This window comes from Hyperolius riggenbachi, chromosome 7 (genome assembly GCF_040937935.1).
Source record: "Hyperolius riggenbachi isolate aHypRig1 chromosome 7, aHypRig1.pri, whole genome shotgun sequence".
NCBI lineage: Eukaryota > Metazoa > Chordata > Amphibia > Anura > Hyperoliidae > Hyperolius > Hyperolius riggenbachi.
The window spans coordinates 61460935-61590169 of NC_090652.1; the positions used below are offsets into that span (position 1 = coordinate 61460935).

At 45.9% G+C, this 129235-nt stretch overlaps 1 protein-coding gene across 2 annotated transcripts; it reads right to left on the minus strand.

The window, feature by feature from the left end:
• Window positions 1-36052: 36052 nt before the first annotated feature.
• LOC137525527 (uncharacterized) lies at window positions 36053-115361 on the minus strand. Of its 2 annotated transcripts, none has more exons than XM_068246653.1 (15): window positions 115276-115361; window positions 111959-112240; window positions 102799-102981; window positions 100797-100822; window positions 90473-90556; window positions 83317-83394; window positions 78698-78781; window positions 77697-77774; window positions 71660-71755; window positions 71394-71477; window positions 56714-56788; window positions 47939-48010; window positions 44317-44397; window positions 42862-42942; window positions 36053-36213 (listed from the first exon to the last, which is right to left on the minus strand). In XM_068246653.1, the coding sequence occupies exons 2-15, from the start codon at window positions 112236-112238 to the stop codon at window positions 36148-36150; spliced, it is 1368 nt and encodes a 455-aa protein (XP_068102754.1). In that variant the 5' UTR covers window positions 112239-112240; window positions 115276-115361; the 3' UTR covers window positions 36053-36147. The 2 variants fall into 2 exon arrangements, with proteins under 2 accessions (XP_068102754.1, XP_068102755.1); XM_068246654.1 differs by having other exon boundaries at window positions 111959-112243; window positions 115276-115355.
• Window positions 115362-129235: the final 13874 nt, after the last annotated feature.

Genomic DNA, 129235 nt, shown 5'->3' on the forward strand with positions numbered 1-129235 from the left:
CCGGGAACTAGTCTAAACAAATAACAATAACAAGATAGCAATATCCTACTCTAGTTGTGAAATCCTTAGCATCAACACCAGGGAACTAGCCTAAGGTCCGAGCGCTAACACGCAAGTATTCACGACAACAGACAATCCTACAATGAAGCCCGGAGGCTTATAAAGCAGAGGAGACCCCACTGGCACGCCCCTCCGAATCAGCCAATCCTGGGCGCCGTGGGGCTCCTCTGACGTCAGCCGACCGACAGTTCAGCTGACGGGCTTCCTCCCCGCATAAAGGTCCCGTCTGTGCGCGCGCCTGCGCGCTAAGGCGACCCCCTGCCCGGAAGAACGTTCCGTCTTCGAGGGTACAGATTGCCGCATGGAGGCAGCTGCGGCGGCGGTGCTGTTCGCCGCAGCTGCCTCGTTTCTCCCACTGTCCTTATTCCCCGCATTTCCCTCACCACATCAGTTTCAAATTTGCCTTTTACTTTTACACGCAGACAATTTCCCGTTAGATTATCTTTTGCTATGACAATTAATAAGGCACAGGGGCAAACTTTCAACAAGATATGCCTGTACCTACCAAAACCAGTATTCAGTCACGGGCAACTGTATGTTGCTCTGTCCAGAGTTCCATCTTTTCATTCCCTAACAGTGATAACCTCAAACCCACCCCATCTGCACAACTGTGTCTTTCAGGAAGTCTTCACGTATTAATAATTATGCGGCATATGCTACGATGCGGGTCGGCTAGTTCTTTATATTCCTTTAACAAGTTTCTGGTTTCATCAGGCATTTGCTGATCCCGACCTCCCTTAGTAAAAAAGGTTTGTTTAACTTGCTATCCCAGCTGGCCTCCATTGATTCTATAAAACCCTCCATAATGGCTGGTACAATTAAATAGTAATATAGAATTCAAATATTTAATTACACAATAATTGCTGGTGCATGAGAGACAGGGGGAACACCCCTTGTAAACTAGCAGGAAAAAGATAATCTCTGCACACAGCAATAAGTATGTGCTAGGGCCTAGAAAGACAATCTATTTCATATAGAGAACACTATTAAAGCCCTTAAAAATAGCACCACACTAGGGTATATACAAATAGTATCACAATTTATTTGATATATATAAACGTCACCATAAACAAAATATAAAAACAATTAAAATTGGTCTCTCCACAAGATCCACATAGTCTCAATAGATACAGTCCTAACTGGACATAGGTAAAGAAAATAGTCAAAGGTTGTATATGAAGAGATAAAAATATCAAGCAGCAGTTAACGGTGTTCAGTCAGAGCACCAATTAATTGCAGAACCCGGGTTCATATAATATTGCCTCAGAAAAGTGAACAGTGCTTCTCTCGTCAACGTGCGCACGAGCACGGCCATCACTACACAAACATTGCCGCCCAGAGGACTGACAGTTAATGTGCTGGGAGTGTCAACCAATGACAACCCTATGCTGCAGTTTGCGGCGGTGCATTAAACAGTGAGTTTGGCCTGTCAGTGTGAAGCAGTACACTACTTACACTACCTGATTAATAAATACACACGCAAGATGTTTTAAAGCACTTTATGCCTCCAATTTAGGAATGTAATGTGATTTCTGCCCTTTAGGGATTATAACCCTACTCTGCATCAAATACGTAATTTTCCGAGGGACTTTTGGCATGTATCCCACTCCGACATGCCCCCCTCCAGGTGTTAGACCCCTGGAAACAACTTTTCCACCACTTTTATGGGCAGAAATAGTCCCAGTATGTTTTAAAATTCACCTGCCCATTGAAGTCTATGGCGGTTTGCCCAGTTCGCGCAAACTTTTGCGGAAGTTCGCGAACCCAAAATCTCAGGTTCGGGCCATCTCTACATGTAAGGGTGCTTTGCTAGTAACCGTTAAAGTCGGCAGGTTTTCAATCCCGAATAACAACTCGTGAATAGTGATTACATGCCGTTATTTGACTCGAAACTGCACTCGAGTCGGATATCGGTTTCTATTCGTGATTGTGATTACGAGTCAATTTGGAAGTGGGCGGAATCATGCTGGTGATCACTCGTACTCGATCAGAGATATCTCAGCAACGCTAGTGAGTGACACAAGAGAGGGGTCCGGTGACAAGGTTCTGCACATGTATGTGCAGCAGATTTACATACACATTTTTTGTTTAAAAACATTGTTTTGTTGCAGCCACTGTATTGTACTGTGCTGTACTGCGCTGCTGCACACAGAGTGACTGGGAGTTTGCGCAAATCACTGTGATGTACAGCTCAAGATACAATGCACTGTATGCAGAAAGCGGTGATATTACACAATCAAAATTTTTTTATTTCTCTGATTAGCCAAATAAGTTGTCTTGGAAGTATTGGACCAATCAGAAAATGATGAATTTTACCGCAGTAATCCGAATACCATGGGAATTTTAGGCCAATCACAAGACTCGGAAATACTCTGTAGTATCCAAGTCTTGTGATTCGTTTAAGTTTACCGCGGTAATGCAATTTTCCTGCAAAAATTCTCTAATTAATCCAATGCTTCTGAGTTTGGTGATTGGGCTAAAATCACTGTGTTGGGGTAAAGCAGTATTTCTGCGGAAATTAAATTTCCATTTTCTGATTGGAAATGCTGAAATTTCAATTCTGTGTAATACAATTCTGCATCCCTAGTCCTCACTTTAACCTTACCCCGGTACCCTTAAAGTGTACCTGAGTTGAGGCAAAATAAAAAATGTCATAAATATCTGGGGCTTCCTTCAGCCTCCTTCAGCCTCATCACACCTTTGCCGCCAAACTCCATTGCCTGCAGCCTCCTATCACACTCCCGTGCCCCAGGGAACATTCTGCGCCTGTGCAGTACTACTAATGCGCAGGTGCAGAATGCTTCTGCCCACAGCAGCGCAACAGGGCCATCATGCGCATAATGCCCATGACCGGAGGACTTTATGGGGCAATTTGTGGAGACTGCAGGAAGCGGAGGACGAGAGTGAGGGAGCAATCAGGCCGGCTAGGGCTGGAGGAAGCCCCAGGTATGGATAAATGTTTTATTTCCCCCATATCAGGTTTACTTTAAAAACAGGACCTGTGTTGCAAATAAACATTCTAGGAATAAGGAGGCAGCCAACAACAATTGGGAACCAGTCATACCAAAGCATCAAATAGATATCAACTGCAACCACTGCAGCATCCCAGCATACGTATTGTATGCACCATGCTGGATGCTGCAGGCCTTTGTGAACAATATCAGACACACCACTCTAGATCGCCCCCAGCTGGTTACATGTAACCCTGCTATTAACTGCATTAAAGGAGAACTGTAGTGAGAGGTATAAGGAGGCTGCCATATTGATTTCCTTTTAAAGAGAATCTGTACTGTTAAACTCTTACATAAATAAATGTACCAACCTGTTTGTTGTCTTCTTCTAGCCCCCTCTGTGACATTTCCGCCGCTCCCGGTGCTTTCTTGGTGATAAAATCACTGTTTTATTCATTGTTTTTGTAAACAATGAAGATGGCCGCCAAACAGGAAATACATCATTAGAGCAGGTGCCGTTTGCATAGGCTCCTCTCAAACGTGACTTGACTGCTGGAATGTTACTCCCATTGCCTTAGCTGCTTGTCTGGGCTCTGCACTGATCGCTTTGCGCTCATAGCTGATCACAAGGTCACAGCTCCGTGAGCCTGCAGGCAGGCTGGCTGTGAGCAGAGACCTTTGCTGTGACTCATACACACAGCACACGGGAGAGCAAAAGGGGGCGTGGAGGGGCGGATCAGTGAATAATGGCGCCCAGCGCCTATGCATAAAAATGGCGCCACATTAAAAAGATACGCTTATCGCTATTTATCGTTAGTACTGCATAATAATGGCGCACAGGGAAAAAAGAAGAAAAACGGCACACACTAACGTAATTTATCAATAGTGGCACACACTAACGTTATTTATCAATAGTGGCACACACTAACGTTATTTATCAATAGTGCCGTTCATTTGCCAAACAGCAGACGTTATTGCCCACAGTAACGTTATTTATCAATAGCGCCCTACATAAGCCAAACTGCAGACGTTATTTAACTGCAAAACGGTGAATGGATTTAATGTAACACTGTCAAGGTTAGGGTTAGGCACCACTGGAGGGGGTCTTAGGGTTAGGCACTACCAGGGGGGTCTTAGGGTTAGGCACCACCAGGGGGGTGGTTAGGGTTAGGCACCACCAAGGAGGTGGTTAGGATTATGCACCACCAGGGGGGTTTTAGGATTAGGCACCACCAGGGGGGTCTTAGGGTTAGGCACCACCAGGGGGGGTCTTAGGGTTAGGCACCAACCGGGGGGGTCTTAGGGTTAGGCACCACCAGGGGGGTGGTTAGGGTTAGGCACCACCAAGGAGGTGGTTAGGATTACGCACCACCAGGGGGGTTTTAGGATTAGGCACCACCAGGGGGGGTCTTAGGGTTAGGCACCACCAGGGGGGGGTCTTAGGGTTAGGCACCAACCGGGGGGGTCTTAGGGTTAGGCACCACCAGGGGGGTGGTTAGGGTTAGGCACCACCAAGGAGGTGGTTAGGATTACGCACCACCAGGGAGGTTTTAGGATTAGGCACCACCAGGGGGGGTCTTAGGGTTAGGCTCCACCAGGGGGGGTCTTAGGGTTAGGCACCAACCGGGGGGGTCTTAGGGTTAGGCACCACCAGGGGGGTCTTAGGGTTAGGCACCACCAGGGGGGTCTTAGGGTTAGGCACCACCAGGGGGGTGGTTAGGGTTAGGCACCACCAGGGGGGGTCTTAGGGTTAGGCACCACCAGGGGGGGTCTTAGGGTTAGGCACCAACCGGGGGGGTCTTAGGGTTAGGCACCACCAGGGGGGTCTTAGGGTTAGGCACCACCAGGGGGGTCTTAGGGTTAGGCATCACCAGGGGGGTGGTTAGGGTTAGGCACCACCAGGGGGGGTTTAGGGGTTAGGGATAGGTACAGAGAGGGTTCTGTGTGTTAACGCTAAATAACAATAAGGCTTTAACGCTAAATAACAATAAGGCTTTAACGTTAAATAACAATAAGGCTTTAACGTTAAATAGCGATAAGCGGCAAATGGATTAGCGGCAACACCGTGCGCCATTATTCGCAGGCGCCATTTTCAGATGGATCCGTGGAGGGGGCGTGCATAACTTCTCCCGATCACAGTAGAGGCAGTGCATTCCTTCCTGGGTTGATAAAGCTTGACAAAGAAAAGAAGATTAGATATATTACAGAGACAGTGCAACTAGAAAAGGCTGCAGTAATCCAGACCACATTAGAACAGGTATAGGAACTTATATAATAGAAGAAATAAGGCTGAAAATGTTGTTACAGAGTCTCTTTAAGCAATACCAGTTGCCTGGCTAACTGTAATGGATTGCGGAGACACCGCCGCGCGGTCTGACAGTGAGGCGGATGTTTCCGCGTTCAGACCGGCGGTTTCTCCGCAGCAGCATGCGTCTGGTTTGCCTGAACCTAGTAGTGCACACAGATGGAGAGCTACACGCGCGCGCGCTGCAAGACAGGCTCTTTATGCCAATAGGAGAGGGGTCAGCTGATCGAGACGATCAGCTGATCCCGGCGTGGCAGGGGATTGGCTGAAGGGAACTGGGCGGCGCTGAGGAGCGCTTTGCTATATATACTCCTTGCCTGTCAGTTGCTAGTTGTCTGGCGTTGCGAATGCTTATGTGTTAGCACTCAGACCTTAGTCAGATCGTTCAGTGTGGTGGAACCAGGAGGACCTGGGAATCCACACTTAGCTAGATTACTGTGTTATTATTGTGTTATACTTCAGACTAGTTCCAGGGTGTTGAGACCACGGACCTCACACCCAAGACTAGGGATACTGTGTTATTATTGTGTTGTACTTCAGACTAGTTCCAGGGTGTTGAGATCATGGACCTCACACCCAAGACTAGGGATACTGTGTTATACTACAGACTAGTTCCAGGGTGTTGAGACCACGGACCTCACACCAAGACTAGGCCTTGTTTAATATCTAGTTATGACCTATTGCTTCCCTGACTCTCCTTCTGCTTTCTGATTCGGTACCTACGCATATCTGATTACCTGTTGCCAACTTTGCCTGTCCCTGGTTACCGAATCAGCCTTCTGTCTCTGTACCTTATCTGCTCGTGTGTTGCCGAACCGATCTGTCCGACCCTTCTGGCTGTCACCCGCCCCCTGGGTGTTCAGTCCATCTGCAGGGACCCCCTGTCTCTCAGAGGGACCTCTCTGCAAACCAGTCAGGGACTCATCCTCTAGGAGTCCTTTGACTGCAGTAGTCTGACTCTTATGGTTAGAGTCATCTGCTCCTCAGGTGATTCTATTCATTACTGTTGCACCAAACACTTACACGTTTTCAGGTGTCCAGAGGTTAGTTATACTTGTATTATTGGTGATTCTGCAGATCATTAATAATCGGGTATAAATCTGTATTCTTGGTGATACTGCAGATAATCAAATTCTCTCTGTGTGCTGACACCGATCGTTACACTAACCTGCAGATCCTCTGCCTCTAATACTTTTAGCCCTAGACCCTGAACAAGCATGTAGCAGATCAGGTGTTTCTGACATTTTTGTCAGATCTGACAAAATTAGCTGCATGCTTGTTTTTGGTGTGATTCAAACTACTGCAGGCAAATAGCAGGGCTGCCGGGCAACTGGTATTGCGAAAAAGGAAATCAATATGGCAGCCTCCATATACCTCTCACTACAGTTCTCCTTTCAAGGATGCAGGTGTTACCCACATGAAGGGGATTGGAGTAGGATTAGAGTTAGGACTGTGAACACACAGGTAGGGGCGCTCACTCAGATTTAACAGAATTGAAATTTTCACGTTTCTGATCGGGAAACAGAACTCGGAAATTTGATTTTGGCAGAAATATCGCATTACCGTAGTAATGGTAATTTTAGACCAATCTCAGAATTTAGAAGCATTGTGTAACGAATGCGGAATTATCTCCGTGGTCAGCCCTCTGCACAACCACAGATGCCAGATGGAGATTGTACGAAGTGAAGCAATACAGGCCAAGATAGACTAGAGAGAGAGAGAGAGCACAGAGACAGAATGTATGTATGTCCACCAATCTAGTCGCCACCCGGCGACGGTTGACATACAACAGCGAAGACCAAAGTGAGAAAGCAATCGCAAGAATGGCGATTGCTAATAGAAACACAAGAATGAGTAAAGACAGATCATAGAATGAATAAAGACAGAACCAATTAACAAACTGCAATCCAACACGAAGGAACTGACAGGGCTAGCTAAACGCGGTCACCACACATTAAGCGCTATAGCGACAAAGCGCGTTCAAGGCACGGTCGCCGCACGTTAAGCGCAACAGCGACAAAGCATACCAACCCTAGCTAACTATTGAACACAGAAAATGACGACAGACAAATAACGCAAACGCTTGCTAATCGGTTGCCTCACCCCAGACAACAGCAAGCGTTCGTGCTAGACAAGACAAACAGAAGGAGTAACCAGTAGCAACAGCAGCTAAGGTTGTACTCCAAGAGTCAGACAAGGGAGATCCATCGCCTCTACCGCTAGGGCGAATGCGATCCAAACAAACAGAGCGATTCACTAACAGCTGCCGTTAGAGAAAGTGCAATCGCAACAGATAAAACAAGACAGAACCAGGCCATACAGATAATTAACAATCTGACTGCACTAGAAGGAATGCTAGTGCACTCCCAAGGATAACTACTCTAAAACAATATTAGCAAACAATCAGCAGAGGGGCTGAAACTCAAGGTAAGTCCAGCAGTACCAAACCTTTATGACCAGCAGGGAATTCTGGGAGGAAATGACATATATACTGCAAGCCTTCAAAAGAGGCAGAGGTATCAATAACCAGATGAGTGAATGCAAATCCCTCACCAGAACAGCAAGTCTGAAACTTGCAGATTGAAAACAGGTCTCCTTTCCAGGGACCTGCAGCATGCAGACCTGAAAAATGGTCAAAAAGCTGCCTGCCTGTGCAGACAGCAGAGCAGATCATTACACATTGGACCAATCAGAGAATGCTGAAACAGCTCAAAAGTATTTGGCCAATCAGAGAATGCAAAAATGACCCAAAAAAGTACTCCTCGGAACTCGGAAATCAGATTTCAGCGGAAATACCGCATTACCGCAACTCAGTAATTTTAGACCAGTCAGAGAACTCTGACGCATTGGACCAGTCAGAAAATGCAGAAACAACTCTGAAGTAATTGGTCAAGCAGAGAATGCTAAAAAAATGTAAAAAAACAAACAAACAAACAAAAACAGCGCTACTCGGAAATCAGGAATAGGAAATCCATTGAATCAGTAATTTGTGGAAAACAGATTTTCGGCAGAATCTGAAACTGAAAATAGTAGCCCCCTCTCCCCCCCATACAGTTCCCTGGAGTCTAGTGCCCCCTTCCCTCCCCTCTACACTTTCCTGATGTCTCGTGGCCCCCTCCTTTGCCAATTAATTTCCCTGGTGTCTAGACACCCCCCCCCCACCATACAATTCTCTGGAGTCTAGTGCCCTTTTCCCTCTCCTATACGGTTTCCTGGTTTGTAGTGGCCCTCCTTAGTCCCCTATACAGTTCACTGGTGTCTTGTGGCCCCTTTCCCTTCCCTATTCAGTTTCCTAATGTCTAGTGCTTTCCACCTTCTTCCTACATATGGCTTCCTTGGTGATCTTATAGCTTCACTGTTGGTCTGTAGTGGGCCAAACATAATGCGAAGAGGGCAAAGCACTTGAGGGCCAAATTGTATTAGCTCTGTGGGCCAAATATGGCCCATGGGCCAGAGTTTGACATGCATGATGTAATTGGAAAAGGGTGGAATAGGTGCAGCAAGTGCATACATTTGGTCCATTCGAAAACTTTATAACTTTGCATAAAATATGCATAACATTTTCTAGTGAGCAACAAATGAGCCTTTGAGACAGAAGTTACCATCCCATTGGGTTAATTCTCCAGTCTCCATCAAACACTGAAAGTTCAGTCTTGGGTGGACTGCCTCTTTAAAACATTATTTATATAAAAAGAGACAATAAAATCCAAACAGAAATAAAATGCAACTAAGAACATCTGGTGAAATCACGAGACCACATCCTGTGTACAATCCGCAGAGCTTACAGATGAATCTCAAGCTGCACACGGCTTCCGATGTTCTGCTTTACACTGTGGTCCAAATTATTATGTGGCAGTATAAATAAATAAATTATTATTAAATTATTACGTGGCAGTATAAAGCAAAATAAAAAAACTTAAAGGAAACCTAAATTGGAATGATAAAACTCGTTTAACTTACAGTAGACTAAAGTATAAGAGCACTGTTAGGAGTAAAAATGCTATATTTTGCACAAAAGAATGAGCTTGCTTTAGCAACAAAGAGCCTGGAGATGATACTCTCAGTGCCACAGTCTAGCAAGGACAGAGCTTTTTAAGATGGCCGCCGCTGTATATACAGGAGGGGAGGGCATAGCCTCTCCTCCTATGATTGGTTGCTAGGGCCTGGCTGGGGGGCCTCTGATTGGCCCAGAGACGTAATTTCTGCCCAATCACGATCTATCTAATCACAGCCTTTTTTCCCACGATCACGAGCGGGATCACGGCCCGAATATTTGTAATCATGGCTGCCTAGTGGCCGAATTCCGTGATCGAGAATCAATCACGGTGTCGAATACCGAAGCCAAATAGTGGAAAATTGCTTGTGAATCACGGTTATTCCATGATCACGGAAATTAACCGAGCACCACTGGATTAAGATAGAAAATCTGAACAATGTCTGAGCAGTCTTATGGAATTACTGTGTGCACTGGAATTGTAGGTCCAAGAGGTTGGGAGAGTTCTTTTGTTGAGAGTCCAAATAAGAGAGTTGGGCCTGGGGTCCAATTGGCCAGCAGATGCATACGGAATGGATGAATCAATGGTAAGAAGTGATGTCAAGAACATCAAATTTTCAGTTTGTGAGCGCAAATTTGCCACAAACGGTCGCGAACCCGTGAACCACCATAGACTTTAATTGGCAGGCGAATTATAAAACCTATAGGGACTCTTTGTGGCCACAAAAGTGATGGAAAATTTTCAAGGGGCCAAACACCTGGACGGTGGAATGACAGAGAGAGATCCATGTCAGAAGTCCCACAAAAAATTATGTAGTTGACACAGAGCTTTAATCTCTATGCAGTGTTCCCCAACCCTGTCCTCAAGGCCCACCAACAGTGCATGTTTTGTGGAAATCCACAGAGGTAGTTCATCACCAGCTCTGCTGAGACACTAATTACCTCACCTGTGCATGTTTGTGGTTTTCTGCAAAACATGTACTGTTGGTGGGCCTTGAGGACAGGGTTAGGGAACTCTGCCTTATAGGGCAGAAATCACATTACATTCCAAAATTTGTGGAATAAAGTTCTTTAAAATGTCCGTCGAGTGTACATGTCGGTCAGGTAGTGTAAGGGTTGGGCCCAGTTCACACTGACAGACGAAACGCAGTGTTTATGGCACTGCAAACAGCCACAAAGAGCTTTAGTTTATCTATATTTTAGAAAAAAGAAAATGTTGAAACTGCAGCAGCAGAGGCAAGAATACTTTAATCTGGTTTTGAAAAAACTGTTGCAGCTTCTGCAGCAGAGGCCAGAATGATGTTATCATGGCACATACATTACATACCAAAATTTAGGTTTTTTTTTTTTTTTTTTTTTTAAAACATGTTTGTTGCAGCCGTTCACTGTCCAGAACGATGTCGGCATTGGCATATACAGTACATTAAATACTAAAATTTAGGGGGTTTTTTTGAAAAAAAAAATGTTTGTTGCAGACGCGGTGACAAGAGATGCAGTGACTTGGCTCTGCACACGATGATACAGGTTTAAATACAACAATTTAGTTAATGATTTAGTTGTATGCATTTAAAAAACAAAAAAGTGTTTGTTGCAGCGGCTATACAGCAGGTGACAAGGCTCCTTTTGATTGCAATCACAACTCTTCCTTTTCAGGCTCTTGGTCATGCTGATCTATGGCCGGATCAAACACTCATATTTTAGAAAAACTTAATGATTTAGAAAAAAAAAATGTTTAGGGAACTGAATGACACTTAAAGAGACTCCGTAACAAAAATTGCATCCTGTTTTTTATCATCCTACATGTTCCAAAAGCTATTCTAATGTGTTCTGGCTAACTGCAGCACTTTCTACTATGACAGTCTCTGTAATAAATCAATGTATCTTTCCCCTGTCAGACTTGTCGGCCTGTGTCTGGAAGGCTGCCAAGTTCTTCAGTGTTGTGGTTCTGCTATGAACTCACCCTTTCTGGCCCCTCTATGCACACTGCCTGTGTGTTATTTAGATAAGAGAGAAGAGAGAAGCTGCTCTAATCAGCTGGATAAATCGTCCTCTGAGCTGGCTGGGCTTTCACATACTGAGGAATTACAAACAAGGGCAAAGCTGTTTGCAGGAAGAAAAGAGCAGCCTGAAACTTCAGTGCATGGGGGAAAGAAACACACAAATGATCTCTTGAGATTCAAAAGGAATGCTGTATACAGCCTGCTTATGTATGGATGTATTTTCTATGTGTGGACATACTGTACATCAACCTACTTCCTGTTTTGGTGGCCATTTTGTTTGTTTACAAACAAACTTTTTAAAACTGTTTTTAACCACTTTTAATGCGGCGAGGAGCGGCGAAATTGTGACAGAGGGTAATAGGAGATGTCCCCTAACGCACTGGTATGTTTACTTTTGAGCGATTTTAACAATACAGATTCTCTTTAACGCAGGTGACAGTCAGTTAGGTTTATGCTCCCAGGCTAAGTAGTTACGCGACTGTTCAGCCACGCGATATTGAGCACTAACAGGTCTGTAAGGCCCTTGCCCTTAGGTGTCCAGGGCTACATGTGTGCTACACTGAACAGACCAGCGTGGGTGTGTAACTTAACCTTTGGCGACCATTGCGGGTAACCTATTGGCCCTAGACAATGAAATCATCCCCACAGACTATGCATAACTACACAAAATTTGTTTTTGCTATTTATTTGTGGGTTTTTGTTGTTGTTGTTGTTGTTTTTGTTTAGTTTGAACTCCTCCATGCTAACTAGTTGCACGACTGTTCATCCATGGGAGATTGAGCACTCACAAGTGTGTAAGGCCCTTGCCTTTAGATGTTGAGGGGTGGTGGGGCAAGTGGTACGTCGTAGGGTGCCCATATCACAGCAGGATGAGAATGGTGCAACAAAGTTCAGAGCAGAAGTGGTAAATGATGGGGTGTTCTGTGTAAGCCAGTCAACAACGTCATCAGCATTTTGTGAGTTCAGGGACTGTGCCCTCTGAACACTGGGCAATATTCTAGGGTCACAGGAAGTCACAGCAGCATGACCCCTATGGTGTGGCCTGCCTCTGCCTGCCATTTTTTATTACACAATAATAAAATAGCAAAAAATAAGTACCCTGCCAGTGAGGAACTGAATGTCACTTCACACAGGTCAGGTGACAGATGGGTTTGTATTACCTGCAACAATAAATTCACAATATAGGCCCTACCTGTGAGGCCCTATACAGGGGGCATTAGTGGATACTAGATGATGGCAGTAGTGGTGGTGAAGGATGATTGAGTTATCTAGTCGGTGCACTACTAGGACCAACAGACCTGTCTCCAATGGCTAACATGTGCACTGGACATAGAGAGCAGAAATAAAACAATAGCAAGAAAAACAAGCAACCAGCTCTTATGAGAGCTATTATGCAAGGTACTGTAGCACTAGCAGCATTGTGCACAGCATTGTGTCCAACAGCTTAAATGCTCTGGACAGTGGACACACAGAATTGCAATATAAAAATAGCAAGATAAACAATAAACCAACCTTTAAGGGCTACTGATGGTTCATCAGGACACTGTAGCAGCGAGAAACTGCAGTACAAACACAGAACACAGGCCTCACTAACGCTGTCCCTACAGCACAGCACAGCTGTCTCGCTAATCTGCCTAGCACAGCAGCCAAAAGCAGACTAAAATGGCTGCCATGCTGGTGTTTTTAAAGGGGAGGAAGGGGGTGTTCCAGGAGGGAGGGACAGTTGATTGGCTGCCATGTGCCTGCTGACTCTGGGTAAGGGTCAAATTTTGGCTCCATGATGATTTATGTGGCGTGCGGGCATGGACGGCCCTAGAATTTTGGCCGCCTGAGGCAGATTTAGAAAAAAAATGACGCCACCCTCCCCCCCCCCCCCCCCCCGTTGTAGGATGTGATGTCTGTGGAGCGCACGCTGGAATGCGGAAAAGGTGAGTCATCCCCGCCCGTGCCTCTTACTATCGGCTGCTTCCTAACTATTTACAGCTGAGGGGAGCGCAGATCGGGGGACCCAGGTGAGGGAGGGGGGTCCGACCCCCCCTCCCCACCGCTAGGCCCAATACCCCCGACCTGCTCGCTACCCCTCCAGCTTGGCGGCCGGCCCCCCGCACTCACTAAAAGTTTGACGCCTGAGGCAAAAGTTTCACCCCGCCTCATAAGCAGGCCGGCCCTGCATGCGGGTCAAACGGGCCATGTGTTCACCTGCCGACGCGAACATGAACATGCGTTGTTCGCCGGGAACTGTAAACTGGCAAACAGTTCGGCCATCTCTAACAGTAAGCTGAAGACAAGCAAAGAAGGACCAGGATGGTGTGTGTCAGTGTGTCAGACTTTGTGTCTATCCCTGACAAGGAAGAGTTGAGAGGGGAGATGATCTCACCCTTAGCAACCTGAGCCCAGGCTGGGGTCAGCCCCCTGGCTTCAAGTGGAGCCCCCCCCCCCCCCCCCGCAAAATCAACGACCAGATTGGTCGTTGATTTTGCTGCTCATAGAGGCAGGGCTAACGGCTGCTGCCCTGCCTCCAGTCACGTCTATCAGCGGCGCATCGCCGCCTCTCCCCGCCCCTCTCAGTGAAGGAAGACTGAGAGGGGCGGGGGAGAGGCGGAGATACGCGCTGACAGACGCGCGTGCCTCAATCAGGAAGAGATCCCCGGCTGCACGGAGGGGATTTCGGGGGGTAAGGGACCAGCGTTTAGCGGCGTTTTAGCAGGGGCACACATGCCCCTGCTAACTATGAGCTCTGAAGCGAGATTTATTCTCGCTTCAGAGTCTCTTTAACCACCCTGGCGTTCAGTTTCCCCAGGATTTCCGTGCAAAAAGTGTTTCAATTAATTTCCAATAATTTGCAACCATTTTTTTTTGCAACCAATTTTTTTTTTATATTGAATTCAATACAGGTTATTGTATTGAATTCAATTTAAAAAAAAAAAAAAGTGTTTTCTGCAAGATGTTGATGACGCTGTGTGACCCTGGTGTCATATACGCCGATCAACGGGGGACATGTGATCGCCGAGGGAGAAGCAAAATCCGCCAAGGGACATGGAAGAAGACACTGGGGAAGCTATCAGAGGTACGCGACGAGGGATCAGCATGCCAATGGTGAGTATAAGACCCAGATGTATAGTTAGCCAGATGTGCAGCCAGGTATAGTTAGCCAGATGTATAGTTAGCCAGATGTGCAGCCAGGTATAGTTAGCCAGATGTGCAGCCAGGTATAGTTAGCCAGATGTATAGTGAGCCAGGTGTTTAGCCAGATGTATAGCGAGCCAGGTGTTTAGCCAGGTATATAGTGAGCCAGGTGTTTAGCCAGATTTATAGGTAGCCAGATGTCCCCCTCCCGGTCCTCCCCCCCCCTCCCCCAGCACGCTGTGGGTAGCTATCTGTGCTGCCCACAGCGTGCAGAACAAGCACACCCTAGGGAATCCCTGGGCAGCCAGCGGGGCAGAGAATGTGTGGGGGTTCCCCCTTGTATGTGGAGGCTGTGCTGGCGGGGGATCCCCCTCTGTGCGGGCAGGGGGAACCCCTTTCTATGGTGGCTGTTGCGGGCAGGGGATCCCCCTCTGTGCGGGTGGGGGGATCCCCCTTCTATGGTGGCTGTTGTGGGCGGGGATCCCCCTCTGTGCGGGTGGGGGGATCCCCCTTCTATGGTGGCTGTTGTGGGCGGGGATCCCCCTCTGTGCGGGTGGGGGGATCCCCCTTCTATGGTGGCTGTTGCGGGTGGCCTATTCCCCCCTCCCTTCCGATCTCCCCCCTCCCGATCTACTCCCCCCCCTCTAAGCCCGTGGAGTAAATAGTTGTACTCACCAGAGGGCTTTCTCCAGCGATGGCAGCAGCACTTCCTCCTTCATCTCCGAAGTCTCGTTCTCTGTATAGTTACATTACGAGGCTTGGTGACGTCACCAAGCCTCGTAATGTAACTGTACAGAGACCGGGACTTTGGAGATGGAGGAGGAAGTGCTGCTGCGTCGCTGGAGAAAGCCCTCTGGTGAGTACAACTATTTACTCCACGGGCTTAGAGGGGGGGGGAGTAGATCGGGAGGGGGGAGATCGGGAGGGAGGGGGGAATAGGCCACCCGCAACAGCCACCATAGAAGGGGGATCCTCCCACCCGCACAGAGGGGGATCCCCGCCCGCAACAGCCACCATAGAAGGGGGATCCCCCCACCCGCACAGAGGGGGATCCCCGCCCGCAACAGCCACCATAGAAGGGGGATCCCCCCACCCGCACAGAGGGGGATCCCCGCCCGCAACAGCCACCATAGAAGGGGGATCCCCCCACCCGCACAGAGGGGGATCCCCCCGCCCACATAGCCTCCGCATACAGGGGGGAACCCCGCACATTCCCTGCCCCGCTGGCTGCCCAGGGATTCCCTAGGGTGGCTGGATGCTTGTTCTGCACGCTGTGGGTAGCACAGATCGCTACCCACAGCGTGCAGTCAGGCATCCAGCCATCCTGGGGAATCCCTCTGATGAGAAAAAAATGCAGCCGGCGGGGCAGAGAAACAGGAAATCTCCCTGTCGGCATGGACGAGCTCAGCTCGTCATTAACGTTTTTTGCAAGTTTTTGCTGGACGAACTCAGCTCGTCCATACCGCCAGGGAGGCTACGTGATATGTGACATGATGAGATAAACATAAGTTTATATACAGGAAAAAAACTGAAAAAATTCAGACTCTAATAAGCTACGTTTGCTGCGGTAATCCGCTAATTGCTGATTGGTCCAATGCGCCCAAGTTCTGCGATTGGTCTAAAATCACCAATTTGCAGTAATGTAGTAATTCTGCGGAAATTCAATCTCCGGTTTCCAATCGGAAATGTTGAAATTTCAATTCTGCGTAATCCAATGCTGCATCCCTAGTCCTGACTTTAACCTGTGTTGCAAATACACAATACAGGAATAAGGAGGCAGCCAACAACAATTGGGAACCAGTCATACCAAAGCATCAACTAAGACAACAACTGCAACCACTGCAGCATCCCAGCATACGTATTGTATGCACCATGCTGGATGCTGCAGCCGGAGCAGGCCTGTGTGGACAATATCAGATACACCAAAGAAAAAACCTCTAGCTCGCCCTCAGCTGGTTACATCTAACCCTGCTACTAATTGCATTAAAAGACACAGGCTAACCATATGAAGTGGGATGGAGTAGGATTAGAGTTAGGACTGTGGGCATACAGGAAGTGTGTAAATACTTCCATGGCTCATATGTGTATCTTCACACTTACACAGCTATAGTGAAACCCAATAGGATGAGGAAGAGCTCTTGGTAATCAGACTATAAGTGATGGTGAATTAGATGCTCATAGTCTTGAGCTAATGCTAATTTTATTTACATTTATGAAGCTGAATATGGGCGGAATAGATGCAGCAAGTGCATGAGTTTGGTCCATTTGAAACCTTCATACTTTGCATAAAATAAGCACAACATTCCCTAGTGAGCAACAAAACCATCCTTTGAGACAGAAGATACCATCCCATAGGGTTATTCCTCCGGTCCCCACCAAACACTGAAAGGTCAGTCTTGGGTGGACTGCCTCTTTAAAACATTATTTATATAAAAAGTGACATTAAAATCCAAACAGAAATAAAATGCCATCTTCATCAACTAAGAAAGAACATCAGGCAAGTATGAGACCACATCCTGTGTAAAATCCGCAGCGCTTACAGATGAAATATCATATTCTGCACATGGCTTCCGCTGTTCTTTTTTACACTGCGGTCCAAACTATTATACAATTTATATATTTCTCTAATGTTCCTAAATAGGCAATGCAAGTGGCAGTCAGCATATGCTTTTCAAAAACAGAAAAAACCCAAAAACCTAAAAAAACACTGTTCCAAGTTATTCTGCACATCAAATTTTATAGAACTAATAATGGTCTTTTGTTGATCTTGCAGTCTCCTGACATACCGTCTGCCCCACCTGACCATGGGGGTAGTTTCTGTCAGGATTCCAATAATGTGAAGACAAAATCTGGTAGTAGTTTGTAATGGACAGTGATAAATCTAATCTTGGAGCGTATTATCGCAATCTCTTGTGGCGGTAGTGAAATGCATTGTCTCTGGTGTTAAATAAGGCCCCCGGGTAAACATGTTGTCTTGCAGGAATTAGACTTTTCTTGAGGTTGACTATCAGCTCTAAGCAGGGCTGTATTTAGGGTTTGGGCTCCCCTAGGCACCCCAAACCTATGACGCTCTCCCCCCCCCCCCCCCCCCTCCCTCCAGAAGGGCAAAAATGGGCGTGGTCACATAATGCAGTAGGCATGACCATAACATACAGTGGGTGTGGCCAATTAAAATTTCCTAGTAAGAGTGCAACCCAAAGTCGGTGTGGCCGTGTTTTCTCCCCACATATGAGTAAAGTGACCTTAAAAAAGCAAGTAGGAAATGTCCCCCCCCCCCCTCCAAAAAAAAACAACAACAAAAACATACATTAGCCAGTGTTCTCTCACACAAAATAGTGGTAGGATTAGATTGTGAGCTCCTCTGAGAAAAGTCAGTAACATGACTATGTTCTCTGCTGCTGTAGAAGATGCCAGTGCTATATAAATACATAATAATATGGTAGGACATTAGACTATGACAGGATTAGACTGTAAGCTCCTCAGAGGATAGTCACTGACATGACTACGTACTCTGTGAAGTACTGCTGAAGATGCTAGTGCTATATAAATACATAATATAATGGTAGGACGTTAGACTATGGTAGGATTAGATTGTAAGCTCCTCAGAGGATAGTCAGTGACATGACTACGTACTCTGTGAAGTACTGCTGAAGATGGCAGTACAATATATTACAGTAGTACGGCAGCACGGTGGCATAGTGGTTAGCGCTCTCACCTTGCAGCACTGGGTTCCCAGTTTGAATCCCAGCCAGGTCAACATCTGCAAGGCATTAAATGTTCTCCCCGTGTCTGTGTGGGTTTCCTCCAGGCACGCCAGTTTCCTCCCACATCCCAATAATATACGATACAGATAAGTTAATTGGCTTCCCCCTAAAAATTGGCCCTAGATTATGATACAGACAAGACAGTTAGTGACAAGACAACACATACTCTGTACAGCACTGCGTAATATGTTGGCGCTATATAAATAAATAGTATAAGTAGCCAGTATAGATAGCCAGGTCTATAGGTATCCCCAGTTTAGGTAGTAGTCAGGGGCGTAACTAGAAATCACTGGGCCCCCTTGCGAAAATTTGGATGGGGCCCCCCATAGGTGCCAAATAATCGTAATGAGGCTGGCTTCAGCATGTAGCATTGCAGTGTGTTGTGTTGGTGGTATAGTGGTTAGGATAGCAGCCTACAGAGCGGTAGGCCTGGGTTTGATTCCTGGCCAATGGATGCGAGTTGGCTTTTTAAATCCTACAAATCCCTAAGCAAGCTCATTTTTCTCTTGGATATAGGTACATGCTAGGCTGGCTTCAGCATGTAGTGTTGGTGGTGGTATAGTGGTGAAGAGAGCTGCCTACCAAGCACTAGACCTGGGTTCGATTCTCGGCCAAGGTATGTAAGCTGGTGTAACGATCGGTGTAACACAGAGAGAATCTGATTATTGGTGATCTGCAGTATCACCAAGAATGCAGATATATACCTGATTATTGATGATCTGCAGTATCACCGATAATCAGATATATCACTAACCTCTGGATACCTAAGTAATATGAGTGTTTGGTGCAACAGTAATACTTTGAGGACAATACCTGGGGAACAGGTATCAGAGCAGTAGTCAATACTGTTCTGGAGAACAAGTACCTTCCAGTAACCTGAAACTCTCCCGAGGGGAGGAGCCAGGCTAGGGGTAGGAAAGACCAGAGCGTGAGTGACACCAAAGAGAGGATGTCACTGACTGATCTGTGAACTATCTCTTAACTGAGGAGATAGCTCTCGAGGTCGGGCAAGCCAGGTCGGCAACACACGGACAGACAAGGTACAGAGACAGGAAACTGATTCGGTAATCCTGAGACACGCAGGGTTTGGCAACAGAGTATCAGATTTAGCGAAGTACCAAATCAGTAAGCAGAAGAGTGGTCAGGAAAGCAGAAAGTCATAACAGATAATACACAATGCCTAGTCTTGGGTGTGAGCTCCGTGATCATCAACACCCTGGAACTAGCCTGAAGTATAACAGAATGGTAACACAAGTCCCTAGGTTGGGTGTGAGGTCCTTGATCATCAACACCCTGGAACTAGTCTGAGTTATAGCAGAATGGTAACTCAAGTCCCTAGGCTTGGGTGTGAGGTCCTTGATCATCAACACCCTGGAACTAGTCTGAGTTATAACAGAATGGTAACACAAATCCCTAGTCTTGGGTGTGAGGTCCGTGATCATCAACACCCTGGAACTAGTCTGAAGTATAACAGAATGGTAACACAGATTCTGACAAAAGGTCTGAGTGCTTCCACGTAGTGATCGCAACGGCAGACAACCAGTGAATGACCAGCACCCAGTATATATAGTACAGCACTCTCCAGCGCCTCCCCTAAGTGCTGGACCAATGGGAACTGGTTGCAACGTCAGCTGACCAGCTTGGTCAGCTGACTCCCTTCTGGCTGTCATAAAAGTTCTGCCTCTCAGCGCGCGCGCGCGTCCTTCTGAACCTGTGTGGACTATCAGTCCCAGCCACACCAGACATGTGTTGTGAAGCACCCGCCGCGCTGGACGCGGAACCAGACGCCCCGCTATTAGAGCATGCGGCGGTTTCTCCGCGTTCAGCCATACTAGCAGATGTAGGCCTACGCTTGCAAACCGCCGCGTTGGACGCGGAATCAGCCGCCTTGTTCTGAGCACACGCGGCGGCTTTTCCGCGTTTTCTCACGGTTGGCTTTTGAAATCCTACAATTCCCTGGAAGACAAGACCCTCCTCCGGAGGATGGGAGGATTACACTTCCTGATGCCTGATGTTGTAAAGCAGTGTAGGCCTACAGTTGAACATTCAATGAGATTTCTGACCTTAAAACACTGCTTTGTGTCAAATCCAGATTTTTTTCTGGGACTTTTGATGTCTATTCCACTCAACCATGTCTCCCTCCAGGTATAAGACCCTTTGAAACATCTTTTCCATCATTTTTCTAGCCAGCATAAGTTTTTCTAAATTTTAAAGTTCGCCTCTCCATTGAACTCTATTGCGGTTCACCAAAGTTCGCGCGAACCGAACCTTCCGCAAAATTTCGCAAACCGAAAATCGGAGGTTTGGGCCATCTCTGTAAGGGATACGGGCCTGGCTCTAAGCAACCATGTTCCCTCTGTGCACAGCTGCAATTCCAGCCCCATTCACTTGGATTAAGATAAAAAATCTGAACAACGTCTGAGCAGTCTTATGGAATTACTGTGTGCACTGGAGTTGTAAGTCCAAGAGGTAGGGAAAGTTCTTTGTTGCCCAAATAAATGAGAGTTGGACTGGGGTCCAAATGGCCAACAGATTGATACGGGGTAGATGAATTAAAGGGAGTCTGAAATGTACAAAAATATAAAAAACAGATACTTATTTAAGAAAAGGGAAGGCCCTGGGTCCTATAGAGCCTTTTTGGTCTACTTATGGTCCTCATGCTCCCCCACAGGCTCCCCCATGGGTCGTAGACTGCTCTGTTCCATGTTGGGCTGACTTTGGCAGTCTTCGGAATCACTGGGGCTTTCGAAAACAGGCTGCTCCATACTGAGCACGCGCAAGTGCCCTCCCTCACACTTGTGTGTGCGCTGTACAGAGCTGCCGGTCTTCGGAAGCCCGAGTGTGTCCCATGACTTCTGAAGTGGGAGATTCAAAAGGAGGAGCCTGCGGGGGAACAAGGACACCATGAGGAGGATGGGAAGGCTCTATAGGACCCTCTCCTTAGGTAAGCATCTGTTCTTTATTTAGTATTATGGTTCAGACTTACTTTAAGTGTAAGTTGAAGACAAGCAAGGAAGGACCAGGATGGTGTGTGTGTCAGACTTTGTGTCTCTCCCTGACAAGGAAGAGTTGAGAGGGGAGATGAGCTCACCCTTAGCAACCTGAGCCCAGGCTGGGGTCAGCCCCCTGGCTTCAAGTGGAGAGTTTTGGCATGCAATATAAGGTTATGCCGATTGCTGACATGGAGTCACCAGGAGAAGGTTAGTATCTGTCATAGTTTATGCTGGATGGTGCTGATCATGTGCATGGTGGCTAGGGAAGGGACACATTTGTAAAGTGAACTTACATTTACTTTCACAATAAATGCATAACTTGATATGTGACATGATGAGATAAACATAGGTTTATATACAGGAAAAAACTCGAAAAATTCAGACTCTAATCAGCTACATTTGTTGCGGTAATCCGCTGATTGCTGATTGGTCCAATGCTCCCAAGTTCTGCGATTGGGCTAAAATCACCAATTTGCAGTAATGTAGTATTTCTGCGGAAATTCAATCTCCGGTTTCCAATCGGAAATGTTGAAATTTCAATTCTGCGTAATCCATTTCTGCATCCCTAGTCCTGACTTCAACCTGTGTTGCAAATACACAATACAGGAATAAGGAGGCAGCCAACAACAATTGGGAACTAGAGTTGGGCCGAACCTCCGATTTTAGGTTCGCGAACCGGGTTCGCGAACTTCCGCGGAAGGTTCGGTTCGCGTTAAAGTTCGCGAACCGCAATAGACTTCAATGGGGATGCGAACTTTGAAAAAAAAAAAATTATGCTGGCCACAAAAGTGATGGAAAAGATGTTTCAAGGGGTCTAACACCTGGAGGGGGGCATGGCGGAGTGGGATACACGCCAAAAGTCCCCGGGAAAAATCTGGATTTGACGCAAAGCAGCGTTTTAAGGGCAGAAATCACATTGAATGCTAAATGACAGGCCTAAAGTGCTTTAAAACATCTTGCATGTGTATACATCAATCAGGTAGTGTAATTAAGGTACTGCTTCACACTGACACACCAAACTCACCGTGTAACGCACTGCAAACAGCTGTTTGTGTAGTGACGGCAGTGGCGGGTTCACTGAACAGAACAGGTATGCAGTGGCGGGTTCACTGAGCAGTACAGGTATGCAGTGGTGGGTTCACTGAACAGGTATGCAGTGGTGGGTTCACAGAACAGGTATGCAGTGGCAGGTTCACTGAACAGGTATGCAGTGGTGGGTTCACAGAACAGGTATGCAGTGGTGGGTTCACAGAACAGGTATGCAGTGGCAGGTTCACTGAACAGGTATGCAGTGGTGGGTTCACAGAACAGGTATGCAGCGGTGGGTTCACAGAACAGGTATGCAGTGGTGGGTTCACAGAACAGGTATGCAGTGGCAGGTTCACTGAACAGGTATGCAGTGGTGGGTTCACAGAACAGGTATGCAGTGGCAGGTTCACTGAACAGGTATGCAGTGGTGGGTTCACAGAACAGGTATGCAGTGGCAGGTTCACAGAACAGGTATGCAGTGGTGGGTTCACAGTACAGGTATGCAGTGGTGGGTTCACAGAACAGGTATGCAGTGGTGGGTTCACAGTACAGGTATGCAGTGGTGGGTTCACAGAACAGAACAGGTATGCAGCCAGGAACAAGCTAAGCCTAACTAATCTTTCCCTATGAGAGACAGTCTGCAGCAGCTCGCCCTACTCTCACTAATGCAGGCACACAAGTGACCGTAATGGCCGCCGCTGCCTGCCTTATATAAGGGGGGTGGGGCTCCAGGGGCTACACTGGGCCTGCTGACTGTGATGTAGAGGGTCAAAGTTGACCCTCCATGGTGCATTATGGGGCGAACCGAACTTCCGCAAAGGTTCGCCTGCGGGACGTGAACGCGAACCACGGAAGTTCGCATGGAACCCGTTCGGCCCAACTCTATGGGAACCAGTCATACCAAAGCATCAACTAAGACATCAACTGCAACCAATGCAGCATCCCAGCATACGTATTGTATGCACCATGCTGGATGCTGCAGCCGAAGAAGGCCTGTGTGGACAATATCAGATACACCAAAGAAAAAACCTCTAGCTCGCCCTCAGCTGGTTACATCTAACCCTGCTACTAATTGCAGTAAAACACACAAGCTAACCATATGAAGTGGGATGGAGTAGAATTGAAGTTAGGACTGTGGGCATACAGGAAGTGTGTAAATACTTCCATGGCTCATATGTGTATCTTCACACTTACACAGCTATAGTGAAACTCAGTAGGATGAGGACGAGCTCTTGGTAATCAGACTAGTAGTGATGGTGAATGAGATGCTCATAGTCTTGAGCTGATGCTAATTTTATTCACATTTATGAAACTGAATATGGGCGGAATAGATGTAGCAAGTGCATGAGTTTGGTCCATTTGAAACCTTCACACTTTGCATAAAATAAGCACAACATTCCTTAGTGAGCAACAAAACAAGCCTTTGAGACAGAAGATACCATCCCATAGGGTTAATCCTCCGGTCCCCACCAAACACTGAAAGGTCAGTCTTGGGTGGACTGCCTCTTTAAAACATTATTTATATAAAAAGTGACATTAAAATCCAAACAGAAATAAAATGTCGTCTTCATCAACTAAGAAAGAACATCAGGCAAGTATGAGACCACATCCTGTGTAAAATCCGCAGCGCTTACAGATGAAATATCATATTCTGCACACGGCTTCCGCTGTTCTTTTTTACACTGCGGTCCAAACTATTATACAATTTATATATTTCTCTGATTTTCCTAAATAGTCAATGCAAGCGGCAATCGGCATATGCTTTTCAAAAACAGAAAAAAACAAAAACTTAAAAAACACTGTTCCAAGTTATTCTGCACATGAAATTGTATAGGTATTATAGAACTGTTATAATGTCATAGGTATTATAGAACTAATAATGGTCTTTTGTTTTTCTTGCAGTCTCCGGACATACCGTCTGCCCCACCTGACCATGGGGGTAGTTTCTGTCAGGATTCCAATAATGTGAAGACAAAATCTGGTTGTAGTTTGTAATGGACTGTGATAAATCTAATCTTGGAGCATATTATCTTTATCTTTTGTGGCGGTAGTGAAATGCATTGTTTCTGGTGTTAAATAAGGCCCCCAGGAAAAGATGTTGTCTTGCAGGAACTGGTTGACTTTTCTTGAGGTTGACTATCAGCTCGAAGCAACCATGTTCCCTCTGTGCACAGCTGCAATTCCAGCCCCATCCACTGGGAGGCACCGGAATGCCTTCCTCACTAAGCACAGAGTAACCAGGTGGATTGCTTAAAGTATCGATTGTATGTAATACCCACAGGGCCGGCCCTAGACTTTTTGCCGCCTGAGGCAAATTTCAAAAAAATTGCTATTGCTGCTGCCGCCCAACCCCCCCCCCGTGGGGGGCGCCGAGCTGGAGGGGTAGCGGGCAGGACGGGGGTATTGGGCCTCCCTCGCCTGGGTCCCCCGATCTGCGCTCCCCTCCAGCCTTACATAGCGAAGCAGCCGCTACTCGTACGAGGCACGGGCGGAGAGGACTCACCTCTTCCCAGCGTGCGCTCCACTAATGTCACTTCCTGCAGCGTTGCAGGAAGTGACGTCAGTGGAGCGTTCGCTGGAACGAGGAAGAGGTGAGTCCTCCCCGCCCGTGCCTCTTACGAGCAGCGGCTGCTTCACTATGTAAGGCTGGAGGGGAGCGCAGATCGGGGGACCCAGGCGAGGGAGGGGGGGTCCGACCCCCCTCCCCGCCGCTAGGCCCAATACCCCCATCCTGCCCGCTAGCCCTCCAGCTCGGCGGCCGGCTCCCCGCACCCAAGGACGGGCGGGTGCCGCCCCTAGAAAGATGCTGCCTGAGGCAAAAGTTTCACCCCGCCTCATGAGCGGGCCGGTCCTGAATACCCATACAATCTGCAATCTCTTCACAAGAGATTAGACATGCTGCCACCACCTCTCTTTTTGACAAGGAGTGAGAAGGCTCCTAAAACTATCTATTCCTGTAAGAGAAAGGCTATGTCTACAACCTATCTAGCAATAACAATCTGGTGTAGTCTCTTCAGAAGGCAAGACTCTTTACTAGGGTTATTCAGAACACAGACAATGGAACAACCATTTATTTCACAATGAAATCATACATACAAAATGATTACAGATAGTTGTCAAAAACATCTAACAATGAACAGGATTTGCATAGCAAAATAAAATTGGATTAAGATAAAAAATCTGAACAATGTCTGAGCAGTCTTATGGAATTACTGTGTGCACTGGAACTGTAGGTCCAAGAGGTAGGGAGAGTTCTTGTTCTTTGTTGCCCAAATAAAAGAGAGTTGGGCTGGGCTCCAATATTGGCCAGCAGGTGGATATGGGGTGGATGAATTAAAGGGAGTCTGAAAGTCTGAAACATAAAAAAATATAAAAAAACAGATACCTAAGAAAAGGGAAGGCTCTGGGTCCTATAGAGCCTTCCTGGTCTCCTCAAGGTCCTTGCGCTCCCCCATAGGCTCCCCCATGGATCGTAGACTGCTCTGTTCCATGTTGGGCTGGCTTTAGCAGTCTTTGGAAGCAGTCTTTGGCTTTCGAAAATGGGCTGCTCCATACTGCGCAAGTGCAAGCGCCCTCTCTCACACTTGCACGTGCGCAGTACAGAGCTGCCGGTCTTCAGAAGCCCAAGTGCTTCACATGACTTCAGAAGTGCGAGATTCAAATGGAGGAGCCTGCGGGAGAATGAGGACACTGTGAGGAGGAAAAGAAGGCTCTATAGGACCCAGAGCCTTCCCTCTCCTTAGGTAAGTATATGAGGTTTTTTTTGGTTCAGACTCACTTTACGGGTAAGTTGAAGACAATCAAGGAAGGTCCAGGATGGTGTGCATGTCAGTCTCTCCCGTTCAGTGAAGAGTTGAGAGGGGAGATGATCCCACCTTTACCAACCTAAGCCTAGGCTGGGGTCAACCCCCTGGCCTCAAGAGGAGAGTTTTGTCATTGAATCTCAGGTTATGCTGAGACATGGAGTCACCAGGTAAAGGTCAGGATCTGTCTACGCTGGATGGTGCTGACCATGCGCATGAAGGCTAGGAAAGGGACACATTTGTAAAGTGAGGTTATGTTTACTTTCAAAATTAATGCGTACCTGAACTGACATGTGATAAACATAAGCACATATAATACTAGCCATAATAAGATATTACATTTCGTTCTGTTTTCCAGTACAGCAGTACTAGTTAAAAATACTAGAGTTGTTATCCATGCAAAAGAGCTTGTCTAACAGCTTGCCAAATTCAGTCTGGTTTTATGAAAAGTAAATAAAGGATAAAACAGCAGAGAGTGGCAGCAGATAAAACAGTGAAATAAGGCATGTAATGAGGTTTAAGCTAAAGAAAGTTTAAAGTCGTATGAAACTTAGTATTTCCTCTAGGTTCTAAAAGATTATTTAAAGCCTTAAACCAACTATCCCCCCAAAAATCAAAGCAGAACAGCATTCAAACAGTTAACCACTTGCCAACCACCCACTACCAATGGGCGTCAGCAAGTGGCACCCCCAGGACCGCGTAACGCCGATCAGCGGCGGCTCCTGGGGGACTGAATTGCCGAGGTGCATGGGCTCCCCCCACCCGCAACGTCAACTTGCCAGCCAATTAGCAGTGCCGGCGGGTTGTTAACCCCCGATCTGCCGCATAGTAAGCGTATAATACGCTTTGTAATGTATACAAAGCGTATTATACTGGCTGTCTCCTGCCCTGGTGGTCCCGGTGATCGAGGGACCACCAGGGCAGGAGGCAGCTGTGTATGTAAGCACACACACACACACTGATCCTGCCCCCTGATCGCCCACAGCACCCCTCAGACCTCTCCCTGATCACCCCCTCAGACCACTGTTTGCACCCAATCACCCCCCCTAATCTACCATCAATCACCCCCTGTCACAATCTGTCAATGCTATAGTTTATTTTAGGTCCTAAACTGCCCCCTGGGGGCTCCTGATCATCCTTCACACCCTCAGATCCTCCCCAGACCCCCCCCCCCCCCCCCGTGTACTGTATACATCTATTCTCCCCTGTAATCACCCACTGCTCACCTGTCAATCACCCATCAATCACCCCCTGTCACCAACTGTCACTGCCACCCATCAGATCAGACCCTAACCTGCCCCTTGCGGGCACCTGATCACCCGCCCACACCCTCAGATCGCCCGCAGACCCGCCCTCAGATCACCTCCCAAGTGCATTGTTTACATCTGTTCTTCCCTCTAATCACCCACTGGTCACCCATCAATTACCCCGTTACTACCTGTCACTGCTACCCATCAGATCAGACCCTAATCTGCCCCTTGCGGGCACCCAAACACCCGCCCACACCCTCAGATTGCCCTCAGACCACCCATTATCACCTCCCCAGTGCATTATTTACATCTGTTCTCCCCTCTAATCACCCACTGATCACCCATCAATCACCCCCTGTCACTGCTACCCATCATACCCATCAGATCAGACCCTCAACTGCCCCTTGCGGGCACCCAATCACCCGCCCACCCCCTCAGATCACCCTCAGACCCCCCCTGATCACCTCGCCAGTGCATTGCTTGCATCTAGTCTCCCCTCTAATCACACCCTGATCACCTATCAATCCCCCCGTCACCCCCTGTCACTGCTACCCATCAGATCAGACCCTAATCTGCCCCCTGCAGGCATCAAAACACCCGCCCACACCCTCAAACCCCCCCTGATCACCTCCCCAGTGCATTATTTACATCTGTTCTCCCCTCTAATCACCCACTGATCACCCATCAATCACCCCCTGTCACTGCTACCCATCATACCCATCAGATCAGACCCTCATCTGCCCCTTGCGGGCACCCAATCACCTGCCCACACCCTCAGACCCCCCCAATCACCTCCCCAGTGCTTTGATTGCATCTATTTCCCCCTCTTATCACACCATTAGACACCCATCAATCACCTCCTGTCACCACCTGTCACCCCCTAGCACACCTACCCATCATATCAGGCCCTAATTTGCCCCGTGTGGGCTCCTGATCACTCGGCCAAACCCTCAGATCCCCCTCAGACCCCCTTCCGATCACCTCCCCAGTGCATTGATTGCATCTATTCTCCCCTATAATCCTCCTGAGACACCCATCAATCACATTCTGTCACCACCTGTCACCCCCTAGCACTCCTATCCATCAGATCAAGCCCTAATCTGCCCCCTGCAGGCTTCTGATCACCCGGCCAAACCCTCACCCTCCCAAACCCTCACCCGCCCCACCGCAGTGACAGAATTTTTTTTTTCTGATCACTGCTGGTCTCTACGACTTAATTGTGGCTGAGACCAACTGTTATGTCACACACTACACAACTGCCAATCCAAGAAGCTACCATGCCGAGCCTTTTCGGTGGAAACCACTCCAAGTTTCTCAACATAACATTTTTTGGAGCCTTCTTCTTAACATGGGTCTAGTCAAAAAGAATGTATTGCAGTCTTATTGGTCTACGCACACAATACATCACATGCCCATGTTCTCTGCTGCCATGTCCAGGTCACGATTTGAGAACATCCTGCGCTTCCTGCACTTCAGTGCCAATACAACCTGTCATCTAAGAGGCCACCCTGCTTACGACTGGTTTCACAAAATTCGGCCCCTCATAGACCACCTGTCATCAAAATTTGCAGATGCTTGCTGAACAGTCATTTTGAGGCATTTGGTTTCTAGACTACTCCTCACGGTTTTGGGCCCCTAAAATGGCAGAGCAGTATAGGAACCCCACAAGTGACCCCATTTTAGAAAGAAGACACCCCAAGGTATTCCGTTAGGTGTATGATGAGTTCATAGAAGATTTTATTTTTTGTCACAAGTTAGTGGAAAATGACACTTTGTGAAAAAAAAAACAATAAAAATCAATTTCCGCTAACTTGTGACAAAAAATAAAATCTTCTACTGTATGAACTCACCATACTCCTAACGGAATACCTTGGGGTGTCTTCTTTCTAAAATGGGGTCAATCGTGGGGTTCCTAAACTGCCCTGGCATTTTAGGGGCCCTAAACCATGAGAGGTAGTCTGGAAACCAAATGACTCAAAATGACCTGTGAAATCCTAAAGGTACTCATAGGACTTTGGGCCCCTTAGCGCACCTAGGCTGCAAAAAAGTGTCACACATGTAGTATCGCCGTACTCAGGAGAAGTAGTATAATGTGTTTTGGGGTGTATTTTTACACATACCCATGCTGGGTGGGAGAAATATCTCTGTAAATGGACAATTGTGTGTAAAAAACAAATCAAAAAAATCTCATTTACAGAGATATTTCTCCCACCCAGCATGGGTATGTGTAAAAATACACCCTAAAACACATTATACTATTTCTCCTGAGTACGGCGATACCACATGTGTAACACTTTTTTGCAGCCTAGGTGTGCTAAAGGGCCCAAAGTCCTATGAGCAACTTTAGGCTTTACAGGGGTGCTTACAATTTAGCACCCCCCAAAATGCCAGGACAGTAAACACACCCCACAAATGACCCCATTTTGGAAAGTAGACACCCCAAAGTATTCAGAGAGGAGCATGGTGAGTCCGTGGCAGATTTCATTTTTTTTTTTGTCACAAGTTAGCAGAAATGGAAACGGGCCTTAATGCTGGGCATAGACGTGTCGATCCGGCCGCTGACTAGCCGCCGGATCGACTCCAGCCGCGTCCCCGCTCGTCCGCGCGGATCGATTCCCGCTCGTCCCCGCCGGCGGTCCTTATCAGCCGCTCGATTCCCTGCCATTATCCGCCGGCGGGAATCGAGCGGGCGCGGGTCGAACGGCTTGATCGGGCCAGCTGAATATTAACAGAAACGTACCGTGTATCCCCAGCATAAGTGTTTAAACACAGCACTTTGTTCTGCAGTGGAAAGCTCCTTCAGCTTGTGATCTGCATCTGAATAGGTGAGAACATTATCTTTTGTTTAGATTCCTCTGTAGCTACAATTATTTACAGCCAGCCACTGAACTGAAACAAAACTGTACTGAGGCCACAAGCAGAGACTGATGAGAAATTTTCACTAGATAGCTGCTGTATTTATATATTTAAATCTATGAATATAATACAATGGCAGCTTTCAGAGTAGATAAACTGTACTTTGGGAACTTGTAATCTGTATTAATATTACTTGTGCACAAAAGCAAATATGGTAATAAAAAAGTAGGAAAACACATTTTTGATTGAATGTCATGTCAGAGTTTTATACTACTTTAAGGCTACTTGCACACTAAGACGTTGCATTAGGTGCCACGTTAAGGTCGCATAACGTGCACCTAACGCAAGGCCTGGTGCTCTTCGATGTGGACGTCAGAGTGAGCCGCGTTGTGCAGCTCACTCTGGCGTCCGTGATGCCATGATGTGTACTCTTGGACGCATGCGGCATCACGTGGTCCCGCCGGCCAATCGCCGCACAGAGCGGCCGCTCCAGGAAGTAAACACTGCACGTCACAACGTGCAGTAAATATTAATTAGCCATGTGCCTGGCCGCTCTCCGCTCCTCCCCAACATTACTGAGCATGTGCAAACAGTCTAACTCGGCTTAAGCCGCTGTAACGCAGTAGCATGCTGCACTTTCTAAATAACGTGCAGCGTTACATGTAACGCAACGTGGGCAGTGTGAACAGCCCACTTGTGTTACATTGCTGTGCGTTGGGGGAGCGTTACAGGCTGCACTAACGTGCGCCTGTAACGTCCCTGTGTGGAAGCAGCCTAAAGGGTAATTACTTCTTTCTCTTTCAGCTTAGCAAGGAGTGTGGATTCTAAACAGCAACTGTGACAGTCTGATGCAATCTTAAAAAATGCCATTAAACTGGAAATAAAAATATAACACTCATTTTCATGTTACATGTGTTCTATTTATCAGCCATACAACACACTGAATTGGTTATCGCACACGTTTATTTTAATTTCATGTTCACTTAAAAACAGAATTATTTAAAATCATATTCCAACAATAGAGAGGAAAAGAGAAAACAAGCCTGAATCAAATGTGGTAATGGAGCAATGTGATGTCTATAGAAAGTGAATTGGGGAAGAGTTTTTCCTTAAATTCCCTCATTTCTTCTGCAGAAATCCATGCGAAGAGGTCCAGCCATATCTTCCAGCCTCTGAAGGTTATCTTTACAAACACTGATGCCTTTGTCATCCAAAATATTAGACTTTAACATGAAATAAAAAGTCGAAAAAGGCAAACTGGTGGCAAACTCAAATTATTATGAAACATTGAATTCTTCAAATTAGAATTACACATTATAATACACATTATAATGTATATATATATATATATATATATATATATATATATATATATATATGTTGCAGTACAGCTCCTTGACCCATATGCAGTTCACTTTTCTCCTATGTAATTTTTTAAAACGTGTCAATAAAATGCATTGCAAACCACCAGGAAGCAAAAGAAAAATACTCTAATTTGAAAGTACTTTTTACCTACTTTTTGATACAATACTTTTTCCACTACAAAGTTTTAAAAAGTTATTTTAAATCAAAGATGAAAATGTTTCTCCTAGGAGAAAATTCAGGTGAAAAAGTGAATTGCATATGGGCCCATGTATCCCACAATTATCTCCTGCTGGGCAGACCTAGCACAGAGCCTAAAACTGCAGGATGTTTACAGCCAGGATAAGAGAACGTAAACATTTATTACATGATCCCAACAATATCATTGTAAACCATCATTTTGCCCATTGGAAGGAACTGATACCTGCCGGCCGCCTATTTTTCCATAGTTAATTAATCTGCAGTCGGTACTCATACATCTAAAGGTGGTCACACACGTTACATTTTTTTTTTTTTTTTTTGATTTGACAAAAACATTCCAATTTTTCGGTTGGTTGAAAGTTTGGAGGAAATCTCTTGAGGTACCACACCTGTGCGCAAGATTGGCCTAATTTCATTAAAAAAAAATTGTGTCTGGCAAAAAATTTGGTTGGATTAACCACTTGAGGACCCAGCCTTTACCCCCCCTTAAGGACCAGCACTGTTTTTTATGATCTGTGCTGGGTGGGCTCTGCAGCCCCCAGCACAGATCAGGTTACATACAGAGTGATCAGATCGCCCCCCTTTTTCCCCCCCTATGGGGATGATGTGCAGGGGGGGTCTGATCGCTCCTGCTTGCTGGCATGGTGTGGGGGGGGAGGGCACCTCAAAGCTCCCCTCCGCAGCGAAATTCCCCCCCTCCCTCTCCTACCTGTCCCCCCTGGTGATCGGGGCTGCACAGGACGCTATCCGTCCTGTGCAGCCTGTGACAGGATGTCCCCTGTCACATGGCGGCGATCCCCGGCCGCTGATTGGCCAGGGATCGCCGATCTGCCTTACGGCGCTGCTGCGCAGCAGCGCCGTACAATGTAAACAAAGGAGACATACGTCTCCTGCATTTACATTTAGTCTGCGAGCCGCGATCAGCGGCTCGCAGGCTATTCACGGAGACCCGCTCCGTGATCTAACAGGAAACAGCCGCTCGCGCGAGCGGCTGTTTCCTGATTAATTAGGGAGGCACCTGGCGACGCAGATGTGCGTCGCTGGTCCTCCAGCTACCACTTTGCCGCCGCACGGTATGGGTGTGCGGTCGGCAAGTGGTTAAAAACATTTCACACAGTAATAAACTTTTGATCATTTGTATTTTAAATATGAATACCTTTTATAATATGGATTTTTCAATTATAGTATCAATATCTCATGACATCATCATTTTCTGTTTAGCATTACGATTAACTTTGAACACTACATTGCCACTTAAAGCGGACCCAAACCAAACATTTTTTTAAATTCAAAATATTTAGTTGCACCACTCTGACACATACAAAGATAAATAAATAAATAATTACAGAACCATGCGTTGGGTACTACGAATGGCCGAACAATGCAATTTAGCGCTTCCAAATTTTTGAAAATTTGTGAAACGTTCATTCGCAGCAAACTCCATTGAATTTAATGGCAGACGAAATTCTAAAACCTCCAGGGCATCTATGCAGCCACAATTCATTTTAAAAAGGTTTAAAAGGTGTCCAAAAACCTGGACAGTGGCTTGGCAGAGGGGAATCAATGGCAAAACAGTCGCAAAAAATATGTATTTTACACAAATGCTTTTTAATGGTTACTTTTAAAGAAATTTCAGTGGCTGCCGACTTTAGTGGTTAAGAGTAGCTTCATGCTTATATTAAACCGTGTCCTGGGCTCCGTTTTTTGTTTTTTTTACCAAGGTTAAAAATTGCAACCCTCTTCACAATTAAAAACGAATCCGCCTGCATTCAGGGGGATCCGTGTTCAAAACCTGAATGGACGGTCCGGATTTGCAACATTTTCACGGCCCCCAGATACGCGGAGGGGTAGTGAAAAGGAATAGTAAAATGGGTCCCTCTCTACACAGGCAGCTTTGGACATAAAAACTGATCCATTTTCTGTGTCACAGCCTGGCTGTGGGTGGGAAGGGGGCCGCCATGCTAGAGGGGGTAGCAGCCAGAATGGGGGGGGGCAGCAGGTGGCGGGAAGGGGGGTCATCCCCCCTCTCTCACCTTGGTCCCCCGTCCCCGCTCACCCTCCAGCTACTTTGCGCAAAACCTGTTAATATATATAGCGGCAGCTAGCGGGGAGCTTACCTACTTCCTCCACTCCGAAGTATAGAGGGAGGCATTGCCAGAAAATAATGGGGGAGGGGAGGGGGAAAGGAGGAGGGGTAGGAACCGGAGGATGGTTTAAAATAGTACAGACAGAAGTATGGGAGGTATATGGCTGAAAGGGGTGCACGGGAGAGAAGGGGGGAGCTTGGTGTCTGAGACTAAGTGAGGATGAAATGGGAACAATCATGTCCAACATAATATATATGTGTATAGTGTACCTCCCATACTTCTGTCTGTACTATTTTAAACCATCCTCCGGTTCCTACCCCTCCTCCTTTCCCCCTCCTCTCCCCCATTATTTTCTTCCTATATATGCACCCCTTCACAATATGGACTCCCCCTTACGTCACCGTCCTATATACCTACACATGTATACATACTTATATAAAAATCCCTACCCTCTCCCTGGCTTTTTTACTGCCATCCCATAATGTTTATAAATACGCTCCTGCAATGCACCTCCCCACAGTAGCAACAATATTAAATAATTGAATGATGTAAACACACATCTACTGGTGCGTACGTATATATTTTTTATCACCATGATTCTGTTATTTTGTGATACTTACCTATGCATATGTCTGAGACCATACACCAATTGTGCCTCTTGTCCCCAGTTGTGTACTCCGTTTTACCACTGCCTGATGAAGCAGGTTTTGCCTGTGAAACGCGTTGCGATTACCCCCGGAGTGTACCAATAAATTTATGTTGTTCTAAAAACACACAGCTTGTTGTGTCTGCTTGCAGGAGGTAAGTCCACCACTGCCTCCTAAGCATTTTTAAACCTTTTAATTACTGTTTTTACTCTTTTGGCGCCTCTGTTCCCGTTACGTTATACCTAATATCCACCCCTGGTGGAGGGGGATACCCCATTTTTTTTCCTATCTACAGAGAGCGACTTCTTATTCCTGAGTGAGGACAGGTTAAGCTCACCTGCCTATTTAGTAGTTACCTGGAGGTAACCCGTATTTGTGAGTATATCGTTGTACTCTTCTTTCATTAACCCATTATCATAACCTACTACACTATATTTGGCTCTCGGTTCTTCTCTTTACATACGAGGTAAAAATAAACTGATGAGACAAACAATTGTATCTATCCTTCTTCACCTAAAATGACCTTTTTTTAAAGGGACTCCGAGCTCAAGTAAAAAAAAGAAAGTTGTACTCACCCGGGGCTTTCTCCAGCCCAGTGCTGGTCGGGAGGTCCCACGACGGCGTCCTGACTCCTCTCCTTCGCCCCGCTCCGGAATGGCTGACCGGCCGCAGCCCGGGCAACACTCTGCTGAGTGTCGGGCTGCTCCTTCCGCGTATGACGTGGCTGACGTCACACGCCGGCCGGCGTGAAGGTACGGCGCATGCGCGCTTTAATCGCGCATGCGCAGTACCTTCACGCCGGCCGCCGTGATGACGCGAGGCGGCCGGCGTATGACGTCAGCCGCGTCATACGCGGAAGGAGCAGCCCAACACTCAGCAGAGTGTTGCCCGGGCTGCGGCCGGTCAGCCATTCCGGAGCGGGGAGAAGGAGAGGAGCCAGGACGCCGTCGTGGGACCTCCCGACCAGCACTGGGCTGGAGAAAGCCCCGGGTGAGTACAACTTTCTTTTTTTACTTGAGCTCGGAGTCCCTTTAAATATCTCACAGTTTTATTTTATTTTTAAATTTCATTTTTAAGTTTTTAGTGTTTCATTGTCTCTGCTGTGCATGACACATGCATTAAAATATGCCAGAGCTAAAATCTATGAACTATTGACCCTTTTTATTACGTTCCTGCTCTCAGAAGCCATTTTCTGCAGGGAAAATGTTTTATGACTGTAATACCTTATCAGTGAAGGTTATGTTAAAGTCCGACCCGGTTCTGACCTGGACAGAAACTGTCACTTGCATATCTGATTTTAACTCTTTCCGGCAGAGAAAGAAAGAAGGAACACAGCATAGTAATTAGTGTGCTTGGCACTGTATATACAGTATATACATGTATATCTCATGTATATCTCCTTTAATATACCCTACATAACCACTATTTCTAGCATGTACGGGGGCTTTGCTATTAACCCCTAAAGACGGAAGCCATTGACTTGAATGTTATATGCAAATGCAAATTTTTGATACAAACATTTGTGTCAAACGCGAACAGCAGATGGTTGTTATTCACCAGAAACTGTTCACCATGTTCTGCTATCCATATTGGGCATGAACATTGAAAAAATGCTGATTTCAAATGCTATTCCAAAGTATGTTTTACTTATCACAAAAAGGGTTTGCCAGTGTAAATTATGGGGATTCTGGTTGGTTGGTTGGTTGGTTGGTTATCACATCAATGCAATAGGAATACCAGGAGGGCTGGAGACATTAGAAATGTCCAGAATATCTGAGCTGGTACCTAAGAGAAGGAAAATATGATATATTAGATATTACTATATATATTATATACTATATTAGATATATAATAGATTACATTACCTAGAATAATTTGTGGCACTTCACACTCATACAAATACCTTAAAGGGACTCTGAGCTCAAATTATAATAGAAAATGGTACTCACCTGGGGCTTTCTGCAGCCCAGTGTAGGTCGGGACGTCCCACGCCAGCGTCCTGGCTCTTCTCCCATCACCTCTTCCGAAATGGCTGGCCGGCGGTAGCCGGGCGACACTGGCCGTACTGGCAGTACGGCGCATGCGCGGTTTAATCACGCATGCGCCTCAGTGTCACGCCGGCCGCCGTGATGACGCGAGGCGGCCGGCGTGGTGACGTCAGCCATGACGATTGAGGAAGAGGAGCCCGACACTCGGGGCCAGTGTCGCCCGGCTACCGCCGGCCAGCCATTTCGGAAAAGGTGATGGCAGAAGAGCCAGGACGCCAGCGTGGGACGTCCTGACCTACACTGGGCTGCAGAAAGCCCCAGGTGAGTACCATTTTCTATTTTAATTTGAGCTCAGAGTCCCTTTAAAGTGGCTGGATAGTGTAATGGTTAAGGGCTCTGCCTCTGACACAGGAGACCTGGGTTCAAAACTCGGCTCTGCCTGTTCAGTAAGCCAGCACCTATTCAGTAAGGAGTTTCTTGGGCAAGTCTCTTTAACACTGCTACTGCCTACTGAGTGCGCTCTAGTGGCTGCCTCGCAAGCGCTTTGAGTCCGACAGGAGAAAGGCGCTATACAAATACTGCAATTATTATCAGAATCAGAATCAACTTTATTTGCCAAATGTGGCAGACGCCACACCCGGAATTATTTGTGGACGCATGGCTGTTTAAAGCAAAGTACAGGTAGTGCAAATTAATCACATCAACATGGTACAGAGTAATAGCTACAGAGCAACAATAACAACAACTTGACTAACGATAGCAACAACACATAGTACAATTAAGCAAGTCCATTGTGCAAAGCAAATATGATATGTAGCATACAGTGCAATGCTGCCAGCAGGGGACAGCCTACTTACAGACTCTTGTCCATTGGGGCAGCTAAGGGGGATTACGGAATGTCATTTGGTAGAGTGCCTCGAGTTGAGCAGGAGGACCGCTTGGGGGAAGAAGGTGTTTCTACGCCTGGTGGTTTTGGTGCGAGTGGTCCTATAGCGGTGACCTAAGGGCAGGAGGTTGAAGAAGCGACTACCGGGGTGGGAAGGGTCTTGGGTAATCCTGTTGGCCCTGGACATCATTCTAGATGTGTGGAGGATGTCCAGATGGGGCAGGGGTGACCCGATGATCCTCTCAGCAATACTGATTACCCTCTGCAGTTTATGCCTGTCCTTTGCATTTGCCCCCGAGTACCAGACAATGATGGAGGAGCAGAGGACAGACTCAATGGTGGCAGTGTAGAAACTAGTCATTAGCTCCCGCGGTATTCCAAACTTTCTCAGCTGCCTGAGAAAGAACAGCCTCTGCTGGGCTTTCCTTTGAGTAACAGAGGTGTTTACATCCCACTTCAAGTTGTCAGTGATGGTAGTTCCCAGGAACCAAGCGCTGTGTACCCTGGAGACCTCAGTACCATCGATGAAGACCGGACTGGGAGACGGAGCATTCCTTCTAAAGTCAGCAATCAGTTCCACCGTTTTCGCCGTATTTAGTATGAGCTTGTTATCCTTGTACCACCTATGGATCTGCTCGACCTCCCTGCGATACTCGTGTTCCCCATCCTCTCCAATGAGCCCTAGGATGGTGGTGTCATCCGCAAACTTGATGACTTTGACAGAGTCAGTGGATGAGGAACAACTGTTTGTGTACAGGGAGAACAGAATAGGCGACAGCACACACCCTTGTGGGGCGCCTGTGTTGGTGATTCTTACACTGGAGGTGCAGCCACAAATTCTCACTAGCTGCGACCTGTTGGTAAGGAAATCCTTGATCCAGGTGCACAGAGTGAGGTCAACACCAAGTCGTGCTAGGTTGTCATACAGGAGGATCGGACATATGGTGTTGAAAGCGGAGCTGAAGTCCAGGAGCAGGATCCTGGCATAAGTGCTGGGATTGTTCTGTGATGTGGGCTAGACTGATATTTATAGCGTCCTCCACGGACTGGTTGGCCCTGTACGCAAACTGCAGGGGGTCCAGTATGGTGGCGGTGTGACCCTTCAGATTGGAGAGAACCAGTCTTTCAAAGGTCTTCATGATGATAGGAGTTAGGACAACAGGTCTGTAGTTGTTTAGGTCTGTGACTCCTGGCTTCTTGGGGACTGGAATGATGTCAGCTTTTTTGAGGCAGGAGGGGACCATGCCCAGTGACAGGGATTTACTGAAGATGGAGGTGAGGGTTGGGGCTAGCTGTCTTGCACAGGTTTTCAGGCAGGTGGGTGATATGCCGTCTGGGCCTGAAGCCTTCCTGGGGTTAAGCTTCTGGAGGTGCCGTAGTACCTCAGCCTCACTGACTATTTCCGGTGCCAGGGGGGCAGTGACAGCATGGGGAGATGAGGTGGGGCGAAGCTCCCTGGGTGGGGATGTGGGTGCTAGGTTCACGGAGTGGGTGGGTTGGTGCTCAAACCTACAATAGAATTTGTTGAGCTCCTCAGCTAGGGCGATGCTAGGAGGTCTATGTTGAGGAGGGGGCTTGAAGTTGGTGGCTGCCCTGAGGCCTTTCCAGACCTCCTGTGAGTTGTTTGACTGCAGAACTGAGAGGCATATTTGCCATATTTATTTCCTTTGAAACAAAACCAGTTGCCTGGCAATCCTACTGATCTCTTATGCTCCAATAGTGACTGAATCACACACTTGAAACAAACATACAACTAATCTAGTCAGACTTCAGTCAGACACGCTAGATATGCATTCTTGTTCAGGGTCTATGGCTAAACGTATTATAGGCAGAGGATAATCAGGACTGGAGCTTCTCTAAATTAACATTTGTTTTCCTAGCACAGCCAAAATCAATTTTGAGCCAATCAAATTCAACTGCCAAATGCAGCACTGCTATCCTAACATGTTTCAGGCACTAGTGGCTGGAGGAAGTGGCCTTTGAAGAGAAAGGGGTGAGGGGGTGGTAGCACTACAGAAAAATCAAAGCGCCAATACTGACAGAAAGCATAGAAAGCATTGTGCTCTGTCTATGATGCAGTATAGTTCAGCAGGAGCTGAGAATCATAGGACTCTTTGGACAAAACAACAAGAATTGGAAGACATAGTACAGTGACAACTGTAACATGATGATCAAAACGTATAACAAATTAAGGATGAGAGAGCCGTGTCCTTGCAAGCTTACAATCTAAAGAAATACAGATTATATAGGGTTATATTTGGTAAGAAGTACAACTTGGCTAGAGGTTGAAGGGGAATGGCCAGAGTTAGAGCGTATGCTTGATGAAAAAACTGAGTTTTAAGGGAGCACATAAAGCGATACTTAAAGAGAACCCGAGGCGGATGTATAAAACATTAAAAGAACCCAGAGGCATGTTATGTGCGCAATGACATGCCTCTCTGTCTCTCTATTCCCGCCACTAGTCCCCCCGGGGTCTGCTGTGCCCCCGAAAATATTGCCAGGCTAGCGACAATCTGCTTGTCACTAGCCTGATGTTTACCTTTGAGCCTGTCAAAAACGTTCTCATGCATCACCTCCCAATAGCACAGCTCCCCCGCTGCTCTCCACCTCCATATTTTCCTTCAATCAGAAGCTAAGCCGCGACCCACCTGGGTTGCGGTTAAGCTTCTCATTGGAGGAAGATATGGAGGTGGAAAGTGGAAAGCTATGGGGAGGTGATGCTTGAGAACGTTATTGACAGGCTCAGAGGTAAACATCAGGCAATAGCCTGGCAATATTTTCGGGGGGCACAGCAGACCCCGGGGGGACTAGCAGCAGCAATAGAGAGACAGAGAGGCATGTTATTACGCACATAAGATGCCTCTGGGTCCTCTTAAGATTTTATACATCCGCCTCGTGTTTTCTTTAAGTGAAAATAAATTGATGATATAAATAATTGTATGTATCCTCCTACTTTTAAAAATGACTTTAAACATCCCACAGTTTAATGTTATGATTAAAAACGTAAAAAGTAGATTTATTGTATTGTCTCAGCTAAATGAAACTGTCTGTCCTTTATCTTTAAGTGGTAAAATATATAAACTATTGAGCTTTTTATTTATCCCCTACTCTTAGAAACTCAGTTCTCTGCCAGGAAAGCTGGAATTCCTTAGCAGTGAATGAGGCCATAGTCGTATTGTGTCCCAACTGGATAAAAACTGTTAGTTGCATAGCTGAATATTAACTCTTTTTGGTAGAGAAAAAAAGAAAAGCAACACAGCATATTTATTTGTGTGCTAGGCACTGTATACAGTGGCGTAGCTAAGGAGCTGTGCCTATCCCCCCCCCCCCCCCCCCCCGAAGCACTCTATACATCACAATTGATATGGCGCTCCTAAACCTGCCAATGGCAACTACAGTGTCAGAGGTGCAAGAAGGGGATGGGGAACCCCACTGTTGGTGCCTAACTATAAAAGATTCCCTTAGCCTTAAGCTGGCCATACACTGGCCCGATTTGCGCCCGTTTCGACAGCAGATTCGATCACTGGGATCGAATCTGCTGCCAATCGTTCACGCTACACGCCGAATTTCGATCCATTCCGTCCGATCCCGCCGATCGCGCCGTGCGGAAAATAACCGTCGATCGCCCGCGGGTAAAGAGCGCATCGCTAGCGGCGTTCGAGTGCCCGACGACCGACGCAATAGAGCTGCAATACATTACTTGCTCCGCCTGCGCGACTCCCGGGTCTCCGCTCTTCTTCTCCGCTCTGGTCTGGTCTCCGGGTCCGGCATGCTTCCCTTCTTCCTGTCCCGGCAGGAAGTTTAAACAATAGAGGGCGCTCTACTGTTTAAACTTCCCTCAGACAGGAAGAAGGGAAGCATGCCGGAGACCAGACCAGACCAGAGCGGAGAAGAAGAGCGGAGACCCGGGAGTCGCGCCGGCGGAACAAGTAATGTATGCGGCTGGGGGGGGGGGGGGAGCAGCAGCAGCAGCACCACCACCACTACAGATTGTGAACGGTTTCAGGCTGAAATCGGGTCACAATCTGTTTGCAGTAAAGGTAGCCATACGATCCCTCTCTGATCAGATTCTATCAGATAGGGATCTGTCTGTTGGTCGAATCTGATGGCAAATCGACCAGTGTATGGCTACCTTAACCCTATTTTTCGATATTTTCAGCCCTTCCATAGACGGCAATGTTAATAACCACGATTAGGGATAACATGGGTGCCAGGGCCACCTTCTATGCACACTGCAGCAACAAATAGCATCTGAAAAATTTGCATAGCGGGCGGCCTCCGGCAGAACAGCTACGTGAAGTGCAAGCTAATTTGGGCACCGGCTATTTAAAGTCGCAGTTCCATTGTGGGCAGCCCCCGTGCTCTCAATTATAACAGGTGTCCTTTTGACACCAGAGGTGAAGTTTAGGTGGTGGTGGGGGGATGTTAAGGTTAGGTTGCCCCAGGGTTAAAGTCAGCTGGCCAATAGGGGGAGGGGTTAGATTCCCACCGGTAGGGTTAAGTTTAGTCACCACGGAAGGGTTACGGTTAGGCTCCACTGGGGGCAGTTAAGGTTAGGCACCACCGCCAGGGGGGTCCTGTGTGTGAGAAAAGGGAGAGGTTAGTGAAATATTGTCAAATTTTACAGATATTTCACTGTATGGGTTAAGTAGTAGAATATCGTTAAGTTTAATGATATTCTACTATCAGCTATTTCCCATACCCTTAAAGAGACACTGAAGCGAAAAAAAAAATTATGATATTATGATTTGTATGTGTAGTACAGCTAAGAAATAAAACATTAAGATCAGATACATCAGTCTAATTGTTTCCAGTACAGGAAGAGTTGAGAAACTCCAGTTGTTATCTCTATGCAAACAAGCCATTAAGCTCTCCAACTAAGTTAGTCGTGGAGAGGGCTGTTATCTGACTTTTATTATCTCAAGTGTTATTGGACTATTTACTTTTCCTCTGGCAGAGGAGAGGTCATTACTTCACAGACTGCTCTGAAAGACTCATTTTGAATGCTGAGTGTTATGTAATCTGCACATATTATAGAATGATGCAATGTTAGAAAAAACACTATATACCTGAAAATAAAAGTATGAGAATATTTTCTTTGCTGCTAATCTTCTAGTAATTATTCATAGTACACAACCAATTCACTATATCATATTTTTTTTTTCGCTTCAGTGTCTCTTTAAAACTCAAAAATGTTTTGGGGTAAGCCGATGCCCAAATAAGCTTGTGGCACTTTCAAGTGTACACGACTCCAGCGCCTAAATGTTCCTTAATAGTCACCAATTACAGCTATTAACATCGCTGTCTATGCGGCACCATTTTTTCTGTTTTATCTCCAGCAGGCTTCTATTTTCTATGTAATACATTTATCAAATTTTACCACTTAGCAATTTCCCTCTTTGACACCTTAGCACTCCGTCCATCTTTTCAATCAATGGTTTGACAAGGGGGTGGTTTCAGGTATAGTATGTATTCATGGGCGCCGGGTGACTATAAGCTCCTGGGATGTACATAAGTCCAGCCAGTGTCACATGTAACACCCAAGCAAAGTACACTTACACTTTGTGCAGGGCCCATATGCCATCTAATTAAAAAGTTGTAGACGACAAGAAAAGGTGCTGTCTCTTCTGAGAGTAACATCTAAAGTGCAGAAAACAGAGAATACAGTTACAGATCAATAGAATAGAGAATGTCCATGTTCCTGTTATCCACAATGGTGTATACCATATTTTCTTACTATGAAATGCTCAGACTATAAGATGCACCCAGGTTTAGATGACAAAAAAAAAAGGGAAAAATATACTAATCCTGGTGTGTCCATGGTGCAGGGACGTCTTGTGGATGCTCTTTCCCCAATTTTTTGTCCCCCTTGTACTTTTTGTGTGTCCCTAGGTCCTCCTCTGTCCTTCCTGTGTCCCACTGTGTCCCTCTGTATCCTTCCTATGTACTCCTGTGTCCTTACTGTGTCCCCCTATATCCTTCCTATATCCTTCCTCTGTCCTTACTGTGTCCCTCTGTATCCTTCCAATGCCCCCTCTGTCCTTACTGTGTCCCCATTTGTCTCTCTGTATCCTTTCAATGTCCTCCTCTGACTCCCTCTGTCCTTACTGTGTCCCTCTGTGTACCCATGTGTTCCTCTGTATCCTGTTGAGCGACAGAGTGGACTAGGAGATTACTGAGCAGATGTTCCTCCTCCATCTTTACTGTGTCCCCCTGTGAGGATACAGATTACTCTCAGTCCCCGGAGTGGTGGCTGATCAAGATTGTGAGTAAGCCAGTGGGGCACTGCCATTCACAGATGTTCCTCCTCTGTTGTTGCTGCCCTGCTACTTATGCTGGGTAGAACACGGTGCGTTCCCGCACTCGATGCCCCACTCAATTCCCGGCTGCTCGAGTATTTCCGAACATTTCGATGATTGTTAGGTTGATTTTCATGCAAAGTATGCCAAATCGACCTAACGATTCATCGAAATGGGAATCGGACATGTCGGAAATAATCGAGCGGCCGGGAATCGAGTGCGGGAACGCACTGTGTGTACCCAGCATTAGGGAGTGCAGTGACTGGCCCAAAAGAGAGCATTGGCTCCTGTAAGAAAGCAGAGAAGTGGCGGAAATCGGCAGCGCCCCCCCCGCCTGATTGGCCCCAGGGCTCTGACAACAGGCTCTGATGCTGGCTTACATGCAAATGGTACGCAGCGGGACAAATGGTACGCAGTATCCTCACAGGTAGACACAGTAAGGTTAGAGGGGACAGAGGAGGAACATCTATGATTGGCAGTGCCCACGCTGGCTTACTTTATCAACCGCCACTCCGGGGACAGAGGGCAGTCTCCTGACTAGTGCCGACACCCCAGGAGAGAAGAGAGAGGCAAGCCGGGGGAGACTGCTAGCATACATTAACACTATAAGACACACTGAATTCCTCCCCCTATTTTGGGGGGAGAAAAAGGGTGTCTTACAGTCTGAAAAATATGGTAGTAAGTACTATTTACACACATAACTGGTTCTACTTACCAGCCCACGTCGGGCCCTGTGCTTATCAGGGAGGAAATGTCCTCCTAATCGGGCTATCAGCCAAGCGGCAGAAAAAAAGCCCTAAAGAATAAAAATAATACTGTCAAAATCTCATTAAAGCAGATATCCAGCCTACAAAGTACATTGTAGCTCTCCTCCTGTTGATAAAAGTTACAATTACCTCAAGCATATTGTCCCCCGAAGTCATCCCCAAGCCCTCAAATCAGCTTTCTTCCGGCATGTCTTCCTGTCCCCATGAAAAAAAAAATGACATCTTGCTTTCTCTTTCTTGATAGTGAAAGCAGAATAACATTTTTTTTCAGCGGTGGGGGGATGGGGGGGAGGAGGGGTGGAGAGGCGACATGCCAGAAGCCGGTTGATTCAGGAGCTTCGGGGATGACTTTGGTAGACAAGATGCTGGAGGAAATTGTAACTTTTGCCTAGAGGAGGAGAGCTGCAATGTACTTGGCTGGATATCTGATTTAACGCATAAATGCATACTCAATGGTTGGTCACTGGGTGAATGCGATTAAGATTCAAGAAAATGGGTGGAGCCTACAACAGCCAATCAAAATTCACCTATTGATTTTCAAGAGGAATATTTAAACTGCTGCCATTCTTACACTGTTAATGGCAGAGGCTTCAAATTTGCTACAGTCGTCATTGGGTGACTGGGGTCCAAATTCACTAAAGGGGCAGGGCCACATACAGCCAATGAGATTTCCTTGGTGGATAAACTGCTTCCATTCACGCATTTTTGATGCCAGGAACCTGAAAGCTCACAAACGTGGTCATTGAGTGACTGTGTGTCAAGGTCACAAAAAAGTGGGCGGAGCCAAAAACAGCTTTTACTGGGAAAATATAAACTGCAGCCATTCTTACATCGTTAATGGCAGGGTTCTCAAACTTTGCACAGTTGGTCATTGGGTAACTGAGATTAAGATTTTGGAAGGTGGGTGGAGCCTACAACAGCCAATAAAAATTCACCTTTTGATTTTCAAAGGGAATGTTTAAGCTGCTACCATTCTCTTATACTGTTAAAAGCAGATGCCTCAAACCTGGTACAGTTGGTCACTGGGTGACTAGGGCCCAAACTCAGAAAGGGGGCGGAGCCACAAACAGCCAATAAGATTTGTTTATTTTTAAATGGGAATATACAAAGTATTGATACCAAGGACCCCAAAGCTGATAAACTTGATAATTGAGTGACTGTATGTCAAGGTTAGAAAAAGTGGGCGGTGCCAATAACTAAATTTTTAACATGGCAGGGTTCCCAAACTTTACACAATTGGCCACTGGGTGACTGGGATGAATATTCAGTAATGTGGGTGGAGCCTACAACAGCCAATCAAAATTTACCTATTGATTCTCAAGGGGAATATTCACATTGCTACCATTCTTACACTGTTAATGGCAGAGGCCTCAAACCTGATACAGTCAGTCATTGGGTGACTGGGGTCCACATTCACTAAAGGGGTGGAGCCACAAACAGCCAATCAGATTTGTTAGATTGATTTCAGCCATTCTGTTATTGGCAGGGTTCTCAAACGTGACACAGTTGGCCACTGGGTGACTGGGACTAATATTCAGGAAAGTGGGTGGAGCCTACAGCAGCCAATCAAAATTCACCTTTTGATTTTCAAGGGGAATATTGAAACTGCAGCCATTTTTACACTGTTAATGGCAGAGGCCTCAAACCTGCTACAGTCGGTCGTTAAGTGTCTGAGGTTCCAATTCAGTAAAGGGGCGGAGCCAAAAAACGCCAGATTTCTTTGCTGGATAAACTGCTTCCATTACCATAATTTTGATGCCAGGAACCCAAAAGCTCACAAACTTGGTCATTGTGTAGTGACTGTGTGTCCAGGTTACAAAAAGTGGGTGGAGTTAAAGTTGGTCATTGGGTCACTGGGGATCAAATTCAGAAAAGGGGACAGAGCCACAAACAGTGAATCAGATTTGTTTCATTTCATGGTAAAACACAAATTATTGATGCCAAGGACCCCAAACTTGGTCATGGAGTAGTGCCTTTGTGTCCAGGTTACAAAAAGTGGTCGGAGCCAAAAACAAATTTCACTGGGAAAGTGTAAACTGCAGCTCTTCTTACACTGTTAACGGCAGGGTTGTCAAACTTTGCCCAGATGGTCACTGAGTGACTGAGATTAATATTCAGGGAAGTGGGTGGAGCCTATAATAGCCAATCAAAATTCACCTGTTGATTTTCAAGTGGAATATTTAAATTGCTGCCATTTTTCCACTGTTAATAGCAGATGCCTCAAACCTGCTACAGTTGGTCATTGGGTGACTGGGGTTCAAATGCTGGAGAGGGGGTGAAGCCACAAACAGCCAATCTGATTTGTTTAATTTTTATGGGAATATACAAATTTTTGATGCCAAGGACCCCAAAGCTCACAAACTTGGTCATTGAGTGTTTGTGCGTTAGGGTTAGAAAGTGGGCGGAGCTAACACCAGCCAAATACATACACGGGCAATGCCGGGTCATCAATGGGTGGAGACAAATACAAATTTCACTGGTAAAATGTAAACTGCAGCCATTCTTACACTGTTAATGGCAGGGTTTTTAAACTTTGCACAGTTGGTCACTGGGTGACTGGGATTAATATTCAGAAAAGTGGGTGGAGCCTACAAAAGTGAATCATACTTCACCTATTGCTTTTTAAGGGGAATATTTAATTGCTGCCATTCTTGCACTGTTAATGGCACAGGCCTCAAACCTAATACAGTTGGTTATTGGGTGACTGGGTTTCAAATTCAGAAAAGGGTGTGGAGCCACAAACATCCAATCAGATTTTTTCATTTCAATGCAAATTATTGATACCAAAGACCGCAAAGCTCACAAACTTGGTCAGTGAGTAATTGTGTGTTAGGGTTAGAAAAAGTATGCAGAGCCAACACCAGCCAAATACATACCCGGGCAACGCCGGGCAATCAGCTAGTACTTAAATAATAAATGGCTGCTGAAGAGCTGCAGGCAGTGCAGGGTGTGTAGTTGATGGTGCCCAGGCGATCAGTAAGTTGTTTCTGCTCAGACAACCCCTTAAAGTTCTGCCCTTGCTATCCCCCTCAGGCATATTGGTTAGTTGAGACTTCTGGATGCCGGATTGCAGGGGTTTTACTGTAGAAAGATACACAGTGATAATGCAAGAGAAGGGGGGTAACGACCAGCAAAACAAGCTTAATGTGATTGAATAATGACTATCATAATGGTCATTGGCTGTCATAATTGTCATGTGATGTTGGTGGTCACAATGGTCATGTGTTGGTGGATGTTGCAAGGTCCTGTTATTAATCATCTTGATAAGAGAGCAGGAGGACAGAGGCGCCAGCAGGATAAAAATACATAACATTCTTAAAAACAGGAGAGGCAGTGGTGGACTTACCTACTCCCAAGGACACCAAATACATGTGGTGACGTGTTAAATAAAGCAATTTATTTCAAATACTCCACACAAACTTTCAATGCGTTTCGCAGGCGTGACACCAGTTCATCAGGCAATAAAAAGGGAGCAAAACAACTTTCAGTATCCAGGTCTGTGTTAAGAGCCATCTTGATAAGAGAGGCAGACATAGATTGAAAACTGATGTATGTTCTGGAGACACTTACATAAGAAGCTTTAGGTCGGCAAGAAGCAGACAAGGTCGCAGCCCAGGTAAAAGCTGAGACACTCATGGATTGCTGAAATACAGAGAAGTATTATGAAAATTGATATTTACCATAAAACTGTGTTGAATTACAGATATGGCTGCTCTGTAGGCTAGCTACTGGAAATACACCAAATGCAGGAAAAAAGTTCCAGTTGAACTGAATGAAACAGAGAGTCACACAGCACCAAAGATCAGGAGACCAGAAGGCCCAATTCAATGCAGACATTTTATGATTTACCTCAAATACCAGGCCCAATTAATTAAATCCTTTTTTATTTTTAATTTTTATTTTGGCATATTGGGCATTTTTTCGCGCTACATACTTGCATGGACAGTATTCAGGGCCGGATTAACCATAAGGCACTGTAGGCATGTGCCTACAGGCACCTGATAATGGAAAGGCGGCTCACTCCCCTCCCAGAGTGCTCCCTCCCTCCTTCCATGTGCAGAGTCCTTATTAGGGATGGTCGGAATGCCAATTTCCGATTCCGCGGTAAATCCGCATTCCGTCATGTACCAATTACCGATTCCGCTACCAATTTCCGCATTCCAATGCGGAATTTCCGCCGGAAATCGCGGAAATTCCGCCCGACTTTAACATCGATTTTCTCAAAAACTATAAGGTCTTTTTGAAAACTTTTTTTGCATCTTGTTCACAAGATTCTGTTTAATAAACCCTGAACATTTGGTGTTTATAGGACTTACGGGGGCTTTGCTATTGACTGCTAAAGTCGGCGGATTTTTACTGTAATGTAAAGTGCAGAAAATAGGCAGATGCAGATTTTCTGCATTTTACATTATAGTAAAAAAAATTCTCAGGGTTTATTAAACCGAATCTTGTGAACAAGATGCAAAAAAAAGTTTTCAAAAAGACCTTATAGTTTTTGAGAAAATCGATGTTAAAGTCGGGTGGAATTTCCGCGATTTCCGGCGGAAATTTCTGCGATTTCCGGCGGAAATCCGCCTACGGCACTTGCATTACCGATGTCCGCATTCCGATGCGGAAATGCAATTTCCGATCGGAATTTCGGAAATTGCATTTCCGCGGAATCCGAATGAGCATCCCTAGTCCTTATGAGAGTGGAAATGAGAGGTTACTCACCCTGCTCTCGTCATCCCACTGATGAGAGCTCCATTCAGTCAGGGGCACCTCTAGCTACTTAATATTTGAGGGTACTTCTGGCTAGCTAGTACTAAGGGGCACCTGTAGCTACCTATGATGGGCAAAGAAACTAAGGGAGAAGTGAGAGCTGGGCCAGCCAGGATGCTTGTGGTGCGGTTCTGCAGAGGTTTGTAAGTTCATGGAGGGCAAAGTCTGAGGTGCCAGGATATCTGTGCCTATAGGCTCCTGTGAGGTAAATCCAGGCCTGACAGTATTTTAAAAAAATAAAATAGAAATAATAGCTACATACTTGCATCAATCCAAAGGACTGCCTAATGATTGCACTCATCTTCCACCTTCTATCAGTGAATTTCTACTTCCCTGATGGCACAGGCATATTCCAAGATGACAAGGCCAGGATTCATTGGGCTCAAATTGTTAACCTCTTGAGGACCACAGGCTTACAGACCCCTAGTAACCAGGCAATGTTTCACAATTCAGCACACTGCACCTTTAACGTTTATTACTTTTTTTTTTTTAAATCAATGTTTTTTGTTTTTTTTTCCAAGTCTGAGAAAGACATCACATTTCCTCTATCCAAAGTTGACCAAGGAAAACGATGCCCCTCAAAACCCGAAAGTGAGGATCATGAATGCTACCAAATTCAGCCAACCTGGGATTCTCCCACAGGGGGGTGAAGTACTTAATCTTTTGATCTGAGAAATATTATAGGACCCATTGCCACACCTTGTTTGCCTGATCAAGCAAAGTGTTACCTGAGTTATCTCCTAGGTGAAGTTTCTTCTCTTTAAAATAACTTTTAAGCATTTTACAATTGGAACTACAAGTTGGTGAAAAAGTACTAACAAACTTATTTAAAGTATTTTCTTGCTTGCTGGGGGTTTAAAAGGCATTTAATGACAATGGCCCATTTGCAATTCACTTTTTCTCTTTAGTTTTCTCCCACATGATATTTTCACACCTCGTAATAAAATGCAGTTTAAACCACCAATAAGCAAGAAAATACTGAACATAATTTTGACAGTATCTTTTCACCAACTTATTGGCACTTTTTCAATTGTAAAATGCTGAAAAGTTATTTTAAAGAGGAGATTAAAATGATCTTCTAGTAGATAACTGAGGAGAAAAAGTTAATTGCATAGGTGTAAAAATATCCCCTAGGAGAAAACTTAGGAGAAAAAGTGAATTGGATATAGCCCACGAATTGGCCACCACAAAGTCCAGACCAAAACCCAGTTGCCAATATTGGGTGAATAAGATCACTATGTCATTTGTGGCTATGGAGACATCGACTGAGTAAATTAGGTTCTGGAGTTTTATATAGTTAAACTTCAGCTACTGGCAGAGGCAACAGTGGGGGTCACTAAGCGGCACCTGGAGTTCGGCTATCATGTCACATGACCAATATCCCACCCTATTACTTCTAACTGAATGAAGGAGGAGAGTGTCAGGGACTGAGATCCAGAAATAAATCCTCCCTGTTGGCTCCAGTTTCTTCTCTGGTACGGATCAGTGTTCGATGACATGTACGGCACAAAAGACAGACTCAAAATTTTCACTATTGTCTTTGTGACATTTTGTATTTTGATTATTCTCCTGTTTTTACTTTAAAAATCCTAGTATGTGGGTACAGCATGTATTTTTTCACATTTTGTTCAGAGTTTTTCTTTGAAGCCCGCCCCACCACACCGTACCACCAAAAACAATCCTTCCGGGAATACCACATTACTATGCAGTATTCCCCTTCTGGCATTCGGCCAAACAGGAAGTGACTCTTGCTTGAGGGCACTTCCTGTTTTGGAAATATGGAAGTGCACGGAAGCGTATTGTAAAAATATGCTTACGCACGTTGCAACGTAGCCGCACCGCCGCCACCAACATTTTTAAAAACCCTGCATTGCCATAGCCTTACATGACTTCTGGTCCATGGCACAGTTAACGTGCCTTATCAGAGTTAGCATGCCTTATCAGAGTAGCTACGAACTTATGCCTGCTAACTGGCAATGATGAGAGCTCCACTCATCCTGCCCTGAGCCCCTGCGGGTCCAATCACTTTAAAGGACATTATCCCCGCAATTTGATTGGCCCAATAGGCTGCCTGCCAAGTTTCCTGTCAAGTGACAGGCAGCCTATTGGGCCAATCAAAGTGCGGGGATAATGTCTTTTAAAGTGACTGGACCCACAGGGGCTCAAAGCGGGACAAGTGGAGCTCTCACCATTGCCAATTAGCAGGCATAAGTTCGTAGCACTTGCTATGCTACTCTAATAAGGCATGCTAACCCTAATAAGACACGCTAACTCTGATAAGGCATGTGAAAGGTTTTATTAATGTGCGACTTAAATCACCCCGATATTAAAATATATACAGCACATCACAATTTCTCAATATGACATCATTGCTTCAACTAGTCAGCAGCACATTCCTCCAGACAGTGCTTTACAGATACATTAATAATTAACACTCTAGAAGTTCCAGGCACCTTTGAGAGTCAGAATACAAAATCTGTATTTCAATACCCAGTTGGTATATTACCATACAAGCCACTGTGACAGAGATCTGAAGACTCAGACCTATTCACGCATTGTTGTTAAAAAACCTGGTCCATTGAGAAATTAACACATGCACAAATTCTACCTCTGCCAGTGTTTACAGAACAACACATGCTATTGTTTTTGCTGTCTCTACCATGTCTGTTCTATTGTCTCCACTACTTCACATGGGCACACCGGTTTAACCTGGTTCTTTCCCCTACATCAGGGTGTATATAAGACTGACCTGTAAATAAAGATTTCAGATGCATTGTCACCAACTTGAGTGTCGTGTCAGTGCATTTCCCAGCTGGAGAGGGACTTTTCACTAAGAACCAGGGAGTTGAATCCATAGGTCTGACTGCTGCTAAAGTGATCGTGCAGCCACCTCGGAAGGAATCAAGCTAACAGTTTGGTGTCGAGAAGAGGGATTCGCCATACACAGTATCGGGTGAGTAATACTATTTTTTTTTATATATTATTACCACCCTATACTGTCAGAGCGGATTAGCAGAACCCGGAAAGCGCTTCTGTAGCGCCTCCCAGGAATCTGATATTCCTAAAGTAAATAGCGGGTCTGATGCCCCAATTAAGAAAGCAGTACTGTGTGAAATAGTGAATAGTCCCTCTAAACCTTGTATATTGTTGTATAGTCGCTTAAGTGAATTTTAGTTGTTATATAAGATTGCATGTTACTGTATAGATTTGTGTAGATTGTATGCGAGGTTAAGCTGAGATTGAAGGTATAAACTTGTCCACAGAGGATAGTTAAAAGTCAAACCATAAATCGGGTGTAGATAAACTTGATTAGAAAGCATAGAAGAATCACATAAGCTGGAGACCAGGTTTTCCAGTAAAGTCTAATACTGACGTCACCATCCCTAGATAAACCTTCAAACTCAGCTAATCTCACTCTATTTTTTTATTGTATTTTTAGCTTAGCATAATGGGCAACTCTCAAGGTATGGAGACGCCCAAGGGAAATTTGAAATTTAAGTTTAGAACTGAAAAGCATGTTCCTAAGTCTGCTGCAAACCACTCTCTGGTGAAAGTGTCTCCCAAAAATGAATTTGGGGAAACACCTAAAATGTTTGTCCAGAGGTGTCTAGGTTCATTTTATACAGACCCATGGGTGGATAATATGTCAAATTGGACTGAGGGAATGAGATGTAGTGATCCATTTCCAAGAGAGGGATCTTTTTCAGAATTTCATGTTACCATGATAAAGGGGTTGTGTCTAAATGACATAGGTGCTTTTCCATGGTATCATGGAGATCCAAACTGGGATAAAACTTATATGAAAACCTGTGGGCAGGCATGGTTGTCATTGCAAACTTTCTGGACTGATCTTAGCTGTGTAACTGAAAAGCAGCAGATCAAAGCCCCCATTGTATCCCCAACTTCTGCTCCGCCTCCTTATGTGCCATTATACCCTGTGTTAACTAAATTAACAACAGAGTCAGATGATGAGATATGCACACAATTAACTGCCCAAAGGTTGGCGGGATATAATGTTATCCTTACCACCACTCCAGGGCTCAAGGTTCACTACTGTGCACCAACAACTGCACCAATGTTGTTCTTGAACTCTCTCCTAGGATTCAAGGGGCTACAAGATGAGATATCAGAACAACATGAATGTGCAGAACGAATCCACATTGCCACAAGCCCCCGCCCCACCCTACAAAGCGTCCCCTTTTCTGATGCAGAGGATGTTTTTGTAGATGGCTCCTGCACACGACCAGATGATCACACATTTCATGCTGGTTATGCAGTTGTACAATTGCCTGATACAGTTCTGGAGGCCATGCCAGCTCCTGTATCATCAGCACAAGCTGCTGAGTTAATCGCACTCACCAGAGCTTGTGAAATCATGGCTAACAAGCGAGTAAATGTGTACACAGACTCTAGATTCGCATTTTCAGTGTGTCACGACTTTGGGGTAATATGGCAGCATAGAGGGTTCACGACAGCGGCAGGAAAACCAATTGCGCATGCACAGCTCATTACAAATCTTCTTGCAGCGATTCAACTCCCAGAAGCCATTGCAGTCATTAAGTGCCAGGCGCACACAACCTCAATGACACCAGTTGCCCAGGGAAACAGGTTAGCAGACAAGCATGCAAAAGCAGCTTCTCGTGTCACACTTAATCATGCAACTGAGGTTCTCCTAAATGCCCCGCTGGTACCGCTCACACCTGAAAATAACGTCATGCTGTCCCAACTCCAAGCATTTGCAACGCCAGCAGACATTACTTATTGGGAGTCCCAAGGGTTGACCAAAGACGCTAATGGTCTATGGTCAAAAGGAGGAGTGGTAGGAATTCCTCAAGTAGCAGCCCCCGTTCTTATACTACAAATACATGGTTTAGGCCACAAGGGACTCAAGCAAACAATGGAGGAGGTAAGTAAAAGGTTTTGTGCAGAAAATTTAAAACAAGTCACAGAAAGTATGATTTCAAGATGTCTCACTTGTGCTAGAAACAATGTCCAAGGTAAAAAAGTAGGCCACCATGAACACTTACTGCCCCCACAAGGGCCATTTCAGGAATTACAAATTGATTTTACACACATGCCAAAGGCAACAAACGGGTGTAAAATTCTTTTGGTAATTGTTGACAGATTCAGCAGATGGCCAGAGGCTTTTGTGGTAAGGAAAGAGGATGCAAAAACAGTAGCAAAGATTTTGTGCAAAGAAATTATTCCCAGGTGGGGTTGCCCAGTCAGAATCAGCTCTGACAACGGAACCCCATTCACGGCAAAGATAACACAGTCCATAGCTGAACAGTTGGCTATAGATTGGAAGTTCCACATACCATATCACCCCCAGAGTGCAGGTGTTGTTGAAAGAATGAATCGCACACTGAAGGACAAACTGAGGAAGGCAACTGAGGGTACCTACCATAAGTGGGACCAGTACTTACCTGCGATTCTTGCTGAAGTCAGAATGACTCCAGACCCAAGAACCAGGTTATCTCCTTTCGAAATTTTGATGGGGAGACCCTTCCCAACCCCATGGACACCGAGTCCATTAATTCTGATACCTGGAGACTTGCAGCAGATACAAGAGGAATATGTAGCAAAATTGATTGAAAAATTGAATAGTGATTATGGTGATATTTCGCTCTCGTTTCCTTTGCCAACAGGTGCACCGACCCACCCATTCAAACCTGGAGACAGAGTCCTGGTGAAGGCCCTCCATAAGTTGAAGTCGCTGGACCCACCCTACGGACCCCCTGCGACAGTCCAGGCAGTGACCAGAACTGCGGTGTTGACAGACGACTCCCCTGTGTGGATCCACGCATCGAGATTGAAGGAAGCCCCACCTCTGGGTCCCACGCGCGCGGACCAGAGCGAGTGACCGGTATCAGACGAGTTCCAGTTGGATCCAGACGGAAGCAGCAGTACAATGCCAATGTACACCTCTACTCCTGGAAGAGTTCCCATTCAAGCAGCAATAGCACTCTGTGCAGCAGGCACAATGCTGGCAACCATGGTCTGGTTGGTTGCAGCATGTTCTCACCACCCTGAGGACCTACCCTCGATATGCCCCTCCTTACCCAAGAAAGTGATAAATGCAAGAGACATTGACGTCTCCACTTTGGAGTTAAAACCAAACTTATTAGATACCAAGGACAACATATGGGCATTCATTGCTATCAACATATTGAACTCTTCAGATTTTTGCCTTTCTGACCACTACAGTTCCCATGATTTATTCTCAACCTGTCTTCTAGCTGTTCCCACTCCAGTTGATGTTTTACGAATGCATTATGGTACAGTGTGGGATGACTCAAGTATGGAGAACACTGATGTATACACACATCCAAATTTGTATGCTTATTGTAGCAATGTATCCTCATATGCAGTCACAAGAACAATGGTAGAGGTAGAAACAGGCCAAATCAATACAAAGCCATATTAAAACACTAAGTGAGTTAGCAAAGGAAATCAAGGAAGATATCAGTAGCAATTGGTGGGACTGGGTTTTTGGGTGGTTGCCTGGTACTGCATTCATCCAACAGCTGATAATCACCATAGTGGGGGTAATCATGTGTATAATAATTCTATGCTGTTGTGCACAGTGCATCCCTAATCTCATATCCATGTGTAGGGCTTGCATACCCACAGCAACCACACAGGGAACATACTCAGAAGGACGCATGGTGATGTTCTCTGGGTGATCCCGCCCTTTTACTTAAGGTTGGGATCAAAGGTTGGGTTGAAAGGTTTTATTAATGTGCGACTTAAATCACCCCGATATTAAAATATATACAGCACATCACAATTTCTCAATATGACATCATTGCTTCAACTAGTCAGCAGCACATTCCTCCAGACAGTGCTTTACAGATACATTAATAATTAACACTCTAGAAGTTCCAGGCACCTTTGAGAGTCAGAATACAAAATCTGTATTTCAATACCCAGTTGGTATTTTACCATACAAGCCACTGTGACAGAGATCTGAAGACTCAGACCTATTCACGCATTGTTGTTAAAAAACCTGGTCCATTGAGAAATTAACACATGCACAAATTCTACCTCTGCCAGTGTTTACAGAACAACACATGCTATTGTTTTTGCTGTCTCTACCATGTCTGTTCTATTGTCTCCACTACTTCACATGGGCACACCGGTTTAACCTGGTTCTTTCCCCTACATCAGGGTGTATATAAGACTGACCTGTAAATAAAGATTTCAGATGCATTGTCACCAACTTGAGTGTCGTGTCAGTGCATTTCCCAGCTGGAGAGGGACTTTTCACTAAGAACCAGGGAGTTGAATCCATAGGTCTGACTGCTGCTAAAGTGATCGTGCAGCCACCTCGGAAGGAATCAAGCTAACAGCATGTTAACTCTGATAAGGGACGTTAACTCTGATGAGACATGTTAACTCCAATAAGGCATGTTAACTCTGATAAGGCACGCTATTTGTTACAGTTAATTAACCCCATAGACTTTCATTGCCCTGCGGTAGCAGTGCAGTAAATTGCCGGTACACACCGCGCCAGTGTAAGGGCCCTGGATGGGATATGAACTCACCCATTTCTTAATACATCCCCTTTCAGAAAATACTTACAAGTGGTGATAGGAGCCTTCGACCTTCTGAAAATGTCTGAAGTAACTTAAGTGTCCACAGGCAGGAAAGGAACATCTGAGGGGTGAATAAAAGGATCCTGTTAGCACAGAAAATAAATATGTGCAGTCGGTAACGCTAGTATAAGGTGTACATAGAATATAAGATATCTAGGTCAGATCATCAGCTGAGGTCATACACGTGACGTCAGAGATATGCGGTACAAAGGGACTAAGACGGAGCAAGGTCAAATACAGGCTAGACTCATACACTGGTAATCCGATGGCTAAAGTACAATGGACTGAGACGGGTGTGAAAACGTTAAACAGGCCGAAGTCATATACATACACATGTCAGATGGCTGAGGTACAGTTTAAGGATGAGACACAGACAAGATCGTTAGGCTAGCCGGGGTTAGTGTTGGGCGAACAGTGTTCGCCACTGTTCGGGTTCTGCAGAACATCACCCTGTTCGGGTGATGTTCGGGTTCGGCCGAACACCTGATGGTGCTCGGCCAAACTGTTCGGCCATATGGCCGAACTAAGAGCGCATGGCCGAACGTTACCCGAACGTTCGGCTAGCGCTGTGATTGGCCGAACGGGTCACGTGTAGTGTTGGGCGAACATCTAGATGTTCGGGTTCGGGCCGAACATGACCGAACTCCGAACATAATGGAAGTCAATGGGGACCCGAACTTTTGTGCTTTGTAAAGCCTCCTTATATGCTACATACCCCAAATTTACAGGGTATGTGCACCTTGGGAGTGGGTACAAGAGGAAAAAAAAATGTAGCAAAAAGAGCTTATAGTTTTTGAGAAAATCGATTTTAAAGTTTCAAAGGGAAAACTGTCTTTTAAATGCGGGAAATGTCTGTTTTGTTTGCACAGGTAACATGCTTTTTGTCGGCATGCAGTCATAAATGTAATACATATAAGAGGTTCCAGGAAAAGGGACCGGTAACGCTAACCCAGCAGCAGCACACGTGATGGAACAGGAGGAGGGTGGCGCAGGAGGAGAAGGCCACGCTTTGAGACACAACAACCCAGGCCTTGCATGAGGACAAGAAGCATGCGGATAGCAATTTGCATTTTGTCGCCATGCAGTCATAAATGTAATACAGATGAGAGGTTCAATAAACAGGGACCGGAAACGCTAACCCATCACAGATGTTCATTGTTCATGTTACTTGGTTGGGGTCCGGGAGTGTTGCGTAGTCGTTTCCAATCCAGGATTGATTCATTTTAATTTGAGTCAGACGGTCTGCATTTTCTGTGGAGAGGCGGATACGCCGCCGATCTGTGACGATGCCTCCGGCAGCACTGAAACAGCGTTCCGACATAACGCTGGCTGCCGGGCAAGCCAGCACCTCTATTGCGTACATTGCCAGTTTGTGCCAGGTGTCTAGCTTCGATACCCAATAGTTGAAGGGTGCAGATGGATTGTTCAACACAGCTACGCCATCTGACATGTAGTCCTTGACCATCTTCTCCAGGCGATCGGTGTTGGAGGTGGATCTGCACGCTTGCTGTTCTGTGTGCTGCTGCATGGGTGTCAGAAAATTTTCCCACTCCAAGGACACTGCCGATACCATTCCCTTTTGGGCACTAGCTACGGCTTGTGTTGTTTGCTGCCCTCCTGGTCGTCCTGGGTTTGCGGAAGTCAGTCTGTCGGCATACAACTGGCTAGAGGAGGGGGAGGATGTCAATCTCCTCTCTAAAGTCTCCACAAGGGCCTGCTGGTATTCTTCCATTTTGACCTGTCTGGCTCTTTCTTCAAGCAGTTTTGGAACATTGTGTTTGTACCGTGGATCCAGAAGGGTATAAACCCAGTAATTGGTGTTGTCCAGAATGCGCACAATGCGTGGGTCGCGTTCAATGCAGTCCTAGGCCGAAGAGGTCATAGCCTAGGGTCACAAAACCTGTTTATTGGGCAATTTCAATGGTGGCGAGTCTGACGTACATAAATCGCAGCAATGGCCGTTAGCAACGTCTGAATCTCACGAAATGTCTCATGCAGTTAGAAGACATATTGTTAGACTTGGGCTCCAAAGATGGGTTCCCTACATCTCTGCAAACCAGAGTTACAGGGCTCCAAATTTGGTAAAATCCCCCATAGGCTTTCATTGGGCCTCCTATTTACAGTTCCAAAATCTCACATCTTTTCAAAGGGCAATTACTCAGCAGTGGCAAATTTTCTAGCATTGTAGGGACCCTTAGGGGGAACATGACTGGTGAGTTTCGGGCCCCTAGGCCAAAGAAGTCATAGCCTAGGGTCACAAAAACCTGTTTATTTGGGCTATTTCAATGGTAGTGATGGTGACGTACATAAATCGCAGCAATGGCCGTTAGCAAAGTCTGAATCTCACGAAATGTCTCATGCAGGTAGAAGACATATTGTTAGACTTGGATTCCAAAGATGGGGTCCCTACATCTCTGCAAACCAGAGTTACAGGGGTCCAAAATTGGTAAAATCCCCCATAGGATTTCATTGCCTCCCTATTTCACTTTCCAAAATCTCACATCTTTTCAAAGGGCAATGGCTCAGCAGCACCAAATTTTCTAGCATTGTAGGGACCCTTAGGGGGAACATGACTGGTGAGTTTCGGGCCCCTAGGCCGAAGAGGTCATAGCCTAGGGTCACAAAAACCTGTTTATTTGGGCTATTTCAATGGTAGTGATGGTGGTGTACATAAATCTCAGCCATGGCCGTTAGCAACATCTGAATCTCACGAAATGTCTCATGCAGGTAGAAGACATATTGTTAGACTTGGATTCCAAAGATGGGGTCCCTACATCTCTGCAAACCAGAGTTACAGGGGTCCAAAATTGGTAAAATCCCCCATAGGATTTCATTGCCTCCCTATTTCACTTTCCAAAATCTCACATCTTTTCAAAGGGCAATGGCTCAGCAGTACCAAATTTTCTAGCATTGTAGGGACCCTTAGGGGGAACATGACTGGTGAGTTTCGGGCCCCTAGGCCAAAGAGGTCATAGCCTAGGGTCACAAAAACCTGTTTATTTGGGCTATTTCAATGGTAGTGATGGTGACGTACATAAATCGCAGCAATGGCCGTTAGCAAAGTCAGAATCTCACGAAATGTCTCATGCAGGTAGAAGACATATTGTTAGACTTGGATTCCAAAGATGGGGTCCCTACATCTCTGCAAACCAGAGTTACAGGGGTCCAAAATTGGTAAAATCCCCCATAGGATTTCATTGCCTCCCTATTTCACTTTCCAAAATTTTACATCTTTTCAAAGGGCAATGGCTCAGCAGTACCAAATTTTCTAGCATTGTAGGGACCCTTAGGGGGAACATGACTGGTGAGTTTCGGGCCCCTAGGCCGAAGAGGTTATAGCCTAGGGTCACAAAAACCTGTTTATTTGGGCTATTTCAATGGTAGTGATGGTGACGTACATAAATCGCAGCAATGGCCGTTAGCAAAGTCTGAATCTCACGAAATGTCTCATGCAGGTAGAAGACATATTGTTAGACTTGGATTCCAAAGATGGGGTCCCTACATCTCTGCAAACCAGAGTTACAGGGGTCCAAAATTGGTAAAATCCCCCATAGGATTTCATTGCCTCCCTATTTCACTTTCCAAAATCTCACATCTTTTCAAAGGGCAATGGCTCAGCAGTACCAAATTTTCTAGCATTGTAGGGACCCTTAGGGGGATCATGACTGGTGAGTTTTGCCACTGCTGAGCCATTGCCCTTTGAAATGGTGTGAGATTTTGGAACGGTAAATAGGAGGCCCAATGAAAGCCTATGGGGGATTTTACCAATTTTGGACCCCTGTAACTCTAGTTTGCAGAGATGTAGGGACCCCATCTTTGGAATCCAAGTCTAACAATATGTCTTCTACCTGCATGAGACATTTCGTGAGATTCAGACTTTGCTAACGGCCATTGCTGCGATTTATGTACGTCACCATCACTACCATTGAAATAGCCCAAATAAACAGGTTTTTGTGACCCTAGGCTATGACCTCTTCGGCCTAGGGGCCCGAAACTCACCAGTCATGTTCCCCCTAAGGGTCCCTACAATGCTAGAAAATTTGGTACTGCTGAGCCATTGCCCTTTGAAAAGATGTGAGATTTTGGAAAGTGAAATAGGGAGGCAATGAAATCCTATGGGGGATTTTACCAATTTTGGACCCCTGTAACTCTGGTTTGCAGAGATGTAGGGACCCCATCTTTGGAATCCAAGTCTAACAATATGTCTTCTACCTGCATGAGACATTTCGTGAGATTCAGACGTTGCTAACGGCCATTGCTGCGATTTATGTACGTCACCATCACTACCATTGAAATAGCCCAAATAAACAGGTTTTTGTGACCCTAGGCTATGACCTCTTCGGCCTAGGGGCCCGAAACTCACCAGTCATGTTCCCCCTAAGGGTCCCTACAATGCTAGAAAATTTGGTACTGCTGAGCCATTGCCCTTTGAAAAGATGTGAGATTTTGGAAAGTGAAATAGGGAGGCAATGAAATCCTATGGGGGATTTTACCAATTTTGGACCCCTGTAACTCTGGTTTGCAGAGATGTAGGGACCCCATCTTTGGAATCCAAGTCTAACAGTATGTCTTCTACCTGCATGAGACATTTCGTGAGATTCAGACGTTGCTAACGGCCATTGCTGCGATTTATGTACGTCACCATCACTACCATTGAAATAGCCCAAATAAACAGGTTTTTGTGACCCTAGGCTATGACCTCTTCGGCCTAGGGGCCCGAAACTCACCAGTCATGTTCCCCCTAAGGGTCCCTACAATGCTAGAAAATTTGGTACTGCTGAGCCATTGCCCTTTGAAAAGATGTGAGATTTTGGAAAGTGAAATAGGGAGGCAATGAAATCCTATGGGGGATTTTACCAATTTTGGACCCCTGTAACTCTGGTTTGCAGAGATGTAGGGACCCCATCTTTGGAATCCAAGTCTAACAATATGTCTTCTACCTGCATGAGACATTTCGTGAGATTCAGACTTTGCTAACGGCCATTGCTGCGATTTATGTACGTCACCATCACTACCATTGAAATAGCCCAAATAAACAGGTTTTTGTGACCCTAGGCTATGACCTCTTTGGCCTAGGGGCCCGAAACTCACCAGTCATGTTCCCCCTAAGGGTCCCTACAATGCTAGAAAATTTGCCACTGCTGAGTAATTGCCCTTTGAAAAGATGTGAGATTTTGGAACTGTAAATAGGAGGCCCAATGAAAGCCTATGGGGGATTTTACCAAATTTGGAGCCCTGTAACTCTGGTTTGCAGAGATGTAGGGAACCCATCTTTGGAGCCCAAGTCTAACAATATGTCTTCTAACTGCATGAGACATTTCGTGAGATTCAGACGTTGCTAACGGCCATTGCTGCGATTTATGTACGTCAGACTCGCCACCATTGAAATTGCCCAATAAACAGGTTTTGTGACCCTAGGCTATGACCTCTTCGGCCTAGGACTGCATTGAACGCGACCCACGCATTGTGCGCATTCTGGACAACACCAATTACTGGGTTTATACCCTTCTGGATCCACGGTACAAACACAATGTTCCAAAACTGCTTAAAGAAAGAGCCAGACAGGTCAAAATGGAAGAATACCAGCAGGCCCTTGTGGAGACTTTAGAGAGGAGATTGACATCCTCCCCCTCCTCTAGCCAGTTGTATGCCGACAGACTGACTTCCGCAAACCCAGGACGACCAGGAGGGCAGCAAACAACACAAGCCGTAGCTAGTGCCCAAAAGGGAATGGTATCGGCAGTGTCCTTGGAGTGGGAAAATTTTCTGACACCCATGCAGCAGCACACAGAACAGCAAGCGTGCAGATCCACCTCCAACACCGATCGCCTGGAGAAGATGGTCAAGGACTACATGTCAGATGGCGTAGCTGTGTTGAACAATCCATCTGCACCCTTCAACTATTGGGTATCGAAGCTAGACACCTGGCACAAACTGGCAATGTACGCAATAGAGGTGCTGGCTTGCCCGGCAGCCAGCGTTATGTCGGAACGCTGTTTCAGTGCTGCCGGAGGCATCGTCACAGATCGGCGGCGTATCCGCCTCTCCACAGAAAATGCAGACCGTCTGACTCAAATTAAAATGAATCAATCCTGGATTGGAAACGACTACGCAACACTCCCGGACCCCAACCAAGTAACATGAACAATGAACATCTGTGATGGGTTAGCGTTTCCGGTCCCTGTTTATTGAACCTCTCATCTGTATTACATTTATGACTGCATGGCGACAAAATGCAAATTGCTATCCGCACGCTTCTTGTCCTCATGCAAGGCCTGGGTTGTTGTGTCTCAAAGCGTGGCCTTCTCCTCCTGCGCCACCCTCCTCCTGTTCCATCACGTGTGCTGCTGCTGGGTTAGCGTTACCGGTCCCTTTTCCTGGAACCTCTTATATGTATTACATTTATGACTGCATGCTGACAAAAAGCATGTTACCTGTGCAAAGAAAACAGACATTTCCCGCATTTAAAAGACAGTTTTCCCTTTGAAACTTTAAAGTCGATTTTCTCAAAAACTATAAGCTCTTTTTGCTAAATTTTTTTTTCCTCTTGTACCCACTCCAAAGGTGCACATACCCTGTAAATTGGGGTATGTAGCATGTAAGGAGGCTTTACAAAGCACAAAAGTTCGGGTCCCCATTGACTTCCATTATGTTCGGAGTTCGGGTCGAACACCCGAACATCGCGGCCATGTTCGGCCTGTTCGGCCCGAACCCGAACATCTAGATGTTCGCCCAACACTAGCCGGGGTCAATATTGAGGATCAGATGACTGTAGTACAGGGGGATGAGACTTTAATCAAAGTGGAGGGCTTGCCCGGTCATACACAGAAAAACAATCACAATAGTACAATATACAATACTAACTAAGGATAGATATATATCACAAACACTGCATATATATATCTATCTCAGCAGAACTTTAACTAGACTCAGAAGCAGAGCAAGGTCCAGCGCTCAGTGACCTGATTGCTATAACTGACAGCGAGTAACTGAATGCCCGGGGTTTATATAGCAGGAATAGCGTACAATCCAGGCCCCCAGGAAAATCAGACCAATCAGCAACATCCCTGCAGCAAGTGTCATATGACCGCAGGAATCAGCTGACACACTTCAGACACGCCTCCTTAATCTATAAAGGCAGTTCTGAGCTATGTGCGTCCTCCTAGGGAGACTGCCAGAAACAACACGCTGACCCACATCTACAGGGAAGCCGGGGATGTGAACATGCTGACTCACCTCTACAGGGGAGCCAGAGATGCGACCAACCAAAGAGGAAGAGGAAGCTTCCTCCAGCTGCTCAAAACAGCCTCCAGAGACAACACCAGGTAAGTTTGTTACACAACCCAAATGACACAAATGCATAATGTGACTGTATGTCTGTATTACTGCAAAGAGCCTTCAAAAACCATGTAAACAACTTGAAAACAGAATTTTTTTTGTTTAATTCATTCATTTTTTAAGTTGAAACCTGAACCAACCAAATACAGATGGAGCTGATTTTTTTATTGGCCCAGTTTAAAACTGAATAAAATTAACATTAAAAAAAAATTAACATATCACCGAATAGCTCTGTAACATCTCTATAAATGAGCATGATGCAAATTATTAGTGTTAACTAAAATTAAAAAAATAATATCCATTGCCCAAAATAGGGAACACTGGTTTCATTGTTGGCCACCTTTGCCTAGTTAAAGTCAGCTTCACATCAATAGAAAAACAAATCTACGCAGCACTGACATTGTCTTGATAATGTGATCATAATTCATACAGACATGCTGTGCAGTCACATGACATGCATCACACCAGGGGCGTAACAATAGACCCTGCATGGGATGCAGCCGCAGGAGGGCCCAGAAGCCACAGGGGGCGCTATCCTGAGAGGCTGACAACTAAGGAGAGAAAAAAGCTTTGTGCTCTCTGTACAATTGTTCTAATGGCTGCCTTTGCTCAGCCACTGATAAGGAATCATACAACGTTTTGCAGACAAAGATTTGTAGACAGTCCCTATTCAGAGTTCAGCAGGGTCTTGTGTACAGCGTTGTTCTACCCCCAGCCCTCCCCAAGTGCTGTGTGCTGTAGTGATGGGGCCCCATCCAAAGTTTTGCAGGGTAGCCCAGTGATTTATAGTTACACCCCTGCATCACACCTATATTACTCCCAGGGACGGATCTAGACCAAGTTGCGCCTGGGGCAAGGTCAGGTTTTGGCGCCTAAAGGTCAGGTTTTGGTGCCTAAACTGCCATTCCACATCGAAATTTTGCCGCCTTTTTAAGAATTCAACAAACTGCACCTGGGGCAAGAGACCCACCTGATCCCCCCCCCCCCCACCCCACAGATCCATCCCACCTCACCTTTTCTGACACAGCCATTCCAAGTTTCAATTGACGTTATTTGTATGGGGTCTGTTGTGACTGTTAAGACAGTTGCCAGTCCACCTCGATCAGATGCCATTCACAGATAGATAAGGAAACCATGGCACATGAGGGATTAAATAGTTTGATATTCCAATATAGTGGCTGTCAACATGGTGGCCAAACAGAGAAGACCCCACATCAAAGTCACAGAGATACATCACTTAGGGGGTCTCTGGGCATACATGAAAAGGTGCCTGAAAAAAGGGTGCAGTGTTTGCCGCTAGTAGACTATTGCTAAAATTAGCAATATTCTACTACTGAATTTGGATAGTAGAATATCGGTAATACTGTATTTACCAATATTTTACTAAACCTAACCCTACTCTCACACAGAACCCTCCCTCTACTGATGCCTAAACCTGAGACCCCCTGGTGGTGATTAGCCCTAACCCCTGCCCCCCCCCCCCTCCCCCCTGGTGCCTAACCCAAACCCCCCCTTCTCTGGTGGTGCCTAACCCTAAGAACCCCCCAGTGGTGCCTAGCCCTAAGACTCCCCCTTTTCCCCAATAGTGCCTAACCCTTAAAGAGAACCCGAGGTGTGTTTAAAGAATGTTATCTGCATACAGAGGCTGGATCTGCCTATACAGCCCAGCCTCTGTTGCTATCCCCAACCCCACTAAGGTCCCCCTGCACTCTGCAATCCCTCATAAATCACAGCCGTGCTGTGAGGCTGTGTTTACATCTGTAGTGTCAGTCTCAGCTGCTCCCCCGCCTCCTGCATAGCTCCGGTCCCTGCCCCCATCCCTTCCCTCCAATCAGCAGGGAGGGAAGGGATGCAGGCGGGACAGGAGTTCTGCAGGAGGCGAGGAGAGCAGCAGACTGACACTATAGAGATAAACACGGCCAGCTCTGACAAGCTGTTTGTCAGCAGCGTGGCTGTGATTTATGAGGGATTGCACAGTGCAGGGGGACCTTAGGGGGGTTTGGGATAGCAACAGAGGCTGGGCTGTAAAGGCAGATCCAGCCTCTGTATGCAGATAATATTCTTCAAACCCACCTCGGGTTCTCTTTAAAGGAAACATCCTAGCAGCTAAAAAAATACGAACTCTCTAACCTGTTTGTTGCTTTCTACTCAGCTAGGAGGAGTACACCAGACACTGACAGTTGACGGTAGAGAAGTAATAATTTATTGTGACCAAAAATTGGTCCACATTTCAGAATCTTCTCAATTTTCTCTTTTTACCAAAGAATTCTCAACAAATCATACAGTTGACTTATACAATATACATAAAATTCTTTACATCTCTATTTCTTCATAGACCCGGGAGTAGTGGCTGCGCGGCTAGAAAGCAAGTAAGTTAGGCTAACGTAATCAATATCCTTCAGCAACCTGGAAACTTAAAATGTATTAGTAACTAAGGCAGAAGGTAAGTAACAACTCTGACTACTTATTTTGCTTTGTTACCGTGCATGAGGTCTGACTAAATAATTCTCAAACACTCTTATTAACTGACATGACTGTAAAATTTTAGGCAGTAAAGTTTCACTTAGCAATTACGTTCTAACAGTTCTCTGTTCCTTGTGATCAAGTCCAAGTTATTGTACTCAGTGAACTTTTCTGAATTAAACTAGATATGCAGGTATATTTCTTAGTCAGATCTGTTGGAAGTAGCTTTGAATTTGTACATTTCATTCTTTCTCTCAGGTTCCACCATACTTTGTACTCCTCTATCAGATGGAGTGTTCAGAACCAGAAAATTAAGAACTAAATAAAAAAATAAAATAAATTAAGAAAAATACAGGTAGTCCCCGGATAACGAACCAGATAGGGACTGTAGGCTCGTTCTTAACCTGAATCCATCCTTAAGTCGGGACGCTGTGCCTTCTCTGTCCCCTGTGCTTCCAGTGTCCCCCCTCTGTGTCTCTGGTGGCCCCCTCTGTGTCCTTGGTGCCCTCCTCTGTGTCTCTGGTGGCCCCCTCTGTCTCTGGTGACCCCCTCTGTGCTCCCTAATGCAAAGTATGCGCAGTGGAAGGCGCAACAAGTCTCACCTGCTTCCACTGCGTCTCCGGGCAAATCAGCGCTGTCCTCTCACCCCTCAATGTTCCTCCCAGTGGCTTCACTAGCTTCGCGTAATGATGCAATCAGTAGGAGCCAAGGGGTCTCTTTCTGATTGCGTCATTACACGACGCTAGTGAAGCCACCAGGAGGAACATTGAGGGAAGAGAGGACAGCGCTGATTGGCCCGGAGATGCCGTGGAAGCAGGTGAGACTTGTTGCGCCTTTCGCTGCGCATACTTTGCATTAGGAAAGGCGGCACAAGAGGTAGTCCCCGGCGGCGTGACGTCATCGCGGCGGGTCGGCAGGCGTTCGTATGTGCGGGTCATTCGTAAGTCGGGTGTACGTAACCCGGGGAGTGGCACTACCTGTAACCAAATAAACAAAAGAATAAATAAAATAATAAAAAGAAATAAAATCAAATCAAAGAGGTCTAACTCATTTTGTCACTCTCTCTGTTTCAGAGGATCTCCTCCAAGGAATCAGCAGCAAGGTGAACTTTATATCTGTTAGGCCCGGTTCACATTGGCGGTCGCCGTCCGGAATCGCCGTGCCGGAGCCGGACCGCATGCGGAACGGACGGAACGGACGCACGGCATAGCAATGAAAGTCTATGCGTCCGTTCACATGCGTCCGTTCCGTCCGGACCGGAGCCGGACCCCGGCGTAAGACCCAACATGCGCTATTTTTTGGTCCGGCTCCTCCGGCTGACGTATCCGGAGCGGAGCCGGACTGTTGCATCCGGCCAATAGAAACCAATGAGAAACGGAGAGCGCACAACACACTGGCTATAAAAACCGGACGTTCTACCCCACTTCCTATGCGTATTGTAGCGGCGATTTTGGATGGGGACACATGGGCAAGCATTTTGGAGTGGAGCAGCAGTGACTTTTAACGTGCTGGAGATGTTGGCAGTATGTCGGAGGTGGAGGTGAGTTTTAAACAGCGGAGGGCCTGATTCCACAGGTCCACCTTCTGCTGACCTCCCAGACCCCAACATTTTTATTTTATTTCTACTCTCTTTTGCCAAACGGATCCGGATCGCATCCTGATGTACACCTGATGCAACCTGACCGGATCCGGATCGGATCCGGATCAGAACCGTACGGTTCCGATCCGGATCCGGTCCGGATCCGGTCAGGTCATCCGGTCCGTTTGGCAGAGAACCGCAAGTGTGAACGGGGCCTTAGACAGGACTATTATTTTTTTTAAGAAATACTTTTGCTAATAACAGTTTCTTTTTCTCTTCCACGGGTAACTGAAGTCTCCTAATCCGGACTAATTAACAGGTAAGCAACCAATTACTCCTATTGGTACTGATAAGATCCTTTATTAACAGTTCTCTTTTTTTCCACAGAGAATCCTTATGAGAGAGCATTTATAGTAAGTAGATCTATTAGCTGGTCAGAAATCAGTTATAGACAGGGCCGGGCCGAGGCATAGGCTGGAGAGGCTCCAGCCTCAGGGCGCAGTGTAGGAGGGGGCGCACAATTCATTCAGCTGTCATTCCTAATTGTGTTTGAAGCAGAAAGAAATAAGAAAAGGGGATACATGGCAGTGACTGAAAGCCAGATAACTAGATATTAAGGTGTTGGGGAGGTTGTGGGGCCTGTGGCGCTTCTTAGTCTAATAGCAATCAGTGTGTGATGGCTGGGGTGGGGGGATGGAGGGGCGCACTTTGGTGTCTCAGCCTTGGGTGCTGGAGGACCTTGTCCCAGCTCTGGTTATAGAGATATATACAAATGTTGGGAATGTGGAGCATTAGAGCAGATTTATCTTTTTCAAAGGCACAAAATATATACATAACTTTTACTCTCTGGCATGTACAATTTATCTGGCAGGCGGCTTATAACTCTTTAAGAGAAGTTGGTAGAAGGGAACAACATTGGAACCAAAAGGATATCTGTGGATAAGCCTCTACATAATGCGACCTTATCTCTTCACCGTTCACAAAAAACTGAAGTGACAGATGTTCAGATCACCACAGGAAAAAGTTTATAGGACTGGCAGGCGAATCATTACATCACTTTAGCACAGATGATCATTGGACGTGATAACTGTTGATAACACAGCTTTCCTGAACAATGTTACTGACCTTTAAAGGGACTCCGAGCAGTGCAGAAACTATGGAAAGATGCATATCATTTTAAAGCTCTCTTTCTCCTCTTTCTGATGACCTCTAAATCGTCGCCCTACGCCTTTTAGTTTTCTCTATTTTCGCGATTGAAATTGCCGCTGCCGTGATTTCGATTGCGAAAATAGAGAAAACTAAAAGGCGTAGGGCAACGATTTAGGTGTCGCCAGAACGAGGAGAAAAAGAGCTTTAAAATGATATCCATCTTTCCATAGTTACATTGTATTACACAGGGCGACTTTTTCTCAAAGTCAGCAGCTCCATTTAGCAGAAAAAGTCGTCCTGTGTAATACAATGTAACTATGGAAAGATGGATATCATTTTAAATCTCTCTTTCTCCTCTTTCTGATGACCTCTAAATCGTCGCCCTACGCCTTTTAGTTTTCTCTATTTTCGTGATCGAAATCGCGGCCGTGGCAATTTCAATCGCGAAAATAGCAAAAACTAAAAGGCGTAGGGTGGCGGTTTATATATCATTGGAAAGAGGAGAAAGAGAGCTTTAAAATGATATGCATCTTCCCATAGTTTCTGCACTGCTCGGAGTCCCTTTAAAGCAGGATACTATGCCAGGGGAAAAAAACACAGATATAAGTAGATAAATACTTGATCTACTTACATAACACATGTATTGTACTGCCCACATTTTGATTTCAGTGAATGTTATATAGTAAATGAAGAGAATTCTGTTCCTAGTGGGAACCATGTCTTTTGCCCACAGTTTAGGCTAAATCCTGATGTCATTTCTGCCCTTTACTTTTTTTTTCTTTTCTCCTCCAATCGCTGAGTCACCTCAGCCTTGCTTGTAAACACAAGTGAGCAGAGGATCTTGATTAAGATAAGCAGCTAGGCAGGGAAATAAATGAAAGAGGAGGAATATATTATAGATAAAAAGAACCCCCAGCATGCAACTGTTTGCCACTGACTACTAAAGGGCCAGTGCTCCTTAAAGAGAAACTCTGACCAAGAATTGAACTTTATCCTAATCAGTAGCTGATACCCCCTTTTGCATGAGAAATCTAGTCCTTTTCACAAACAAAGCATCAGGGGGCGCTGTATGACTGATATTGTAGTGAAACCCCTCCCACAAGAAACAAGAAAAGTACGTTGGCAGGTGATGTAGCTGCTGCATGGTTTTTGGCAGTTGGAAACAGCTGTAAACAGCTATTTTCCACAATGCAGTTTTTCCCGGGATCCGGATGGTCTCTCGGCCGCTCTGGGTCCTGTTGCCTCTCGGCTGCTCTGCGCTTCGTCCTCTCCCTTCCTTCGCCACCGCCAGACTGCAAACCTGAGGTAAAACTAGTTAAAACCAGTTCTTTGCCTCAACGGTCTCCCGCGCAAGCACACCTCTTCACATTGCCTGCAAGAGCGCTCCCCTCTCACGCACCGTTGCCTCACGTCACGGTTGCCCAGCAACCAAGAGGAGTGCACGTGTCAATATGTATGCGTGCACACCTCCTTTCTCCGCACACTCCAGCCTCCCTGATTGGCCTACCAGCCTGCCCCACACGTCACAATCCTGTGTCAGCACTCTGCACAGAAATTAGAGCTGCTGACCAAGCAAACAGATAAATATAAATAAATAAATAAATATATACATATATGGGCTACTACTCTACTTACCCAGGGCTTCCTCCAGCCTCTGGCAGCCGCTATGTCTCGCGCCACAGCTCCGGTGTCCTGGTGCAGAACACTACAGACCACGTGAGCGCGATAGACAGCTGCGTTCCCACAGGCGCAGTACAGGGCGACCTGGCGAGGTCGACATCTGAAACAGAGGGGATCCTGGGACACAGGAGCTGTGGCGAGGGACATAGCGGCTGGAGGAAGTAAGTGGAGCTCATTTTTCTAGCTGCTCATTTTTTGAAGCTTACATTATGTACTCTCTGAAAAGACAAAAAGGTTTGTGTGGCTGAGTTGGGTATTTCAGCCCTGGGTGGAGGTCAGTGTTGGAGGTAATGATTGTGAGGAGGGGGAGGGGCTCCGCATTCTATTATTTTAGGGTAATAACAGTGACTTGAAAGGCAGTTTTCTGTCTGAAAATTAGACCTTATTATCCCTCTTCTCCCCTTTCTTGTATATTTTTTTGTCTCTTCCATTCTGTTTGTAGATGGGATATACTCACGTTTCTGGAATCTGGTGATCGATAGGTTCTGTAGCATGTTGTCCCCGTCAGAGTTATTTCCACCACGTACTGTACACCTCGAGCCTGAAACATAGAATCCACAGCATAATCCGGTGGTGTGGTGTGGTGCGGTGTGGCATAATGGGTGATTGCCTCACTGCAGTGCAACCTCTATAGCAACATTCACAGTGCGGCAGGTGAGTTTTCCACGTAGAAAAATCATAAATAGGCAGCATTTCAGAATAATAGGCAGAGTGTCTCCTTACCAGACTTCTGTGTTGGCCTGGTTGCTGTGCTGGCTGGCCTGGCAGTGATTTGTGCTGGGTTGGCTGGCAGTGTTGCTGGTCTGGCCGACGGTAATGCTGTGAAATATATCAATTTTCCTGCAATTGAGTTTCTTTTGATTCATGTATTAGCAGAATATTAAGTAATCATGAAATACAGCACAAGATACCTACAACACTTGTAATGCACCAAACGTTACCTCCGACACATAAAATGTAGCAAACTTTACCGCCAACACATGCAATAGAGTACAAGTTACCTCCGATGTATGTGAAATGCAGAAATATTACTCCACATATTAAATGCAGCAAAGGTTACCTCAGACAAAATGTATGTTCCCCTCGCTGGGTGTTGGTGATGTGTGTTGGAGAAACACTGGGTGCTGGTGGGGTGGGTGGGTGAAATGCTGGGTGGGAGAAACACTGGGTGCTGGTGGGTTGGGTAAGAAGGAGAAACGATGGATGTTGGTTGGATGGATGGGAGGGAGAGAGTGAGATGGATTGGTGTGGGTGGGAGAAGCGCTAGGAACAGGTGGGATGGGCATGTTGGCGGAAACGCTGGGGGCATGTGGGGGAAAATGCTGGGGATGAGTGGAATGCCCCTTCTTAAGGTAACCATAGAGCCTCCCCCCATTAAGGCAGCCAGAGAACCTCCCATTAAGGGTGCCAGCGAGCCCCCCCCCCCATTATGGCAGCCAGAAAGCTCCCCACATTAAGGCAGCCAGAGATACCCCCCCTATTACGGCTGCCAGAGAGCCAGCATTTAAGGCAACCAGGGAATGGCAGGTGGTGTACAATGGGTGGGCAGATGTCATCACAGAGTTCACTGTTACCATGATATGGGGATTCCCAGGACCAACAAAGAGGAAGGACATATTGCACGTGGATCCCAGGAGGTGATAGAAAGCTTCTATATGCACTCTGCATGCCCCCGACCCACTTGCATTGCTTTCTTTCTTCCTCTACCTCAGTTCCTGCCGCTGCTCCCCAGGCAATGCCCTGTTTCTTCCACCCCTAGAAATTGGCATGACGGGCACTACTTGCCCTGTCAACGGGGGCACCATGGGCACAGCACGGCAGAGACAGCAGGCATGGATTAGACAGCAAACTGTTCTGAGAACAGCGAGTGACATGACAGCAGGAATATTTTTGGTAAAATCCATTGAGGACAGTTAGTGACATGATGGCAGGGATGGATTAGACTGTAAGCTCTTCTGGTGACAGTTAGTGACATGATGACATGGATAAGATAGGTAAAATCATCTGAGGACAGCTAATGACATGACAGAAGGGATAAAATTGTTATCTCCTCTGTGGTTTGTGACATGATGGAAGTGATCAGATTGTTAGCTCCTCTGAGAACAGCTAGTGAAATGATGGCAGGGATTAGATTGTAAGTTCCTCTGAGGACAGCTAGTGGCACGATGGCAGGGATTAGATTGTAAAATCCTCTGAGGACAGCTAGTGACATGATGACAGGGATTAAATTGTAAGATCCTCTGAGGACAGCTAGAGGCATGAGCTGCGAAAGCATTGGAGGGAGATAGGGTGGGCAGAGCCTGGCTACATGTGTGCTGCCTGTAGTCCCTAAGCATTTTGGTGCTTAACCACGCCTTCGTCAGGTCACGCTGAGTGATGTCAGACTGCATGCATGTAGCCAGGCTTCACCCACCTCAGCTCCCTCGGCGTGACTATCGCTCCACCAGCTCTGATCAAGCTCGGGGGCTTAGAGAGGTCTCACTGACGGCTTGATACGCGTTATTTACTTCACACTAATTGTAAGTGTAACTTATGTGTTTTTTAAAGAGGAACTTCAGCCTAAACATACTGTCATTAAAGGAATACTATCGATACCCAAGTGTTCTAAAATGACAGAGTGCAAATAATGTCTAAGTACCTGTGTAAACATTTTCCTACTTTTACTGTTCTAAAATGACAGAGTGCAAATAATGTCTAAGTACCTGTGTAAACATTTTCCTACTTTTACTGTAATTTGAGGGTAGGATTTAGCTATATTGGGACAAATCAATTGCAGAAGGGGTGCCTGCTTCAATGCACAGCCAGAATTGCATATCAGACTACAGAAAGCAAATATCAAACATATCAAACTCTGAAAGCAAAAACAGTATGAAAAGCTGTGACAATTAGTTACATTTCCTCTGCTCTCTTCAGACACTTCAGTCAGAAACAGAGCTCCCAACAGCTGCAGCTCCTGTGTCCTGTCTCTCTCTGTCACACACAGAGCTACACATAGAGTTAACTGATCAAGTGTGAGGGGAATTTCCCCTCTCCTCATGGCTCAGCCAGCCGTCAGTTTTGGCGTCAGCAAAGTTTGAATGTATTTTGATAACAGTAAACAAAGAAGTTGCTACTAAAATGTATACACCAGTACTTAGCCGCACTTGCCAAACAATTCCTGTGTCAATTGAAAAAAATATGTGAATCGATAGTATTCCTTTAAGTTACATTAGTTATGTTAATTAAAATAGATAGGTAATAAAATCTCTTACCCACCCTGGTTTAAAAGAACAGGCAAAAATATGATTTCATGAGGGCAGCCATCTTTTTGGTTGAAAGAAGGTGACAGGGAGCATGAGACACAGTTTCAACTGTCCTGTGTGCTGATCACCCCACCCAGTTGCTAGGCAACGTGAATAACAACATAGGAAATCCCATCATGCTTTGCAAAGCATCAGAGAAAAAAAAGCCCAGGCAGTTTTCTTTGATGGGTGGAGCTTAGCTAAAAATGCAGCTAAAATGATGCTTTGGTAAGAAAAACAATGTTCTGATGCTGTGAAACCGTTAAAGAAACATGAAGCCTTTTCAGTTCTGCTGAGTAGATTTTCAGTCCGGAGGTTCACTTTAAGGAATAAAAAAGGTTAACACACCATTGGAGTGCACCTCCTCTACTCGTTTTCTACCTCTCTCTCACTGCTGCAAATTTCTCCAAGCTCCTCTCACCATCACAGTCCTCACCAGTAGGCACCTGCAGTTGCCAGTTTCATTTCTTGACATGGTGAAGTGATGTTATTTCTGGTGCCATCCGTCCTCTTCATCATCCCCCGCACTTGCAATTCATACCTCCTTGGCAAGAACTCCCGCCCCTCTACACCTCTGATAGGTTAGAGGTGTTGGGAAGGACGGGCTGGATGGGATCTGATTCCAAGGACTTTCTGTAGAACATATGGGGGATGAGGGAACCTAGCGGAGCCACAGGACAGTGTACAAATACACATCACATTCACAGCAGCAGCAAGCAACTTGCACATTACACATTGCCTGCAGCTGCTGTGAATGTGATGTGTGTTGGGATGAGGGATCCCAGGTGGTGTGTGACCATGACGCGACTCACATTGTTTAAGGCTGTGGTCCTCAAACTTAGGCCCGCGGGCCGAATGTGGCCCCCTGAGGCTTTTTTACCCGCCCCCCCACACAAAATGTATTACTTATAGATGCGGTCAGCTACATCTGGTGGTCCGCATATCTAACCACATGGAAGCCAGAAAGCAGTAATTTGCTGGTTTCCAATCAAATTCCACATCAGGTGACACTGCTGTCCAATTGGACTGCAGCTTGTCAGCTGGGTATGCTTCACTGTCTGGCCCGCAAAGACATCTACATAATTTTATGTATAATCCGGACCCCCAGCAGTCGGAAGTATGTTGACCCGGCCCTCAACTCAAAACGTTTGGGGACCCCTGGTTTAGGGGATGGAGCTCAGCACTCACTGTTCTGCCTTCCTTGAAAAAACTGCCTGCATGAGTGGTAAGGGGTTTATAAAGCTTGTAAGGAAAGGGTATGCTACGCTGTGTTTTTTATTGTTTATTATTTACGTTTTTTAAGCCTGTTGTGATGTTATATAATTTAATATGCCACACCAATAAATTATTCAAATATTATCTGGTGATTAGTGGCAAGTTTAAGTTCCACATAGTAGTAATTTCACAATGAAATTTGGAATTACGAAGTGAAATTGTAAAGCGAAATTTCAGACAATTGGGAAACTAATTTCACACGTAGTCATAATTATGATGCACAATTTCACAAAAACTAATTTCACGAAAATATAACTTTCTGATGCTAATAGGCTTTAATCCATTTGTGCATTTTCTCATGCCCATATACTTAAAGAGACTCTGAAGCGAGAATAAATCTCGCTTCAGAGCTCGTAGTTAGCAGGGGCATGTGTGCCCCTGCTAAACCGCCGCTATTGCGCTGCTAAATGGGGGTCCCTTCACCCCCAAAGCCCCCACTGCAACACTTGGTCGCAGACTTGGTCGCTCCTGGAGGCAGGGCTAACGGCTGCAGCCCTCCCTCCAGTCGCGTCTATCAGCGGCGCATCGCCGCCTCTCCCCCGTCCCTCTCATTGAAGGAAGACTGAGAGGGGCGGGGGAGAGGCGGAGATACGCGCTGACAGACGCGCGTGGGGCAGGGCTGCGGCGGTTAGCCCTGCCCCAACCAGGAAGCGCTCCCCCGCTGCACGGAGAGGTATTTGGAGGTGAAGGGACCCTCGTTAAGCCGCGGGATAGCGGCGGTTTAGCAGGGGCACACAAGCCCCTGCTAACTATGAGGTCTGAAGCGAGATTTATTCTCGCTTCAGACTCTCTTTAAATGGATTTATGCATTGTGTTTATTATAACTCAATTGAATGTTTATTATGACTTCAATGGACTTACGCAGTGTGTTTATTATAACTCATTACTATGCAGTCAATATGATCCACATCACAGCACTAATACTTCTCAAATTCCTTGAGAATGAATGAATGAAGAGCATGTCAAGGATCGAGATCCAGAAATGAATCTCCCCTGTTGGTTTTGTGTGATTCTCCGGCACAGATCAGTGTTTGATGACATGTACAGCACAATGGACTGGCACAGAATTAATACTACAGGCAGTTCCCTACTTACAAACGACTCAAGTTACAATTTTTTTTACATACAAAGTCCCCATTTACAAAATATGCTGTACTTTTTTTGTTATTATACATTTTTGTTGTTGCAACCAAAAAAACATTGTTTATGGCTATACAGTATGTCCAAATCCCGAACTTTCTAAAAGTAAAACATTTATCCACGTTGCAACACAGGATTTAACTTACATACAAACTCCCACAATGTAACCTGTTAGTAAGTATAGTGTATCTGTGTGGGTCTCGGGTGCTCCCTTCACAATGGAGAGGGTTAACCTTGACCTATAGGAAAGGTGAGAACGGGAGCCCTTATGGTGCAGTATTGTTAGTATAAATTAAAGGTGTAAATTTGTGAATAAGATATACTCACAAAGGAAGGTTGCAGTCCTGCAACCACCGTAAATGCCTGCGGAAAGATAACCGTCTCCGCTCTGTATCCCGGACCCTCTGGATCTGGGTGGTCGCTCTCCTCCTTTAGTCCTGTTTCCTGGTAGATTATGTCGCCCAGGGATAGGGATGACACCTCAAGGAGGTGTGGAGTATACAAGTGAAGCACGTTGGTGGAGGCGCCCAAAAGTATGTTATAGTAACAGCTAGATAATTTTACTCATAAAATTGGATAAAAATAAGTAAATAAAAATATATATGGTATGAGGAGGAGGTCTCTTACCTCCAAAGAAGACTCACGTGGGTAGAAAAAGGAGTCTTTATTAAAAAAACGGTTATACTGTAGACAACGCGTTTCACGAGATCCTATGCGCCCGAGCTCCGCACGGCTATTGTTAAGGTTATCTGTCTTATTGACCTGAGGAAGCGGGCTGAGTCCCGTGAAAGGGGACATTTGGTTGGGGGACCTGCTTATCCTATAAGGCGCCTGTAGGCACAAGCCTACAGTGCCTTATGGTAAATCCGGCCCTGAGGGGACCCCCTGCAATATCTTCTGTGATCAATGACAGCAAGTGAATTTATAGGCATTTTGTATTTTGACTGTTCTCCAGTTTTTACTTTACTCATCCTGTATGTTAGTACAACATGCATTTTTTGCCCAGAGTTTCTTTTAAATTAGATCACCAAGTTCTGAATGCATTCCCTTCAGAAAATACTTACATGTGGTGATGGGATCCTATTAGATGCAAAACTGAATGTGTTGAGGAACTGCAATGTCCAGAGGCAGGAGAGGATAATCTGAGGGGTGAAGAACCACAGAAAATAAATATACTGTATATAACCCAAACCAACTGAATGCACTATGTGACTGTATGTCTGTATGACTGCACAGAGCCTCCTAGAACCACAGCACCTATCAGAAACCCAACAAGAGGTGTACAAGGGAACTCCATGGTGGACTTACAGGTAGCAATGACAGAGAGGAACTTAGACCTCTCTCTCTTTAGTGCCGGATGCAAAATTTCACCTATGGAAGACCAGTCCTTGTTCAGAGATAATAAAAGTCATGGATTGTCACGTCAGTGAGAAAACACTGGCACAAATATGGCAGCAAGAAAAAAGTGGTAGAACCCAAAAGAACTGAACCACACAACTAAAGCATCATTGGTGCTTCTTGGTCACATGACCTTCATTAACCAATAGACAGGGGAAATTAATTTCCGATCTCTCTGAAATTATTAAAATACAAAATGTTTTGCTTTTTTTCTTCCTCTTTATGGATGCACATTTTTCATAGAATTTTTTATGTTCATGACCTCAGCTACAGTATCTCTATGGTTACTTTGTATTATTTTAGGATTGTATATATATATTTTTTATATACCGTATTTGCATATCCTTTTGTTTACTCAATTGATATTCACTCTTCACTTCAGTACCCCACTGTTATGACTGTAGTGAAGTGTCAACATGTGCTGTTTATGTTCACTTTCAATAAAGATGCTTGATAGGGTGTGAGGATTGGTGCAGGTCAGTGTTGGAGTGGAATCAATGATTGTGGGAAGAGAGGGTTGGAGTGGGGCCCACATTCCATTATTATAGGGTAATACCAATTTGAGATTCAGTTTTCTGTCTGTAAAATAGCCCTTATTACCCCCTCTTCTGCTCCCTCTTGAAGTTTTTTGTCAATTCCATTCTATCCACTGATCTGATATACTCACGTTTTTGTGATCTGGCGATTGATATGTCCTGTAGTATAAGTGCCCTGTCACAGAGATAACCACCACACACTGTGCACCTCGTTCCTGAAACACAGAATCAGCAGCACAATGGGGTCAATTCATAAAAAGCTGTGCGGTAAAGATATCTGGTCAGGAAATTTTACACTTTTGTGTGCTGCTAATTCATAAACATTTTCACAGCTGCAAAAGAAATGCAGTGCTTTACCAAACTAAACTGGTGGTAACATAAGAAGAGTAGCTGGCTGAGTTGTTACATGAGCTGTTCTCCGTGCAGAGACAGGATCCCAACTTCCCTTTAGATGCGCATGTGTTGTTATACTGCCTCTGCTTGCCCTGAATCTGCTCTGAATCTGTCTATTAGTCTTTCTAAACAATCTATAAAACTGCCACAGCTGGGAAGAACTTCAAGAAACTTTACACATGGCAGGCTTTCTGATGTGAAATATACATCTAAAAAGCAGAAACCCAAGAGGTTAAACACACAACCTAAGATATTTAGGGGTAGCCTTGTTTGTTCTACTCTGGCTGCTGCTGCATGGGACATCTCACTGCTTCTGCTTGTGAGTCTAACTTTGCTCTTATCACTCTCTTATCACCTCTTCAAAGCAGCCGTTATGCTCCGTGCCATTACCGCCTGCTCTAATCTTTATGAATTGACATTTACTGACATGTGTTGAGGTAATTTACCTCACTACTCGGACATTTCAGCTTTTCATGTGGTAACAGCTAAGCGCTTGGTAAAGTCAGCTGTTTTCTGCATTACCGCATGTGGTAATGCTTTATGAATCAACCCTAATACGGTCACTGAAGAGCTCTTGTGTTACCAAACAAGACAACAACAGGGGGAGGAGAATAATATGCACAGAATAACATTATCTTACAGAGTATACAAATTCTCATACAGTATGTGTTGATAGTAAACTAACAGCAGTGTGTGGTGGCACATGTTTATCCTCACCACCGGTGAATTGGGGGTAGGGAGAGCCGAATGACGGCTCTCCCTGCTCCCACAAAACTCCCCGGTGGTGTTAAATATGATTCCACCTCCGAGTTGTAGCAACTCGGACGGAGATGTAATGTGGTGTCCAGCAACTACCGGAGCCCCGAATTACCCTTATGTGGGGCACGCAGCATTACATTGTTGCTATGGCAGCGCCCAGCTTCAGCACTTGGGCACCGAAGTTACCTGCTTCGTGTGTTGATCATTGTTTCCTCCAGTGTGTTCAGTATAAGCTTTCAAGGTGTGTTCACAAAATGCATGTTGTGGTGCGTTATAATGTGAGTTATAATTGGACAACAAAACTCTGCAGTGGACACGCGATGCGCCCGTTCACATACGTGCATTGGCTTCACAATATGTTAGGTTGCAGCGTAAAAACACAAACTGAGCACTACCAGAAATTGCATACATTATTCCTGCGTCATGAATAAATGTCAATAACCCACTTTGCTGCATCACACCCCCTGCTTTTGAAATCTGTTGCAATGTGCCACATGGACATCATAAGGGATTCATTAGAATACCCAAGCAGCTTGGGTTGTCCCAAAACCACTAAAGGTGGCCACTAATGGTCCAATTTCTAGCGAAAAATCGTTTGAACGATCAGAAATTCTGATCGGATTGGTTGTAAATTCAATTGGTTGTAAATCCGATTGGATTTTTGTCAAACCAAAATTTGGATTTTCTTGTTGGTGTTGATAGATAGGAAGCAAAGATTGGTTTGTTGATGGTGTAGTGAACTATTTTTAGTCTGATCAGAATATCTGATCACTCAAACGATTTTTCGCTGAAATTGGACCATTAGCGGCCACCTTAAGAAAGTATAGGGGACTAAAAGAGACCAAAAAGCCCTCCTACTAAAAACCAATGCTCAGTGTAATTTGCCGTCTTAAAACAGAAGGTATTGGGGATAATTTATCTTAAGTAAGCAACTGTGGCTTCCCACAACACATCTTCTGAATGAACTTTCCTTCACAACCTAGAAGACCCTCTTAATGATGAGTTAGTAGCAGACATCTGTTTTCTCCCAGATAAGAAGGAACGTTTTTTGTCCATTCACATTTCAGGCTAGGTTCACAGTGGGACGTTGTGGTGTGATGCGACATTAAAGTCACAGCGCAGCGTTACAACGCAACACAAAAATCACCCCAAACTCCCCAGCAAAAATCCACGACTTTCCTGGTCGTGGATTTTTGCTGGGGAGTTTGGGGTGATTTCGTTAGTGTTCAGCTGCGGGGATGCAGCCTTTTACTTAGGGCATTAATGTTAAAGAGATTTTTAAAATAAAAACCTGAATTTTATGAGACTTCAGAGTCGCTTTAAGGATTGATCCATCAAGCTGCGCAATGACAGAAGTGTGAGCTCAGCACACCTTATGCTGCGGTAGTGCAACTAGCGTGTGCTGGTACCTTATGCTTGCTCCTTCTAACTAACGGCAGCTCCACTGAACCCACCTTGAGCCCCGGTGGGTCCAGTGGCTTTAATGGATGCGATCTCCGCAATTTAATTGGCCCAATAGGGTGCCTGTCAAGTGACAGTAGAATCCCTCAGGAGTGTTACAGAGTCTTTCCTAAGGATTCCATACTGGTTAGGTAGCTATAGCAAGGACTCAAACCCTGGTCTCCTGTGAGAAAGGTGGTGCCCTTCACCAGTACACTATCCAGCTGCTGAAATACATATTAAGAAGGTAAACATTACAGATGAAGGCAGAAGTATTACAGATGGAAAGACAGAAGTAAACAGATGAACACAAAGAATGCTGATAAACACAGATGAAGAACAAAAGAAGTTATAAAGATATTAGAAACTGGTAAATAGGCCCGCCCATTAAAAAACGGGCGCTAAACCCCGGCCGCTAAACCCCGGCAACACGCGTACCCCGCACACTCGTCCCCCACTGCTATCCGAAGTATATGCACACAGGGAGACGTTGCTTGCTTGGCAGTTGGAAAGGCTATTATTTCCCACAATGCAATGAGGTTCACAGAGAGGAAACTGTCAGGTCTGGAAGCACGGACACACACACACGGGGACAGGATGCAGAGACACAGGGGTTTTATTATATAGGATATGCAGATGTGGAATATCTACCTGGATTTAATAAATGATTTTTAAAACCAAGTGTATTTATTTCATTGAACAGTTTTTCCCTTTATTGTAAATATGTATGATATTTATTGTAAGTAGATAGAAGTATGATAGATGCACTACACAAAACATATATAGACAAATGACTGTTCTAGGGATTAGATTGTGAGCCCCTCTGAGGGACAGTTAGTGACAAGACAATATATACTCTGTACAGTGTTGGGTAATATGTCGGCGCTATATAAATACTTAAAATAAATAAAGAAAAATTAAAATAAAGTAAATATTGTGTTAAAGGGACTCTGAGCACTTCTCATGGGAATGCCTTTAAGCCAGATGACTTCCAAGAAAGTCGTGCTATGACCCTTCTAGAGGAGCCTTTTGCAATGGCCATGCGTGTCACTTCCTCTTCCTGCTTCATTCAGTGATGCACTTCTCTAACAGAGAAGACAGGGGTGACCCGGAAGTTATAACATAGCCAAGATGGCAGCCGCAATTTTTAAATTAAAATCGAATGAAAACTATTTGATGTAGAACAGCGATTCAGGCATCAAATGAAACAAGAGAGCACAAGCTACAGAAAGGCATGCATCTTTAAGTACTTTGCAGTACTGGTCAGAGTCCTAAAGTGAATGAGAACCGGTTTATAAAAGTTAATTTTAATAGATGACCTGTCAGCTTTTTATTTTTGTCTTCTAATGTGCCTCCTTACCCCTTTTCTTGCTGACTAATTGCGCATAAATCATCTTTTATTCTCCTTGACCATTTCGGTTGAATAAGTGATGGGTTAGGAGGAGACAGAGCTTCTTTCCCTTGCTCTGTCGCTCCTCTGACATGTCCGTGGTTCACCACCCCATTCCCCGCCCCCCTGTCCGCGTTCACATAAATGCGCTCTGTGGTCTCCCTCACAGAGCGCGCAAGTCTTCACATCACTGCAGACGGCCGTTCCATCCTCCACACACTGCTGTGACACGTGCACGCTTGCGCTCTCCAGTACGCGCTTGCACACGTGCACACGGCCGCGCTGCACACCTCTCTGCTCTCGCAGAGCCAATTCTCGCGCTAATACAAGCACTATGTGGAATACAGGAAAAGGCTGCTGACCCGAACGATAAAGAAAAGGTCAGATAAAACATCTTGGAAAACGGGGGAAAGGATTATGGGGCTGATAACTGGACACAGGGGCCAGGGAGCGGTGAAAATAATGGTAAGGCACTATGTTTTTAATTTGCAACAAAATAATGGTTTTATTTAAAAAAATAAATAAATAAAAAACGGGTTCCCATTAGCTTTAAAGGCATACCCATGAAAAGTGCTTGGAGTCCCTTTAAAAGTGAGTCTTTGAACCTATTAACCTGAGAAAGGGTGGATATCTGACAGCTTTTTTATGATCAGAGGGTACCCCAAGATCCCACATATGCTGCTGTCTACTATTACCGCTACTTCCTCCTGGGCATCAGCAGGATATGAGCCCCTTGTCCTTAATACATTTCCTTCTGAAAATGCTTACAAGTGGTGATGGGAGCTTAGAAACTTCCCAACCAAATGTCCTGAGGAACTGCAATGTCCAGAGGCCGGAGAGGATAATCTGAGGGATGAAAAAGCAAAAAAAATAAATACATATAACCCAAACGACTTGAATGCACTATATGACTGTATGTCTGTATTACTGCACAGAGCCTCCTAGAACCACAGCACCTATCAGATACCCAAGAGATGCACAATGGAATTCCATGGTGGACTTATGGTGCCCATACATGGTACAATTTTTTTCGCTTCGATAATTTCATTTGATAATTCATTAGATCGAATATAAAGATTTTCCAACAAATTCCATTGGATTTTTATTGAAAAAAACGTGATAATCATTAGTTTTTCTTGATCGAAAAAAAAATATTCTTTTTGATTCGATCATTTTGGTCATATAAATGGGAAGATTGAACGTTTTGAATGTACCGTGTATGGGCACCAAATCCAGGTACCAATGATGGTACCACTGTTGGAGAAGAACTTAGACCTCTCTCTCTCCTTAGTGCTGCATGCCAGAAATCACCTAAGGAAGACCAGGCCGTGTTCATAGAGAACGGTCTTGATTCATAAAGGCCTACCTGCAAGAGAGTGCAAGCCCCACTTGTGGGATAAAATACACACTGAGCATACACATAACCTGTCTACCACTAGAGGATGTTGGTTTCCTGTAACAGCTTGCATGCAACTTGTTAAGTACTCGTCCCTCCCACTGCGAAGAAGTCATCCTCATATGGGAGGGGACCTAGCACTAACTAAATCCTAACCTATGCATATGCATAGCCTGGGTGCGCTACCAAGTAAAATCGAAAATTGAAAATTGCGCAAAAGGTGGATCAGCGCAACACCAGGCCGCTTCATGTGTATACTAGGTGTGTATTTTATCCCACAAGTGGGGCTTGCACTCTCTTGCAGGTAGGCACTTATCTGTTTTTAAGTAGCGCTGTTCATTTCTTTGCCATGTACTAGTTTAATTAATTTTTGGTCAGCTGCTCCCACTTAACAGCTTTGCTTTTGATGTATATGCAGAGCTTCTGTTTGGGTTCAAGGTGCGTTTGCAGTTTCTGGGGGGGGCTCAGCGCACCTCTGATTGTAGGCCATTCGGAAGCGGCCTGGTGATGCGCTGATCCACCTTCTGCGCAATTTTTGATTCATAAAGGGCTGTGCAATTAAATAATCAGGTCCTTAATATAGCGCATTCGATATTTTAGACTTTTGTTTGCTAATTCATAAACATTTTCACAGGTGCAGTAGAAATTTGGTAATTTACTGAAGCCCAAACAAGGGGAAGAGGGGGAATCTCTTTTGTTCTGTTCTCTCTGCTCCGCTGCCTGGGGGATAGAAAAGCTTGTTTTCTGCCGAGAAGCCTTCCTAACCTATCAACATCCGATCAGCTGGACTTGCAGGAGACAGAGGATGTTTCTATTGGCTCTCTGCTCCTGTCAGTCATAGCTCTCACTGCTTCTGCTTATGTGGATCACAGCTCCACACAGTCTCCTGCCGGTAATGTTTTGGGGCTTTACTGCATGTTCTAGTCTTTATGAATTGACATTTACTGACATGTGTTGAGGTAATTACCGCACAAGTCAGTAATTTACCTCACTGCTCGGTAACTTCAGTTTTTCATGCGGTAACAGCCTTTATGAATTGACATTTTCCTGAATGCTTGATAAAATCAGTTGTTTTCCGCATTGCCTCATGTGGTAATGCTTTATGAATCAAGGCCAATGATGGATTGTCACATCAGTGAGAAAACATTGGTGCAAATATGGCAGTGAGGAAGGCGTAGTAGAGCCCAAAAACCGCACAACTAAATATAATCCCTCAGTAAAGATGTTCAATGAGGTGCTAATAATTGTTGCTTCATGCAAATTTCATGCAGCGTCTCCCCTAGGGGGGAGGTCTAACTATGAGATAGAAAGCAAGAACAGGAAGAAGTAAGTAGATGCAGCGCATGGATCGTGATAAAGTGAGTATTTAATGTTCCCTCTGTCGCTGCTGGTGCTGCATCCCCCTATTTCGCCTGGCTACCTATAGTGGAGCACCTATTCCTGACTATCTATACTGAGGCATCTAATCCTGGCTACCTATATTGAGGCACCCATCCCTGGCTATCTATACCGAGGCACCTTTCCCTGGCTATCTATACAGAGGCACCTATTCCTGACTATCTATACTGAGGCATCTAATACTGGCTATCTATACTGAGGCACCCATCCCTGGCTACCTATATTGAGGCTCCTTTCCCGGGCACCTACTTCTGACTATCTATACCGAGGCACCCATTCCTGGCTATCTATACTGAGGCACCTATCCCTGGCTATCTATACAGAGGCACCTACTTCTGACTATCTATACCGAGGCACCCATTCCTGACTATCTACACTGAGGCACCTATCCCTGGCTATCTATACTGAGGCACCTATCCCTGGCTATCTATACTGAGGCACCCATCCCTGGCTATCTATACCGAGGCACCTATCCCTGGCTATCTATACTGAGGCACCTATCCCTGGCTATCTATACTGAGGCACCTATCCCTGGCTATCTATACTGAGGCACCCATCCCTGGCTATCTATACCGAGGCACCTATCCCTGGCTATCTATACCGAGGCACCTATCCCTGGCTATCTATACTGAGGCACCTATCCCTGGCTATCTATACTGAGGCACCCATTCCTGACTATCTATACTGAGGCACCTATCCTTGGCAATCTATACTGAGGCACCTATCCCTGGCTATCTATACTGAGGCACCCATCCCTGGCTATCTATACCGAGGCACCTATCCCTGGCTATCTATACTGAGGCACCTACTTCTGACCATCTATACCGAGGCACCTTTCCCTGGCTATCTATACAGAGGCACCTATTCCTGGCTATCTATACTGAGGCACCTATTCCTGGCTATCTATACTGAGGCACCTATTCCTGGCGATCTATACTGAGGTACCTATCGCTGGCTATCTATACTAAGGCACCTATTCCTGGCTACCTATACTTGGGCACCTATCCCTGGCTATCTATACTGAGGCACCTATCCCTGGCTATCTATACTGAGGCACCCATCCCTGGCTATCTATACCGAGGCACCCATTCCTGACTATCTATACTGAGGCACCTATCCCTGGCTATCTATACTGAGGCACCTATCCCTGGCTATCTATACTGAGGCACCCATCCCTGGCTATCTATACCGAGGCACCTATCCCTGGCTATCTATACTGAGGCACCTATCCCTGGCTATCTATACTGAGGCACCCATTCCTGACTATCTATACTGAGGCACCTATCCTTGGCTATCTATACTGAGGCACCTATCCCTGGCTATCTATACTGAGGCACCCATCCCTGGCTATCTATACCGAGGCACCTATCCCTGGCTATCTATACTGAGGCACCTACTTCTGACCATCTATATCGAGGCACCTTTCCCTGGCTATCTATACAGAGGCACCTATTCCTGGCTATCTATACTGAGGCACCTATTCCTGGCTATCTATACTGAGGCACCTATTCCTGGTGATCTATACTGAGGTACCTATCGCTGGCTATCTATACTAAGGCACCTATTCCTGGCTACCTATACTTGGGCACCTATCCCTGGCTATGTATACTGAGGCAACTATCCCTGGCTATCTATACTGAGGCACCTATCCCTGGCTATCTATACTGAGGCACCTATCCCTGGCTATCTATACTGAGGCACCCATCCCTGGCTATCTATACCGAGGCACCTATCCCTGGCTATCTATACTGAGGCACCTATCCCTGGCTATCTATACTGAGGCACCCATTCCTGACTATCTATACTGAGGCACCTATCCTTGGCTATCTATACTGAGGCACCTATCCCTGGCTATCTATACTGAGGCACCCATCCCTGGCTATCTATACCGAGGCACCTATCCCTGGCTATCTATACTGAGGCACCTACTTCTGACCATCTATACCGAGGCACCTTTCCCTGGCTATCTATACAGAGGCACCTATTCCTGGCTATCTATACTGAGGCACCTATTCCTGGCTATCTATACTGAGGCACCTATTCCTGGCGATCTATACTGAGGTACCTATCGCTGGCTATCTATACTAAGGCACCTATTCCTGGCTACCTATACTTGGGCACCTATCCCTGGCTATGTATACTGAGGCAACTATCCCTGGCTATCTATACTGAGGCACCTATCCCTGGCTATCTATACTGAGGCACCTATCCCTGGCTATCTGTACTGAGGCACCTATCCAGTGTTCTCCCCAGAGCCTATTACCCGGGCGGAGCGCCCGGCTGGTCTCAGCTTCCCGCCCGCCTGTGGTTACAGCGTGCATCAGATTTTCTTCCTCCACATTCAATGCAGTGAGCAGCGGCTGTGTTATTGGAGCCAGCCGCTGTCACTCACACTATCTCCGCCCTCCCCTCAGCTCCTGCATATCCGTGATGTAGAGGGGCGGGGAGAGCCTGGTGGTAACTGAAGTTACACACAGGCACCGCGGGAACTTCAAAGGAGCTGGAGCTAGTGAATCCCATCCCGATCTGCATGACTATTATGCAGAGGACGGTAGAGATGGGAAGTTCGGATCTTTTCAATGATCCGGATGATTCGAATCGGATCATTGAAGAGATCCGGATCTTTGATTCGAATCTCGGATCATTTTACTACCGGAAGCATTCGGGGGTGAAATGAACAGCAGGACAGGTCTGTGGACAGGAGAAGGGGAGGGAGTGGACACACAGAGAAGGGGAGAAGATGGACAGAGGGCAGGGAGTGGACAGGGAAGGGAGGAGGGACGAGCAGAGAGCAGAAATGTTTGCACGTAATACCCACATGCTGAAGTCATATGCTTTACATATATTTCACCTATATGTTCATCTGTACACTTTGAAAGAAAAGGTCGCACAGTGAAAGAAAGCATTCCCAGAAGATAAGTGCAGCTGTTTAGTGCCAGTGCAGGAGGATTATATTGCCTTTCAATCACACTGTCTGCAAAGTTACTGAGCTGTGCTGAGCCAAAAGCTTCCAATGTGTTCACTGTGCAGAGCTACGGAACAGCCAGCCTATAATGGGCAGCACATTGCAGCCAGTATGTGTGCTCTACACATATCTGGCAGTGGCACCCATGTCCCCTCTACCTCTCTCATCTACCTGTGGCTGCAAGGCTGGCTCCCCTCCAACTCAGCGATCCATCCCTGCTCTGCTTCCAGGACCCCGCTGCCCGCTGAGAGGGGGCGTGTCGCTCCTGGCCCCGCCCCTTTTTGCGATCCGAATCACTCATTTTGATGATTCGGATGATCGACTCATAAAATAGATTCGGATCAAAGATCCGAATCGTTCATGATCCGGACAACACTAGAGGACGGGCTCTCTTCCTTCCTCCAGCAAGTCTTCACATCGCAGCAAACTTCCCAGCATGTGCTCCAGCCTCACCTCCAGCCTCGCAGGTCAGATGTCAGAGCACAGGGAAGAGTGTGGAGCAGCGCTCGCTCATGCTGGGGAGACAGCATTGCAGGGCAGATGGTTATCTGTTAATCCCTGGTAAGGTGGTGACTGATAGCTATTAGCTGCCTCTGCGTGCTGTGCCTGGTGTAGCGTCACCTCTATGGCATGCCCCCCTTTCAGATGCACTTTGCTGGGAGGAGAGGAGACAGACATTTTTACAGCTCCTATTGCTGTCCCTCCCCCAACTGCTCTGCTCCGAGATGTTACATTGATGTAAACCTGTCTGCAGACCTGCAGTGTGCTGTGCAAGTTACAGGAGCTGTGAGAGTGCTGCATTCTTGTATTACATTCATATTTAGATGGTACTGCTTGCAATCCTCTCCTCTCTGACCCACACAGTGTTGTTTTTATTGCCCCCCCCCCCCTTCCTTTTCCACACTGATATACATATGTTTTCTTCTACCTTTAGTCTGTCTCTCCCTCTCACACATTTCCCTTTGTCTCTCACACATTCCTCCTTGTTTTTTCTTTCCCAGTCCTTTTTTTCCCCTCTGTAGTACACGCTGTTTAGCACATAGACAAGCAACAAGCATGTGTACATCATGCTTGTGTGCATGTGAGATCATCCAGTGTAACTCCTCATCAGTAGTTCCCAGTGTGTTTCCTCCTTACCCACTTCCTCATTCAAAAGCACCCAGCATGATCCACCTACACTCGTCCCTACCAAGTAGCACCCAACACGATCCACCCTGCCCCTCCCTACCTAGTAGTGGCACCCAGCATCACCCTCCAACTCCACCCAACGTGACCTTACTTCCCCACCCGGCTACTTTTTCATGCCACCCGGCTGGTTAGAAATTCTGGGGAGAACACTGCTATCCTTGGCTATCTATACTGAGGTACCTATCCCTGGCTATCTATACTGAGGCACCTATCCCTGGCTATCTATACTGAGGCACCTATCCCTGGCTATCTATACTGAGGCACCTATCCCTGGCTATCTATACTGAGGCACCTATCCTTGGCTATCTATACTGAGGCACCTATCCCTGGCTATCTATACTGAGGCACCTATCCCTGGCTATCTATACTGAGGCACCTACTCCTGGCTATCTATACAGAGGCACCTATTACTGGCTATCTTTACTGAGGCAACTACTCCTACCTATCTATACTGAGGCACCTATTCCTGGCTATCTATACTGAGGTACCTATCGCTGGCTATCTATACTGAGGCACCTATTCCTGGCTACCAATACTAGGGCACCTATCACTGGTTACCTGTATTAGGGAACCTATTCCTGGCTATCTATACTGGAAGCACCTATTCCTGGCTACCTATACTGAGGTACCTATTTCTTGCTATCTACACTGTGAGTATCTATTCCTGGCTACCTATACTGAGGCACCTATTCCTGGCTACCTATCCTGTGATAGGAAGGGGGCAAAAGAAGGGGCCACTTTGAGCAGCTTGTAGGCAAGTGCCTAAAATTCCTAATGGGGAATCCAGCCCTGGGTATTCAAGTCCTGGGTGGAGGTCAGTGTTGGAGGTAATGATTGTGGAGAGGGGGAGGCGTTTTTAGGGTAATAACATTGATTTGAAATGCAGATTTCTGTAAATTAGACTTTATTATCCTTCCTCTTCCCTTTCTTGTATTTTTTTATCTTTTACATTCTCTTTGTTGATGCAATATACTCACGTTTCTGGAATCTGGCGATCGATAGGTTCTGTAGTATGCATCCCCCGTCAGAATTATAACCACCACGCCCTGTACACCTCGAGCCTGAAACACAGAATCCACAGCATAATCCGGTCACTGAAGAGCACTTGTGTTACCAAACATGACAAGTACACAGGGAGGAGAACAATCTGCATAGAACAATATCATCTTACAGAGTAGAGTCCCAAGGGTGGAATATGGAGAATCTAATCCAATGCACTGCTATGGAAAAAACGTGCACCAACGCGTACTAATGCATACTGGCGCGTACCAACTAATAAATGTAAACAGGGCCTTAATCAGCTGTGTTGAGCATGTGTTTGTGTTAGTGGGCATTGGTACGCATTGGTATGCGTTAGGGCCTATTCTTTGTAGTGTTTGTAGTCACGTGACCGCTGCGTGGACCGCATCGTTGGAAGTGCCAGGGACGGACGAAGAAGACGTCAGACAGGTAAGCCCGCACAGCTTTACTGGGAGATATCCGGATAGCAACTATCCGGGTTTCTACCGGATCCAGATTTGAGCATCACTGATGCAGAGAACATGTTGGAACATGCCAATGGAAGCATATTAACCTCTCCTCTCTCAAGCTCCAGCCCCGTGTCTCATTGGCAGCTTCTGATGCCTGGTACACACAATGAGATTTTCTGGCAGATTTACTGCCAGAACGATTATTTCCAGCTTGTCTGATCTGATTTTGATTTTCTGTTCACTTCAATGGAAAATTTATCAGAAAATCGATCGGAAATCAGACGGGACACAGGGCCGGATTTGTGGGCAGGCCGAATAGGCTCGGGACTAGGGCGGAGCCAGGGAAGGGGTGGGTTAAAAACAGACAGCAGTGTCCCAATAGCCTCCCATGCTATTTCCTACAATGATGCTGCAGTGTTAATTTGTCTGCAGCCGCCCGCTGCTTTCCTATGCACATAGTAGCATATCTGTTTGTGCAGCAGCGGCAGCTACAGACAGGGACAGAGCGGGCAGCTTTGCTAATATGACAGGAGATCGTGCAGAAAATGAATTCAGCTTGAACATGTGTGTAAGGTAACTAGCTCTGCAATCTACACCTAGCTGTAATGTATAGCTGCACTCCCACTGCTTCTCCCCCTTCCTGTTCTGTGTCTCGCTGTTCCTTCTGCTTCTACACTGTTTAGAGCAGCATCTTCTGTATTCGTTGATGTAACGTCTGCCCTTCCCCAGCACTCCCTCCTAAGAAATACTGGTAGAGAGGGTTTGTTATGCCGCTGGGAGTGATGAATAGACTCCCAGGGCAGAGGTGCAGACCTTGAAAGAAAAGTAAGTTTACGTTCCTCTGGGCAGGAGGGGAGGCTCACAGCCAGCACATTTCTGTACATCTACACTACAACTACAGCACATTGCTGTACAACTAGAAACCAGTGTGTGAAATCCCTTACAACTGACACCCTCTCCCTATCCAGCACAGCATGGTCTTCTACCTACTCCAATGGCAGATCCAAACTCTCCTCTGTTCATTACACCTAGACACTTTAAGTGACCCAGAGATGAGTCATGTGGCTGTTTTTTTTACATACCCAGGGCTGCCTCCAGATCCATAAGCATAGATGCGTCCTTCGCCATCCTCCTGCGGGTCCTCCTTTAAGCCGCAATCTTCTCCAGTAAGCGGCTGTGTGACGTCATCAGGGGGCCTTCTGCACATGTGCGGACCTTCTGCGGCTGACGTCACTCAGTCAGACTGAGCCCTCTACCGTTTTATTGTGGCAGAACGAGGATTCTGGGCAGACTGCGGGAGGCTTGCGTGAGGACGGCGAGGGACGCATCCGTGCTTCTGGGGCTGGAGGAAGCCCCAGGTAAGTAAAAAAACAGCCACATGACTCATCTCTGGTCACTTTCAAGGCTCGGCTCACACTGTAGATAAAAAACTGGTTCGTGAAAAAACGTATCTGTCTCAGGCCTCTTGTATACTACATGTGATTCTGATTTTTTTTTTCTTATACGATCCAATTTATGAATCTGATTAAAAAAAGTACTGCATGCTGCTATGTTTTTAATCAGAATCAAAAATTGGATTGTATAAACAATTGTAATTGCATGTAGTGTGCAAGAGGCATAAAACGGATAAGTTTTTTAAAGGTATCAATAATTTATCTGTTCCGTTAGCACATGGTCAATGTGTGTCCTTTGATCCGGAAAAAATGTAGACCCAAGTTTTCAGTATGTTCGGAGGAACGGATCCATTCTAACAGAGCAATGGGAACGGATTAATAGGTTAATTGGATCCGTTAGAATCTGTTCCGTCACCATCCACTAACAGTGCGGTTTTTAGTTCCAATGTGAACCAGGCCTTATGCTGCATACTTCTGTACAGCTCCCAGGTGTTCTTGCATGTCATTTGACATGTCAGGTGCTGTATAGAAGTATGCTGCTGCATAGCACCCCACTGCATTAAAGAGTATCTGTAGTGAAAAAAGTGCCCCGGGGGTTACATTACTCTGGAGGGGGAAGCCTCTAGACACTGAGGCTTCCATCGTCCTCCTTAGAACCCCTGATTCAGCTCTGGCCCCCTGGAAACTCGGCCCAGGCACACTACAGCTTCCACCGCTGGTTCGCCCTGAATAGTGCACCTACTGCAGGGGCAGTAGCTGCTTTCCGCTTGGACTCCGGCAGAAATAGTGGAGTCCGATCCGGTCTGCTGTACTGTGCCCCCTTGTGGTCGGCTTGCGTCTGTGCTGTAGATCCAATCGGGCTCGGCTATTTACGCCAGAGCCTGAGCAAGGAGCTGACACTGCGCCTGCATGAAGCTCACAGTGTAAATATATTGTTAATTTCACTGGGAAAGGGGATGGGGGTGGGGGTGGCAGTGCTGAATCGGGGCAGCAGAGAAGGACAGGGGAAGCTTCATTAGATTCTAGAGGCTTCACCCTCAACCCCCCCCCCCTCCCCCGAGGTAAATCTATCCCAATGGCAGATTTTTTTTCGCTACAGGTTTCCTTTAAAATTGCTCTGCTGTGCTACTCTGAAGTTTTATCTGAGCTGCGGCTACAGGGCAGCACTGGAGGGGACCTTTGGGATGGGATAGAAACGTCCCATGACCGGCCTAAATGCTTTAGGAAGTTAGGATGAGCAGAAGGAAAAGGGAAGGGGGGGGGGGGGGGGAGTTGACAACGGGCCTAGGGTGGTAAAAAGTACAAATCCGGCCCTGACGGGACATGTTATAGATAATCGATCTGGCAGAAAATCTAATTGTACCACGCATTAGAGCTCCGCACTCACTGTAATGTGACCATAGCGCTAGTGGCTAGCTCAGAAGTTGGCGGGTAGATCGTGGATGCAAGCTGGAGTGAGAACTGGTAGATATGTATTTATCAGCAAGCTCCTATGTACGCTGTGCTTGCCACTCACATCCATCTCCTACTGCTCCCCACCCAGGGCATAACGATATCCCACCGCCCATATCTTCTTCACTCACGCTTAATGCACCCCACCCCCTACTTTGTCCCTATTTATGCTGCTAGCCATCCCTCTACTTTTCCCCCAGGACAAAATCAGACTATAGTAACTGACATTTCTCCACCATGTTAGCTCATTATGCCAAGTGACAGATGAGATTACTCCACTTTTCCGCAGCATTGGTCAGCCAGCCTCACAAACTAATTTCCACAACATTGCTCAGCCTCACAAACTCTTTCTGCCCAGAACAGCTTGCCCAGCTAGTCACAGCTCATAACTGACCCCCCCCCCCTCCCCCTCCCCTTGGTTCCTAAGCCTATAGTGTGCTAATGGCCCATAGTGGGACTGACTAGTAATAGGAAGGCATCCACATGTATTGGGGGAATGCACAGCAGCACGCAGGGCCAGCCAGGGGGGCATGGGGGGGGGGGCACAGTCTCCTCTCTTGCATGCAGCCGGCGCCCGAATGTGCATCATCACAGGTGGGGGGGCGGAGTTGGAGGCGGCGACGCATGAGGTACACATAGTACCCGTGCGGCTGCTCGCCACCATAGAAAGGAGAGGGGATGGCACGGCTTAGACTAGAGGAGGAGAAGTGTGTGGGAATTTAAAAGACTGAGCAGAGCACGGAACAGGAAGAAGAGTGTGTAAATTGTAGAACGGCTGGGGGCGTGCATAGAGGCAGGGCGGAGCACGTGGTAAGGTAAACATTGTAGTAGCGTTTTTTTTGTGTTAAATTAATCCACCGTGCCTATTTAACCCCGTCTAGGCTACATGCAATTTCTCCCTCCCTTACCAATACCCGTTTTAGGGGATGTGCATCTGAGGGATCTTTGTACCACATTTGGTGGACCTGCCCTAAAGCTGTCTCTTTCTGGAATTAAGTGTCCAATCTTATCTCAATGGCTATTGACCATCCACTTACTAAATACCCAGCTATTCTCCTCCTAGGATATAAGAAATCTTCCACAAAATTCCCAATCCACCATTTGATTCAATTTATAGCTATGGCGGACAAATCCTACTTAGCCTCTTAATGGCGACAACCCAGACTGGTGCTTGACCCAGTAATACACAGAGTCCATAGACTTATGATATATGAACGAAAGCTGGCAATCACTTATGATCGTATGGAACGGTTTCAGAAAACATGGGACCCATGGCTAGTCTATGCTGATGCTCAGGGCTCAGGTATTTAGTATACTTTCCCTAGAATGCTCACATGTCTAGTCACTCTGCTATAGCTCTTCCCGAAATGTATTCTTTAGCCTCTAGTTATCGAGGCCTCTTTGGAAACAGCCACGGATTGTTAATATCCTGTTTGTTGTTAAGAATACTTTATTTTTTTCTTCATTTTTTTCCTCAAGTTCTATCTTTCCAGTCTGATGTATAAGGATATTTCTCTCTATCTTTAAGCATTGCAGTCCTTTTTTGCCCCCCTTGAGTTCTATCTGTTGCACTCTCCCCCCAGCGTGGGGTGTACTGTATGTCTTATCGGGATTTTTCTCTAATAAAAACCTTTGAAACTAAAACTCGTCAGAATTGCGTTCTGGTGTAAACAAAGCCTTAAAGTGAACCGAGCACTATTTTTAGCACCCAAGGCATCTCAAAAGCACATGAAAAAGCATGCCAACAATATGTATATTAACATATTAAAACAAACTTCCATTTTACCTTTTGTTTAACATTTTAAGTTTAGCACTAAAAGGGAACCTAAAGTGAGGCTTCCATATTCACTTTCTTTTAAGTAATACCAGTTGCCCGGCTATACTTCTAATCTCTTTGGCTGCAATAGTGTCTGAATCACACACCTGAAACAAGCATGCATCTAATCCAGCCAGACTTCAGTCAGAGCACTTGATCTGCATGCTAGTTTAGGGTATGTGGTTAAAACTATTAAAGTCAGAGGATCAGAAGGACAGCCAAGTAACATGCATTGTTTAATAGTAAATAAATATGGCAGTCTCTATATCCCTCTCACTTTAGGTTTCCTTTAAGGCTTATTAGCTTATTTCAGCAGGCCTATGGTCTAGCCCTTCTGCAGAGATTTCAGGCAGCTAAGGACTTAGTAATTGTTTTATTGTAGTCATTAACAAGAAGTAAACAATACCTTTTCATCAACAGAGGCTGTGGGTAATTAGGACAATATCTTCAAAGAGCTTATCTAGACGGAAGGCATGAAGAGGACATCTCTGACCTCTGTAAACAAGGAAGGCGAGAAGGGGAGGGGGAACATGGCAGCTCCTATAGCTATTACACACCAGGGAAATTCCAGGGAAAGAAAGGGTGCTTGGTTCCCTTTAAAGAAGAACTTTAATGCAAAATTTAACTTCATCCTAATCAGTAGCTAAGACTCCTCTCATGGACTGGAGCAGTTTGCAAAATTCCGGGTGAGATGTGTAAAAATGTTATTGATGGTTATAGGAAGTCGCTGATTTCAGTTATTTTTTCCAAAGATTGTGCAACCAACTATTAAAGAGACTCTGAAGTGAGAATAAATCTCGCTTCAGAGCTCATAGTTAGCAGGGGCATGTGTGCGCCGCTATTGTGCCGCTATCGCACGGCTAAACGGGGGTCCCTTCACCCCCAAACCCACCCCCGCAAACCTTGGTCGCAAACTTGGTCGTGATTTTTTTCTTCCTGGAGGCAGGGCTAACGGCTGCAGCCCTGCCTCCAGTCGCATCTATCAGACGCGATTGCCGCCTCTCCCCCGCCCCTCTCAGTGAAGGAAGACTGAGAGGGGCGGGGGAGAGGCGGAGATACGCGTCTGACAGACGCGCGTGGGGCAGGGCTGCAGCGGTTAGCCCTGCCCCAATGCGGAAGCGCTCCCCGACTGTACGTAGGGGATTTGAGGGTGAAGGGACCCACGTTAAGCCGCGGGATAGCGGCGTTTTAGCAAGGGCACACATGCCCCTGCTATCTATGAGGTCTGAAGCGAGATTTATTCTCGCTTCAGACTCTCTTTAAGTGAAGTGTGCCAATAATTTTGTCCAGCCCATTTTTGGAGTTTTTTGTGACATTATGTCCAATTTGCTTTTTTTCCTCCCTTTTTTGTTGTGTTCCAATACACACAAAGGGAATAAAAATGTGTAGAGCAAAACATGTTACTGCAATACTTTCCTGTGAGAAATACTTGATTTTCCGGAAAAAAATTCTGGGGTGCCAACAATTTCGGACATGACTGTGTATATAATATATATATATATATATATATATAACCCATAGTTAGTGGGTGTGTTTATAGATGAGAGCAGTTGGTGCTCTCAGATTTCTTTTTTTTTTTTTTTTGGGCTGTCAACAGAAAATATCCTGACCCGCAGGCTCACCGTAGATCAAACAACATGAACCAATGACATGGCTAGTATCAAACATTTCTATCGTCTATTTTTTTAACTTCTCAGTTTACAGTGTCTTGATTTATTTTTTTTTTTTTCCTCTACTATTGTCTTTCAGTTCAGTTCCTCTTTGAACAGATATTTTGTACAGCTCTTTGCCATTATATACTTTGTATTCACTTATCCTGATTGCTAGTGGAGTTTGCCCTGGTCAGTTCTTGGATTAGTAAGGCTTGGAACATGCAGTGACACTTAAGTGGTGAGTGCAAGCCAGCAAAAAGAACCAATAAGCAATGGGTTAGGTTACTCAGGGGCGCCTTTACCTACTGACCACCCAGGCAGCGGCTTGGAGCGACTTTGATGGGGAAGGCGCAATAAATTACTGTCAGTCCAAGGGGAAATAAAAATTCCTGTCCTGAAAGACTGTTGTAAGGGACTGGAGAGAAAAAGATTTCCTTCTGTTGTGAAGAAGGCAAATTACACCAAGCTTTGCTTTTTTAGTAGGAGGGCATTTGGTTCCTTTTATCCCCCTATACATTCCTAGTAGCTTGGGTCACCCTGAGCTGCTTGGTTACTCTGTTCTTTTCACAAACAGCCTTCTGCTAAGTCACTAAAGAATCATTCAGAGTTCAGAATTATAGATACTCCCTAAGAAGAAGGTGTCTGACTTATATCTGTTCTCTGCCCCCCCACAGAGGAGACAGCGACAGCGCCCTACCCCGAAATGTTACTGAGTCTGCAGAGGGAGTGAGACAAACAAACAAACAAACAAACAGTAAACTCTGCAGACAGCTGTGTGCTCTGCTAGAATGTCTGCATGTCTAGATGTCAGGACAATCGCCATGATTAGTTATGGAGCGGTAGGATCATCTGATCCTCTCCCCTACACAGCCTGCACTTCTCCCTGAATTCAACAGGACAGTGTTTGAAGTGTGTAATGGACACAGTGGGGGTTGCAGGTTTTGTCTTTCATTGTGAAGGAGTGAATAGGAGGGCAGCATCTAAAGCTCAAACAATGATAATGGACATGTAAGCAATGTGTGTAATTACATCCATCACTACTTATAATTGAAGATGGCATAATAATGTATTTCCATTATTGCTGTCTGTTTGCCCTCTCTCTAATGCTATGTACCACCTCACGATTTTTCCAATGATTTTCCTGATGTTCATCAATTTTTTTTTTGAGCGACAAGTAGTCATTTACACGATGTCATGACATCGCTTAGCGTTGTGTGGTGAAAAGTGACCGTCACTGAGGATCAAGTAAAGTACTGAGGTCGCTTGACTTCTCGTTCGCGCCCGTCCTGTAATGTCACGTGACATCTCACATACCCGCTGGCAGGAAGATGAATCGCTGGACGCTTGTCATGAGGGACACCTCGCTGGATCCATCTTCCTGTGTTGTTGCAGTCACTGTGGTGAGTGTGGAGCTTAACTTTGCTTGCCCTCACCCTCTGCTCATGCTCCCTCTCCCACTGTCTCCCTGACCAAACAACTGCTACTTGGGGAACAATGTGCACAACTATGTACACTAGTCTGAGCACTCTTCAGGGGAGCCAGTAGCATTTGGAACTATTATTGTGTATTTATGTAGCACTGACATCTTCAGCACTTTACAGAGTACATAGTCATGTCACTGACTGCTCACTGGAGCTTACAATTTCATCCCTACCATAGTCAAACTGTAATGTCCGACCATATTATTATCATGTATTTACATAGCACTGACATCTTCTGCAGTACTTTATATAGCACTGACATCTTCTGCAGTACTTTACAGAGTACATAGTCATGTCACTGACTGTCCTCAGAGGAGCTCACAATCTAATCCTACCATAGTCATAGTCTAATGTCCTACCATATTATTATTATGTATTTATATAGCACTGACATCTTCTGCAGCACTGTAGAGAGTACATAGTGATGTCACTGACTGTCCTCAGAGGAGCTCACAATCTAACCCTACCATAGTCATAGTCTAATGTCCTACCATATTATTATTATTTATTTATATAGCACTGACATCTCCTGAAGCACTTTACAGAGTACATAGTCATGTCACTGACTGTCCTCAGAGGAGCTCACAATCTAACCCTACCATAGTCATAGTATAATGTCCTACCATATTATTATTGTTTATTTATATAGCACTGACATCTCCTGAAGCACTTTACAGAGTACATAGTCATGTCACTGACTGTCCTCAGAGGAGCTCACAGTCTAATCCCTACCATAGTTATAGTCTAATATTTTCAATATAGGATTGTTTTGGGGTAAACCAGTTGACTTATTAGTATGTTTTTTATGATGCAGGAAATGTCTGAAGTGTCTGAAGACAGAAACTCCATGCAGATTTTGCCCTGGCCAATGTTCAAGCCTAGGACTCAGCACTAAAATGCAGTAGTGGTACCCACTGAGCCTCTATTCTACTCATAGATATCTGCTCATCCATGTCATCAATTCTGACCCTCTACTACCCTTCCTCCCTCCATTCTACTTCTCTTCTCTTGTATCACTTACACTACAAACACACTGTGCTTATCTCCAGAATGGATTATGAATCAAACTATTAGGCCCAGTGCACACCAAAACCGCTAGCAGATCCTCAAAACGCTAGCGGTTTTGGAGCAGATTTCAGAGCGATTCTAGGCATGTTTAGAGACATTTTCTAAACATGCCGAGCGTTTTTGTGAAGCAGATTACAAATATTGTTACAGTAAAAGCTGTTACTGAACAGCTTCTGTAACAAATACGCCTGGAAAACTGCTCTGATCTAGCGTTTTTCAGAGCGGTTTGCATTTTTCCTATACTTTACATTGAGAGGCAGAATCGCTTCTGCAAACCGCAATTGTGCAGCAGGAGGCACGTTTGCGGTTTGCTAAAAACCTCAAACAGCTGGTGTGCACCATCCCATGGAAATACATTAGCCAAGCGTTTTCACAGACAAATGCGGTTGTCGGATCGCTGCTAAAACCGCTCGGTGTGCACTGGGCCTTAAACCACCTTACCATATCAGCCCTTCAATGTCATGATATACCCACTCTAGTCCTACCCTAACAGGTGGTAACATATTTGCATATCTCATAATGTTTGTGAAAAATTATTTTGAAAGTAAGAATGTCTTGCTTGATAATCCAATCTTGCAATGTGACTGACATTGGAACTTGTAGTGTGGATGCTGTATTTATTTGAGGTGCATACTGGCAGCATGTGCTGTATGGCATACAATGCTGATCATCCACAAGGCAAACTTAGGCAGCTGCCTAGGGTCTAGAGAGAGTTTAGGGGCCTGGTGGTTGCTAGCCCCCACTAAATCTAACTAAATAAGCCAGGTGACCATCAGTGGAGGGCAAAGTGTTATCTTGCCTAGGGCCCCATTTCATAGTTATCCCTCTCTGATGGCTTATATCATGTGTGAAGTGTTCTATAATGTATATGATTTTTGTTTTATTTTTTTATGGGGGGGGGGGGGGGGCGCCACAGGATTTCTTGCCTGGAGTGACAAGAAGGCTAGAGGCGCCCCTGAGGTTACTCACCACCACAATCTTGAGCCGATCCAGAGCTGTAAAGACACAACACACAAACATAAGGCATGTATGCTTCATTCCCTATACTGTCTTTCTCCCTGCACCACAGTGGGGTGTGCTACCGTAACATAAGTGTACTGTACAATGCGGTGTACATGGCTCTATAAAAAACAGGACTGCCTGAGCAAATGTGTGGCCAGGGACAAAGTGCATAGCTCACAACTGTCCCTTTTTCACAGAGACAGTCCCTCTTTGGAAACAAAATCCCTCTGTCCCTCTTACTTCCTCATTTGTCCCTCTTTCAGGACTCATGTACAGATCTATGTAAATATGTGTATTTTTGTACTGAAAAAATGTGTTTAAAGGGAGTCCGAGCACTTCTCATGGGTGTGCCTTTAAGCCAGATGACTTCCAACAAAGTCATGCTAGGACCCCTCTGGAGGAGCCTCTTGCAATGGCCATGCATGTCACTTCCTCTTCCTGCTTCATTCAGTGATGCACTTCTCTAAGAGAAGACAAGGGTGACCCGGAAGTTATAACATAGCCAAGATGGCAGCCGCGATTTGGTGTAGAACGGCGATTCAGGCATCAAATGAAAGAGGAGAGCACAAGCTACAGAAAGGTATGCATCTTTACGTATTTTGCAGTACTGGTCGGAATTTTAAAGGCATGCCCATAAGAGGTGCTCTGAGTCCCTTTAATTAACCCCCATAACTGTATTCTCATCAATTAAATTGCTATATTTGTTATTTTCAAATGTTAAAAAATAAATAAATAAATAAAGAACCACTGGTGATCGAGAAGAACATAATAAAACGACATGTTCTGATTCTGAATTCTTTGTGATGTGCATGGTGAGGGGTGTGGTGGGAGCGTGGTTAGGGGTTGTGGCGGGGGCGTGGTTAGAGGTGTAGCAGGGGTGTGCCTTAAAGTGTCCCTCTTTCTTATCTCTAAAAGTTGGGAGGTATGAAAGCGTTTTGTGGAAAATCTACGCTGCCTCAAAACACCACATATATAGAAAAAAAAAATTAGATAACTTTATCTGGATTTATTCTAGAAGACATCTCATCTAACTGAGCAAATTCTTCAGGTCTCATAAGGTGAAGGAAATGCTCAGACGCTTGTAAGTTCAGATGATCCACGTACTCTGCTAACAGTCTCTCTAAATGGTGCCTATTATGACAAGCTAACTGTTCAAGGGTCTTGCCAAAGAATGAATTAAAGCACAATACATTGAAACTTGTTCCTTGTTTTTTTTTGTTTTTAAATGCATCATTGTTCTCCGGCTTATAGATAAATCGTTATCCATAAATATAATGGGCTTGATTCACTAAACCGTGATAACCCAAATATCACACCTTATCTAAGATATCACACGTTATCAAAAGTTATCACACATTATCAACGTTAGCACGCCTTATCAGAGTAGCATAGCGAGCGCTACGAACCCGCAGGGGCTCAGGGCAGGACCAGTGCCATTGCCAATTAGCAGGCATAAGTTCATAGTGCTCGCTATGCTCCTCTGATAAGGCGTGGTAACTTTGATAACGTGATATCTTTGATAAGGTGTGATATTTGAGTTATCAAAGTTTAGTGAATCAAACAAAACACAGAACAACAAACACAGAACATTTATATCGCGCTTTTCTCCTGGCGGACTCAAAGAGCCAGAGCTGCAGCCACTAGGACGCGCTCTATAGACAGTAGCAGTGTTAGGGAGTCTTGCCCAAGGTCTCCTACTGAATAGGTGCTGGCTTACTGAACAGGCAGAGCCGAGATTCAAACCCAGGTCTCCTGTGTCAGAGGCAGAGCCCTTAACCATTACACTATCCAGCCCATTGTGTTGTAGAACATATTTGTAAATAGTGCGCGTGTGTGTGCGTGCGTCAGTGTGTGTGCGTGCAGACTGTGCATATGTACGCATGTGTGTACAGCATATCAATCCTTAATTTATAACACTGTGAAGTAACATGGATAATGTTCCAGTTAGTCTCCCAGATCTGGCTCTTACCTTTAGGGATCAGAGTTATGATAGCTTGTAGTTTAATTGTCTGGTTATCCTTATCAGCTCTGGAGAACAGGAAGATGTCCCTAGCTCTGAGCCGAAGGGTGGGCTGGCTGTGCAGTATCCTTTCCTTCACCTCATCACTGCTGTCCTCCAGGTCATCGATGACCACAATCAATTGGTCTCTGCCTGTGATAGAGAAGTCATTATTGTAATGATAATCCTAACATTTGTATAGCGCTTTTGGACTTAAAGCGCTCAAGAGCTGCAGCCACTGAGATGCGCTCAAGAGGCCACCCTTCAGTGTTTGGAAGTCTTGCCTTAAACTCCTTACTGAATAGGTACTGACCCTAGTCAGGATTCGAACCCTGGTCCTCCATCCACCTGGATGCAGAACAAGGAGAGGAGAGACGGGCACTGCTGCATAAAAGCCCTCAAGAAACAAGCTTGGTACTTGTGAAACAGCTGTCAGGCAAACACTTTCCCCCACTGTACCAGTGTGTAACCCGATCACAATTAAGGGCTTTTATGCAGCAGTGCCCGTCTCTCCTCTCCTCATTTCAGAACGTTGATGTTACCGGAGCACGCTGTGGGTAAGCCCAGTGGTGGCCGTTCCGTCCCTGCCGCACACTGGTGCCAGTTTTTTCTCCTTTCCTTATTGTTGCCATAATGGATGCAGAACAATGTGTACCGCCCCAGAGCAGCATCTGAATTGCTCTCCATTCTATTCAAACACTCTTATGCTGGTTACAGTCTAGCATACAGAATAGGAAGTGAACAGAAATTTGACAAGTTGGACACAGAAGGTAAAAAATGGGCACAAAACATTAAAATGTTTGTAACCCACTTAGATAGATTATGTTGTGTCCTGTCCTCCACTTTGGGCTCCACTATTATAGACTGCATTGTCACCCCAAGGATTAAAGAAGATAAGATAATATTTCAGAGATGTAATTTATTTCTTTAAATTTCCATACATTTATAGCATAAGTGGATGCGTGCAGGCCTTGCACAGAATTTATTTAGCCACATTTGTAATTACATGCCAAATAAGCCAATTTTTTTGTACAGTGATCACAAACTGATCACAATCACTAACTTTAAAAATATTGAGAATGTTGTCTAGTATGTATAAGGAAACTTTTTATATTTGTCCCATCTCACCATTTACCCCCTTAACTCATTTTACCTTTCCTCATCCTCCACTTACTAAACTAGACAAATAGACTTCTCACCAAGTTCAACCTTGCCGTAAGGAACCATATTGCCCACAGGTGGCTTAAGAAATGTCTATCATGGGAAAGAGTTATAGAAATAAAAATCAATAATATCTGTATCAACGAGAATGCCACACATCTGCTCATGGATTCCAAGCTTGCTTCCTTGCAGATTTAGAAACCCTAGTTGCATTGTAAGTATGGTTCACATCTCCAGGCTACCTATACTAGGGGCATCTACACCAGGCTACCTATACTGGGGCACCACCTATAGCTGGCTACTTAGCGTACGTACAAAAAGGGCGCCCGGACAAAAAGGGCGCGGGGTGTAAACAATAATTATTAATTAATAGCTTTTATAAAAATAGTGTGCTATATTTCGTTTACAAATAATGTTTTACAAAATTATAAATCATTAAATAATGTTTATGAAATCGGCAATTGTGAAAACGTTAATCTTCCCTGTTTCAAAAGTTAAACTTATAATTACGTTTATTAAAAAAATGATTACCGTATTTTTCGGAATATAAGACGCACTTTTTCTCCCCCAAAAGTGGGGAGAAAAAGTGAGTGCGTCTTATATTCCAAATGTTTGAAATTTTGTATTTATATGGTGCCCGAGGCAGCACGTGCGGCCATTTGTCCCCCTCCTAAGCGTGGCCGTGAAGTGCTGGAGTTGATAGCCGCTGGTCAGATGCGGCTGCAGAGCGGCAGATATGCCAGGATACCGTGGCCATGATCTCAATGGATGTCGGGGAGAGAGCCGTGTTCAGCCTGTTTGGCTGATGGCTGGAAGTCTGAGGCATGTTATTAGTGCAGAGCGCAGCGGAAGGCGTTATTACCGATCCGGGATCCAGCCGACGAGTCCTCCATCTGCTTCTGCATCTTCAATACCGGCGCACGCGGACCCCCGTCTTGTAACTTCCTGGTCTGTCGCTCTCGCACTGCGTGACCCTGACGCACGTGAGCCGCCGAGGTCACGCAGTGCGAGAGCGACAGACCAGGAAGTTACAAGACGGGGATCCGCGCACGCCGGTATTGAAGATGCAGAAGCAGATGGAGGACTCGTCGGCTGATCCCGGATCGGTAATAACGCCTTCCGCTGCGCTCTGCACTAATAGCATGCCTCAGACTTCCAGCCATCAGCCAAACAGGCTCTCTCCCCAACATCCATAGAGATCATGGCCACGGTATCCTGGCATATCTGCCGCTCTGCAGCCGCATCTGACCAGCGGCTATCAACTCCAGCACTTCACGGCCACGCTTAGGAGGGGGACAAATGGCCACACGTGCTGCCTCAGCTGAGACCCACCAGCACCCAGCTTCTGCAACATCCGCAGTAAGCTGCTCTGGCTGTGACCTGGACATTACCCCCTTGCCTCCTTCAGCCTCTACTGCTGGTGCTTTGGATGGGCACTGATCCCACAGCCCACTCCACTGGCCCTCTCCCACATGGTCACCTGCTCCTCAAAATTGTAAGACCTGTTACCTTTACCTATTCCTACTGTCTGTACATTGTTGTATCTGCTTGTAGTTTTGTTGCAAATTCTGATTTCTGTATAAATATTACTGTAGCTGTAATTAGTAGTGCTGATTAATGGAGGTAATTGATGTGGTTAATGGAGCTGGTGGGGATGGCAGGGGGTTGGTGTAGCTAATGGGGCAGCAGGAGTTACTGTAGAGTAGTTAGTGAGGCAGCAAGGTTTTTCTGTAGCTTAGATAGTGCTTGGGGAGGGGGGAAGATCCACAAGACGCTCCTGCACCATGGACGCACCTAGGTTTAATGTATTCTTTTTTTCCCTCGTTTTTATCCTCTAAACCTAGGTGCGTCTTATATTCCGGAGCGTCTTATATTCCGAAAAATACGGTATATATGTTTAATTGTTATAATTATATATTATTGTGAATAACCTTCATTTATGGTTTGTTCTTATAATAAATCTGAAAATATTCTTTATAACAATGATATAAATATAACTACGTTCGTAAAAGGTGTTGTAAAACATTAGTAAGTATTAATATAATTTTACTAAAACTATACCTAAGCCTACTCTCACACAGAACCCTCCCTGTACCTATCCCTAACCCTAAGACCCCCTGGTGGTGCCTAAACCTAAGACCCCCCTGGTGGTGCCTAACCCTAAGACCCCCCTGGTGGTGCCTAAACCTAAGACCCCCCCTGGTGGTGCCTAAAAATAAGACCCCCCTGGTGGTGCCTAAACCTAAGACCCCCCTGGTGGTGCCTAAACCTAAGACCCCCCTGGTGGTGCCTAAACCTAAGACCCCCCTGGTGGTGCCTAACCCTAAGACCCCCCTGGTGGTGCCTAAACCTAAGACCCCCCTGGTGGTGCCTAACCCTAAGACCCTCTTGGTGGTGCCTAAACCTAAGACCCCCCTGGTGGTGTCTAAAACTAAGACCCCCCTGGTGGTGCATAAACCTAAGACCCCCCTGGTGGTGCCTAACCCTAAGACCCCCCTGGTGGTGCCTAAACCTAAGACCCCCCTTACTGATCGCTTTATTATGTGGATAATAATGTTTTACTAATTGTGGCTGCAAAAAATATATTGCAATTTACGTTACATACTGATCGCTTTATTTTGTGAATAATAATGTTTTACAAACAGTAAGGGATAAAACTTTAAATAATGTTTTAATTAGTTAAATAAGATAAATATGTTAAGTATTTTTATAAACGTTATTCGGCACGGGTGCATTTTATAAACGTAAATCACCACAAGCACAGTTATAAATCATTAAAAATCTCCGGGCGCCGTTTGTAAACGTTATTTATCTCCGGCGCCCTTTGTTCCTGCTCGGCGCCCATTAAACGTTATTTATTATGAGAGTGAATGGCGGCGCCCTTTTTGTCCACTAGCTGCCTGCGCCCTTTTTTCCCGCTTCCGGCTACTTATACTGAGGGAACCTATATATGGCTACCTATATTGGGGACACCTATGCCTGGATACCTATACTGGGGGCACCTATACCTGGCTAGGGCAGGGGGATGAGCTGATACAGAACAGGACAAGAGGTAACACAGGGGGATAAAAGAGGCACAGGGGGAACAGAGGCGGACAAAAGAGGCACAGGGAGAAAAGAGATTAGACGGGAACATGAGGTCACACAGAAGGACACAAAAGAGGCACAAACTGAGGTAAGACAGAGGGGGACAAAAGAGGCTCAGGAAGAAAAGAAGGGACAAGAGTACGGATAAAAGATAAGAAAGGACCTACAAGTCTCCATCTTATTTGTTAATCGGGGACTACCTGTATTTGGCTCCACCCACCACATGTTATGGTCACGCCCACTTTTTGCCGCATTACCGTGTGCATGCTGCTTTCATCAGTGTTAGAGCCATGTACATTTTTTTTCCACAGCGCACTGACACGAGGGTGGGGTGGCTAGTGGGCGGGCACAGCAACCAGTGGTTAGGCCTAGGGAGGGGGGTGGCCCAGGCCTGATGATGTGTGAGGGGCCCCAAAATTTCTGATGGCGGCCCTGCACACAATGACCATGCACTTTCTACTGCAGAGCTGGGTGGGAGTATCTGAAGACTGGGTGGGGGCAGACAATGATACATAGACAGAGTAAGGGAGGAAATTATGTCAGGATTGGCTTCAAGATAGACAGAGTCAACATGGAAAATCCTAAGGATTCTCTTTTCTGCTATAGAAAAATCACTAAAATCAAAACGTGGACAGTGCAATACATAAGTTAAGTAGAGCAAGTATTTATCTACTTATATATGTGTTTGTTTTCTTTCTGAGATAGTATTGCCGGTACTAAGTAGGTTGGGCATATGATGCCCCTGCTATTCCCTCTATTTTCATTTGCATTACCCTTCAAGATCCCCTTTTACCTGGTATCCCAGGATATCTTAATAAGATTCCCTGTCCTGTTGTACCTTATCTGCCAATACCTATTTTCTCATCTACTGTTTTGCGTTTTTTTTATGTTTGGTCACCAATGTTCTTTATGATTTTTTCAGTATTCTTACAAGTAGGCTAATTTGCCTAGGTGGTTTACTTTGTAACTGGCCTTTGCTAATTCACAACTAGGACTTCAGGTCTATTTCGTTATTCTTTGACAATGCCTTTGTTACCTTTGTTTAATTTGATGTTTTAAATAGTCCTTGCAAGCCACTATGGCACATGCTATTTAAGAAAACCTAAATTCTGTATTATGCTTAAAGTTTTTTTTTTTTTTTTTTTTTTTTTATTGGCTTTCTCTTTCAATAAACTTCTTTGGAAGTAAAGATAGTGAGAATTATAAATTATATATCGCAGATGCGGAGAGGTGGAGAGAAATAAAAATATACAAAGCACGAGCGTCTATTCTCTCATTCATTTACAATGCTATACTCCCTTTTCAGAGATTCACAGAGATTTTGCCACAATGCAGAGATTTACAGAGATTTTGCCACAATACAGAGATTCATTGCGATTTTGCCACAATGCAGAGATTCACTGAGATTTTGCCACAATACAGAGATTCACTGAGATTTTGCCACAATGCAGAGATTTATTGCGATTTTTCCACAATGCAGAGATTCACTGATATTCAGCACAATACAGAGATTCATTGTGATTTGGCACAATACAGAGATTCACTGAGCTTTTGCCAAAATGCAGAGATTCACTAAGATTTTGTAATATGCAAAGTATCACTGAGATTTTGCCACAATGCAGAGATTTACTGAGATTTTGCCACAATGCAGAGATTCATTGCATTTTGGCACAATACAGAGATTCACTGAGATTTAGCACAACACAGAGACTCACTGTGAATGATTTGGCACAATACAGAGATTCACTGAGATTTAGCACAACACAGAGACTCACTGTGAATGATTTGGCACAATACAGAGATTCACTGAGATTTAGCACAACACAGAGACTCACTGTGAATGATTTGGCACAATACAGAGATTCACTGAGATTTAGTACAACACAGAGACTCACTGTGAATGATTTGGCACAATACAGAGATTCACTGAGATTTAGCACAATACAGAGACTCACTGTGAATGATTTGGCACAATACAGAGATTCACGGAGATTTAGCACACTACAGAGATTCACTGAGATTTTGCCACAATGCAGATATTCAACGTGATTTAGCGCAATACAGAAATTCACTGTGATTTGGCACAAAACAGAGATTCACAGCGACTTGGCACAATACAGAGATTCACTGAGATTTAGCACAATACAGAGATTCACTGAGATTTAGCACAATACAGAGATTCACTGAGATTTAGCACAATACAGAGATTCACTGAGATTTAGTACAATACAGAGATTCACTGTGATTTGGCACAATACAGAGATTCACTGTGATTTGGCACAATACAGAGATTCACTGTGATTTGGCACAATACAGAGATTCACTGTGATTTGGCACAATACAGAGATTCACTGAGATTTGGCACAATACAGAGATTCACTGAGATTTGGCACAATACAGAGATTCACTGAGATTTGGCACAATACAAGAGATTCACTGACATGTGGTGCTCTGCAGAGACTCACTGAAGTTTGGTGATTTACAGAGATCACATGGATCTGGTGCTCTTGAGTTATCCTTGAGATTTGATGTTCTACAAAGATTCATTAGATTTAGTGCAATACAGATAATTACTGAGATTTGGTACTCTACAGACATTCAGGCCTTTTGCACACTACATGCGATTCAGTTTTTTTATAAGATTCAATTTAAATAAGTACTTCCTGCTGGTACGCTTTTTATTAAAAAAAATCGTATTTGTGTATCAAAAATCTGATTGTATAAAAAATGAAATGGAATCACATGTAGTGTGCAAGAGGCCTACAAATATCCCTTCAATTTGGCGCTCTATAACGATTAACTGAAATGTGGTTCTCTGCAGAGATCATTAAGATGTGATGCTTTACAGAGATTCTTTAAAGAGAAACTCCAACCAAGAATTGAACTTTATCCCAATCAGTAGCTGATACCCCATTTTACATGAGAAATACAATGATTTTAACAAACAGACCATCAGGGGGCGCTGTGTGACTGATTTTGTGCTGAAACCCCTCCCACAAGAACCTCTGAATACCGCGGTACTGCTGGCAAACTGCTACAATGTAACAATGTTCACAGACAGGAAATAGCTGTTATTAGCTGTCTGTAACAGACAGAACAGCTAGGAGCAGCCAAATAACCTGCCCACAGTAACAATGTCACCATGTAATAAATGTCAGAATATGAATCTGGGAGAGGAAAGATTTTACAATGAGCAAACACTGACTAAATCATTTTATACATAATTATTGTAAAAATGAAGCACTTTTTTTATTACATTATTTTCACTGGAGTTCCTCTTTAAGATACAATACAGAGATTTGGTGCTCCACAGAAATTACTGAAAATGTCTGATTTCCTGTTTCTATGTTTCTGCACCATGTGATCACCAGGCACTAGTAATAAAACTGAGTTCAAGGTTTTGGGATACAAGTATTATATAGAGACTGAAAAAATCCAATCTCAGGAAAAACTGACTGAAACTTTGGTTAGTAAGATAAGGGCTTACAGCCTCTGCTGGATTTGAAATCACAGATGGGAACCATCTATAAGAATTTATTTCAGATCCTGACTAGACAGAATACATTTTGTTTTTGCTGTAGAGCGAGGAAGAGTTAGAATCCCTGACTAGTTTTCATTGGCAGCCTCTCACTTCCTGTCCTTGGAATTACCGTATCTGTTTTCAAGTCACAGAGCTCAACAGTAGTCCAAGAGACAGGAAGTGAGTGCAAATACGGCCAATGGGGGATGCAGACAGCAATACTACCTCCTGAAAGTTTCTAACTCCTTTTTCATGATAACAAATAAAAATAATAATAATTAAAAACACAAACCAAGAAAGAAACATAATTAGGGATGCTCTTACAAGTAAATCCAAATGCCTAAGCACTCGTATTCGTGATTTAAATGAGCATTAATTACCGCAGGTGTGGAGCGGGGACATAAGGGGTTATTTACCCATAAGGCTGCGTCCTTCCCTGCTCTCCAAATAGAATGCACACGCGTCCTATTCATCGCATTACAAGCCTCACACAAGCCGGAAGGAGGAAGTGCCCATAGCGAGGCTTGTAATGCGATCAATAGAACACGTGTGCATCCTATTTGGAATGTGAACCAACCCTTACATGTTGGGAGGGTGTAAGACCTCATTCACACCAAAAAACAAAAAAAAAAACCGCAAGCATTTAGCATTTTTGTGCGCTTTTTTTTAGTGCCTCCCGGCGCTCCATTGCACGCTGCGTTTTTGTTAAAAGCGATTTTCTAAAAGCTTTTCCAGGGCGGTTTTTAAATTCACTCCCTGACGTCAGCCAGGAAGTGAACTCTTTGACCCGGAAAAGAATAAATACAATATATTTATTCTTAAAAACGCAAATGGAATCGCTGCACAAAGCGATTTTGTGAACGTTTTGAGTTTTTCCTGTACCTTCTATTGAGGCAAAATTGCAACAAAAATGGTCCAGGCACCGCTTTGCTGAGCGGATCGGAAACAAACCGCTCAGATGTAAACTCTCTCATAGAGAATCATTGCACAAGCATCTTTAGGGACAATTTAGAAAATCGCCTGCGCTTGAAAAAACGGCAAAAATGCCCCTAATGTGAATGAGCCCTAAAGGCAGAGTATGAAAAGTATGGGGTTTCCCAGGCAAAGTGTTGTGAATGAGGCTGGCAGTGTTTGGGTAGAATATACTACACACAAAGGCTGCACGCAGTCTAAGCCAAGGAGGGGAAATGAGGAGCAACCTCCTTTAGCATTATAATGCTTTATTGCAATTAATGTAAAGTCAACAGTTCTCCCTAGGGATAGGGAAAGGGTGGGAAGCAATGAAAAAACAGTGAACAACTGAAGGCTGTTTTGTGTATAACTTACGCCAAGCAGTTTAGGTATAATTTAAGGTTATCTTACCAAGCACATCAGAAAGCATGTGTATCTCCTCATCATACAGAGAATCAGTAACGTCTGTGATGTTGACTCGGCCTCGGTGTTTGGTGTGGTACAATATGGCAAACATGCACTGGCAGGCCTCTTGGTTCAGCATGCGTTGATTATTGTTGGAGATGTAGACTGGGCGTACCGTGCAGTGTTTTGCTATTCCATCACGTAACCAGGCGTAGTCCCCTTCCGCAGAGCGGGAGAATATCCCCACATCCTTCTGGGGTCTTCGGTAACTTTGGATCACATCCATCCCTGCTGGGGACAATCAAAGGGAAACTGAGCTTTATCTACTATAACAATGGCACTCATATAATCATTCTCCCCCCATTCCCCTGAAAAGCCCAATCTCTCCTTATTCACCTATTTGCAACTTCTTACTCACTTCACCCTCAGACCTTAAAGGAAAAGTCTGAAAAAAAAACCACTTACCTCGGGCTTCCCCCTGCCCCTGGAAGTGGATATGTCCCTCGCCGCAGCTCCGCTGTCCAGGGATACCCTCCGTTTTAGATGCAAACCTCGCCAGGTCGGCATCTTTTGCGCCTGTGCAGAGCGCTCCAGGCCACTGATCGGGAGCAGCACAGCCGTGCGCTCGCACAGACGCAGAAGTTGCCGACCTGGTGAGGTTGGCATCTGCAGGCAGCGCCGGCCATTACAGTCTGTCCCTGCAGTAATTAGTGAAGGGAAAGCTGCTGGCGGACTCTCATAGGGAAAGATTAGTTAGGCTCTTGTAAGCTTGTTAGCTTGCTCCTGGCTGATTCTTATTCCTAAAATAGCACCCCACAACAGCTCCTCCCTCCTCCTCCTCCAGGGATCTTGTCTTCCAGGGATTTGTAGGATGTCAAAAGCCAGCTGACATACATTGGCCAGGAATTGAACCCAGGTCAGCTGCTTGGAAGGCAGCTATGCTCACCACTATGCCACCAACACTACATGCTGAAACTTCTTGGAGCAGACTTACTTCCTCCCTCCAAAAGACACACATACATCCCCATAAAATAATTCAACAGCAACTGCATGCACAGTCTCTGTGGCACAATCAGCTGTTAACCGAAAGGTTGGTGGATCAAGGCCACCCAGGGACAGCCTTGCCTTTTGCATTTAACAGTTGTCCAAAGAGAACCCCACATAGCCATGTAGAATCATCTCCTTCTCGCTCTGGGCTTGAACCACCAACCTTTCTGTTAACAGCCGAACACGCTTACTGATTGCACCACAGAGACTGTGCACACAGTTGTTGCTAAACGATTTTATGTAGATGCATGTGTGTCTTGTGGAGGGAGGAAACAAGTCTGCTCCAACAAGTTTAACGCCACTTTAAACAAAACCTGTATATATCAAATTTCTACATATATTTCTATGATCCTTTCATGATGACAAAGGCCAGAAAGAAGTAGGCAAAGGAGTGCCCATTTTTCAGTACGGCTAAGCGGTCTCACTCACTTTTTCCTACAACGAAGCACCTGCTGTATGGCAGCAGAGTGGCGCAGCGGAAGCGTGCTGAGCCCATAACCCAGAGGTCAATGGATCAAAACCATCCTCTGCTAGGTGTACTTTGGCTTTTACACCTTGCTTTACCACATGGGCCAATCGGTGGCCATAGCCCCGTAAAAGAAAGTGTCATTAGGGCCTTGCTGTAACATAGATAGTAGTAACTATTTCAACTTATGTACCCTTCTTAAACTTGAAGATTGCATACAAACGTAAGCAGAGTGGTGCAGCAGGAGTGTGCTGGGCCCATAACCCAGAGGTTGATGGATCAAAACCATCCTCTGCTAGACATGATTTCATTTTTACACCTCGCTTTATCGCATGGGCAAAACGGTTTCCATAGCCCTGTAAGAGAAAGTGTAATAAGGGCCCTGCCGTAACATAGATATTACGGTAGCTAAGACTACTCCTGGGCCTTTCTTGTAGTTGAAGAGATGGGTGAACTGTGACACCACACTTAAAACAAACAAACAAACAAACAAAAAAACAGAAAAGCTTCCCCATATTGGAGCATTGGATTTGGTAAAGTCTTAAGTCAATGAGTTGTAAGACACAAATAAGCTTTAGTTTAGCAGGAATGGTTGCATGGCCACCTAGCTTTTCATCCTTCCCACCCTTGCACTGGAATCTTCCAGACTTCAAATTGCTGTCCTTTACTGTGTGTGTTACACCAGCATCATCCAGGGGGGCACATGATCTTTCTGAAGTCTTGAATTGAAACTTGTAAGCAGTATCACCATGTGTCCCACTGCTTTCATCTAGCAAATTAGGCAAATAAGCAAGCTCATTTTTCTCTTGGGTATATCACAATGGTACATGCTAGGCTGGCTTCAGCATGTAGCGTTGGTGGTATAGGGGTGAGCATAGCTGCCTTCCAAGTAGTTGACCTGGGTTCGATTCCTGGCCAATGAATGTGAGGTTGATTTGACAGCCTACAAGATTTCTATCTGATGGGGAGTTCAGCTCCATAGAATAGACTGTGTAGGTATGGCTCTCATACTACATGGAAGGTGGTGAAATTGGTCTAAGATCTTTCAAGTGTGTATGTAGCATAATAGATAGATAGAGCAGATTCAGGGCAAGGAGAGGCAGTTTAACCACACATGCACATCTAAAGGGAAGTTGGGTTGGGGATGCCCCTTTTATTGCTTTCTCTGCGGAACAGGAATGTAACAAATCAGCCAGCCGCTCAACTCCGACAGCTTACATTCCTCATACCGACAGCTCAGTTTGGGAAAATACCGCATTTCTACCTCAGCTGTTAAAATGTTTATGAATTAGCACACAGAAGTCTAAAATACCGAATGCGGTATTTTCCCTCCCAGATTTTTTTTATCGCACTACTTTTATGAATGATAGTCATAGTCAAAGTTTGTTTTGGGTAACCATTATTACAAATTTGGGTTCTATTCCGTTAGCCGGGCGCACGCTGGCAGCAGAGTTACATCTTTCCCTTCTATCCATGGCGGCCTGGAGGGGGAACAGTAATTAACACCACCTAGTGGTTGTGCCGGGCTAACGGAATAGTCCCCAAATTTGTTCCGAGCCTTATGGGAACCATCTTCTATTATTTCCTGTATTTATTTTTTTTAACACTGGCTGTTTCTTTATGTTTCCTGTGTGGGCTGTGCAACTTACTACCAAGAGGTTGACTAATGCTGCATGTCACTCTGCTACACTGTGTGTCTTCCTACATCCCTGTGTGTTACTGACAGTTCCCCACCTCTCTGTATCTCCCACTGCTCCTCTCTGTGTCCTGTTACTATTATCTCCCTGTGCTCTCCCTCTTCACCCCTTACCACATCAGCCAGGCGTCCGGTCCTGTAGATTTCCTGAACCTCTTGTCTTCCTCTTCCAGTGTCCCCTGTATGGCGTATATTGGACAGAGGATAGTGAAAGTGAAAGCACAGAGAGAGCACCCAGCTCAGAGCACAGGAGGAGGAGGGAGGAGCAGGAAGACTTCAGTGTGTTTCATAAAGCAAAGTGCAGCAATTTACAGGCAGCCTGAAAGAGCGGGAACAAAGTACATACTAAGGGAAAGTTCATGTGCCACTGCAGTGCTTTTAGTGCTCTTTTCCACCAGTAATCGCCTAATGCAAACGCAAGCGATTATTCATCAATTGCGATTGGGATTATGCATTTATCTTTAAACATTGAAGCGCAATCGCACTTAAAATCACTCCAAAAAGTGAAAAAAATGAATCCTGAAAATGGGGAATGCTTTCTGCGATTCCGATTCTAAATGAGCAACCATAGCAATTTAAAAATCGCTAACGTTTTTGGATTTGAATTTAATCACGTTCAGTGGAAAAAAGCCCTGAGATTTTCAGCACTTCCCTGATCACTAGCAATTCTGATTGAGGCTTCTTGTACAATGCAAATCGCAGTTCCAATTTCCGATTTGCAATTCCGATTTTCACTGGTTGCTAGCAACACAAGAAGGAAAACGCAGCATCAGGGCTCTTTTACATTACATACGATTCCGATTTTGATGCGATTTTACATGGGATTCTGATTTTTGATGTAATTAAAGAAAAAGTCCTGCATGCTGCGTTTTTTCTGCGTTTTTCTTCTTGTGTTGCTAGCACCCAGTGAAAATCGCAAATCGAAATCCTGCATGGAGTTAGTGATAGAGGGTGATGTAGCTGCATGGAGTCAGTGATAGAGGGTGATGTAGCTGCATGGAGTTAGTGATAGAGGGTGATGTAGCTGCATGGAGTCAGTGATAGAGGGTGATGTAGCTGCATGGAGTTAGTGATAGAGGGTGATGTAGCTGCATGGAGTCAGTGATAGAGGGTGATGTAGCTGCATGGAGTTAGTGATAGAGGGTGATGTAGCTGCATGGAGTCAGTGATAGAGGGTGATGTAGCTGCATGGAGTTAGTGAAAGAGGGTGATGTAGCTGCATGGAGTCAGTGGTAGAGGGTGACATTAGCTGCATGGAGTCAGTGATAGAGGGTGACTTTACCTGCATGGAGTCAGTGATAGAGGGTGACTTTAGCTGCATGGAGTCAGTGATAGAGGGTGATGTAGCTGCATGGAGTCAGTGATAGAGGGTGACATTAGCTGCATGGAGTCAGTGATAGATGATTGTTAGTGATATTGTAATGTGTGGTGGAGAGAGGTGGTAGAGTGTGGCTTTAAATGTACGGAGTCAGTGATAGATTGCATGGAGTCAGTGATTGATTATTTTTAGTGGTATTGTAATGTCTAGTGTGCAGGGCTGGACTGAGCCACCAGGGAGATGGGGAAACCTCCGGTGGGCCCTTCTGTAGGCATTTCTGGTGGGCCCTTCTGTAGGCACAGAATTTAAATTCCATATGACATCCGACTTCCAAGACTCTGAACGAGTCTATTGTTATGCCTCTTCCCTCCAGTGTTCGTGCCCACCCATGGTGCCATGCTGGAATTGATGGGCAAACTGCCTGCAGCCACTGCATTCCTACTGAGTGCGCCATATGCTTATGTCACCGCGTGATGACGTTAGTCGCAGTCTGAGTGTCTACAATCTATAAGAAGAGCTGAGCCGTTGTCACAAGGGTAGTGATCATTGGAAAGAGTGGAGAGAGAGCTAAGCTGCTCCAGCCTGGATGCAAAAGCCAGGCCCAGGGATTGGAGGGTGGAACTGGATCAATTCAGTCAAGAAGACAGGAGGAAGCGCATAGGCAGTGTGACTGTCTGCTAGAGGAGAGTGACTGTTTCTGCAGGTTAGTTAAGTTAGGAACTGGCAAGCAGCCAGCAGGAGGTTGGGAATGGGGGTGATTAAAATTGAGGTGCAGAAAGCAGTCTGAAAAAGAAAGGTGGTATAAGAGAAGCAGGGGCGTAGCAAATACCATAGCAACCATAGCGTTGCTATGGGGCCAGCCCAAGCCCTATGTCACAGGGGATCCGCAAGGACCTGGAGGGGTGGCAGCATGAGGGGAGGAGCTTGGTGGCACATTGGTGGGAAGGGGGGAATGGCCCCCCCTCCCTCACCTAGGGCTCTCCCCTCTGCACTCCCCTCCAGCACTGATTATGCAGGCGGCGGGGCAGCGGCGGGAGATACATACCTTCTGTGCTCTCCACCGATGCTCTTCTCTCAAGCCTCTGACGCGACTCAGGAAGTCGCGTCAGAGGCTAGGGACAGGAGCATCCGTGGAGTGCACGGAAGGTATATATCTGCCGCCGCTGCCCGCCGCCTGCATAATCAGTGCTGGAGGGGAACGCAGAGGGGAGAGCCTGAGGTGAGGGAGGGGGGGCCATTCCCCCCTCCCCACCGATGTGCCACCAAGCTCTCCAATCATGCTGCCACCCCTCCAGCACCCCAAAAATGGCCCTGAGCGGGCCCGGGGGGAGGGGTGGGGGGCGGCCTAACCTGGGGGGTGCCGCCTGTCACTCACTACCTAACTGGGGGTCCCTGTCACTCACTACCTAACTGGGGGTCCCTGTCACTCACTACCTAACCGAGGGTCCCTGTCACTCACTACCTCACCTGGCGGTCCCTGTCACTCACTACCTAACCTGGGGTCCCTGTCACTCACAACCTAACTGGGGGTCTCTGTCACTCACAACCTAACTGGGGGTCCCTGTCACTCACTACCTAACTGGGGGTCCCTGTCACTCACTACCTAACTGGGGGGCGCCTGTCACTCACAACCTAACTGGGGGGGCGCCTGTCACTCACAACCTAACCTGGGGGGCGCCTGTCACTCACGACCTAACCTGGGGGTCCCTGTCACTCACAACCTAACCTGGGGGGTGCCTGTCACTCACTACCTAACCTGGGGGTCCCTGTCACTCACTACCTAACCTGGGGGTCTCTGTCACTCACTACCTAACCTGGGGGTCCCTGTCACTCACTACCTAACCTGGGGGTCTCTGTCACTCACAACCTAACTGGGGGTCCCTGTCACTCACTACCTAACTGGGGGTCCCTGTCACTCACTACCTAACTGGGGGGCGCCTGTCACTCACAACCTAACTGGGGGGGCGCCTGTCACTCACAACCTAACCTGGGGGGCGCCTGTCACTCACGACCTAACCTGGGGGTCCCTGTCACTCACTACCTAACCTGGGGGGTGCCTGTCACTCACTACCTAACCTCGGGTCCGTGTCACTCACTACCTAACCTGGGGGTCCCTGTCACTCACTACCTAACCTGGGGGACCCTGTCACTCACTACCTAACTGGGGGGCGCCTGTCACAACCTAACTGGGGGGGCGCCTGTCACTCACAACCTAACCTGGGGGGCGCCTGTCACTCACGACCTAACCTGGGGGTCCCTGTCACTCACAACCTAACCTGGGGGGTGCCTGTCACTCACTACCTAACCTTGGGGTCCGTGTCACTCACTACCTAACCTGGGGGCCCTGTCACTCACTACCTAACCTGGGGGTCCCTGTCACTCACTACCTAACTGGGGATCCCTGTCACTCACAACCTAACCTGGGGGGTGCCTGTCACTCACTACCTAACCTGGGGGTCCCTGTCACTCACTACCTAACCTGGGGGTCCCTGTCACTCACTACCTAAACTGGGGGCTCCTGTCACTACATACACTGGGGGGTCCCTGTCACTACCTGAACTGGGGGGCACCTGTCACTACTTACACTGGGGGGCTGCTGCCACTGCCTGAACTGGGGGCTCCTATTACTGCCTGAACTGGGGGGCTCCTGTCACTACCTGAACTGGGAGACTCCTGGCGCTACCTTAACTAGGGGGCACCTGTCACTACCTAAACTATCCAGGCCAGCCAGCCCAGCATCACCAGCATTTAACCAGCCCAGAATCACTGTCAAAAAGGCCACAGCATCACCACCAGTCAGGCCAGCATTTACTTCAACCAGCCAAGCACAGCTCAGCATCACCGCCAGCCAGCCAGCCCGGCCAACGCATCACCACCAGCCAACCCAGCCACAGCATCACTGCCAACCCAGCCACAGCATCACCGCCAGCCAACCCGGCCACAGCATCACCTCCAGCCAGGCCACAGCATCACTGCCAGGCCTTTCAGCCCACACATCATCCCCAATGCAGCCAAAAACAGTATTGCCAGGCCAGCCTGGCACAGCAGTCAGTAGAGGAGAATTCAGAAGCCAGGTGAGAGGTGTCTACCATATTAAGGGGGCATTCTGCCTATTTATGTGAAATGCTGTCTATTTATGTGCCTCATGACTGCTGAATTTGTATTGTTTGGGGCCGCATGATTGCTGAATTTGTCTTGGGGGCCTTATAATTTGTTGGGGGCCTCATGATTGCTGAATTTGTCTTGTTGGGGTCCTCATGATTGCTGAATTTGTCTTGTTGGGGGCCTCATGATTGCTGAATTTGTCTTGATAGGGGCCTCATGATTGCTGAATTTGTCTTGTTGAGGGTCACATGATTTGCTAACTGCGAGACTATGGAAAAAGCTGAATCATCATCATCATCATCATATGAGACAATAGCATTAAACCTAATTTTTTAGCTTTTTAAAACAGAAAATAAAACTGGGAGGTTCTAAAAAAATGAATATATTTTTCAGGAGTAGGAAGGATGAAATTGTTTATCTTCACAGTTTATTTTCAACGTGGATTTTCCATAATGTTCATGTATGAGTTAAACCGTTTGTACAGTATTTAGTTTAAATTGCTGTTGCCACAAGGGGGCCCAGTGATTTCTAGTTTCTAGTTACGCCCCTGACTACTACCTAAACTGGGGACACCTATAGACCTGGCTACTTACACTGTACTTAGAGGGGTGTGGGAATGTTGGGGTGGAGGGTCCTGGAGGAATGTTTGGGTGGGAGGTCTGAGGTCCGTGGGGTTGGAAGGTCGTGGGCCCATAAAAAATGTTTGCTATGGGGCCCAGTCATTTCTAGCTACGCCCCTGAAGAGAAGTCAAGGGCAACTTAAAGGGAAGGTCCGAGGTGCATAAAAAGCAAAAATCTACTTACCTCGGGCTTTCTCCAGTCCCTTGCAGCCGTACTGTGCCTTGGCCGCAGGTCCGATCCCCGCGGGTGGCCTGGGGTCCCCTCTGGTACAATAGACCTACTTGCACTCCAGCATGCGGCTCACGTAGTCGTGCTGACGTCATCCGGACTGTACTGTGCAGGCTCAGTAGTTCTGCGCCTGTGCAGTACAGTATGGATGACGTCAGTGTGACTCCATGAACCACACGCTGGAGCACAAGTAGATGCTGACCTGGTGAGGTCGGCATCTGCACCAGAGGAGACCAGGAGCCACCGAAGCTGCGGCGAGGGCACAGGATGGCTGCCAGGGGCTCCAGGTAAGTAGATTTTAGCTTTTTATGCTCCTCTGACCTTCCCTTTAAGCTGGGACTATTAAGTTGGAATATTATAATAACAAAGTGCAAGTTTCCATTTCAGCCGTATAACTTGTATTGAGTAGAGATGTAGCAAACCGTTCCAGGCGAACTTTGGTAGTTTGCGTTCGCCTGCAGCAGGCAAACTTTTGCGGAAGTTCGATTCGCCCCATAATGCTCTATTGAGCAAAACTTTGACCCTCTACATCACAGTCAGCAGGCACATTATTGCCAAACACACTGCTCTCACTGCTGGGGGCCCGTCCCTCCCTCCTTCCCTCCTTCCTTCCTTCCTTCAAGCAAGGTCCTTATGCCATTTGACTCACTTGTCTGCCTACACTAATTAGTTAAGGGACAGCTGCTTTCCCTCCTCTCCTCCTCCTACCGGAGGGAGGAGGGTCTCATCTGCCAGGGAATTACATTATTACAAAAGCCAGCTTACATACCGTGGCTGGAAATTGAACCCAGGTCTCAGTGCATTGTAACGAACATATCCATTATACCACCAACACTACTAGCCAAAACTAGTCCAAGCTCCAAACTCAATCCAAGAGAAAAATTAGACAAGACAAGACAAATAACATTTATATCACACATATTTTCTCCTGGCAGACTCAAAGCACCAGAGGTGCAGCCACTAGGGCACACTCTATAGGCAGTAGCTGTGTTAGGAAGTCTTGCCTAAGTTCTCCTACTGAATAGGTGCTGGGTTACTCAACAGACAGAGTTGAGATTCGAACCCTGGTCTCCTGTGTCAGAGGCAGAGCCCTTAACAATGGTTCCAGCCACTGCTTAAGGATATGTAGCCAGGCATGGCCTTGTCTTTCGTGTTCAACAGTTGTCAAGAGAAAAATAAGACAAGACAAATAACATTTATATCACACTTTTCTATAGGCAGTAGCAGTGTTAGGAAGACTTGCCTATAGAGTGTGCCCTAGTGGCTGCAGCTCTGGCGCTTTGAGTCTGCCAGGAGAAAAGCGTGATATAAATGTTATTTGTCTTGTCTTGTCTAATTTTTCTCTTGACAACTGTTGAACACGAAAGGCAAGGCCATGCCTGCCTACATGACCTTAAGCAGTGGCTGGATGATGTAATGGTTAAGGGCTCTGCCTCTGACACAGGAGACCAGGGTTCGAATCTTGGCTCTGTCTGCTCAGTAAGCCAGCACCTATTCAGTAGGAGACCTTAGGCAAGTCTTCCCAACACTGCTACTGCCTATAGAGTGTGCCCTAGTGGCTGCAGCTTTGGTGCTTTGAGTCTGCCAGGAGAAAAGCATTATATAAATGTTATTTTTCTTTTGGATTGAGCATAAATTGTACATGCTAGGCTAGCTTCAGCTAGAAGTGTTGGTGGTATAATGGATATGTTAGTAACCTACCATACACTGAGACCTGGGTTCAATCCCCAGCCACGGTATGTAAGCTGGCTTTTGAAATACTGGAATTCCCTGGCAGATGAGACCCTCCTCCCTCCGGTAGGAGGGACCGGAGGTACCGAAGGGAGGAGGGTGCTCCAGGTACTAGAACCCATGAAACATGTTTTCTATCATTTTTTTTAGCCAGTAGAAATTTTTGTAAATTTTGAAGTTCGCATCCACATTGAAGTCTATTGCGGTTCGCGAACCGAATTTTTCGCGAACCAAAAATCTGAGGTTCGCGACATCACTAGTATTAAGTGCAATTTTGTGCATAAGAGGTATTATATCATGATAGAGGATCAGCAGAGAGAGTGATGGTGGGTGCAGCAGGGCACTTTCTGTGGTATTATGGTAACATGCCTCATAAAATTGCACTTGTATACAATTGAAACAAAATAATTTGCACTTTGTTGACTGTAATAATTAATCCAACTTGGCAATGCCAGCTTGCCACTGTTGTCTCTTATACCATATTACATTGTTCTGGAAACAGCCTGAGCAAGCTAATCAATTTGGAGGTAATAAAACCTGCCAGTAATTGATGTACCGCCAGGGCTGTATTTAGGGTTTGGGCTCCCCTAGGCACCCCAAACCTATGACACCCCCCCCAGAAGGACATTGGCGGTGCACGGAGCACGCCGCAATGAAAACTGGGAGCGGCCACAAAATACAGTGGGCGTGTCCATAACATACAGTGGGTGTGACCAATTAAAACTTCCTAGTAAGAGTGCAACCCAAAGTCGGTGGAGCCGTGTTTTCTCCCCGGATATGAGTAAAGTGACACTAAAAAAGCAAGTAGGAAAAAAACCACACACATTAGCCAGTGTTCTCTTGCACAAAATAGTGGTCTGTATTATATTGTGAGCTCCTCTGAGAAAAGTCAGTAACATGAGGACTATGTTCTCTGCAAAGTGCTGCAGAAGATGCCAGTGATATATAAATACATAATAATATGGTAGGACATTAGACTATGGCAGGATTAGATTGAAAGCTCCTCAGAGGACAGTCTGTGACATGACTACGTACTCTGTGAAGTACTGCTGAAGATGGCAGTACAATATAGTACAGTAGTATGGCAGCATTGTGGCATAGTGGTTTGCGCTCTCTCCTTGCAGCACTGGGTTCCCGGTTCGAATCCCAGCGAGCATCTGCAAGGAGTTTGTATGTTCTCCCCGTGTCTGGGTGGGTTTCCTCCAGGCACTCTGACTTCCTCCCACATCCCAATAACATACAATACAGATAAGTTAATTGGCTTCCCCTAAAAATTGGCCCTAGACTATGATACATACATACACATGACTATGGTAGGATTAGATTGTGACAAGACAGTTAGTTACAAGACAATACATACTCTGTACAGTGCTGCATAATATGTTGGCACTACATAAATAAATAGTATAAGTAGCCAGGTCTATAGGTGTCCTCAGTATAGACATACTATAGGTGTCCCCAGTATAGATAGCCAGGTCTGTAGGTATCCCCAGTTTAGGTAGTAGTCAGGGGCATAACTAGAAATCACTGGGCCCCCTTGAAAAAATTTGGATGGGCCTTTCCCCCCCATAGGTGCCAAATAATTGTAATGGGGCAGCGTTTCACTATAAAATAATTGTAATGAGGCAGCGTTTCACCATAAAATAATCATAATGCAGCAATGTTTCACCAGAAAATAAACACAATGAGGGCATCATTTCAGCACAAAATAATCACAATGTGTGCAGCATTTCATCAGAAAATAATCATAATGTAGGCATCATTTCACCAGAAAAGAATCACAATGTGGGCAGCATTTCACCAGAAAATAATAGCAATGTGGGCAGCATTTTACCAGAAAATAATCACATTATAGGCAGCATTTCACCAGAAAATAATCGCAATGTGGGCAGCATTTAACCAGAAAATAATCAGAATGTCGGCAGCATTTCAGCAGAAAATAATCACAATATAGGCATCATTTCACCAGAAAATAATCGCAATGTGGGCAGCATTTCACCAGAAAATAATTGCAATGTGGTTAGCATTTCAGCAGAAAATACTAGGGGCCTGATTCACAAAGCGGTGCTAACAGTTAGCACGCTGGTGAAAAGCCCTTTATCATGCCTAAACTCAGTTTAGGCATGATAAGTTTAGGTGTGATAAGTTTAGGTGTGATAAGTTTAGGCATGATAAGTTTAGGTGTGATAAGTTTAGGCGTGATAAGTTTAAGCACCAACTGGGTTAGCACCGCAGTGCACAGCTGATAAAAAGTTTTGCGCTAGCAAAGTCTGGTGCACTTTGCATAAAGTTTAATGGCGCTGCTTTGCGTGCGGGACTTTGCACGCTATCTACACTTATCTAAACTTATCATGCCTAAACTTATCACACCTAATCTTATCACACCTAAACTTATCACTGTGAGGAAACGCGGAAAAGCCGCCGTCTCTCGAGGTGAGGCGGCTGTTTCCGCATCCAGCAGCGCGTCTCAACGCGGAAAAACCGCCGCAAGCCGTCCAGGCAGAGCGGCGGAATCCGCATTGGTAACGGTGGAATCCGCATCAGAGGCGGCCCCCGCATTAGATACATTGCATGACAGTACTGGTGTGGCTGGGACTGATAGTCCACCAAGATTCAGACTTACACGCGCGCGAGCACAGAGGCAGAGTTTAAATAGCAGTTAGAAGGGTGTCGGCTGACCAGCTGGGTCAGCTGACAAATTCCACTGCTCTCATTGGACCAGCAATTAGGGAGGTCCTGGAAAGGTCCTAGAGTATATATACTGCTGGTTGTTCACTTGCTCTTTGTCTGGCGTGCGATCACATACGTGGGAGCACCCAGATCCGTAGTCAGATCCGCAAGTGTGCCGGGACCAGCTGGAGCTGTAATCCTACACTTAGCTAGATTCTGTTGATAGCTAAAGTACTAGTTTGATTGTGATTATCTGTTATGACTCTTGCCTGCCTTGACTATCCTCCTGAACTCTGATCTTGCACCTCGATATTTCTGATACTCTGTTGCCGAACCCTGGCTCGCTCCTTGACTCTGCTTCTGCCTCCTGATTTTGTACCCCGATATATCTGATACCCCGTTGCTGTACCCTGCCTGTACTTTGACTCCGCCTTTGCCTTCTGATCTTGTACTTTATCTGTCCGTGTGTGTACGACCTGGCTTGTCCGACCTCGAGAACCGACCTTACCGTTAGAGGCGGTTCCTCGCTCTGTTAGCGATCCTTCCTCCTGAGGGTCACTTTCAGATATACCTTCCTACTGTCAGTCTGACTCCTCCCGTCTTGGAGAGCTCAGGTCTGCGGAAGGAATCTGTGCAGTACTCCTTGCTGCATTGAGGCCTTGTCCTCTAAGTGTTACTGTTACACCAAACACTACACTCTACTCAGGTGAACAGAGGTTAGTTTGTATATCGGATTATCGGTGAGACTGCAGATCACTTATAATCTGGTATATATCTGTATTTCCGGTGATACTGCAGATCACCGGTAATCAGATACTCTCTGCGCCCACCGATCGTTACAGAACGCCAGACCAAATACAAAATGGACGCAAACACTGATTGTCTGGGTGTACTTGCCGCTTCGGTGGACAACATCAATCAAATACTGGGCACCCACATAACTCTTATTGATGCCCTATCAGGGTCTGTACAAACCCTCCAGACATCAGTGGATCATGTGCGATCCTCTCCTAGCTCTGACATACGTATGCCTGTCCCTGAAAGCTTTTCCGGCCACAGATCTGACTTCCGGAATTTTAGGAGTAGAGTATTGTCCTATTTTGAGTTGAGACCCCAATCTTCGGGTACTGAGACCCAGAGGGTCACGTTTATTAAAACTTTGTTGTCCGGCGACTCCCAGTCATGGGCATATAGCCTGCCCACTGGAGACAAAGCGCTTACCTCTGTAGAGGAATTCTTTAAGGCTATGGCAGTAATTTACGACGATCCAGACCTTGCCTCGACTTCTGAGCGGAAGCTCAAGCTATTGCGTCAAGGCGAAGGTTTGGTCGAAGATTACGCGGCCGAGTTTAGGAGGTGGTCAGTTACGGCCAGGTGGGACACTCATGCCCTGTTAGATTGTTTCTTGTCAGGGCTGTCCGATGAGGTCTCTGACATGATGTTAAGTCAGCCCGAACCCAGAACAGTCGATGAGGCCATCTCAGCGGCCATCCGGATCGACCGCAGGCTGGGCTACCAAAGGCAGACCAGGGGTAGTTCCCGTGTCAGAAGGGTGTCTTACACCACAGCCCCAGTGATTCCACCTCCTACTGTTTCATCTTCTCCGGTCTTGCTTCCATCCGAGCCGATACAGATTGGTCGGTCAAAATTGACCCTGGTGGAGCGAAGACGGAGAATGACCGAACAGCTGTGTCTGTACTGCGCTGAAGGGGGGCATATAGTACGAAACTGCCCTAATAAGCCGGGAAAACGCTACCGCCTGGGAGTGGTAGGGGGTAACACCCTGGGCGTCCGACTTTTACCCTTAGAAGAAAAACGGTTGCTTCTTCCCTGCACCATTACGTGGGAAGATAAAACCGAGGTCACGGAAGCCTTTATCGATTCAGGCTCCGCGGCAAATTTTGTGGATTTTGAGTTTGCTAAGAAATTGGGTATTCCACTCACACCTGTACAACCACCCATCCAGGTTACGGCAGTGGATGACTCTCCTCTGCAAGGGAGTCACCCACTGTCTCAGACACCAGAGGTGAGAGTCACCATAGGGGTTCTGCACTGGGAAAGATTACAATTCTTTGTGTTGCATATGTCTACTTCCACCATTATACTCGGCATGCCGTGGTTGCACCTTCATTCTCCACACATCGATTGGGCCACCGGCCAACTAGTTTCTTGGTCAGCACGCTGCTTTCAGCAATGTTTAGGGAAGGTGACACTGGGCCAAACCAGGGTTCATGTACAAGGGGTACCTGAGCAATATTTAGAATATTCTGATGTGTTCTGTCCCAAGGCAGCAGACAAATTACCCCCACATCGCTCTTTTGATTGCCCCATTGATATCCGTTCTGGTTGTATGCCTCCTTGGGGTCATCTGTACAATTTATCTGGGCCAGAAAAGTTGGCCATGCAAGAATATATCCGTGAGAATTTGGCCAAGGGTTTTATTCGTCCGTCCCGATCGCCTGCTGGAGCAGGTTTCTTTTTCGTTAAAAAGAAAGACGGGGGCCTGCGGCCCTGTATCGATTACCGGGGACTAAATACAATCACGGTAAAGAACCGATATCCGTTACCCCTGATAGACGATTTATTTACGCAGGTCACAGACGCCAAGATCTTCTCAAAACTGGATTTACGGGGCGCGTACAACCTGGTACGCATAAGAAAGGGTGATGAGTGGAAAACGGCCTTTAACACGCCAGACGGGCATTACGAGTACCTAGTGATGCCCTTTGGGTTATGTAATGCCCCGGCCGTTTTCCAGGAACTCATCAACGAGGTCTTCAGAGAGGTGTTGGGGAGATTCGTGCTGGTCTATCTAGACGATATACTTGTTTTCTCCAACAACCTCTCTGAGCACAGAACGCATGTGAAATTTGTACTCAGCAAACTAAGACAAAACTCGTTATACGCTAAACTTGAGAAATGTATTTTCGAAGTAACATCTGTTGCCTTTTTGGGTTACATTATTTCCACCACGGGCCTGTGTATGGATCCCGCCAAAGTCTCTGCTGTGTTAGAGTGGCCCCAACCCGTGGGGTTAAAATCTTTACAGCGGTTCTTAGGCTTTGCGAACTATTACAGAAGGTTCATAAAGGGGTATTCCACGGTCATTTCACCCCTCACCAGTCTTACAAAAAAAGGGGCAGATACTAACCACTGGACTCCAGAAGCTCTACGAGCATTCTCCACTCTGAAAGACTTGTTTTGCTCAGCACCCATTCTGAGGCACGTTGACACTTCTTACCCCTTCATTGTTGAGGTGGACGCCTCAGAGGTCGGGGTAGGGGCTGTGCTGTCTCAGCGATCAGGGTTGCAGGGAAGATTACATCCCTGTGCCTATTTCTCTCGTAGGTTCTCTCCGGCAGAGAGAAACTACGATATAGGCAACAGAGAGCTCCTTGCCATTAAACTTGCCTTTGAGGAGTGGCGTCATTGGCTGGAAGGAGCAGAGCATATGATTACGGTATACACCGATCACAAAAACCTGGAATACATCGAGGGGGCTAAGAGGTTAAGTCCCCGTCAGGCTCGATGGTCGTTATTTTTTTCGAGGTTCCGGTTCCTGATTACATACACCCCGGGCAGCAAGAACGTTAAGGCAGATGCTCTGTCCAGATGCTTTGAGCCAGAGACAGCCCAGCCTCCTGCCCCAGAGTCCATTATCCCACAGAGGCTAGTGTTAGCGGCAGCTGAGACTTGGGAGGACTGGACAGAGACCCTGAGGCCTTTTCAGCAGGATGTCCCCGAAGGGAAACCTGAAGGGGTGATGTTTGTACCCCTACCCTTTCGTCTCCGCACTTTGCAGATGTTTCATTCTCACAAGAATGCGGAACACCCTGGGGCATCTAGAACTCAGGATCTAGTATCCAGGTGTGCTTGGTGGCCTTCTTTAGCAGCAGACTGCAAGGAGTTCGTTAGGGAGTGTGCAGTTTGCGCTAAGAGTAAACCCTCCCGGCTGGCACCTGTGGGTACCTTGCAGCCTTTACCCACCCCGAGTGAGCCATGGACTCATTTGTCCATGGATTTTGTGGGCGAACTTCCCAAGTCAGAAGGTATGTCGGTCATTTGGGTGGTAGTCGACCGCTTCAGTAAGATGGCCCATTTCGTGCCCTTGAAAGGACTCCCCTCGGCCCAGGAATTGGCCGACTTGTTTATTACACATGTCTTCCGGCTGCACGGCATTCCGGAGAACATAGTGTCGGATCGGGGAGTCCAGTTCGTTTCTAGATTCTGGAGGGCATTCTGCCAACAAATGGGCATGAAGCTTTCATTTTCATCGGGCTACCACCCACAGACCAATCGGCAAACGGAGAGAATCAACCAGTCATTGGAGCAATTTTTGAGGTGCTACGTTGCGGAGACGCAGAGCGACTGGGTTAAATTTCTGCCCTTCGCGGAGTTCGC

Excerpts from the sequence above, each read along its gene's own strand:
- LOC137525527 (XM_068246653.1), bottom strand. The coding sequence starts at position 112,238 with ATGGATGTGATCCAAAGTTACCGAAGACCCCAGAAGGATGTGGGGATA. Across the intron at positions 100,823-102,798 it reads CATAACTCTGATCCCTAAAG|CTCTGGATCGGCTCAAGATT; the intron begins GTAAGAGCCAGA and ends GTGTCTTTACAG. Across the intron at positions 90,557-100,796 it reads ATCGGCTCAAGATTGTGGTG|GCTCGAGGTGTACAGGGCGT; the intron begins GTGAGTAACCTC and ends TCTGTGTTTCAG.